This window comes from Bufo gargarizans, chromosome 2 (genome assembly GCF_014858855.1).
Source record: "Bufo gargarizans isolate SCDJY-AF-19 chromosome 2, ASM1485885v1, whole genome shotgun sequence".
Classification (NCBI taxonomy): Eukaryota; Metazoa; Chordata; class Amphibia; order Anura; family Bufonidae; genus Bufo; species Bufo gargarizans.
The window spans coordinates 698,665,691-698,798,161 of record NC_058081.1 but is presented as its reverse complement, the minus strand read 5'-3'; the positions used below and the strand labels follow the sequence as shown (position 1 = coordinate 698,798,161).

At 46.2% G+C, this 132,471-nt stretch overlaps 2 protein-coding genes and 1 long non-coding RNA gene across 3 annotated transcripts; 1 reads left to right on the top strand and 2 right to left on the bottom strand.

The window, feature by feature from the left end:
* Window positions 1-15,306: 15,306 nt before the first annotated feature.
* Window positions 15,307-25,652, bottom strand: LOC122929018 (gastrula zinc finger protein XlCGF17.1-like). The gene is made up of 3 exons (XM_044282416.1): window positions 25,600-25,652; window positions 25,343-25,463; window positions 15,307-17,559 (listed from the first exon to the last, which is right to left on the bottom strand). The coding sequence occupies exons 2-3, from the start codon at window positions 25,404-25,406 to the stop codon at window positions 16,496-16,498; spliced, it is 1,128 nt and encodes a 375-aa protein (XP_044138351.1). The 5' UTR covers window positions 25,407-25,463; window positions 25,600-25,652; the 3' UTR covers window positions 15,307-16,495.
* A 139-nt stretch (window positions 25,653-25,791) lies between these two features.
* On the bottom strand, window positions 25,792-74,246 carry LOC122929017. Its single transcript, XR_006387949.1, has 3 exons — window positions 74,168-74,246; window positions 25,951-26,042; window positions 25,792-25,866 (listed from the first exon to the last, which is right to left on the bottom strand). It is a non-coding gene; the product is annotated as an uncharacterized LOC122929017 (long non-coding RNA).
* Window positions 74,247-96,056: 21,810 nt separating this feature from the next.
* On the top strand, window positions 96,057-99,393 carry LOC122926327 (zinc finger protein OZF-like). Its single transcript, XM_044277703.1, has 3 exons — window positions 96,057-96,188; window positions 96,786-96,863; window positions 98,305-99,393. Exons 1-3 carry the CDS (start codon window positions 96,057-96,059, stop codon window positions 99,280-99,282), a joined length of 1,188 nt encoding a protein of 395 aa, XP_044133638.1. The 3' UTR covers window positions 99,283-99,393.
* Window positions 99,394-132,471: the final 33,078 nt, after the last annotated feature.

Below are 132,471 nucleotides of genomic sequence, written 5' to 3'. Positions count from 1 at the left end.
TGCGGCACCCCCTACATCTCCTTTTCATCTCTGTCTACCATCCTACCTGTGCTCTCCACAGTGCTGCACTCCCTACATCTCCTTTTCATCTCTGTCTACCATCCTACCCGTGCTCTCCACAGTGCTGCACCTCCTACATCTCTGTCTACCATCCTACCCGTGCTCTCCACAGTGCGGCACCCCTACATCTCCTCCTCATCTCTGTCTACCATCCTACCTGTACTCTCCACAGTGCTGCACCCCTACATCTCCTCCTCATCTCTGTCTACCATCCTACCTGTGCTGTCCACTTTGCTAAACAACCTACATCTCCTCCTCATCTTTGTCTACCAATCTACCTGTACTCTCCACAGTGCTGCACCGCCTACATCTACTTCTCATCTCTGTCTATCATCCTACCCGTGCTCTCCACAGTGCTGCACCCCCTACATCTCCTCCTCATCTCTGTCTACCATCCTACCCGTGCTCTCCACAGTGCTGCACCTTGTACATCTCTGTCTACCATCCTACCAATGCTCTCCACAGTGCTGCACCCCCTACATCTCCTCCTCATCTCTGTCTACCATCCTACCTATGCTCTCCACAGTGCTGCACCCCCTACATCTCCTCCTCATCTCTGTCTACCATCCTACCTGTACTCTCCACAGTGCTGCACCCCCTACATCTCCTCCTCATCTCTGTCTACCATCCTACCTATGCTCTCCACAGTGCTGCACCCCCTACATCTCCTCCTCATCTCTGTCTACCATCCTACCTGTACTCTCCACAGTGCTGCACCCCCTACATCTCCTCCTCATCTCTGTCTACCATCCTACCAATGCTCTCCACAGTGCTGCACCCCCTACATCTCCTCCTCATCTCTGTCTACCATCCTACCTATGCTCTCCACAGTGCTGCACCCCCTACATCTCCTCCTCATCTCTGTCTACCATCCTACCTGTACTCTCCACAGTGCTGCACCCCCTACATCTCCTCCTCATCTCTGTCTACCATCCTACCTGTGCTCTCCACAGTGCTGCACCCCCTACATCTCCTCCTCATCTCTGTCTACCATCCTACCTGTACTCTCCACAGTGCTGCACCCCCTACATCTCCTCCTCATCTCTGTCTACCATCCTACCTGTGCTGTCCACTGTGCTACACCCCCTACATCTCCTCCTCATCTCTGTCTACCATTCTACCTGTGCTCTCCACAGTGCTGCACTCCCTACATCTCCTCTTCATCTCTGTCTACCATCCTATACGTTCTCCATTCAGCCAATGATTTACAACTGACTTTCACCATAATCCGAACCTCTCACTCCTGTCTCCAAGACTTCTCCCGAGCTGCACCAGTTCCCTGGAATGCCCTACCCCAAGAAATCAGGTTAAATCACAACATACACAGTTTTAAGCGCTCCCTAAAAGCACATCTTTTGAGGGTGGCCTATCACATCCCCTAAACTCCTCTCTATAAATAGACCATTTATCATTTCCTGAACCTGCTCCTCCACCAAAATCTCCACTGCACCCAGAAGCACTTCATATATCAACTGCTGCCCTGCTCATGCAGCTTTATATCTGCTACCCTATTCGCCCTAGATGGCTGGACCATTATACAAAACAAGCACGTCTAGCTTTTGTGTCACCCCTATCTCCTTATAGATTGTAAGCTCTTGCGAGCAGGTGTCACGCTTCGGTGTGGGAGGGAAACACCACACCGAGCAAAGGAGGGAAGGGGGACCAGGGAATCAGGCATAAGAACTAGGGAAGTAAAATGGAAACCTCCTAGTAAAACCTTAACCGAAATCCAGACTGACTACCAGTATGAACAGACTCCAAAAGTAGGTGAGTTCATACACAGGAATACCTAGAGTCTTATCTAGCCCTATAGAACCCTGGTACTAATGGCAGAGACAAGACTACCTGTTCCTCCAAAAGGAAGGACGAACAGGAGTCTCCTTCAGGCCAAATACAAACAATAAGAAAATGCAACACACAGAACCCAAACAAAATACAAAAGGGAAAGGAAAGACTTGACTTCAAAGGAGCAATGGAAGCACCAGGAACTCAGCCGAGACCACAATCTATCCAACCACAATCTATCCAAAAGATCCAAACAGAAGCTATAAACCGCACAGCATTGTGGGAGAAGCAACTATAAATAGAGAAGGTTAAATGACCCGAATACCCACACCTGGGGAAAGAAGGTGTAGCAAGCACCAGAAACAACACAGACGTCATTTGATCCAAACGGAAAACATGTCAGATCAAACCACGTGTTGCCAGTCTCACAGATCTCCTGCCACCTATCGCAGGAACGTCTGTGACAGCAGGGTCCTCATTCCTCTTGTTGTAATTATTGACTTCTCTGTTGCTCTATTGTTTATTACTGTTGGTACATGAACCAAAGCGTTGCAGAATATGTTTTAGATATATATAGTGCTGCCCATAATTATTCATACCCCTGGCAAATTTTGACTTAAAATTATTTTATTCAACCAGCAAGTAATTTTTTCACGGGAAATGACTTTCAAAATACATAGGTGTCTCCCAAAAGATAATAAGACGATGTACAAGAGGCATTATTGTGGGAAAAAACATTTCTCAGCTTTTATTTACATTTGAACAAAAAGTGTCGAGTCCAAAATTATTCCTCCCCTTCTCATTAATCAGTAGAAAAGCCTTTATTGGCTGTTACAGCAATCAAATGCTTCCTATAATTGCAGACCAGCTTTTTGCAGGTCTCCACAGGTATTTTTGCCCATTCATCTTTAGCAATGAGCTCCAAATCTTTCAGGTTGGAGGGTCTTCTTGCCATCACCCTGATCTTTAGCTCCCTCCACAGATTCTCAATTGGATTCCAGTCTGGACTCTGGCTGGGCCTCTCCAAAACGTTAATGTTGTCTGCTAACCATTTCTTCACCACTTTTGCTGTGTGTTTTGGGTCATTGTCATGCTGAAATGTCCACTGGTGCCCAAGGCCACGTTTCTCTGCAGACTGCATGATGTTGTCGTTGAGAATCCTCAGGTATTGCTCTTTTTTCATGGTGCCGTTTACTGTGATTAGGTTCCCTGGTCCATTGACTGAACCCCCCCCCCCCCAAAGCATTAGGTTCCCACCACCATGTTTGACAGTGGGGATGGTGTTCTTTGGGTTGAAGGCTTCTCCTTTTTTACGCCAAATGAAGGAAACATCATTGTGACCAAACAATTCAATTTTTGTTTAATCTGACCATAACACAGAAGACCAGAAGTCTTCTTCTTTGTCCAGATGAGCTTTTGCAAAGGCCATGCGAGCTTTTGTGTGCCTTATCTGGAAAAGTGGCGTCCTCCGTGGTCTGCATTGTGCCGTGTCCGTTGGATTGTCTGCCTTGAGACATTGCCACCAGCATGAAGCACAGATACAACAGTTAAAGGGGTTATCCAAGGTCTCAAACAGCCCCCCCATGTGCAGGGCCCCTCACAGATAATATACTTACCCGCTCCCTGCACCGATCCTGGTCCCCAATAGCAGGCGGTGACGGGGACGAGTCTCCCTAGAATAGCGGGTGATGCCAGGCAGGCTAGTCCCCGTCCCCGCCTGCCATTGGCTTCTCCCCCCAACACCAGATCTTTTCATCTGTGTACAGGGAGAAGCAGCAGCGGTGCGGGGACCAGGATCGGTGCAGGGAGCGGGGTAAGTATATTATCTGTGAGTGGCCTGGCACATGAGGGGGCTGTTTGAGAACTTGGATAACCCCTTTAAGCTGCCTGCACACTGCTTATCCAACGGGTAGGGGCAGCAGCACCGGCATGGACCACTGGGCTAACAGCGGGACCCCTCCCAGACCTGGCCCTAGACAAAAAAAAAATTCAGAAGAGGTTCCCAAGATCTTTCCTCAGGGCCAAACCCCCTTCCAATCCAGAAGAACAGGGTTTTACCTCTACTCTTCTTCATCCCCAGAATAGCTTTTACCTCATAGACGTTCCCATCACTGACCGCAACAGGAGCTGAGACAGTTTTTTTGACAAAACGATTCAGGTTTCAACAGGGAGGTGTGGAAGGAATTAGGTACCCGGAGAGAGGCCGCCAGCTTAAGCTTGTAGGAAACATCATTAATTTGCTTGAGAATTTCAAATGGACCGATAAACTGTGGACCCAATTTGTAAGAGGGTATTTTGAGCCTGATATATTTAGAGTAAAGCCACACTTTATCACCAGGACGGAACTTAGGAGAATCTCTACATCTTTTATCAGCAGTCTCCTTCATGCACACAGAAGCCTCTTTCAGAGCTCCCCTGGTCTCCTAACAGATTTTAGAGAACTCTCTTGAAGTTGCATCCGCAGCAGGGATACCAGAAGTAGAGGACATTGGGAGTAGGATGTTAGGTTGTTGACTGTAAACAACAAAAAATGGTGATTTCTTGGAAGACTCGCTGACATGATTGTTGTAAGAAAACTCAGCCCAGGACAATAGTTCAAACCAGTTGTTGTGATGAATATTAGTGAAGTGGCCCAAAAAGTTGGTAAGAATTTGGTTGACACGCTCTACTTGACCATTGGACTGCAGATGATATGCCGAAGAGAAGTCCAGGGATACATTCAGTAGCTTTCAGAGAGCTCTCCAGAATTTTGACATGAACTGTACGCCTCTATCAGACAGACACAATACACGGTTGGGAGTGCCGGTTTTCTTTCATTTTTCGGATTTTGGGATTACAGCCACACAAACCGAGCACCCCTTAACCAGCATGCTGTGCCGCCTGACTTCATCACACAATACACGGTGTGGGAAGCCATGGAGCTGGAAAATGTGCCCTACAAATTTTTTGCCGAGTTGGGGAGCAGAAGGGAATCCAGAGGAACAAAATGTGCCATTTTAGAGAAGCGGTCTACCACTACCCAAATCATGGAACAATCAGAAGAAGGGGGTAGATCTGTAATAAAGTCCATGGCTATTTGTTGCCAGGGAGCAACAGGAAGAGGAAGCAGAAAGCCAGTTGGACGTTGTTTGGAAGTCTTATTTTGCACACGACAAATTCTTGGATGTCTTGCCTCATGGATGGCCACCAGTACCGCTGCGCGATGAATCTGAAGGTCTTTCGCTGACCGGCATGACCCGCCACTTTAGATGAATGGCCCCATAGTAATACCTGCTTTCTGAGAGACCCTGCAACAAAAGTCTTTCCATAAAGAATAAAGATAGCTTGACAGGACAGGCCAAGATTTTAGCAGGATATATGATATGTTGGGGCTCCTCCTCCTGGTCGGTAGAAACAAAGGATATCGAGAGAGCATCTGCTTTGATTTATTTGTCTGCAGCTGGAAAGTAAAGAACAAAATCAAAACGGGCAAAGAATAGGGACCATCTAGCTTGTCGAGGATTAAGCCTCTGTGCAGACTGCAGATAGGTGAGATTCTTGTGGTCGGTATAGATCACCACAGGATGACTGGTTCCCTCCAGAAGGTACCTCCATTCCTCCAATGCCATCTTGATGGCAAACAACTCTCTGTCCCCAATTGAGTAAGTGCGCTCAAGAGCGAAGAAGGCCCTGGAGAAGAAGCCACAGGTTATCTTACCTGAGGGAGACTTTTGTGAAAGCACCGCCCCAGCTCCTGTAGACCACGCAGCCATCTCCAGAAAACAATTGCTTATTGGCATCCGGACGATGGAGTACTGGAGCTGTAGAGAAGGCCTGCTTCAAGGCTGGAAAGGCTGATTCAGCCTCAGCTTTCCAACTCTTGGGATTTGCCCTTTTGCGGTTCAAGGCTGAGATGGAAGCTGTCTAGGAAGAGAAGTGCGGCACAAACTGGCGGTAGTAGATGGCGAACCACAGGAAACATTGAATTGCATTTAGACCATAAGGACGAGGCCACTTCAAAATCGCGGACAGCTTCTAAGGATCCATCTGCAGGCCAGTATCAGATATTATGCACCCGTGAAATGGAAACTAGGATTGTTCAAAAATACATTTTTCAAATTTGGCGTACAGATTATTCTCTCAAAGCGTTTTAAGACCAGGCAGACCTGTTTCCGGTGGGAGACCAAATCTGAGGAGATTAGAATTTAGTCAAGATCTGCCTGCCAGATCCGGAAATCCATGTGCAAACGGATAGCATTTGTAGACGGATCTGGATGCGGATCCGTCTAATAAATGCATTGAAACACTGGATCCGCCTCTCTGGTGTGATCCGGAAAAACGGATCCAATATTTTTTTCTTTTTTGCATTGCATGCGCAGACCAGAAAAAACTGATGCATTTCAAAGGAAAATAATGACAGATCTGGCATTCCGGCAAATGTTCCAGAAAATACAGCAGGATGCTGCAGTATTTTCTCCGGCCATATACCGGCAAAGTGACTGAACTGAAGAAATCCTGATGCATACTGAACGGATTGCTCTCCATTCAGAATGCATTGATTCGTTTTTTTCTGGTACTGAGCCCCTAGGACGGAACTCAATACCGGAAAACTTTAACACAAGTGTGAAAGTTGCCTTAGGCCTCATGCACACGACCGTTGTGTGCATCCGTGGCCGTTGTGCCGTTTTTTTTTCGCGGACCCATTGACTTTCAATGGGTCCGTGGAAAAATCGGAAAATGCACCGTTTTGTAGCCGAGACCGTGATCCGTGTATCCTGTCCGTCAAAAAAATACCTGTCCTATTTTTTTGACGGACAACGGTTCACGGACCCATTCAAGTCAATGGATCCGTGAAAGAACACGGATGCACACAAGATTGGCATCCGTGTCCGTGATCCGTGGCCGTAGGTTACTTTCATACAGACGGATCCGAAGATCCGTCTGCATAAAAGCTTTTTCAGAGCTGAGTTTTCACTTCGTGAAAACTCAGATCTGACAGTATATTCTAACACAGAGGCGTTCCCATGGTGATGGGGACGCTTCTAGTTAGAATATACAACGAACTGTGTACATGACTGCCCCCTGCTGCCTGGCAGCAGCCGATCTCTTACAGGGGGCCGTGATCCGTACAATTAACCCCTCAGGTGCTGCACCTGAAGGGGTTAATTGTGCTATCATAGCCCCCTGTAAGAGATCTGGGGCTGCCAGGCCCCCCTCCCTCCCCAGTTTAAATTTCATTGGTGGCCAGTGCGCCCCCCCTCCCTCCCTCTATTGTACTGATAACATTGGTGGCACAGTGTGCGCCCCCCCGCCTCCCTCCCTCTATTGTAATAATAGCATTGGTGGCAGTGTGCCCCCCCCCCGGCCCCCCCTCCCTCCCTCTATTGCATTAACATTGGTAGCAGTGTGCGCCCCCCCCCCTCCTCCCTCTATTGTTTTAATACATTGGTGGCAGTGTGCACTTCCCCCTTCCTCCCTCTATTCTTTTAATACATTGGTGGCAGTGTGCGGCCTCCCCCCCCCCCCCAGATCATTGGTGGCAGCGGAGTTCCGATCGGAGTCCCAGTTTAATCGCTGGGGCTCCGATCGGTAACCATGGCAACGAGGACGCTACTGCAGTCCTGGTTGCCATGGTTACTTAGCCTTAGCAATAGTAGAAGATTCATACTTACCTGCTGGCTGCTGCGATGTCTGCGTCCGGCCGGGAGCTCCTCCTACTGGTAAGTGACAGCAATGCGCCGCACAGACCTGTCACTTACCAGTAGGAGGAGCTCCCGGCCGGACACAGAGATCGCAGCAGCCAGCAGGTAAGTATGATGCTTCTACTCCGCTGCCACCAATGATCGGGGGGGGGGGGGGGCGCACACTGCCACCAATGCTATTATTACAATAGAGGGAGGGAGGGGGGGTGCACACTGCCACCAATGCTATTATTACAATAGAGGAAGGGAGGGGGGGCGCACACTGCCACCAATGCTATTATTACAATAGAGGGAGGGAGGGGGGGCGCACACTGCCACCAATGCTATTATTACAATAGAGGGAGGGAGGGGGCGGGGGCGCACACTGCCACCAATGCTATTATTACAATAGAGGGGGGGGCGCACACTGCCACCAATGCTATTATTACAATAGAGGGAGGGGGGGGGCGCACACTGCCACTAATGCTATTATTACAATAGAGGGAGGGAGGGGGGGGCGCACACTGGCCACCAACGAGTTAACTACAGGGGAGGGAGGGGGGGGCCCACTGGCCACCAATGAGTTAAAAACAGGGTGGGGGGGGTCTGCCCCCTGCTGCCTGGCAGCACCTGCCAGGCAGCAGGGGGCAGCCATGTAAACAGTTTTTTTGTATATTCTAACCTGAAGCGTCCCCATCACCATGGGAACGCCTCTGTGTTAGAATATACTGTCGGATCTGAGTTTCACAATGTAGCTCATATCCGACAGTATATTCTAACATAGAGGCATTCCCATGGTGATGGGGACGCGTCAAGTTAAAATATACCATCGGATTGGAGAAAACTCCAATCCGATGGTATAAAAGAACTCCAGACTTTACATTGAAAGTCAATGGGGACGGATCCGTTTGAAATGGCACCATATTGTGTCAACGTCAAACGGATCCGTCCCCATTGACTTGCATTGTAATTCAAGGAAGACCCACGGACGAAAAATGGTCACGGATCACGGACCTACGGACCCCGTTTTTGCGGACCGTGAAAAAAAACTGTCGTGTGCATGAGGCCTTAGTCTCTGAACATATCATTGACAAATTATTGAAATAACACTGGGGCATTGCTTAGCCCGAAGGGCATTACCAGATACTCATAGTGACCGTCACAGGTGTTAAAGGCGGTCTTCCACTCATTACCTTAATGAATTTGGATCAAGTTGTATGTAGCTGGCCAGCTAAGACCTGTCCTAGGTTGCTAATGTAGCTTATATGTTTATACAGATATACCTGCCAATAACCTTAATACAGTTCCTACAGGAAGTGCAGAATTATTAGGCAAGTTGTATTTTTGAGGATTCATTTTATTATTGAACAACAACCATGTTCTCAATGAACCCAAAAAACTCATTAATATCAAAGCTGAATATTTTTGGAAGTAGTTTTTAGTTTGTTTTTAGTTTTAGCTATTTTAGGGGGATATCTGTGTGTGCAGGTGACTATTACTGTGCATAATTATTAGGCAACTTAACAAAAAACAAATATATACCCATTTCAATTATTTATTTTTACCAGTGAAACCAATATAACATCTCAACATTCACAAATATACATTTCTGACATTCAAAAACAAATCAGTGACCAATATAGCCACCTTTCTTTGCAAGGACACTCAGAAGCCGCCATCCATGGATTCTGTCAGTGTTTTGATCTGTTCACCATCAACATTGCGTGCAGCAGCAACCACAGCCTCCCAGACACTGTTCAGAGAGGTGGACTGTTTTCCCACCTTGTAAATCTCACATTTGATGATGGACCACAGGTTCTCAATGGGGTTCAGATCAGGTGAACAAGGAGGCCATGTCATTAGATTTTCTTCTTTTATACCCTTTCTTGCCAGCCACGCTGTGGAGTACTTGGACGCGTGTGATGGAGCATTGTCCTGCATGAAAATCATGTTTTTCTCGAAGGATGCAGACTTCTTCCTGTACCACTGCTTGAAGAAGGTGTCTTCCAGAAACTGGCAGTAGGACTGGGAGTTGAGCTTGACTCCATCCTCAACCCGAAAAGGCCCCACAAGCTCATCTTTGATGATACCAGCCCAAACCAGTACTCCACCTCCACCTTGCTGGCGTCTGAGTCGGACTGGAGCTCTCTGCCCTTTACCAATCCAGCCATCTGGCCCATCCATCTGGCCCATCAAGACTCACTCTCATTTCATCAGTCCATAAAACCTTTGAAAAATCAGTCTTGAGATATTTCTTGGCCCAGTCTTGACGTTTCAGCTTGTGTGTCTTGTTCAGTGGTGGTCGTCTTTCAGCCTTTCTTACCTTGGCCATGTCTCTGAGTATTGCACACCTTGTGCTTTTGGGCACTCCAGTGATGTTGCAGCTCTGAAATATGGCCAAACTGGTGGCAAGTGGCATCTTGGCAGCTGCACGCTTGACTTTTCTCAGTTCATGGGCAGTTATTTTGCGCCTTGGTTTTTCCACACGCTTCTTGCGACCCTGTTGACTATTTTGAATGAAACGCTTGATTGTTCGATGATCACGCTTCAGAAGCTTTGCAATTTTAAGAGTGCTGCATCCCTCTGCAAGATATCTCACTATTTGTGACTTTTCTGAGCCTGTCAAGTCCTTCTTTTGACCCATTTTGCCAAAGGAAAGGAAGTTGCCTAATAATTATGCACACCTGATATAGGGTGTTGATGTCATTAGACCACACCCCTTCTCATTACAGAGATGCACATCACCTAATATGCTTAATTGGTAGTAGGCTTTCGAGCCTATACAGCTTGGAGTAAGACAACATGCATAAAGAGGATGATGTGGTCAAAATACTCATTTGCCTAATAATTCTGCACGTAGTGTATGTTTGTGTGTTAAAGACAAAAGCAGAGTTATTTACAGTGATTTCATGTTTGGATGTCATATAACTGTTATATATATTGTGTTCACAGACGCAGAAAATATAATATGCCTTCGAGATTCATTATATGGATGTGAGGTAAGCTCAATGACACTGCAGAAACAACAGGAAGCATAGTGGGAAACGGAAGGAGGAATCCAAGAACCGTTTTTCTATTGAAAGGCACCGTACAGGGGAATCTGGTCACTCAAGACCACAGGTAATCAATTTATCTGATGCAGCCTTGACTGAGACACAAACAGAGGTACTGAGCTTAGGTTTGAACTTTGTCCCGGTAACTAAATTTGATCTTTTCACAGCAGTAAAAGACCTCAACTTATTCACACGGAACTTGATTTAAAAAAAAAAATCTTTCATAAGGAGGGAGAGGATATAGCCGCGTTTATTGATGAAGAACAGGGAGCTACCGAAGTCATTATTGCCGAGATCTAAGAACTTTCCATCTACTTCACTCTATCCTAATATAGACATTTTTGTCAAATTAGTGACAGAAGACCTGAAGGGTATCTCGGCGAAGATTCATAATAATAACTTAAACAAACAACAATGGATCGCAGTTAAACAATTGAGTAAAATGAAAAACTTGATTATTAAACCCTCTGATAAAGGAGGTAATGTTGTCATCTGGCCAGTAAATCTATATGACAGAGAGGCATATCGTCAACTACGTGATTCTAAATGCTATAAGAAGCTAACTTTCAACCCACTAATCCCCTTTCAGGTTGAACTTGGCAAGATACTTCAGGTAGCTTACGATAAGGGTATAATCAACCAATAAGAATTAAGATGCCTGTACGTTGAGAACCCAAGAGTGTCCACTTTCTATATGTCACCAAAGGTGCACAAAAATGAAAAGGTTCCTCCTGGCTGACCAATTGTCTCAGGTACTAACAATATGTGTGAACCCATATGTAAACTGGTGGATTATGTCCTGAGACCTGTGGTTGAAAATCTTCCCTCCTATTTGAAGGATACGTAAAGTAAATGGCTTACAACTTGATGAGGACGTTATGATTGTGACCTGTGACGTAGAATCACTCTACACTTCAATCCGACATGATGATGGAATGCAGGCGGTCACCCACTTTCTGTCCATGTCCAATGTGAATGGTGAGTATGGATTATTCATATTGGAAATTTCAGATTTCGCCTTACATCATAATTTTTTCACTTTTAAAGGGTCCTACTACCTACAGCTCGAGGGGACTGCGATGGGGGCGGCCTGCGCACCCGCCTACGCATATTTCTTCCTGGGGCTGTGGGAAAGGAGGATCTTTCTAACCAAACCTGTCAGTCTAATTGACAAGGTACATTCATGGAGCCGTTATATTGATGATGTACTCATGATTTGGCAGGGTATGTTAGACGATCTACAAGCATTCATGACGGCTTTGAACAATACCAAGAGATAAGACCGGCACTCACTGAATAGCAATTCTTCTTCTTTATTAGTCACATAGGGTACAATTGTGACACGTTTTGGCTCTAATGATGAGACTTTGAGAAAGGCTCATCATTAGAGCAGAAACGCGTCACAATTGTACCCTATGTGACTAATAAAGAAGAAGAATTGCTATTCAGTGAGTGCCGGTCTTATCTCTTGGTATGCGTATGGGAAGTCGACCCCTGACACGTGCACCACGCCACTGAGAACAACGGAGTGCCGTCTGTGTTTGCTTTGGACTGGCTTTCAACAATAATGATTTGAACATCCACCTCACATATAAGGTTGGACAAAACAATATGGACTTCCTGAACGTACTACTACAAGTGGACAATGATGGATATATTTATACGGATCTATACCGAAAACCAACACAAGTTAATAGCCTTTTACATGCCAGATCATCACATCCAAAGAAATTAGTTGACAGCATCCCCACAGGCCAATTTCTACGGCTAAGAAGAATATGCTCTCGGGACAGCGAGTTTGAGGTACGAGCAAAGGAATTGCAAAACAGATTCAAAGAAAGAGGATACAGTGAACCCACGCTAAGAAGAGGATATCTACGGTCATATTGAAGTATCGTCAGTTGTAAACAAATATTGTAATATTTTACTTATGGATCATACTCTAAGGAAACTTATCTTATGTTCTATGAATATGAATATACAGTGGATATAAAAAGTCTACACACCCCTGTTAAAATGTCAGGTTTCTGTGATGTAAAAAAATGAGACAAAGATAAATCATTTCAGAACTTTTTCCACCTTTAATGTGACCTATAAACTGTACAACTCAACTGAAAAACAAACTGAAAGCTTTTAGGTGGAGGGAAGAAAACAGAAAAAACTAAAATAATGTTCCTGTTACTGCCACTGCTGCTAACCCCCCTCCTCACTCTCTTATGGGGCCACTATACTCACTGTTACCCTCCTCACTCTCTTATGGGGCCACTATACTCACTGTTACCGCCACCCTCCTCACTCTGTTATGGGGCCACTATTCTCACTGTTACCGCCACCCTCCTCACTCTGTTATGGGGCCACTATTCTCACCGTTACCCCCCACCCTCTGTTATGGGGCCACTATTCTCACCGTTACCCCCCACCCTCCTCACTCTGTTATGGGGCCACTATTCTCACCGTTACCCCCCACCCTCTGTTATGGGGCCACTATTCTCACTGTTACCGCCACCCTCCTCACTCTGTTATGGGGCCACTATTCTCACTGTTGTGTTCACATCATTGTTCATTTTTCTGTTCTGATCCGACAGAAGAACAATAAAGAACTAATCAAATTTCTTAGCAAACTTCGGCGAATCTCTATCACTAAGCGATTCTTCTTGAATATGGATGCATCCTCTGTGGGAGTCAGCTGTCCTTACTCAGAAAGGTTCCTTCTGTAAGATGCCGTCTTTTTCTCTACGTCCTGGTCCTCAGCAAAACAGAATTACTCCATGGGGACAGAGAACTGCTCGCTATCAGGTTGGTGATACCTCCTGAAGCATATCTGTCATCTTGCGGTCATCTACACTGACCATAAAATTGTCTCATCATCTCAGTCCTCGTCAGTCCTGGTGGTCAATGTTCTTTGCCCAATTTAATTTTGTCTTACACTTCTTAACTGCCAATAAGAATAGCAAGGCATATGCCCTCTCCCATACTTTCTACTCTGCTGACCACATGGAGAAGCCCCTGCACATTACTGACCCTGCCCAAATCGTCTCATTGGGGCCTGTCTTAGTTAAAAACATTCTTCTGGGTTAGACATATAGTCCTGTAGCCAGTAGAGGACAGATCCTTTGCTGTGGGCATAGTTCTTCACTGGTGGGACCTTCTGGTGTTCGTAAAACCTCATTTCCAGATACTATTGGTGACCTTCCCAGGACATCCAAGATTTTGTCAACTTCTGTGTCACATTCCCAGAATAAATCATCTAGGCAGAGGCCTGTGCGTCTACTCTTTAAATTGCCTACACTCCATGGCTGCAAATTCTGATGGACTTTATCACAGAACTTTCACTGTCCTTGGGATCATGATTATATGGGTGGTAAAGGACTGCTTTTCTAAGATGGCACGTCTTTTCTCCTGACCAGTCTTATGCCTCACTTAAACGCCAGTCATCAGTGATTGTGAGCCAAAACCAAGATCGGAGCCTCCACAGACATTAGATATAGGGGAGAGTTCTGCTCCTGTTCTGGGTTTGGCTCAAAATCACTGACGTGTGAATGAGGCATTACTTATGCAGCTCAGCTGGCCAAACTGTTCATGAAGCACATGTTCTGGCTGCACCACCTGCCTCAATACACTGTCTTAGAGGAGGGCAATTTACTCCTAGATTTTGGAAAACTCTCTGCAGTTTGTGGAACATTAAATTGGACTTTTCTTCTGCCTACCAACACCAGTATAATGGCGGGGTGGAGCAAGCTAATCAGGCTCTGGAATACTCTTCAACCCTAACCCCCCATCCCTGATATACCAGCTGCAGACACCACTTTCCACAGTTTCCTTCCTTCAGATTTGACCAAAGACTTATGGGGAGATTAATCAAAACTGGTATAAAGGAAAACTGGCTTTGTTTCCCATTGCAACCAGATTCAATTTTTCATTTTTCAGAGCTCAGTTGGAAAATATAAGGATTCTGATAGGTTGAAGTCCTTTACACCTGTTTTGATATATCTTCCCCCTAAGCCTTCCCTTGCTAAAGTTATGATGGGGACAAGCGGGAATAACATTTCCCCTTTCCTCTGTGGTCATCTATAGTACCATGGGGAGAGAAGAACGTATGCCACTGCTCTTCCTGTAGAACATGACCCACCTTTCCCCCTCCATACTGGCTAAGGTGAGAGAGGCCGAAGAGGGAACTACTTTTACTTTCTGTATCTCAGGCTGTATAGCAGCTAAATATGCAATTTTTTTAAAAGGGAATGTGTCATCTGTATCATGCTGCCCTGTCTGATGGCCATAGAACCTGGTGATAAAGATCCTAATTGGGTCAAAACAAGTATACCAGGGGTTCTTTCGTTTTTTAAATCCCTACTGAGCAGTTCCAATGTGAGCCTAATGCTGAAGTCTGCTCGATACAGGACTCCGATACTCATGAGCAGCCGGCTCTCTGCCCCTGCTCACTGCTCATTGTCAGCTTTCCTCCTTTTCGCAGTATATGGAACTACTACAGTGGGTGCACAGGAAAGTGATGAAGGCAATTAAAAGGAATGTGTGGTTTGCATATCAAACATGTTTTCAAACAAGGTTTTTCAGTCTGAAAAAAGAGGGTTTAGGGGAGATGTCATCACAATGCATAAATCCATACGTGAACAGTACCGAGATCTGATTGTTATACAAAATTTGGAATCGGGAAGGACTTTTCCTCTACGGGCCCATTCACATGTTTTATGATGCAGCCGCATGGTGTCCACCTCCCATTTTCAGTGTGAGGCAGCGCTGCGGTGCGTGTGGCCAGTGGTTTAACCCCGCAACACGTCCCTTCTTGGCGCAGTGACCCGACAGATGCGGCTTTAAGCTGTGGCAGGTGTCCAGTTGCAGTTTAGCTCCATTCAGTGGGGCTAGACTGCGAGTGAGTCTCCAGCAGCCAAAGTGATCAAATGAGGCAAAAACCACTATGGATTTTAAGTGCCAAAATCTGCCCTGTGAACATACCCCAATATGGTCTTATTGGCAACCACCTTCTAAGAGTCTTTGACTTTCTCTGGATCAACAAAGTGGAGGGATTATAGGTCTGACCAAATGGACTTGTGACTTATCTTATCGGCCACTAGGGCTGAAACGATTCATCGATTTAATCGAGGCAGAAAAATCCTTGATGCAGTTTTTCTGCACTGGGAAACAAGGCATGGAGGGGTTGCTGATCTGATGGCACTGGGGGAGTGGGGGACATGGTGGACGGCATAGGAGGCACTAGGAAAGGAGGACATTTTTATAAAGCAATACGTTATTATAAGGGTTTTCCTATTAGATTACTTGATTAATCGTAAAAAATAATAGAATACGCGATTACTTAAATAATTGTTTACTGCAGCCCTATCGGCCATGTTAGTTTGAAACCAGGTATTTGAGCCACAGGCTGAAATTGCATATCTGTACATTTTTTACAATTTTTTTTGTTTAACCAGTTACTGCAAATTAAATTTTTTTTTGGGGGATTCTATCACATTTATCTTTATCTAGTGCTTTAATGAAGTTCAAATACTCAGATGTTCTCATGTAAAAAAAACAAAAACACAATACAATCTATGGGGTGTCCGTCCTTTTTTACAAGTTCAGTCTGGAGTCTCCTGCAGTGTGGGTGGACACAAGAATACAGTAAGAAGAGGCAATGTTCACGGGGAGAATTCAGCTTCACAAGGCTCTTCTTCTTTGTATCCACAATACTTTTCTTCCATAGATCCCGGTCACCGCTGACCTAAGGTAAATATGATTTGGGTGTCTAGCGGATCCAGGTTAATTCCACGCACACAAAACACCTTTCATATTAACTGTTTAATGTCTATGAATAAGTATAGAACATTTCGCCAAATTCTGAAAAAAATATGGTTTCTTCTATATGAATTCTATGAGGATTTCAAAATTAGATTTCTTTGAATTTTTTTTTTCCACATAGAGACATCAAAATGGCTTCTCTCTTTGGTGACTTCTTAGATGATGCCTAAGACTGGCTTTAGAGATAAAACATTTTCCACATTCTGAACATGAATACGGCCTTTCTCCTGTGTGAATTCTATGATGTTTAACAAGACTTGACTTGTCTGTAAAATATCTCCCACATTCTGAACATGAATACATCTTCTCTCCTTTGTGACTTTTCTCATGTATAACCAGATTTAATTTATTTGTAAAACATTTCCCACATTCTGAACATGAAAATGGCTTTTCTCCTGTGTGAATTCTCTCATGTCTAACAAGATGTGATTTCTGCATAAAACATCTCCCACATTCAGAACATGTGTATGGCTTCTCTCCTGTGTGAATTCTCTGATGTGTAGAATGACTAGATTTATCAGAAAAACGTTTTCCACATTCTGAACATGAATACGGCTTCTCTCCCGTGTGAATTCTCTCATGTATAACAAGATGTGATTTATTTGTAAAACGTTTCTCACATACTAAACATGAATATGGCCTCTCTCCTGTGTGAATTCTCTCATGTATAACAAGATGTGATTTATCTGCAAAACCTTTCCCACATTCTGAGCATGAATACGGCTTCTGCCTTGTGTGAGTTCTCCCATGTGTAACAAGACTTGATTTGTCTGTAAAACATTTCCCACATTCTGAACATGAATATGGCCTCTCTCCTGTGTGAATTCTCTTGTGTTTATCAAGACCCGTTTTACGGGTAAAGGATTTCCCACATTCTGAACATGAATAAGGCTTCTCCCCTGTGTGACTTCTTCTGTGTAAAGAAAGACCTGAGCTGTATGGAAACAGTTTTCCACATTCCCCACACTGATACTTTCTGACCCCTTTCTGCCCGGTACTTGTGGTAATAAGCTGTGATTGGTCAGGAAAGGTTTCCTCATCATTAATAGGATTATATGATAGATCTGGACTGTGAAAGCCTGGGTGTACATTGAGGTTTTCTTCTGACGAGCTCTGCATGATATCTTCATCTTCTTCTTTATAATTTAGTGAGAAAATGAAGTTTCCCCCTGAGTCCCTCCTTGAATGTCCTGTAATTATTAAAACAGATTTTGCATTTAATTTAAGCCATTATAGATTAATTTTATACTACTGCACATAGACCCTTGCTGGTTTTTAAGCCAAATCTTGAAAGGGAGGAAATCTTGCAGGAAAAATTCTTCGGTTACCTTTTCTATTCCACAACATGTATCACTGATAACTACAGGATTCCGTTCTACGCTAATTATTACATAACTAATATATTATTACATAAACCTGGACCTGACAAAAATAAGAAATCTAAATCCAACATGACAGTGAGCTCTGTACAGTGTAATGGCCGCAGTCTACATGTAACATGGTAATGACATGAGACACAGCACGTCTCAGGCCGGAGTCATGGAGAGGACAGTGAGCTCTGTACAGTGTAATGGCCGCAGTCTACATGTAACATGGTAATGACATGAGACACGGCACATCTCAGGCCGGAGTCATGGAGAGGACAGTGAGCTCTGTACAGTGTAATGGCCGCAGTCTACATGTAACATGGTAATGACATGAGACACAGCACGTCTCAGGCCGGAGTCATGGAGAGGACAGTGAGCTCTGTACAGTGTAATGGCCGCAGTCTACATGTAACATGGTAATGACATGAGACACGGCACATCTCAGGCCGGAGTCATGGAGAGGACAGTGAGCTCTGTACAGTGTAATGGCCGCAGTCTAGTCTACATGTAACATGGTAATGACATGAGACATGGCACATCTCAGGCCGGAGTCATGGAGAGGACAGTGAGCTCTGTACAGTGTAATGGCCGCAGTCTACATGTAACACGGTAATGACATGAGACACGGCACATCTCAGGCCGGAGTCATGGAGAGGACAGTGAGCTCTGTACAGTGTAATGGCCGCAGTCTACATGTAACATGGTAATGACATGAGACACGGCACATCTCAGGCCGGAGTCATGGAGAGGACAGTGAGCTCTGTACAGTGCAATGGCCGCAGTCTACATGTAACATGGTAATGACATGAGACACGGCACATCTCAGGCCGGAGTCATGGAGAGGACAGTGAGCCCTGTACAGTGTAATGGCCGCAGTCTACATGTAACATGGTAATGACATGAGACACGGCACATCTCAGGCCGGAGTCATGGAGAGGACAGTGAGCTCTGTACAGTGTAATGGCCGCAGTCTACATGTAACATGGTAATGACATGAGACACGGCACATCTCAGGCCGGAGTCATGGAGAGGACAGTGAGCTCTGTACAGTGTAATAGCCGCAGTCTACATGTAACATGGTAATGACATGAGACACGGCACATCTCAGGCCGGAGTCATGGAGAGGACAGTGAGCTCTGTACAGTGTAATGGCCGCTGTCTACATGTAACATGGTAATGACATGAGACACGGCACATCTCAGGCCGGAGTCATGGAGAGGACAGTGAGCTCTGTACAGTGTAATAGCCGCAGTCTACATGTAACATGGCAATGACATGAGACACGGCACGTTTCAGGCCGGAGTCATGGAGAGGACAGTGAGCTCTGTACAGTGTAATGGCCAGCAGTCTACATGTAACATGGTAATGACATGAGACACGGCACATCTCAGGCCGGAGTCATGGAGAGGACAGTGAGCTCTGTACAGTGTAATGGCCGCAGTCTACATGTAACATGGTAAGGACATGAGACACGGCACATCTCAGGCCGGAGTCATGGAGAGGACAGTGAGCTCTGTACAGTGTAATGGCCGCAGTCTACATGTAACACGGTAATGACATGAGACACGGCACATCTCAGGCCGGAGTCATGGAGAGGACAGTGAGCTCTGTACAGTGTAATGGCCGCAGTCTACATGTAACACGGTAATGACATGAGACACAGCACATCTCAGGCCGGAGTCATGGAGAGGACAGTGAGCTCTGTACAGTGTAATGGCCGCAGTCTACATGTAACATGGTAATGACATGAGACACGGCACATCTCAGGCCGGAGTCATGGAGAGGACAGTGAGCTCTGTACAGTGTAATAGCCGCAGTCTACATGTAACATGGCAATGACATGAGACACGGCACATCTCAGGCCGGAGTCATGGAGAGGACAGTGAGCTCTGTACAGTGTAATGGCCGCAGTCTACATGTAACACGGTAATGACATGAGACACGGCACATCTCAGGCCGGAGTCATGGAGAGGACAGTGAGCTCTGTACAGTGTAATGCCAGCAGTCTACATGTAACATGGTAATGACATGAGACACGGCACATCTCAGGCCGGAGTCATGGAGAGGACAGTGAGCTCTGTACAGTGTAATGGCCGCAGTCTACATGTAACATGGTAATGACATGAGACACGGCACATCTCAGGCCGGAGTCATGGAGAGGACAGTGAGCTCTGTACAGTGTAATGGCCGCAGTCTACATGTAACATGGTAATGACATGAGACACGGCACATCTCAGGCCGGAGTCATGGAGAGGACAGTGAGCTCTGTACAGTGTAATGGCCGCAGTCTACATGTAACATGGTAAGGACATGAGACACAGCACATCTCAGGCCGGAGTCATGGAGAGGACAGTGAGGGTGGGTGTAATAAAGGCTTCCAGTACTTTGTTGGATCCATTTCAGGCTGTTCTGTTTAGCACAAACACACATGGCACTGCCCACCAAGACCAAACCTCATCTAAGGCATGGTGGTGAGGAGATCACGGTTTGGGCTGGTGTGCTTCTGTAGATCCTGGACGCCTTGAGCTTATTGAGGAAATAATTAATTTTCACATGTATGAAAATATTTTACAGGAGAATGTGAGCGCAGCATTCATTACTTCAAGTTGATAAGAGACGTTCAGTGATGTATCAAGCATGGCCACACAATGAAGTGCTCATACGAAGAATAGAGAAAAGAAGCTTTGTCTTCTGGAATGGCAGGGCAGAGGAATGACCTAATCCTTATGGAGATCATGTGGCACAACAAGTGATGTGCACCCAAGGAATCCCAGAAACTCTAATGAACTGAAACACATTTGCAGAGAGAAATAGACCAAAGTTCCTCCTCACAGCATCATTTAATCCCTGGACAGGAGATCATAATTCACCATTATCCAGTCAGCCAGTGATCGGAGAAATGTTTGTCACACCAGCTTTAGATACCTACCTATGGTAAGTTTAGGGGCTCTCACAAATAGAGAGGTCTGTCTACTGGAAGCCCTTTATCTGAAACAGGTAAATCTTCAGCCACCGTTCCATGCCCAGTGTCTGTAAGTACCTTTTCATTTCTGAGGAAGGTTTGGCTGAAGGCTAACAGGACTATCTCCTGATTAATATTGGTGTAGAATTGATATTTTTGCTAGAATAAAGGCAAGGTCTTCAACTCTACCTCATCCTCATGAGATGAGGCTCCTTGGCGGACAAGGCCTTTAGCACACTGATCTGCATATCTGATATTATTGTCATAAAGAATGATGCTGTCTCTGATAGGCAGAGCAGGTCTGCTCCACATTAGTGGTTGAAGGTATGTTAACAGAGCTGGCTTAGGACCAGAGTTAAATCCCTGTTTAGAAAAGGATTGCCCAAACTTTTGATAAACGTTTTTGAATAGCCACAAGAAACAGTCTTATCAAGGTTTTCTTGAATGAGACTTACCAAGAAATGCCATGATGAGATCTGGATTCTGTTTACACCAAGACTTACCCTATTCTCAAATCTCTCCTGCAAGAATTGTAGGATTTATCCAGAAACTGGTTCTACTGCCCTTAGCCTTCTTTGATCAAACCATCTTCTGAATGAGGACATAGGATTTACCTACGGCAGCCAACAGTGTAGAGACTACCATATCTGATAAACCGATAATCCTTTTATTAAGGGCTCGACAACTTACATACTGGTGAGATGATCACAGTTAGATTCTTGGATAGTTGGCCGTTCTGGGACACCAGGTCTGGCTGAGCAAGAGCATCCAAAAAGATCTCCAATTTATGCTTAAGAGTAGGAAAACAATGTTCATCTTGAATGTTATGACAGAGACCTGGTCATCTCTGATCTTCATCAAGACATTCTAGTCCAGCAGTATAGGAGGAAACACAAGCCAACCAGAAATTCCATGCGATGGAGAAGGCATCTAGGGCACTGATGGCTAACCTCCGGCACTCCAGCTGTGGTGAAACTACGACTCCCAGCATGCTCCATTCATTTCTATCGAGTTCTGAGAACAGCCAAACAAGGGGGCATCTTGGGAGTAGTAGTTTTACCACAGCTGGAGTGCCGGAGGTTAGCCATCACAGATCTAGGGCATATGGTATGACATTATGATTGAGAAAAATGTCCTGACTATGGCATTGAATATCATTACCATAAGGTCTCTCTGGTAGCTCCATCTGGCCACTAGTTGAGCAAACAATTCATGATTGAACACTCCCGTGGAATTGGCTGAAAAGCGTGAGAGTTGTAGCTTGAGCATTCCATTGTCTGACCATTTTCCAGTCCATTATCGGTAGTGAGGACTACCCACCGGGTATGAGATGCTTGAGATCTATCAACCAGAGAAGCAACATATTGGTCTGATTCAGGGAGCCCTGTTTGTTCTCCCACTCCACAAGGTCCATTTGAAAAGACCCAACATGCATTTTGGACCACAAGATTGTATATATTGCTGCTGACATGAGGCCAAAAGCCTGTTGTGTATGTACACAAGGAATAGCACTATATCTGGCCAATATAGAACTTATATTCTGCATTTCTCCACTCTGCAGGGCTATATCTAATACAGATTTTGGATTTTCAGAGAGATTATCAGCTTGGGTAGACAGTATTTTACAGCTGTTGGTCCAGTGCATTTCTGGCTTCCTAAAAGATACGAGGGCAGTTCTCCAAGCCTTTCATTATTATCATTGGAAGCTGGACTATGCCTGGCTCACGGCTGACGTCACCTCGCTGTATAGTGTCATTCCTCACGATCTAGCCATTGTTTCATTGCAATGGTTCCTCCGAATTTATGCCGATTTCTCCCCCACTTTTCAGGACTTCATTTGTCAAGTAGTTATGTTTCAGCTGCAACATAATTTCTTTATGTTTGATCACCGCTTTTTTTTCCAACTAACAGGAGTTTCCATAGGAGCAAGATTCTCCGCTTCTCTTGCCAACATCTATATGGCTCGGTGGGAGCACCATCATCTGTTTTTTCACATTCAAACCCTTGGGGGGCCTCCTTGGAGTGATATGGTCGCTACATCGACTACATGCTGTTTGTTTGGTCGGGCGGTGTGGCGGCTGTGCCTCTCCTGGGAGATTTCCTCAATGATAATACATGTGGTCTGAAATTTACTTTACATCATGATGCCTCCACCATTCCATGACCTTCTTTGTTTGGCAATTGTGAGAACAATTTGTTAACCACTCATACTTATCGTATAGATACAGCGGGCAACACCATCCTGCATGCGACATCCTGTTATCCGCCACACGTGGTAAAAATATTCCCAAAGGGGAATTCATTCGCACCATACGGAATTGTTCTGCGAATCAGGCATGTCACATGGAATTGGATGCTGTTGCCAATTGGGATCGAAAATATTCTAGTGCTTTATTGCAGCAAACTAGGGAAAATATTGTCGATTAGATTTTTCCTCAAACTGTTCGACAAAAATTCTACTCCGGTTTCTGTCACCAACTACAGTCTTTCTTGTATTTGCCAGATTGTGACTAAGCATTTGTCAGTCCTGCACACCGATAGTCAATGGTCAAATATCATTGGTGAAGGTACTAAATGCATTGCACGTAGAGCGACTACCCTAGGCAACAGGGTGAGTCCCTCTATGTTCACAGAGGACTGTGTCACACAACCTACCTGGCTGAGATTTATTGGCAGCTTTAAGTGTGGTCACAAAATATCTACCTGCTGTACTTTCATGCAAGTTGGTGACCATGTTTGTTAAACTGCTTCCAATAAAACTATTTACATCAAACAATATATTAATTGTAATACTACGTTTGTAGTGTATTGCATAACTTGCACCCTGTGCTGTCTCCAATATATCGGCTGCACTTCTAATAGTTTAAAAACTAGAATCTGCAGACACGTTTCTGATAGATCACATGCTCTGACCAGAAACGTCTCTGCAGCGGTTCATGGAGGCAACACAAGGGGAATGAAAGTTCATGGCTTGGAAAGAGTTAATCCTCTGGTTAGAGGAGGTGACCATAGGAAAAAACTGTTGAACAGAGAATCGTACTGCATTTTTCGAATGGGTTCCTGCATTCCTAATGGTTTAAATCGCAGACACGATTTAATACTGCATTGTTAATCCTGCTCATTTTTCCTTTTGTAGTTATGGTTATATACCATTTGCTTCACAAAGGTCTTTTACTTGGCTTGATGTATTTTAGTCAATTCTTTGGTATGAAGGTGTGGCTTTGACCAACTATGGCCACCTGTTTGTTTTCAGCTGGCCATTATGTAGTCTCGGTTCACACTATCCTTTTCTGGTCATGAGTAAGGATCTATATTGTTAAGATCCAAAACGCTTAGACCTGGATGTTTATGGTTTTATTGCACTGAATAATTAAAAGATTCCACGTTATTTGGAAGCTGGACCCTTCTCTTTTTTAAAGGAGCCAATAGTATGTCTCATCTCTCATTAAAGAACCTAACTGTGAACTGAGGGTGAATGCCAGGGTCAGGAAGAAGTGACTGTTATGGGGAAGAAAGACATACTTCTGTAATAAGATATATGTACACAAGGAATAGCACTATATCTGGCCAATATAGAACTTCTATTCTGCATTTCTCCACTCTGCAGGGCTATATCTAATATTCAGTTGTCCCTGATCTAGTGAGGGGAGACTAGCTGCTATAAGGTCTCCCATACACAGCACACAGAAGAGATCTGCTCCCAAAACCTCTGTAGAACACCCTCAGAAGCAACATGATGGACAAATTGCAGAAGTACTGAGCACTGTAGCAGTGAATCCAGCACTGGCGTGACATAAAGTTCCTTAAGTAAGCATCAGCGAAGGTGTGTCTATTTCTCTCTCTGCCCCCCCTCTCTCCCAATAGAGAGAAGGAGCCAATAGTAGGTCTCATCTCTCATTAAAGAACTTAACTGTGAACTGAGGGTGAATGCCAGGGTCAGGAAGAGAGGAAGAAGTGACGAAGTTATGGGGAAGAAAGACATACTTCTGTAATAAGATATATTACAAAGTATTTTGGTCTTAACCTCCTAACAGTTGTGCCAGAGTGCTCCCGCAGCAGGGGGAGGACTGCTTTAGCTGATCATATCTCTGGACTGGTAACAGCTAGAGATATGGGCTTTGCTGGCATTTCAAGCTTTCAAACAATACCAGAAATCGGGACGGCAGTGAATACAGCTAAAAGTAAACGCAGATTTTACTGTGTTTATTCCCGACTTGATTTCTAACTGTGATATCTCCTGCTGATGTTGTGCTAATGCTGCGATTCTGGTCTTTTGTGGAAGTTTGGACTGCTAGCTTTCAAACGAGACCAGGCCCATATCTCTAGCTGCTACTTATCCATAATTATTAGCAGCTAAAACAACCCCACCACCACTACATTGATTTATAGACCTTGTTTTTTTGTGGGATGAGTTGTTGTTTTTTTTACATAATTTAACATGAATATAATAACCTGGTTTGTTGTGATTCGGGGAATACCAAGTATATGCAGGTTTTATAATGTTTTTTGGGGGTCATTTCCCAAAAATGTAGAAATTGTGTTTGTTGTAGGTGACAGCCTTCCCTACAGGATTTCACATACACATAGGTGGAGCCTCACCTTAAGGAACCTCCCAATCCACTTCCTTTATTCATTATTCCATACCTGTGATCACATCTCCTGGAATGTCCTCCTCCACCTCACTCTTACACGGGGGATCGCCCATCATCCGCTCTTCTTCATCCTCCACTTTAACAATAGTCAGATCTATTCCCTGATTTGTCACCTGTAACAATTCAGGACAATACAGCAGACAGGTGGGAAATATAACAGATCCACATAAGAGACCCCCACAATCTATGACCCCGATATGACTGCAGGACCCCCCTATATAGATGTGTATAGGGCTCAGCTCCATCTACCTGAGGGTTCTCTGGGAGCTTCTCCTCTGGACAGTCCTGGGAATACAGAGGACGGGGACATCTCTCAGGGGGATTTCCTTCTATGAGTCCATCTGTAGGAAACACACAGAGACAGGAGAGATTATTACATGTGATGATGAGATGATGGGAGTAGTATCCAGGTGACCCATGACAGCTCTCCTCCTTACACTGTTGATCGCCCCATACATTTGTCTCCTCTTCCGATTCATCAAAAACCACAACCTTAATATCCATCAGATTTTCAGCCTAAAATAAAAAATAAAAATTTTAAATGGTCTTTGGTTCAATCCCTTTCTGGTCAGATTCTGGGGAGACTTTATCTCCATCTACCTGATGGTTCTCTGGGAGCTTCTCCTCTGGACAGTCCTGGGAATACAGAGGACAGGGACATCTCTCTTGGTGATTTCTCCTCCTGAATCCATCTGTGGAGACATAAGAACAGTGTGACTGAATACATGGCCTCCTGTAGCTCTGTCTACAGATCGGACACTTCTAGTCGAGACAAAAGGATTGAGGACCCTGCTCACAAGATCTCATAATCTATGAGGAGATAGAGGTGACACAAGCCGAGCGAGGACCTGGCTCACAAGAGCTTACAACTGTGATAGAAAGAGTGTCCCTGATGTACCAGGAAAACTTACCGTGTCTCATACATCTCCTGCAAGAGTAGATTAGTCCAGAATATGCCAGTCTCTAGTAGAGGGGGCTAATGGGTAGCAGATAAGCATATAAGGGGCTGACCTCTGGCTTATTCACGCAATGAAAGTATTGACACATCACGAAAATATTCATATGTAGCTAAATTATGTGCACATTAAATTAACTGAGGTTTCATGAGGAATGCCAAACTTCTGCTGCACTATGATGTGTATAAGGAAGACTGGATACTTTCTGCAGGTTTTCATAAAATAAACAGGTCACGAGTTGTTTGGACAGAGAAGATATTGAGCTCGGACCCATATGTAACTCTTTGTGTCCAGTCTCTTGTCTCGGTAAAGTGATCACTCTGTATCTCTGCCGAACACCAGACGAAAGAAAGTTGTAGTATTGTAAGTCCGTGAGGCATCGATTACTCAGATCTACCGCTGGTGATCGGGGGCACCTACACATGGAAACTCGCTTCTAAAAGTGGTTTGAGTCTTATGTCTGTGAAGGTTCTCATTTATCCAGGTCATGGTATATCTGTAAAGAATAAATCAAAGCAACTGGACGTACTGTAGATTTCTTGAAAACTTTTCACTCGTTCTTCCAATGAGCTTTCTCAATTCTGAGTGACTGTACAAAAATTCTGGGAATAAATATGTAACTGAATCAACATCTGGTAATTATAACCAGCATTGGGTCAAAGGTGTTTATTCCATTATCCTAATTGGAGTCAGTAGGTGATAAAGACTTCCCAGAAAAAGGTGTCAAGACAGCATTGTATGTGGTTTACAATAGATGTCTAACCCCCCACCTCTATTTAAGCTTGGCTTCTCCATTTTTACGTAGATGGCCTCCTTCACGCCTCGTTTGTACCAATCGGCCTCCTTATCCAAAACACGTACTTTGACTGTCTTCAAAGGTGTGACCTGTTCCTTTTAGATGTAAGTACACGGCTGAATCTTGACCAGAGGTTTTGGCTCTTCTATGCTGGGCCATACGCTGATGTAGTTGTCGTTTTGTTTCGCCGATATACAGTTCTGAGCATTCCTCATTGCACTGAACTGCGTACACAATGTTGTCCATCTTGTGTTTAGGCGTTGGGTCTTTGGGGTGAACCAGTTGTTGCCTCAGTGTGTTGCTGGGTTTAAAGCAAACAGGAATGTGATGTTTATTAAACATCCTTTTGAGTTTCTCAGACACCCCAGCTACATATGGGATAACCATATTCTTGCGTCTGTCATGCTTCTCGCCCTCACTGGTAGTCTTGGTGCTCTTTCTTCTCCTTCCTTCTGTTTTGACAAAGGCCCAAACTGGATACCCACAAGTTTTAAGTGCCCCTCTAAGGTGTTTGCGTTCCTTCGCCTTGGCCTCTGTGCTGGTGGGGATTTTCTCTGCCCGGTGGTGTAGAGTCTGGATGACTCCCAGTTTGTGGTCTAGAGGATGGTGGGAATCAAATAGCAGGTACTGGTCTGTGTGTGTTGGTTTTCGATAGACCTCTATTCCCAGCTTCCTTCCCTCTTCCACTGTTATAAGACAGTCCAGAAATGCCAGTTTGTTGTTCTGCATATCTTCCCGCGTGAAATTGATGTTATAATCCACTGAGTTGATGTGGTCGGTGAAAGCCTGTAACTCTTGTTTATGAATTTTAACCCAAGTGTCATCCACATATCTGAACCAATGACTCGGTGTAATTCCCTTGAAAGTGGTCAGGGCTTTCCTTTCTACTTCCTCCATATACATATACAGGTTCGCTACAATAGGCGAGACTGGCGATCCCATAGCACAGCCATGTTTTTGTTTGACCCAATTCTGGGTATAATTACCAGATGTTGATTTAGTTACATATTTATTCGCAGAATTTTTGTACAGTCACTCAGAATTGAGAAAGCTAGTTGGAAGAACGAGTGAAACGTTTTCAAGAAATCTACAGTACGTCCAGTTGCCTTGATTTATTCTTAAAGAGGACCTTTCACCTAAAAAAAAAATGTAAACTAAGACCATAGCTTTACTTACATGCCCCCATGAAGTGTTGATCGTTTTTTCTTTTTTCAAACTGTGCCCCCGTTTGTCCGCTATGCCCCCCCGGAATAATTCCCGCCGTCTATGCTAATGAGCCAGCCTCAAATGGGCTGGCTTTAAAAGTTCTCCTCGGCGTGCCTTCTCTCTTCTCCCTGGCACGGAGCGCATCCAATCAGCGCGCTCCGCTCTTAGCCGGATAGACGAAATCGCTCCAGTTCTCTGAAGTCTCGCGAGAACTGGAGCGTCTTCTCCCTGGCTAAGAGCGGAGCGCGCTGATTGGATGCGCTCCGTGCCAGGGAGAAGAGAGAAGGCACGCCGAGGAGAACTTTTAAAGCCAGCCCATTTGAGGCTGGCTCATTAGCATAGACGGCGGGAATTATTCCGGGGGGGCATAGCGGACAAACGGGGGCACAGTTTGAAAAAAGAAAAAACGATCAACACTTCATGGGGGCATGTAAGTAAAGCTATGGTCTTAGTTTACATTTTTTTTTTAGGTGAAAGGTCCTCTTTAACAGATATGTTTGAGTCTTATGCTATTTCCATAATTGCTTATCCCTGTGCAGATTTGGGGGTAAGACTGTCAATGAACCCTTTTATTTGTGTGTGTTACCGGGGAAATGACGCTATTTTTTTTTCACTCAGGAAGTGGGCTACTGTACGGAGGGGTCTGCGCTGGTCATCAATGGGTTCTGTTTGCTGTTTTCCTGGTATTCTGGATATTGAGAAACATGAGGAAAGGACAGTCACCCAGCTAGAGAGCTAGACTATAGAAACAGAGTCTGGGTACTCGATTACTCCAGTAACTGAGGTGGGGACGCAGCTGGTTTGTCAGGGACTTAGCTGAAAAAGGTGTCACTATAGGTAATGGACAAAGGCATGGTCCCAGGGGCAGCTGGAGACCAGGTCTCCAGGAGTTGTGGGTGGCCCATCAAGGATTTTGAGAAAATGTTCAGGAGGGTCGGTATGTCAAAGAGACTGGGTGTTTGGACAGAGAGAAGAAGTGGTCAGATTTTAAGACAGAAAGCATTTGCAACCAATTGACTGACCAAGCAAAGTAGTGGTTTAAAGTGTCTCAGGAAGGTGAGCTAGGAGGCTGCAAAGAGATAATCGATGGGAAGACGCATGTGTACATCTTCTATGGTGAAGTTGGCGCCAAGTCCCCTCTGTACCCAGAGAGTTCTAGTGCACTAAAGATTTAGGAAGAACGAGTAACAACCCTGAAACCCAACCAAACAGGTTAAAAATTCACAAGACCTGGCTTCCAGATTGCTAGTGTCTGATGCTTGCCCCATCAACTTCTCAGGTGCAAATATTCTCAATACTTTGAGATGGGGTGAAGCCATCGTTGACTGCCCCTACCCCCATTACTGCCTGCACATTCCTTGGGGAAGATCTTCATCAAGTTCCAGATCCTCTATGGGCCGTAAAACAGTGGAATGCAAGAGTGTGGTCACAATTACTGAGAACAGTTACAGGGGTTCTCTCACTTTAGTAAATGGCATTTATCACATAGACAAAGTGAATACAAGGCATTACGGGCTGTATTACACCACAGATTATCTGACAAATATCTGTCCAATCACACAATAGATCTGTGTGTAATTGGCCAATGATTGGACAGAAAGTCTGTCAGATAATCTGCTGGTGGAATACAGCCCTTTCTAATGTATTGTTAGTCTCCATATTGCCTTCTTTGCTGGCTTGATTCATTTTTCCATCACATTATACACTGCTCGTTTCCATGGTTATGACCGCCCAGTAATACAGCAGCGGTGGTCGTGGTTGGACAGTATAGGAAAAAGCACCAGCTTATGTGAGCGCCTACAGTTCTAGCCAGAGAAGCCTGTGCTTTTTCCTATAGCATGCAAGCACGACCACCTCTGCTGGATTACAGGGTGGTCGTAACCATGGAAATGAGCAGTGTATAATGTGATGGAAAGCTCCACTGGGGATAAAAGGACTGTTCTCCACCTTGTGTACTGGATTTCCCTTTAAGCCCAGTAACTGGTGCATGAATACCAGTGTGTCCGCTCCTCTGGCAGGCTGGACCTACCCTTCCTGGTGGAAAGCTAATTTACCACAGAGAGCTAACAAAAAGTTTCCGCAGTATGAAGATGTGGAAGAGAGTGACCAACTCTAGAGTCAGAGTGGGGGGCATAGAGCTTCCAGTGAATGCTCGCTTTCCTCGTGCCCCTTGCTGTGGAGATAGTGCTGCAGTCCAGTATAGATGTTTGAAGAGGACCTTCCATGGTCTCCAGTGGTTGTACAATATTTTGTTTTGCTCAGGAGATATTAATCTATGTAACAAGACGGGGGCCCTTATGGACCAGGAGAAGACCCAGGAGATCAGTCACTACTCATTCTTGTAGCACCACAGCCCGGTGGGAGAGATCACCGATGAAGCTTCACTGCAGCTGATCAGCTTTGCAGCAGAACTGTCATTGGTATGAATTACCCCAAGATATTTATATAGTTTGTGGTCATTTCACATACAAAAGTGCCTTGCAAAAGTATTCCCTCCCAATGACTTTTTTCCTACTTTGGTGCCTCACAACACGGAATTAACATGGTTTGTTTGAGGATTTGCATTGTTATTTACAGAACATGCCCACAACTTTGAAGATGCTTTTTTTTTTTTTTTTATTGTGAAGCAAACAATAAATAGGACAAAATAACAGAAAATGAAGATTACTCTTATCGGTAATTGGATTTTCCTGAACCCCCGACAGCACCACGAGAGAGATGATCCGCCCCCAAAGACAGGAAACCTGAGGTACAAAAAGGCGGAGACTCCCCTCCAACTTCAGTATGTCCTTTCCAAGGATTTGAGGAACTCCGCCCCGTAAGGTTAGTATCACATAAATATCTATATACACTTTATTTTTTTACTGCAACACCCGTGAATAATCATCCAGCACCAAAAAGAGGGAAGGGAAAAATATGGGTGCTGTCGTGGGATCAGGAAAATCCATTTACCGGTAAGAGTAAGCTTTATTTTTCCCCTCACCCACAACAGCACCACGAGAGAGAGAACAAAGGAACTCTTAGGGTGGGATAACAGCAGAAAGCATGTTAGAACTGAAGGATAAATCGGAAGGAGAATTTAACTGTAAGCGATAGTGATTAAAGAAGGTAGAAGGCGAAGACCAGACCGCTGCTTGGCAAATATCTTCAATAGTAACAGCAGCTTTTGCCACCCAAGAGGTAGAGATAGCCCTGGTAGAATGTGGTCGAAGGCCTTGTGGATGCTCCCTTCCTGAAGACGAATAGGCCAGGGATACCGCGGAAGTAATCTACCTTGCCAGAGTTTTTTGTTAGAAGCTTGTTGTCCCTTATTCCTTCCCTGAAAAAGAATAAACGATGAGAAGGACTTCCTCCAATCTTTAGTTTTAGTTAATGAATCAAACATCTCTGGACATCAAAGCAATGGAAAGCCTTTTCCTTTCCTGATGTTGGATTCTGAAAGAAAGATGGAAGAATGATCTCCTGAGACTTATGAAACCTGGTGGCCACTTTCGGAATAAATGCAGGGTCAGGTCTGATAACTACCCTATCATCTAGAATGGTAGTATAAGGAGCATTTATAGAGATCGCCTGGAGCTCACTAATTCTACGAGCTGACGTAAAAGCTACTAAGAGACACAGTTTAAGAGACAAACTTAATTGGAATCTGTTCAATAGGCTCAATGGGATGAATAGTAAGGGCCTCTAGAACTACAGTCAGGTCCATAAATATTGGGACCGACACAATTGTAACATTTTTGGCTCTATACACCACCACAATGGATTTGAAATGAAACAAATAAGATGTGCTTTACCTGCAGACTGTCAGCTTTACCTGCAGACTGTCAGCTTTACCTGCAGACTGTCAGCTTTACCTGCAGACTGTCAGCTCTACCTGCAGACTGTCAGCTTTACCTGCAGACTGTCAGCTTTAATTTGAAGGTATTTACATCCAAATCAGGTGAACGGTGCAGGAATTACAGCAGTTTGCATCTGTGCCTCCCACTTGTTAAGGGACCAAAAGTAATGGGACAGAATAATAATCAGAAATCAAACTGTCACTTTTTAATACTTTGTTGAAAATCCTTTACAGTAAATTACAGCCTGAAGTCTGGAACACATAGACATCACCAGACGCTGGGTTTCATCCCTGGTGATGCTCTGCCAGGCCTCTACTGCAACTGTCTTCAGTTCCTGCTTGTTCTTGGGGCATTTTCCCTTCAGTTTGTCTTCAGCAAGTGAAATGCTCAATCGGATTCAGGTCCGGGGATTGACTCGGCCATTGCAGAACATTCCACTTCTTTCCCTTAATAAACTCTTTGGTTGCTTTTGCAGTATGCTTTGGGTCATTGTCCATCTGCACTGTGAAGCGCCGTCCAATGAGTTCTGAAGCATTTGGCTGAATATGAGCAGATATATTGCCCGAAACCCTTCAGAATTCCTCCTGCTGCTTTTGTCAGCAGTCACATCATCAATAAATACAAGAGAAGCAGTTCCATTGGCAGCCATACATGCCCACGCCATGACACTACCACCACCATGCTTCACTGATGAGGTGGTATGCTTAGGATCATGAGCAGTTCCTTTCCTTCGCCATACTCTTCTCTTCCCATCACTCTGGTACAAGTTGTTCCAGAACTGTGAAGGCTTTTTTAGATGTCGTTTGGCAAACTCTAATCTGGCCTTCCTGTTTTTGAGGCTCACTAATGGTTTCCATCTTGTTGTGAACCTTCTGTATTCACTCTGGTAAAGTCTTTTCTTGATTGTTGACTTTGATACACATACACCTACCTCCTGGAGAGTGTTCTTGATCTGGCCAACTGTTGTGAAGGGTGTTTTCTTCACCAGAGAAAGAATTCTTCGCTCATCCACCACAGTTGTTTTCCGTTGCCTTCCAGGAATTTTGCTGTTGCTGAGCTCACCGGTGTCTTCCTTCTTTTTAAGAATGCTCCAAACAGTTGTTTTGGCCAGGCCTAATGTTTTTGCTATCTCTCTGATGGGTCTGTGGTGTTTTTCAGCCTAATGATGGCTTCACTGATAGTGACAGCTCTTTGGATCTCATCTTGAGAGTTGACAGGAACAGATTCCAAATGCAAATAGCAGACGTGAAATGACCTCTGGACCTTTTATCTGCTCATTGTAATTGGGATAATGAGAGAATAACACACACCGGGCCATGGAACAGCTGAGAAGCCAATTGTCCCAATACTTTTGGTCCCTTAACAAGTGGGAGGCACAGATGCAAACTGTTGTAATTCCTGCACCGTTCCCCTGATTTGGATGTAAATCCCCTCAAATTAAAGCTGACAGTCTGCAGGTTAAGCTGACAGTCTGCAGGTAAAGCTGACAGTCTGAAGGTTAAGCACATCTTGTCCGCTTCATTTCACATCCATTGTGGTGGTGTATAGAGCAAAATATTTAACAATTGTGTTGATGTCCCAATATTTATGGACCTGGCTGTATATTTAAGTTACAAGAGGCTACCCTTGGGGACACAGTCAGAGCTGATTTGGAGACAGATTTAAAGAAACGTATGACCCAAGCATTTGTTGCAATCTGTTCATTAAAGAGGGCCTAGAGTGCTGAAACCTGTACCTTTAAGGTATTGGGGGATAATCCTATCTCCAATCCCTTCTGAAGAAATTCTAGAATTTTATTACCTGGAGCCGGACCTGGAAGGTCTCTAAATTGTAACCCTGCAAAGGACAATTTTTTCCAAGTTCTAGTATATATAGAGATTGTGACTTTTTTCCTACTTTTCAACAGGGTATTTATCAATTCATTAAAGCACCATCTTTTAGCTAAAAGCTGCCTTTCAAGTTCCATGCCGTCAGGGGAAGGCTGTCTACCTGAGGGTGAAACACTGGCCCCTGAGAAAGAAGGCCCCGGGTTGCAGGAAGAACCCGTAGATCCGTCACCGACGGCCTCTTGGGCAAAAATGGAGCTATTAAGATTATCCTCGCCTGATCTTCCCTTATCTTTTTCAGAACTCGAGAAATCAATGGAAAGGGAGGAAAGGCATAAGCTAGTGGAAAGTTCCACCTATGGAGAAAAGCATCTAGACCACAGACACGGGGATCCCTCCGGGGACAGGCAGAATTTTTTTTCTACCTTCATGTTCTGGACTGAAGCAAAAAGATCTATGCATGGAAAACCCCAGCTGTCTACTATCTGTCCAAAACTTTTCGGATCCAGGCTCCATTCCCCCTGGGAAATTATATGACGCCTCAAAAAAATCTGCCTGGATATTCTCCTTTTCCTTTATGTGGACTGCTGAGATTGACTTGCAGTACTGTTCCACTATCTTAATAATTGAGCTGAGCATTGACATCAGACTTTGGCTTCTGGTAACCCCCTCCCCGTTTGTTTATATTGGATACCACAGTTCTGTTATCCCTGCCTATGATTAATGGAAGTACTTTTAGAATTGCAAACTTTACCGCCATCAACTGTTTCATATTGGAGGATGCCAACTTCAGGCTTCCTTTCCATAGCCCCTGAAAAGATAGATCTTGAAAGTGGCCACCCCAGCCCCAAGGGCTTGCGTTGGTCGTTAGGCATACTAAATTGTTCCTTATCCATGGAATTCCCTGACTTAAATTGTCTATATTTAACCACCACTCCAGTTTGAGTAAGGTCTGGGCCGAAACCTCTATCTTTAATTCTAAGGGTTGCCTCTCTTTTTGCCAAGCTGTTAATATTTCCCACTGAAGATCTCTTGAGTGAAACTGGGCCCACATGACCACTGGAATACACAAAGTTAGGCTTCCCAGGATCGACATACCTTTTTGCAAGGACATTTTTGGATGATTGATCAAAGTCCGTATCTTTTTCCCTATGTTCAAGATTTTGTCCTCTGGCAACAAACACATCTGCGTTCTGGAATCTAGGATCAGACCTAGGAAATGCTGGCACTAAAGAGGGTTCAGCTTCGATTTTTCCTTGTTTAATATCCATTCCAAGTCCTCCAGGATCTTGATCACTTCCTGAACCGCTCTGCTGCAGGCATCCTTGGTCTCTGCTACAACCAGAAAATCGTCCAGGTATGGAATAAATAGTATGCCTTTCTCTCGAATGTGAGCAGACATCTCTGCCACTATCTTGGTAAATTCTCTAGACGCCATTGATAGCCCGAAGGAAAGGGCCTGGAACTGCATGTGATTGATGACCCCTTTTATCTCCAGTGCTACCCTTAAATATTGTTGATGTTCTTGACAAATAGGAACATGAAAGTAAGCGTCTTTTAAGTCCAGTACAGCCATGAAGCACCCTGGAAACAGATTTATTACTGACTTTATAGTTTCCATCGTGAATTTTTTTTAGCAGTAAGAATTGATTAAATTTTATATTTATGATGGTTCTGAAGGAACCATCAGGTTTTCTGACAAAAAAAAAGCAGAGTAGAAACCCTCTCCCTCCTGACCGCTTGGCACTGGTAGTAAAACATTTTTTTTCTCTCAGGGATAGAACTTTTGATATTATAGCATTTTCTTCTACTTGTGATGATTTTGTTACCATGAATCTCGACGGGGTAGGGAGCGAAACTCCAGTTTCAGGCCCTGACCCAATGTGTCTAAAATCCAGGGACTCCTGGAAATTAATGCCCATGCAGGAAGAATATTTTTTTGTCTCCCTCCTACACGGCATCTGGCGTCATTGCGGACCTGGTTTTTTATCATCTCTAACAGATCTGTCAAAGAAGAAGCCTCTTCACCCTTTTCTCTGGGACATAAAACTAGAGCCCTTGTCCGCTTTTTCTTCCTCTCTATTGCTGTGAAAGGGGCGACTCAATCTTCCTCCTGAAGAAAAGACACCTTGCACCGGAAACTTCTTCCAACAACTCATCCAGGGTTGACCCAAACAAATATTCCCCTTCACAGGGCACCGCACAAAGTCTCTTCTTAGATTGAAGGTCTCCGCTCCAATTTTTTAACCATAGGGCTCTGCGCGCTGAATTAGTTAAACCAGAAGAACGAGCAGCTAACTTTATCGCATCTGCTGATGCATCCGCAAAGAAATCTACTGCTTTCTTAATGGTTGGAAGGCCCGCTAATATTTTTTCCCTGGGGTATTTATTTTTCAACCGATCTTCTAGCTCCAATAACCAGCTTATTAGTGATCTTCCCCCTCTTCTGAATCTGATGAAACCACATTACACATTTTCTGCTTTTTCCTAGGCTTCTGTTCACTAGATGCGCTGAACTTCCTTGAAGCCAGAGACGAGTTTATTTCAGATCTCACCAAAGACTGTTGGCATTTATAAAATGATGCCGATTCCTTTGCCACAGTTTTATCAATGCAAGGCTTACATGTACATATGGCACACTCTTTATGATGCCTTTTAGCCAAAGCTTTCCTAGGCTTCCCCTGAAAAAATAAAAAAAAAATTATATTTATATATATTTACAGTGGCTATAAAAAGTCTACACGCCCCTGTTAAAATGTCAGGTTTCTATGAAGTTAAAATATGAGACAAAGATAAATCATTTCAGAACTTTTTCCACCATTAATGTGACCTATAAACTGTACAACTCAATTGAAAAACAAACTGAAATCTTTTAGGTGGAGGGAAGAATAAATATAAAAATAAAATAATATGGTTGCACACCCTCTGATAACGGGAATGTCGCTGTGTTCAGAATTAAGCAATCACATTCAGAATCCTGTTAACTAGGAGTCAGCATACACCGGCCATCATGTAAAGTGCCTCTGATTGACCCCAAATAAAGTGCAGCTGCTCTAGTTGGTCTTTCCTGAAATGTTGCATCCCACAGCAGAAGCCACGGTCCACAGCTTCCAAAGCATCAGAGGGATCTCATTGTTAGAAGGTATCAGTCAGGAGAAGGGGACAAAAGAATTTCCAAGGCATTAGAGATACCATCGCACACAGTGAAGACCGTCATCATCAAGTGGAGAAAATATGGCACAACAGTGACATTACCAAGAACTGGACGTCCCTCCAAAACTGATGAAAAGACGAGAAGAAAACTGGTCTGGGAGGTGACCAAGAGGCCTACAGCAACATTAAAGGAGCTGCAGGAATATCTGGCAAGTCCTGGCTGTGTGGTCCATGTGACAACAATCTCCCGTATTCGTCATATGTCTGGGCTATGGGGTAGAGTGGCAAGACGAAAGCCTTCTTACGAAGAAAAACATCCAAGCCAGGCTACATTCTGCAAAAACACAACTGAAGTCTCCCAAAAGCATGTGGGAAAAGGTGTTATGGTTTGATGAAACCAAGGTTGAACTTTTTGGCCATAATTCCAAAAGATATGTTTGGTGCAAAAACAACACTGCACATCACCAGAAGAACCCCATCCCCACAGTGAAGCATGGTGGTGGCAGCATCATGCCAAGGGACTGTTAGTCTACAGCTGGAACTGGGGCCTTAGTTAAGCTAGAGGGAATTCTGAACAGTTCCAAATACCAGTCAATATTGGCCCAAAACCTTCAGGCTTCTGCTAGAAAGCTGAGCATGAAGAGGAACTTCATCTTTCAGCATGACAACGACCCAAAGCATACATCCAAATCAACCAAGGAATGACTTCACCAGAAGATTAAAGTTTTGGAATGGCCTAGCCGGAGCCCAGACCTGAATCCGATTGACAATCTGTGGGGTGATCTAAAGAGGGCCGTGCCCAGGAGATGCCCTCGCAATCTGACAGATTTGGAGGGTTTTTGCAAAGAAGAGTGGGCAAATCTTGCCAACTTCCTTCCAGAGAGCGGAGCAGAAGCTCCTCCCCCCGGACTTTAAAATTTTCGTCTTGCCGCACGCACAATGCTTACTAGTGCTTGCCAATAGCACTGAAGCATCATGGCCATAAGCGCTCAGGAGCCTCCAGCCATCGTGCCTCTGTCAGACTCCCCGTGCACCACTGTGCCACAACCTAAGGACAGGGAACTAAGGGCAGCCACAGGGAGAGAAGGATGTACCACAGGCTTCCCCTCCAAAGACAGGAAACCATACTGAAGTTAAAGGGCAGTCTCTGCCTTAGGAAACCTGAGGTACAAGTCTTTGGGGGCGAATCCTCTTTCTCGTGGTGCTGTCGTGGGTGAGGGGAAAAAAGTCAATGTGCAGAACTATTCATCCCCTAAAGTCAGTACTTTGTAGAGCTGCCTTTTGCGGCAATCACAGCTCCAAGTTGCTTTGGATAAGTCTCTATGAGCAGTTGCCACATCTTACCACTGGGATTTTTGCCCATTCCTCCTTGCAGAACTGCTCCAGCTCCTTCAGGTTGGATGTTTGCGCTTGTGAACAGGGATCTTTATGTCTGACCACAGATTTTACATTGGATTGAGATCTGGGCTTTGACTCGGCCATTCCAACACATTTACATGTTTCCCCTTAAACCAGTCAAGTGTTGCTTTAACCGTGTGTTTGGGGTCATTGTCCTGCTGGAAGGTGAACCTCCGTCCTAGCCTCAGATCACGCACAGAGTGGGACAGGTTCTGCTTAAGAATATCCCTGTATTTAGCACCATCCATCTGTCCCTCAGCTCTGACCAGTTTCCCAGTATGATGCTGCCACCACCATGTCTCACCATGTCTCACAGTGGGGATGGTGTTCTTTGGGTGATGTGATGTGTTGGGTTTGCTCCAGACATAGCGTTTTCTTTGATGGCCGACAAGTTCATTGTTAGTCTCCTCAGACCAGAGCCCCTTCCCTCCATACATTTTGGGAGTCTCCCACATGCCTTTTCGCAAACTCACAACGAGCCTTTCTGTTTCTAGCTGACAGTAATGGCTTCTTCTGGCCACTCAGCCATAAAGCCCAACTCTATAGAGCGTACGGCTTATTGTCATCCTATGTACAGATCCTCCAGTCTCTGCTGTGGAACTCTGCAGCTCCTCCAGGGTTACCTGAGGTCTCTGTGCTGCCTCTCTGATTAATGCCCTCCTTGCCCAGTCAGTTTTGGTGGCGGCCGTCTCCTGGCAGGTTTGCTGTTGTGCCATGTTCTTTCCATTTGGTTATGATAGATTTGATGGTTCTCCTGGAGATCATCACAGATTTGGATATATTTTTATAACCTAACCCTGACTTGTACTTCTCCACAACATTGTCCCTTACTTGTTTGGAGAGTTCCTCGGTCTTCATGGCAGTGTTTGGTCAGTGATGCCTCTTGCTTAGGTGTTGCAGCCTCTGGTGTGTATATGTAATGGCAGATCGTGTGACACTTAGATTGCACACAGGTGACATAATTTCACTAATTATGTGACTTCTGAAGGTAATTGGTTGCACCAGAGCTTTTTATGGGCTTCCTAACAAAGGGGGTGAATACATACGCACAGGACAATTTTCTGTATTCTATTTCTAACCAATAGTTTTATTTATATACTTTCTTATTTCACCGACTTAGACTATTGTGTTCTGATCCATCACATAAAATTCAGATTAACAAAACATTGCACTTAAGGCTGTAATGTAACAAAATACAAAAAAAGTCAAGGGTGAATACTTTTGCAATGCACTGTAAATTGATTCCTTTTGGGACTGAGGGATGATTTATGATGGGAGCGGATAATAGGACACAACCTAACGGTAAGACCCACCTGAGTCAGATGAGTGCAATTCTTTAGTGTCTTGTTCGATTAACCTATGACTATGCAGATGTGGGACATACTGGTTGAGTTTGGTGACCTCTTTGATGATACCACTAATCACATTTTTGGACTGATAAACCAAACTAATAGCATCTAAAGACAAATTATACTGGTCACCAACCCGCACACCATAGTGCTAGACGACCCTGCAGCAACGAAAAGGGGTATCCGTCGAGCTTTTGGCCCCAAATGTTGTCATTTCATAGATTATAAGGGTAACATGCAAGTCAAGGCTGATCCCCAGATTTTTGCGAAAATGCAGAAACAGTGGAGAAAGACAAGCTGAGAGCCAAGAGTTAAATCCAGCCAACTGGTTTAGTAGCACTGGGGCATGGATATCCAGTTGACCTCATTTGCAATGAAGATTTTTACAGTGTTAGTTGTAGTATATTTACTATTTCAGTTATTAAAGTCCCTTAACCCGTAGGACACATGTACGGCGTGCTGATCAGCGCCAGGGGTCCGACAGTCACTGATAGCCGGACCCCTGCTGTATGCGCCGGCATCGGTGGAAACACCCAGCCCCCTGTAACCATGTTATAAGGGAAAATAATAATGATCAGGTCTCCATCCTGATCGTCTCCTAGCAACCGTGCGTGAAAATCGCACCGCATCCGCACTTGCTTGCGAATGCTTGAGATTTCCATGCAGCCCCATTCACTTCTATGGGGCCTGCGTTGCGTGAAAAACGCACAATATAGAGCATGCTGCGATTTTCACGCAACGCACAAGTGATGCGTGAATCACCGCTCATGTGCACAGCCCCATAGAAATTAATGGGTCCGGATTCAGTCCGGGTGCAAAGCGTTCACCTCACTCATCGCACCCGCGTGGAAATCTCGCCCGTGTGAAAGGGGCGTAAAACTCAGATTAGGAAACATGGCAGACCTGCCTTAGGCGGAGTTCATATCACCGTTTAGCCTTTCCGTTCTCCTGCTCCGTTATAGGAGCAGGAGAACGGAAAGGACGGATTCTGCACATAACTGAGCCGAACAGAGCCTATGGACCCCATAGACTACAATGGGGTCCATTAGGTTTCTGCTCAGAAGATGATTTTGGAGCGGAGACAAACGTTGTACACGCAGGACTTTGTCTCTGCTTCAAAAATCTTCCTGTGAGGGGTGGGGTTTGTGTGCAACAAAAGCAATGGAGACATCCTCATTGTAGCAAAGGCGAGTAGTACATTAAGAAAAAGTATCACAACTCTAAAATGGAGCCTCAGATCAACAAAACAAAACCAGCATTTTAACCCATTCAGAGCTGGGTGATTTCAAGCCTTTCATAACTTTATTACTTTCCGTTGACATAATCTGTGAGGGCTTTCATGTTTAGGACAACTTACAGTTGCAAGAAAAAGTATGTGAATCCTTTGGATTTCTGCACAAATTGGTGATAAAATGTGATCTGATCTTCATCTCAGTCACAACAATAGACAATCACCGTCTGCTTAACCTAATAACACACAAAGAATTAAATGTTACTGTAACGGACCGTTTCAGCAGACAAGGGGTTAAAATCCGTTCAGGCGATATGCCCCTTTCCGAGAGAAAGGCACAGCTACTGGAGAACACCAACCTCCCGAACTGGATACAAAATAGCACTCCAAACTGGAACCTCGCGAATAGCTGTCAGCAGACGAACAGGAAAAGCGTATCAGTCAGCTTACACTCCTGGCAATCAGTCTCCAACAGCATACAGGGAATCCCCCCAATAACGAGACAAGGCTCCGTCTTGAGGGTCAAACAGTGGTCTGACTGTACTTCAAGTACAGCCTCTTTTATTGATAAAAACCAAACATAGTACTGCCCACAGGGTTTTGAAATCCAACCAATCAGTAATTCACAACACACACAATGTAAATACAGCAACCAATCGTTCCCGCCCCCAAGAGGACCAGAAGGGAGACTGCGACACAGAACAGATACAACATATCCCCACAATGCATCATGGTTTCCTCCTCTCTGCCTGGGAGACGACCGAAGACAATCCAATTATCTCTCAGGACAAAGGGGAGATCGCCAATACACATGTGGAGACAACAGGACAGACATCACCATTTAAACACACAATGGGACAATAGAACCACACCCAGCATATTCCTCCCAAGCTGACAAGTTACACTTATTATAAGTTGTTATAACTTTGTGAGGTTACATTGTCCATACATATAACTTACATCAATTTAAACAGTATAACTTGGGGGACAAACCTATCCAAAATTCCCTGGAATAGGTTCAGGGGTTTAAGTTACTATGGGCCATAATCCTGAGGCAAGAGGCTTTTAAACAGCCCCCTCCAAAACCCAGTGGCGAGGTTGGTTTCGCCACACATCTCCCCCCCCCCCCAGGGAAGACTAACCAGATACCTGACCTCACGCCGGTCGGTACCTGAGTTAGTCTGGCAGGCCACCCACAACAAAATACTGGACCTGCTGAATTTCGTAGCCTGTCTCTGTCCAGTGAATCCACCAAGATTATATTTGTAGCTGGTACTCCCGGTCTCTGAGTTGCTCCCTGGCTTGGAGTGGAGGTTGCTTTGTGGGCAGAGATCAGCGGTACTCTGCCCTGGTGCCAGCACTACCACGGAAGAAGCCTGGTTGGAGTCTGGTTGTTGGAGGGGGAAACTGACTGTCTCCCCTTTGGCTAAACAGCCCTGTTGCTGGGGGACAGGACCGACTGTCCCTACCCCCTGTGCTGTAAGTGCAGAGACCACGGTCCCATCTGCACAGTTGTGGGGCTTACTGTCTCCCCCTGGTGCGTTAAGCTGCCGCTGGGAAGAGGGGGTAACGAGCTCCTCTCCCATATATACTTCCAGCCGCTGGGGAGGGCGACCGACCGCCTCCGCTCCCAATACAGTGTCCTGCTGCTGGGGAAAGGAGACTGGGCTCTCTATTCCCTGTAGGACACTCTGCCGCTGGGGGACAGGACCGACTGTCTCTGCCCCCTGTAACTCCACCTGCCGCTGGGGAATGGAGACTAGGCTCCCAATTCCCAAAAAATCATGCTGCTGCTGGGGGGCAGGAACAACTACCTCTGCCCCCTGTAACTCAGCCTGCCGCTGGGGAGGGAGGCCGCTGCTCTCCTCTCCCTGCACTTCACACTGCCGCTGGGGAATGGAGACTGGGCTCCCACTGTCCCGCAACCGTAACTTCCGATGGAGGTCCACCCAATGTGGCAGCTGACCGTCACCTTCTGCCCGGTATAGTAGGGTCTTAGACACTAGACTCCTCACGAACTTCACGTATTTCTCAGCTGGATTGGGTCCGAAGAAGTTCAGCCGCAACCACATCATACGGTCAAATTCCTCCACAGAGTATCTGTACTCCACTGCTGGTTCCATCCTGGTGCTTTTAGGGTCACTGTACTGAGACATGCGTTGCCCTTAAATTGTAGAATCCACAGAAATGGTGTCTCCTGTAGCTGTCCTTCTGGCTGTAGGAACGATCCCGCTGCTTGCCACCAATGTAACGGACCGTTTCAGCAGACAAGGGGTTAAAATCCGTTCAGGCGATATGCCCCTTTCCGAAAGACAGGCACAGCTACTGCAGAACACCAACCTCCCGAACTGGATACAAAATAGCACTCCAAACTGGAACCTCGCGAATAGCTGTCAGCAGACGAACAGGAAAAGCGTATCAGTCAGCTTACACTCCTGGCAATCAGTCTCCAACAGCATACAGGGAATCCCCCCAATAACGAGACAAGGCTCCGTCTTGAGGGTCAAACAGTGGTCTGACTGTACTTCAAGTACAGCCTCTTTTATTGATAAAAACCAAACATAGTACTGCCCACAGGGTTTTGAAATCCAACCAATCAGTAATTCACAACACACACAATGTAAATACAGCAACCAATCGTTCCCGCCCCCAAGAGGACCAGAAGGGAGACTGCGACACAGAACAGATACAACATATCCCCACAATGCATCATGGTTTCCTCCTCTCTGCCTGGGAGACGACCGAAGACAATCCAATTATCTCTCAGGACAAAGGGGAGATCACCAATACACATGTGGAGACAACAGGACAGACATCACCATTTAAACACACAATGGGACAATGGGACAATAGAACCACACCCAGCATATTCCTCCCAAGCTGACAAGTTACACTTATTATAAGTTGTTATAACTTTGTGAGGTTACATTGTCCATACATATAACTTACATCAATTTAAACAGTATAACTTGGGGGACAAACCTATCCAAAATTCCCTGGAATAGGTTCAGGGGTTTAAGTTACTATGGGCCATAATCCTGAGGCAAGAGGCTTTTAAACAGCCCCCTCCAAAACCCAGTGGCGAGGTTGGTTTCGCCACAGTTACCATGTTTTTATTGAACACACCATGTAAACATTCACAGTGCAGGTGGAAAAAGTATGTGAACCCCTAGACTAATGACATCTCCAACAGCTAATTGGAGTGAGGTGTCAGCCAACTGGAGTCCAATCAATGAGATGAGATTGGAGGTGTTGGTTACATCTGCCCTGCCCTATAAAAAACACACACCAGTTCTGGGTTTGCTTTTCACAAGAAGCATTGCCTGATGTGAATGATGCCTCGCACAAAAGAGCCCTCAGAAGACCTACGATTAAGAATTGTTGACTTTCATAAAGCTGGAAAGGGTTATAAAAGTATCTCCAAAAGCCTTGCTGTTCATCAGTCCACGGTAAGACACATTGTCTATAAATGGAGGACGTTCAGCACTGCTGCTACTCTCCCTAGGAGTGGCCGTCCTGTAAAGATGACTGCAAGAGCACAGCGCAGAGTGCTCAATGAGGTGAAGAAGAATCCTAGAGTGTCAGCTAAAGACTTACAGAAGTCTCTGGCATATGCTAACATCCCTGTTAGCGAATCTACGTTACGTAAAACACTAAACAAGAATGGATTTCATGGGAGGACACCACAGAGGAAGCCACTGCTGTCCAAAAAAACATTGCTGCACGTTTACAGTTTGCACAAGAGCACCTGGATGTTCCACAGCAGTACTGGCAAAATATTCTGTGGACAGATGAAACCAAAGTGGAGTTGTTTGGAAGAAACACACAACACTATGTGTGGAGAAAAAGAGGCACAGCACACCAACATCAAAACCTCATCCCAACTGTGAAGTATGGTGGTGGGGCATCATGGTTTGGGGCTGCTTTGCTGCGTCAGGGCCTGGACGGATTGCTATCATTGATAGAAAATGAATTCCCAAGTTTATCAAGACATTTTGCAGGAGAACTTAAGGCCATCTGTCCACCAGCTGAAGCTCAACAGAAGATGGGTGTTGCAACAGGACAACGACCCAAAGCATAGAAGTAAATCGACAACAGAATGGCTTAAACAGAAGAAAATCCGCCTTCTGGGGTGGCCCAGTCAGAGTCCTGACCTCAACCCAATTGAGATGCTGTGGCATGACCTCAAGAAAGCGATTCACACCAGACATCCCAAGAATATTGCTGAACTGAAACAGTTCTGTAAAGAGGAATGGTCAAGAATTACTCCTGACCGGGGGCGGAGCTTGACCTTGGAGCTGAATGGCTGCTTGTTCCTGAGCTCCTCTCCCTGGCAGCTATTATAGCCCCTTTTATTAGCTATTTACTCGGTGCCAATGGGGAAACCAGGCAAGGACCGTCACCCTGAGACACCAGAGCCGACTGGGGCCCGTTCCAGGCAACCGGAGATGGATAAATACCTCAAGAAACAGTCCAGGGCTCCTGCTGCTGAAGCATCCAGGAGGGCGCGGCAGCTCTCTGAAGCAGAGGAAGGCTCTGAGGCAGGCAGCACTTCTGATGTTTCTGATTGCAGACCACTGCGAAAGAGCTCCTCACTCTCCAAAGCAGATCTCCGGGACATACTGGAGTCTGCTCTTGCACCTCTTAAAAAGGACTTGGAGGAGATAAAAGGAGATCTGCGGCAGATTGGGAATCGTGTGGAGTCCCTGGAGCTAGCACAGGAAGCCATCCTGGTGCATGAGGGTAAGACCAGCGCAGCCCTGCAAACCCACAGAGACTTGCTAAACGACGCGCTGATGCGCATAGAGGATCAGGAGAACCGGAGCCGGCGGCGAAATATTCGCATCCGCAGCCTACCCGAAAATATTGCGATTGACGCGCTTCATTCAGTCGCATGCGAAATTTTCTCCTCCCTGCTGGGAGCTGAGAGAGCAGCTCCGATTGTGATCGAGCGCATCCACAGGGCCTTAAGGCCCAAGCCAAAACCTGGTGAGCCACCGCGGGATGTAGTATGCGGCATCCTAAGCTATGTGGACACTGCTGCACTGCTCAAGGCGGGAAGGGAGGCCGACCGCATCATGTACGGTGAGACCCCAGTCCTTTTCTTCCAGGACCTGGCCCCCTCCACCTTAGCCAAACGGCGCATCGTGAAGCCGCTCCTAGAGGCCCTTAAAGCCACAGCTACGCCATTCCGATGGCTCTATCCCTTCGGTCTGGCCATCTTGAAAAACGGGAGGCAGTATACGGTGCGGACCCCGGGTGACCTGAAAGCTATTTGGGGCCCTCTTGGGATTTAACCCATCACAGTTCCCTCGTGGATGCTGGCTGATCAAGGGGATCCCCTGCCTACCACTCCGGGTATAGATTCGTGGCAGCAAGTTTCACCTTCCAGAGCTGGGAAACAAGGAAAAGGCCGGTCGCAAGCACCTGTTACCTGACTTTGTTCCGGGAAGCGCTGAAGGCGCTTTTGTTCACTCTTCACTGAGTTCAATGTTCTGTGACTTTGCTGGGTCCCAAGACGTAGGAACTCTGTCTGGCTCTGGCTGAGCTGAATTTTCATCGTTTGTCCATTGGTTTTGGACTTATTTTAGGTCTTGGCCCACTGCCCCGTTCTCATGGGTTTTGGGCCTGACCCTATACTTTACTACCTTGCCTGCATGAGATGCAGGTTACGAGCTGTGCACTAGAGCACTGACTGCACTGTTAGTTATGCGGGGGTTATATGTCTGCACTGTTGTCAGTTATGTTACTGATTATGTCCTCTCCCTCACCCCCTTCCTTTCCACCCCCGGTGGCCCCACAGGAGCCCCCCTCTGATAGATCCCGTCTGTTTGCCGCTATGAAAAAGGATCTCCATTGTGTCAGATGCTGGGTGGGGTCACGTGCTTCTTCTTTTGACTTTCCCTTCCTCCTCTTTCCTCCCTTTCTTCCCCTTACTCCGTCCGTGGCTTTCCAGACTGGATGTCCTCTTGCTCCGGGCCGACAGACCTCCTCTGTCTTTACTATGGCCTCTGTTGTAGTTGCCTCACTGAATGCCAAGGGTCTGAACGAGCCATGTAAGCGGTCTCAGGTGCTCTCTTTGTTACTGAAGGATGAAGCCTCCATTGTATTCCTCCAAGAAACTCATTTTAAATCAGGGAAGATGCCGAAATTGTCCCAAAACGCATTCCCACAATGGTTTCATAGCTCTTTTGCCTCGGCTAGCAGGGGCGTCAGCGTGGCCGTCCACAAGCGCCTACCCTTCAAACACTCCGCTGTCCTTGCGGACATTGATGGTCGCTTCTTATTCGTTAAGGGGCACATCGCTGATGCGCCTGTTACCCTGGCTAATTTATATGCCCCTAATAGGGGTCAGATCCCCTGGCTCGTTCGGACTCTTGAGCAACTACAGGCTTTAAGTGAGGGCATGCTTATATTAGGAGGTGACTTTAATGTTACTATGGAGCCAGGCCTTGACTGGTCCTCTCAGAGGTCTGAGTTGTCCCACAAACTTCTGCGACGTCTGAAGACTGCGCTGAAGAAGTTGCGGGTTATTGATGTGTGGCGCACTATGCATCCCTCTGGTAGGGAGTATACGTTTTATTCAAACGCTAAAAACTCCTTCCATAGGTTGGACTACTTGTTTTTATCCTCCCCCCATATTTCTCAGGTGGTAGACACGAGGATTGGGAACATTACGCTTTCTGATCACGCCCCAGTATTTCTCTGAGTGTCTATGACAGCTCTTCCTAAACGAGAGAGAATGTGGCGTCTTAATGACACATTGATTTCCGACCCTACCAATGCAGCTAGAATCTCCCGGATTATGTCTGAATTCTTCTCTCTTAATGCACTGGGCGACCCTCCTCCCTCCCCCTCCATCTTGTGGGAGACTCATAAGGCGGTGGTTAGAGGAGAATTAATTTCCCTGGGCTCGCATGTTAAAAAGTTGCGCTCCAAGGCTGTAGATGACCTGCTGTCCCGCATAGCGAGTCTTGAACTGACCCATAAGCAAAACCAGGCTCAGGCTGTGGCTGCTGAATTAGCGGAGGTCAGGACGGGACTGAAAAACTTGCTCAACGCCAAATCAGCGAAACTTATATTCCGCTCCAGGTTTAAAGCTTATGCTCATGGGAACAAAGGGAATAAACTGATGTCTGCCATGGCTAAGCAACGCCACATGGATTCATTTATCCCTGCTATTCTAGATGCGAAAGGCAATAAGCACAAGTCGACTCACGATATAGCAAAAGCGGTTAGTGCTTTTTATGCGGATCTATATAACCTCTCTACCCCAGACCGTCCTGGTTCAGCCTCTATTGAGCAAGCCACAGATGAGTTCCTGTCCACTCTGAAGCTGCCCTCTGTTAGTCCTCTACAAGCTTCCCAACTGGTCGCCCCTGTATCAAGAGAGGAAATTGGAAAGGTCCTTTCCTCCATTCCTTCAGGTAAAAGTCCTGGCCCGGATGAACTCCCTATATCGTATTACAAGACCTTCAAAGACGTTTTGACTCCTCATTTTCAGGCACTCTGTAATTTCCTCCTGTCTGGAGGCTCTCTACCCCCCCAAATGTTAGAGGCCCACATAACTATAATCCATAAGGAAAACAAAGACCCCCTCCACTGTGGCAGTTATCGCCCGATTTCACTGCTAAATGCGGATGTCAAGTGGTGGGCCAAGATTCTGGCGCAGCGAATACAGCTGATCCTGCCGGATCTTATTGATAGCGAGCAAGTGGGGTTTGTGCGTGGCAGACAGGGCTGTGAAAACACAATACGTTTGCTCCATCTTATGGATTGGGCTAGAAGCTCCTCTACGCCTCTGGCTTTTCTGAGCACGGACGCGGAGAAGGCCTTCGACAGGGTCGGTTGGCATTATATGTCGCGGGCCCTGTCGAGGTTTGGTTTCCCAGATTCGTTTATATCTGCGATCTTCACTCTGTACTCAGCCCCGTCTGCCAAACTCAAAATAAATGGTACGATTTCTCCCTCCTTTTCCATATCCAATGGGACAAGGCAGGGGTGCCCTCTCTCCCCATCTCTGTTTGTCATAGTGATGGAGACTTTGCTGTGTAAGATCCGGCAGGATCCTGCGGTTAGGGGCTTGACCATTGATTCTCGGACCCACTTGACAGCCGCATTTGCAGATGATCTACTTATCATGACCTCCAAAAACAGGCTTTTGTCTCTTTTTGAGGAGTTTGGCTATGTGTCAAACTTTAAAATCAACTATAGCAAGTCAATGGCCCTAAACGTTACTTGTCCAGAATCGGTTAAAGAGGCCCTTCAGAATACTACCCCCTTTCACTGGGCTACAAAAGACATAGTATTTTTGGGAGTGCACGTCCTGGCTCAGGCGAAGGACTTATTTGCTCTGAATTATGCCCCCTTATTGTCCTCAGTTAGGAAGCAGCTGCACTCTATTAAACTGCCGTTTATTTCCTGGTGTGGCAAGAGGAACTACCTTAAGTCCTTTATAGCTCCTAAATTTTTGTACCTTCTGCAGGTGTTGCCTATCTGGCTGCCGCACAAATTTTTTGTAGACATCCGCAGAGTTTTCTCCCTCTTTTTGTGGGGAAGTAAACCCTCCAGAATTGCTTATTCGGTGCTGACCAGAGAGAGGAGGTTTGGTGGCTTTGGTCTGCCCGACATACGTTCCTACTATGTGGCCTTTCAACTATTTAGAGGTCTATCCCTCCTCAATAGCACTTATAGTGCTCCATATGTGTGTCTTGAGCGCTCCCTGCTCTCCACTAGAATGAAGCGGATTCTCTGGGTGCTGTCCCCTTGTTCTTGTCATGGTCTTACCTTCTTACTGTTCTCCTTCGTTTGACATGTGCTGGCGGCCATCTTGGTTTCTGGGTTTCTTGTAGCCTCCCACCCTGCGGCTTCTCCTTCCCACTGGGAGGAGCTGGATGCCTAGCTCATATATATAGGAGGTCTGTGGCTTCAGTTCCTTGCTTGGTCCTCCTGTGTTCACATGCTTCTAAGACTGCTGCTGCTTCTGGTTCCTGATCCTGGCCTCGTCTGACTACCCTGCTGGTTCCTGATCCAGGCTTCGTCTGACTACCCTTCTGGTTCCTGACCTCTGTCTACGCAAGACCCTGCTTCGGTTTAGCCATCCGTTTGGACTTTTGCTTACAGCTTGATTTTCAATAAAGCCTTCTTATTTCCACTTATCTCTTGTTGTACGTCTGGTTCATGGTTCCATGACATTAGGACCAAGCCATGAATTCTGACGGTACAGGGCCATCCTCGCTACCTACGCTGGTTGCCAGACTTGATCAGCAGGATCACCTGTTGGGTCGGTTCGCTGTGGCGTTGCAAACCCTGCTTGAACGCACGGCTCATTTCGCTTCCGTTGCCGATGGGTCGGTTGTCGCTCCTGGGCCCGCTCCTACTGCCGCTTCCGGTTGTTGCGCCAGAGTCTACCCCGACACCTGTTGCTGCGCCTGCGGTGTCTCGGGGTATGACCGGTTCTGCCCCCCTTCCACAGCGCTTTGGGGGAGAGCCAACTCAGTGCCGAGGTTTCCTTAACCAGGTGGGCATTTATTTTGAGTTGCTGCCACATGCCTTTCCTACTGAGAGATCAAAGGTGGGCTTCTTGATCTCGCTGCTCTCGGACAAGGCCTTGGCCTGGGCCAGCCCTTTATGGGAGAACAACAATCCGGTGGTTGCCGAGTTTTCCGGTTTTGTTGCTTCTCTTCGGAAGGTATTCGATGTGCCGGCTCGTGCTGCCTCTGCTGCGAAGCTCCTTATGTCCATCAGACAGGGTTCACGATCCGTAGCTGAATACGCCATTGAGTTTCGTACCCTGGCAGCAGAGGTGGGCTGGAATAATGAGGCTCTGGTCACTGCTTTCTCTCATGGTCTCTCGGATGCCTTGAAGGATGAGGTTGCAGCTAAGGACCTACCAGTGGAGCTCGAGTCTCTTATTTCTTTCCTGATTTTGATTGACACCAGACTCAGGGAGAGACCTTCCTTTAAGGAGAGCCTGCGGAGGTCTTCTAACAGATTGGCGCCTACGTTTGCTGTCCCACCCGTGCCTCCCTCTCTTCCCACGCCTCCTGGGGATGACTTGTCTGGGGGTGAATCCATGCAGCTGGGGTTTGCTCGCCTGTCCGAGGGGGAGAGGGTACTCCGGAGACGCGAGGGCCGATGCATGTACTGTGGTCTCGGTGGGCATTTTCGGTTGGCATGTCCGAACCGTCCGGGAAACGCTTGCACCTGAGATCCTGTCGGGGGCAGATCTTGGGTGGAGTCTCCTCGTCCCCGGTTTCCCGTGTTGACAAACCACTGATCACTGTTGTCCTCTCCTGGGTCGGGGGCTCGGGGACGACCCAGGCGTTGGTGGACTCTGGTGCTGGTGGTTTGTTCATTGATAGTGTGTTCGCTGCCGCCAATTCCATTCCTCTGCAGCCTCGAGGTTCCCCACTGGCTCTTGAGGCGATAGACGGCAGACCCCTTCTGCCGCCACACGTGACTCATGAGACCCTTCCAGTGGGGATAGCCATTGGTGCCGTTCACAGAGAGTCGGTCTGTCTCCAGGTGATTTCGTCTCCACACTACTCGGTGGTCTTGGGGTACCCCTGGCTCCAGAAGCATAATCCGACTTTCGATTGGAGATCGGCCGAGATCCTCTCGTGGTCACCGCAGTGTGGGGCTAGTTGCATCCATGGGCCTGTCAAGTTGCTGTGTACTTCCTCGGACTCTCTGTTGCCTCCTGAATACGAAGAGTACCGGGATGTATTCGATAAGGTGCGCGCGGTTGCCCTACCTCCGCACCGCCCATACGATTGTGCCATAGAGTTACAATCTGGTGCCGTTCCTCCTCGTGGCAAAGTCTATCCACTGTCGGTAGCGGAGAATGAGGACATGGAGGAGTACGTGAGGGAGGCGCTTTCACGCGGACACATTCGCAAATCCTCGTCCCCGGCAGGGGCTGGATTTTTCTTTGTGAAAAAGAAGGGCGGTGAGTTGAGGCCTTGCATCGATTACAGGGGTCTCAATCGCATCACGATCAAGAACGCTTACCCGATACCCTTGATTTCCGAGCTGTTCTATCGCCTCAAAGGGGCCACGGTCTTTACCAAACTCGACCTGAGGGCGGCATATAACCTGGTAAGGATCAAGGCGGGCGATGAGTGGAAGACCGCGTTTAACACCAGGACCGGTCATTATGAATCCTTGGTTATGCCCTTTGGGTTGTGCAATGCGCCCGCAGTCTTCCAGGAATTCATCAACGATGTTTTCCGTGACCTGTTGCAGCAGTGTGTGGTGGTCTATTTGGATGACATCTTGGTATATTCTGAATCCATGGAGGCCCACATTATGGATGTCAGGCGAGTGTTGCAACGGTTACGAGAGAACAGGCTGTTCGGTAAGCTTGAGAAATGCGAATTTCACCGATCCCAGGTAACCTTCTTAGGTTACATCATTTCCGCTGAGGGGTTCTCCATGGATCCTGAGAAGGTTTCGGCTGTCTTACAGTGGCCCCAGCCCAGTGGTCTCCGTGCCCTGCAGCGCTTTTTGGGCTTCGCCAATTATTATCGGAAGTTCATCAGGGACTTTTCTATGCTAGCCAAGCCTCTCACGGATCTGACCAGGAAGGGCAGTAATTTCCAGGTCTGGCCGCTCGAGGCCATCCGAGCTTTTGAGGCTCTAAAGTCCGCCTTTGTGTCGGCTCCGATTCTGTCGCATCCCAACCCTGGGTTGCCCTTTGTCCTCGAGGTGGACGCGTCTGAGACGGGAGTAGGCGCCCTTCTGTCTCAGCGTAGAACACCAGAGGGTCCTCTGCTTCCTTGTGGGTTTTACTCCCAGAAACTGTCTTCCGCGGAGTGCAACTATCAGATTGGTGACAGGGAGTTATTGGCCATCGTGCAGGCCCTTAAAGAATGGAGGCACTTGCTCGAGGGTTCGGTGGTTCCGGTTCTCATCCTGACGGACCACAAGAATCTGACCTACCTTTCTGAGGCCAAGAGATTGACACCACAGTCAGGCCAGATGGGCTCTGTTCTTGTCACGTTTTAATTACGTGGTCTCCTACCTACCCGGTTCCAAGAACATCAGAGCGGATGCCTTATCACGGCAGTACTCCGAGCTGTCCGGGGAGGAGTCGATTCCGACTTCGGTCATACCTCCGAATCAGATCCTGGCCGCCATTCGCACCAGCCTGACCTCTCCCCTGGGTGAGCAGATTTTGGCGGCTCAATCTGGTGCTCCCTCTGGGAGACCCAACGGCAGGTGTTTTGTGCCTGAGGAGTTGCGCACTCGGTTGTTGCGAACCTACCATAACTCCAAGGCCGCGGGGCATCCTGGAAAGAATCAGCTGTCCTGGGCTGTTTCACGTCTGTTCTGGTGGCCTTCTCTACGTTCCGACATCGCCGCATATGTAGCGGCATGCTCCGTTTGTGCCCAGAGTAAGTCCCCTCGGCACCTTCCGTTGGGCCTTTTGCAACCCATAGCCACCGGGGAGCGCCCATGGTCACACCTGGGGATGGATTTCATTGTGGACCTCCCTGCATCCCGAGGCCATACGGTCATTCTCATGATTGTGGATCGGTTTTCCAAAATGTGCCACTGTGTTCCTCTCAAGAAGTTACCCTCTGCACAAGAGTTGGCCACGATTTTCGCCAGGGAGGTCTTCCGGTTGCACGGTTTGCCCAAGGAGATTGTGTCGGATCGGGGGAGTCAGTTTGTGTCCAGGTTCTGGCGCGCCTTTTGCTCCCAGTTGGGGATTCATCTCTCTTTCTCCTCGGCCTACCACCCTCAGTCCAATGGGGCCGCAGAACGATCCAATCAGGCCTTGGAGCAATTCCTTCGTTGCTATGTCTCCGATCACCAAGACAATTGGGTTGACCTCCTGCCTTGGGCTGAGTTTGCCAGGAACACGGCGGTGAACTCTTCCTCTGGGACGTCTCCCTTCATGGCCAATTATGGGTTCCAACCTGCCGTGTTACCGGAGGTATTCTCTCCCCAGGATATTCCGGCTGTGGAGGATCACCTTTCCGTCCTACGTGCTTCTTGGGTACAGATCCAGAGGTCCCTTGAGGTCTCTGCGCAGCGCCAGAGACTCCAGGCTGATCGCAGACGAGCGCCCGCTCCTTCCTACCAGGTCGGAGACAGTGTATGGTTGTCCACCCGCAACCTCAACCTTCGAGTGCCCACTCCCAAGCTGGCGCCTCGCTTTGTTGGTCCCTTCCGAGTGCTTCGCAGGGTAAACCCGGTAGCCTATGCCCTTGCGCTTCCTCCTGGCATGCGGATCTCCAACGTGTTTCATGTCTCCCTGTTGAAGCCATTGGTGTGTAATCGTTTCACTTCCTCGGTTCCTCGGCCCCGTCCGGTCCAAGTGGGCAATCGTGAGGAATATGAGGTGAGCAATATCCTGGACTCACGCCTGGTCCGCGGTCGGTTGCAGTTTTTGGTCCATTGGCGTGGTTATGGTCCAGAGGAGCGTTCCTGGGTTCCCTCCGCAGATGTCCATGCTCCTGCTTTGCTCCGAGCCTTCCACGCACGCTTCCCTCAGAAACCGTTCCTTACTCCGCGGAGGAGGGGCCCTTGAGGGGGAGGTACTGTCATGGTCTTACCTTCTTACTGTTCTCCTTCGTTTGACATGTGCTGGCGGCCATCTTGGTTTCTGGGTTTCTTGTAGCCTCCCACCCTGCGGCTTCTCCTTCCCACTGGGAGGAGCTGGATGCCTAGCTCATATATATAGGAGGTCTGTGGCTTCAGTTCCTTGCTTGGTCCTCCTGTGTTCACATGCTTCTAAGACTGCTGCTGCTTCTGGTTCCTGATCCTGGCCTCGTCTGACTACCCCGTTGGTTCCTGATCCTGGCTTCGTCTGACTACCCTGCTGGTTCCTGATCCAGGCTTCGTCTGACTACCCTTCTGGTTCCTGACCTCTGTCTACGCAAGACCCTGCTTCGGTTTAGCCATCCGTTTGGACTTTTGCTTACAGCTTGATTTTCAATAAAGCCTTCTTATTTCCACTTATCTCTTGTTGTACGTCTGGTTCATGGTTCCATGACAGTTCTCCGGGTAGTTCCTCTTTGCCACTCCTATGAAAGGGTATGTTTGTTCAGTGGGCCAAGCAGTTTAAGGATAGAACACTTGAGTTTCCCATACCGGGTACTCCGCTTTCCTTTTTACAGTTTTATGTCCATACGGAAGCCGAGAAGCCCTCAGGTATCTGGCCTCTTTTGGCCGAGATCCCTTTAAGTGAGATTAGGTCCCCGGATGGGTCCCTGGATTGGTCCACGGTCTTGAATGACCCTAAAGTCAAAAAAGCTTCCTTCCTACAGAGTTTTGCCCTGCAGAAGGAGATTAAGATGATTAAGCTACCACCCACCACCACCTCTGCAACCCCCTCTTGGCTGTCTAAGAGACTATCAGATGCCCGTAGGATCCCTAAACCGCTGTCTACCATATATAAGGAGTTACTCTCAGCCTCCCCTCCTGAGCTACATTTCCTTTCTTCATGGGAAAGGGAATTGTCCATCCACCTTACAGACCCGGAAAGGGCTTTTGTCCTTACACACTCTCACAGCTTTAGCCGCTGTATTAAGGTACAAGAAAACTCGTATAAGCTGCTTACAAGATGGTACAAGTCCCCGGAGTTCTTGCATAGGCTTAACGCAGATTTCCCAAGTGAGTGCTGGAGGTGTAGAAAAGACGTAGGCTCTCTATCACACATTTGGTGGCACTGTGGAAAGATAAATGAGGTGTGTGCTAAGCAGGTTAAGCTGGATCCTAAGCTGATTCTGCTTTGGTGCCCTAATGACTCGCTTTCCCCCTGTAGATCTGATCTTCCTACTATGCTCATCACGGCGGCGAGACTGCTCATCCCGCTGCTTTGGAAGGATACTGAACCTTCCACTGTTTCGATGTGGAGGGATAAGGTGGACCAGATCTACAGGTTTGAAGAGCTGGCCCACTGGGAATCTTGCACGCGTTCCCGCTTTCTAAAAATCTGGTCACCCTGGAAGACATATAGGAAGTTCCCCTGACGGAGTTGGGGAAAACTCCCCTACCCCCCCCCCCCCCTTTCCTTTCCCTCTCTTTTCCTCTTATTTGTGTTATATTTGATTTTTATTGTCTGTCACATTTGATGTATCATTTTGTACAACATGTGATGCACTGACATGCATTTGTGGTCACTTCCATGACCGATTTGTGACTATGCCTTACCAGTGATGCTACGATGGTTTGTGATCGATTGATATGCCTTACTCTTTGAATAAAAAAAAAATTGGTTAAGAATTACTCCTGACCGTTGTACACGTCTGATCTGCAACTACAGGGAACGTTTGGTGGAAGTTATTGCTGCCAAAGGAGGTTCAACCAGTTATTAAATCCAAGGGTTCACATACTTTTTCCACCTGCACTGTGAATGTTTACATGATGTGTTCAACAACAACATGGTGACATTTAACTCTTTGTGTGTTATTAGGTTAAGCAGACTGTGATTGTCTATTGTTGTGACTTAGATGAAGATCAGATCACATTTTATGACCAATTTGTGCAGAAATCCAGATCATTCCAAAGGGTTCACATACTTTTTCTTGCAACTGTATATAATGTTCCTGAACACACACAATGACTCCGGGTGATTACAGTGATACCAATTTATATAGTGTTATGGGTTTTGTTTTTACAGCGTTCCCCATGAGATAAAACTGACCTGTTCTCTTTATTCTCCGGGTCAGTACGATTACAGTGATACCACATTTATATAGTGTTATGGGTTTTGTATTTACAGCGTTCCCTATGAGATAAAACTGACCTGTTCTCTTCATTCTCCGGGTCAGTACGATTACAGCGATACCACATTTATATAGTGTTATGGGTTTTGTATTTACAGCGTTCCCCATGAGATAAAACTGACCTGTTCTCTTTATTCTCCGGGTCAGTACGATTACAGCGTTACCACATTTACCGTATTTTTCACCCTATAAGATGCACTTTTTTCCCCCCAAAAGTGTGGGGGGGAATAGCAGCGCATCTTATGGGGCGAATGCTGCATTTTGCCCAATTTTCAATGATACACCGCGCTGCGATGCCGCTCTGGTGTGTATCAGCTGAGAGGGAGGAGGGGCTGGGGGCCGGCATCTGGTTTTATAATGACAGCGGGGCCCGTGCAGTGACTGTATTCTACTACACGGGCCCCGCTCACTGTATATAATCGTATCTGTAATTGTAGGCATTGTTAATATATAAAAATTCAGGGTAATCAGCGCCTGTATTACGGTACTTACAAGCGCTCGTAGCAGAGAGGAGGAAGGAGGCAGGCCAGGAGGATGGGCGCTGGCAGCGAGAGTCACTATGTCACGCGCCTGCGCCGCCCACTTTATGAATGAAGCAGGCGGCGTGGGCACATGACGTAGTGACTCTCGCTGCCAGCGCCCATCCTCCTGGCCTGCCTCCTCCCTCCTCTCTGCTACGAGCGCTTGTAAGTACCGTAATACAGGCGCTGATTAACCTGAATTCTTTGACTTGGCTAGGTGGTCTATATATCACACCTACACGAGTTACCTTATGATTATCAAGCTGCAAGGTAACCCGAACTGACTCTAAATTGGTCTTGCTAACTTAGATTTTATGCTAATTTAATACATCTTTCACATACAGGGCCACCCCTCCCCCTTCTTGCCTTCTCTGTCTTTCCTATATAGAGAGAACCCTGGTATTATTATATCCGAGTCATTACTCCCATTGAACCACGTCTCAGTAACAGACCCTAAATCTATATTCTCAGATGCCATTATAGCCTCAAGTTCATTGATCTTATTCCCTAAACTGCAAGCATTTGTAGACAAGACTCTGAGCTTGTAATTTCTTAACCTTTGTGCTACTGGCATCTTCTGGCATTGTTCCGGGTGGCAGTCAGACTGCTGGATTGCCCCCCTTTCCTAGTTTAAATGCTCCTTAGCAAATATTTGGAACTGTTCACCGCAGACATTAGTTCCCTTGAGAGAAAAATGCAAACCATCTTTCTTGTACAGTTCTTTTCCATTCCAACAAGAGCTAACATGAGACACAAAGCCAAACCCTTGGTTCAGACACCATTCACCAAGCCATACCTTGAATTCCTTAATGAGCATCTTCCTGTCATGCTGAAGGTTATGCACAGGCAAAACTGCAGAGAATGATTCAGTTGATGCAACCTCCCGTATATCCTTTCCAAGTGTGTGAAAAGCTTCCTTCACCTTTGAAACCTCATTGCAAGCCAGATCATTTGTCCCAAGATGGACAATAACATCCACCTCCCTTTCCTGCTTTGCTTGCCTAACAATATTAAGGATCCGTCGTCTATCCCTGCTAGCAGTAGCACCAGGGAGACATCTCACAAAACCATTTTCCTCAAACTTCACACCTCTTATGATGGAATCGCCCACCAACAGCTGCTTACTATCAGTCCTCACCTTCTCCTTTTTGTCTTTGGCTGCAGGCTTGCATACTTTAGGCATGGGCGATGATTGTTCCTCACCCACTGTGCCTGAGCCATCCTCCATGTTGCTCTTGCACTCTGAAAGTGCTGCAAATGAATTATGGAGAGCCACAGACTGTGGGACATGTTTTCTATCAACAACTCTCAGTCTACCAGAACCTGCAGTAACCCATCTTCCATCTCTAAGGGGCCTCTGTGGCAGTGGCATTGCAACGTTCCCAGCCTGAGTTTGTTTAACCGTTAATTTACAAATCTCAGATTTCAAAAAGGCAATTTCCTGCTGCATTATGGAGAGATGTCTACAGATCAGACAGTATCCAAACCTCCGAAGAGTGGAACCTGAAATAAAAGCACAACAATTCCTGCACAGAACCAGGTCTACCATTGTAAAGAGGGGAAAGATTATAACAAACAAATCTTACTTGTTTAGATTGTATCCACCTCCAGATTACCTCCTGAGTATCTCCAATGCACTTATAAAAAGCAGCAAGCTAATACTATGTTGCTATATATACACACTCCCACAAAAGCTCCTACCCCAACAACAAATTTAACACCTTACTCACCTATGCTCATTTGCAATCAGACAATAGTGATAACCTGTCTAACAAATTCCTCACCTGTTCTGAAGCACAGTGTCTGAGTATCCACCAGAAACACCACTGAAGTTCTGCTACAGTGGAAAAGCTTTGAGTTAGACTAAGTTAGTCTCCTGAATATCTCAAATGCACTTATAAAAATCAGCACTTGAAAAATTCAGCAAGCTATAACAGATCCCCCATAATAGTGTCACCCACAGATCCCCCATAACAGTGTCATCAACAGATCCCCCATAATAGTGTCATCCACAGACCACCATTAGTTCAAAACCCACCAAAAGCACACCTTTTGCTTCAAAATATTTTTTTCCTATTTTCCTCCTAAAAAACCTAGGTGCGTCTTATGGGCAGGTACGTCTTATAGGGCGAAAAATACGGTATATAGTTTTATGGGTTTTGTTTTTACAGAGTTCCCTATGACATAAAACTGACCTGTTCTCTTCATTCTCCAGGTCTAGAGGGTGCAGGGTGGTAGACATAGTGACGGGGGCAGTATAGGGGGTACAGGATGGTAATGATTACATGGACAAACACAGAAAAGAGCTACTGAGGACCAGGCAGAGGACTAGTGCTGACGGCTATAGGTAGGGGCAGCACGTAGGGGTCACTAATGTCTGTCCCTAGAGTGTCCCTCAAAATATCCTCAGCCCAGAGATGCACCTAGATGGTAGGAGCACTCTGTCCATGTGCCTCGACTGCCTGTCCTTATAGCGCCCTTGCTAGAGGTAAATAGACCCATACAAATACCTCGGTCCTCGTATACACTCATTAAATACGATACACATCAAAAACTTGATATTACATTACTTGTCCCGACGCGTTTCCCCTTATAATTCTAAAGGTTCGTCAGGGGACACAAGTATAGAAATGTGTGTTACGGATACACAGCACATACAAGACACTGGAGCACACCCAAGCCAACACTTGTCAATGAGGGAAAACAATATATGTGTAGTCACTGAGTTTAGATAAAAGAACAATACTTATCCACTCACAGACCAATGGTGCCTGGCTTGAGGGGCTCCAGGGGGCAAAAAAAGATGTAGCTCCAACTATTCCCTTCAAACACACTCATTTTTAAACCCCTTACGGGGGCGGTCCTTGATGCTATTAGCCAATCCTGAGCTAAAAAACCTATCATGTGACCTGGCCTATAGACGTGTTAATTGGCCCAAGTCATTCTAGGATTCTGATCTTCATTTTACTTAATTCTTACTGCTCCTAGATGCATAGATCACAGGTTTTCTGGGTTCCCAGTATATATTTTGACAGCAGAATGTTGCCTACAGATAAGGAAGAATATCATTGCGTGCCAAAGAGGGAGAGGTGCCGATTACCCCTCTCCCTCTTCCTCCTCTATTCCCAACCCCAAACCCTCTACTCAGGGGGATTTTTTAGCCAGGGGCGGGCCGTATCAACTTCGAGACCGTACGTAGCCAGGGGGACTGCAGAGGAGAATGACCAGTTGCAAATTATTAACTTATCCTCACGTATCTTTAGTGAAGTGGAAGAGACTCTGCTCAAGAGGGGACTGTCCTTCGTCCCCACAACTAGGTTCAACCCCTTTGTGTGGACTAAGGACCTTCACCTCTTTTCTAGGAAATTGAAATGGCACACGTTCATGAAGTACAATAATAGAATTACCTGTGAACAATTGGGTTTGAAGAAAGTGAGTTTGCAGACTTTAGAGTATTTTTTTATCTACTTGAGGAAGGCTCTCGTATACCTGGTCAGGGTCCATTCACGGACCTTCGTCCCAAAAGTAAGAAATTACCCCCCCACCAATGAACTACGACCACATAGATATCTTCCTCCAAATGGTTACTGAAGATATAGAGAAATTACCTTTGTCTACATCCTATTTTCATAATCTCTCTGGCCCTGAAACCGAGGTCCTTCTGAGCCTTGAGAAGGATACTTCAATAGTGGTCAAACCTGCCGATAAAGGCGGTAACCTCGTGATCATGGGACATCTACAATACAAGCAGATGTGTGAACGTCTGGTAAATGACAGAGAGTGCTATCAAGTGCTGCCATCGGACCCCACTGACATCTTCATGAGGGAGCTTACGTCCATTCTGAATGATGGACTTTCCAAGAAAGTCAATAATGACACGGAATATCGCTTTCTGTTACCGAGCACACCCCAGACAGCCACCTTCTATGGATTACCCAAAATCCACAAGGGCGTTTCACCTCTTAAGGGCCTCCCCATAGTGTCTGGGGTGGGCTCGATCACCCAGAATAGCGGTATTTACATCGATCAGGTGTTAAAGGGCTTTGTATCTGCTCTCCTGTACCAAAGGGATACCATGGACTTTTTACGGAAAATAGAGACCATTAACATCGAAACATCATTCTCACTTGCGAGCATAGATGTCAAGTCTCTCTATAGCTCGATCCCTCATGTTAAGGGTCTGATGGCGGGAACCGAGTTTCTCAAAACTAGGGCAGTCTGCCATAGTTTACACAATGCTTTTGTGGTGACTCTCCTCGAGTTCGTTTTGACCCATAACTTTTTCCTGTTCGACGCTCAGTTCTTCCACCAGCTCAGGGGGACCGCAATGGGGAGCCCGTGTGCCCCTACCTATGCTAACTTCCTCCTGGGCTGGTGGGAGGATAGAGTGGTCTTCCCGGATGTACAAACCTGGCGGGGTGACAAGATGGTCTTCTGGACACGTTATATTGATGATGTCTTTATCATCTGGAACGGCGGTGCCGATGAGTTTGAACTGTTTGTTAAAACTCTCAATACAAATATGTTGGGACTCTCTTTTACGTTTGAATTCCATCCAGAGTCTCTAACCTTTCTTGACATCAAGGTCACTAAAGTCGGAGACAGTCTTGTCACCTCTACCTTCAGGAAGACCACTGCAACAAATAGTCTACTCCATTGGGACAGCCATCATCCCATGAACTTGAAAAGAGGTATCTCTCGCGGTCAGTATCTTCGAATGAGGAGAAATTGTTCTGACCAAGAGAGCTTCCATCATGAATCAAGGAAATTGCAAAGCCGCTTTACAAAGAGGGGTTATCCACAACACGTCTTGAGAGACGCCTTTCAAAATGTGGCTTCCTGCGAGCGCAATACCCTTTTGGTACCTAGGGAACCTAAAGGTAGGGATGGAGATATCATCAGGATTATCTCCACCTTTGACGTTAGGAACCAGGAGATCAGGGATATCATTAGTAAGTATTGCCCTATCCTCCTGATGGATCCCGGTGTATCAGATGTACTCCCCTCCCGCCCCAGTATCACCTTCAGACGGGGTAGGTGCCTCCGTGACCGCCTAGTTCATAGTCACTACTCGCGACCAGCCCCAGAGGGCACGTGGCTAGACCGAAAACCACTGGGTATGTTCCGGTGTGGATCCTGTATGGCATGTAGTTATCTGAAAAACACTAAAACTAACACCTGCTCGGTCACTAACAAGAATTATGATATCAGAGACTTCATTAATTGTAGAAGCAAGGGGGTGGTATACCTTGCTCAATGTACTTGCCCAAGGGACTACATAGGAAAAACTTTTAGGGAGTTCCGGAGACGTATCCTTGAACACATTAATGACATAAAAAAGAAAAAAGGATACCCCGATAGCGAACCATATGTGGGAATTCCACAATGGTGACCCCAGATCCCTAGAATTTTCAGCCCTGGAAGTGATAAGACCCTCTCCCAGGAAGGGTGATTGGGACCGTAGGATCCTTCAGAAGGAAACTGAGTGGATCTATCGGTTCCGTTCACAGTCACCAGGAGGGTTGAATGAAAAATTTACATTCTCATGTTTTCTGTGATATATTAAAACTCTCTGGTCCAATGTGGTTACCCCAAATATTCGGAATCTGGATCCTCTTTAATTGATAGAATTCGATATCGACACATGGAGTGTCAGTTCATGATTGTAGGGCTAGCCTTTTATCTGAGCACCCTTTACGTAATTATCTATTGTATCCCTGTCATGGCAAAGATAGTGGTGTGTGTCCTACCCCTATGTTGTCCCTGCAACTTGAACCCCACGGTCACAGGTGTCCATGATTGACATGAAGGGACACTGAGTTTGCATTAATAGGGTCATTATGCGGTCCGTCGGAGGCCCCAGCCCCTGACCCTGATTGGGTGGAGCAAGATGCAGGATTTTTCCTTGCGAGGTGGAATGTATACGCTGTATATAATATGCTTCGCTCTGTCAGCGCACTTACGTCATATGTTTATGGGAGGCATGCGAATCATCACGGTGGAACGCACGGGCATTTTGACACGCTCCCCCTACTGATGGGCGTGCGCCATGTCTGACCAAGGATGTGTACGGCTCTCTCCATATCCACGGTGTGGAACGCACGGCTATCTTGATGATGGACATGCGTGTCAAGCGCAAGGCTTGCGGTCCTGACACGCCCCTTGTGATCCGACAGGCGCGCGCCTCCTTAATGACGTGCATGGCCATCCCTGTATTCACGATTGGGTCTTGGTGGAACGCACGGCCATCTTGCTGGTAGGCGTGCGTTCCACCTGCAAGGCACGCAATGATATTCTTCCTTATCTGTAGGCAGCATTCTGCTGTCAAAATATATACTGGGACCCCAGAAAACCTGTGGTCTATGCATCTAGGAGCGGTAAGAATTAGGTAAAATGAAGATCAGAATCTGAATCCTAGAATGACTTGGGCCAATTAACACGTCTATAGGCCAGGTCACATGATAGGTTTCATAGCTCAGGATTGGCTAATAGCATCAATGACCGCCCCCGTAAGGGGTTTAAAAATGAGTGTGTTTGAAGGGACTAGTTGGAGCTACATCTTTTTTTGCCCCCTGGAGCCCCTCATGCCAGGCACCATTGGTCTGTGAGTGGATAAGTATTGTTCTTTTATCTAAACTCAGTGACTACACGTATGTTGTTTTCCCTCATTGACAAGTGTTGGCTTGGGTGTGCTCCAGTGTCTTGTATGTGCTGTGTATCCGTAACACACATTTCTATACTTGTGTCCCCTGACGAACCTTTAGAATTATAAGGGGAAACGCGTCGGGACAAGTAATGTAATATCAAGTTTTTGATGTGTATCGTATTTAAAGAGTGTATACGAGGACCCAGGTATTTGTATGGGTCTATTTACCTCTAGCAAGGGCGCTATAAGGACAGGCAGTCGAGGCACATGGACAGAGTGCTCCTACCATCTAGGTAGAGTTGTTGCGATACCAAAATTTTGATTCGATTTCGATACCATGAAAAAGTATTGCGATACTCGATACCATTCGATACCACGCGAAAATAAAATAAAAACACAAAAAAGGCTTTTGATTACAGTGCATTGTTCACAGTGTCTCTCAACTTCATAGTGATTTGCTTGTGGTACAATGGCCACATGATTTTAGGTCGGTCAGTGTGGTTCTAGTTGTGAAAAAAAATTATGCATATTTTTCAATGGCTTACAGGGATTCTGCACTTTTATTTAACTATCCTCTGGATAGATCATCAGCTTCTGATTGGTGGGGGTCGGACACCCGGGACACCCACCGATCAGCTGTTTGAGAAGGCAGCGGCACTCCAGCAGCGCCACGGCCTTATCACTGTTTGACTGTTTACCGCCGGCCCACTGACGTCACCTCACGACTAGTATCAACTAGCGTGGGCGGGGCTAAGCTCCATTCAAGTGAAGAGCTTAGCCCCGCCCACGCTAGTTGTGATGTCACTGGGCCGGCAGTAAACAGTGATAAAGCTGCCTTCTCAAACAGCTGATCGGCGGGGGTCCTGGGTGTCGGACCCCCGCCGATCAGAAGCTGATGATCTATCCAGAGGATAGATCATCAGTTAAATGAAAGTGCAGAACCCCTTTAAACCACACCTCATTCACTAAGTGGGGTGGTGGTGGTTGGGGAGGGGGAATGGGCTTCACAAAAATCGACACAGATTGGGGTTGTAAGGGGCTGTGAGGTCAGCTGCTACATGATATACATTGTGGTGCTGGGGCCACGTTACATCATAGGGTAATTGTGATTGTGATGCACAATTGCACAGGTACAACAGTTTCTGGTGACAAACCCCCCCCCATGTGTCTCATAATAACGAAATAACCCTATCATCAAGTATATCCATATTCTTGCATAATGGTCAACATGGGGTTAATGTATGAGCTACAACAGTCACTTGCTATTTGGCAGCACAGTCTTATGAATTCAATCTATGTGCCTCATATTAATAATGACCTGTATTCTGCAACTCACATTAACCCTATGTTGCCTATTATGTTAGATGGTACTTTTGGGGTCACTTACTATTAATGTGAGGCACATGGGGTCCATTCCAAAGACTCCAAAAGCATGTGCCCAGCCTGACATTAAAAATAAGTGACCCCCCATCATGTTTAAAACATGGGTAGTGGCAAGATTGGGGTTAATGAGTCACATTAACCCCAAATCTTGCTGGCTGTCTTTCTTATAGATATGTTTTTTGCCTGCCTTTATTTTGAGGCAGGCTAATCATCACTCCTGCACTAGGTCTGGCTGTGGGCTAGGCTAGGTACCTGCTATGCTGGGCTGGCTGCTTTTCAGTGCTCAGACTCACTGTCTCACTGACTCTGGGGCTCGGGCTGACGCTGGGAGGACTCAAAGGAGTACACATGACAAGCGTGAGTGACTCAGTTAGGAGTCAGGACGGAGGAGGAGGCTGCTCTGCTGCCGCTGGTGCCGTTCGCTGAGCTCAGCGCTCACTCGTCTCAGGCGGAGTCAGACGGCGGGGCGCAGCAGTTTATTACCTCCCCCATCCCTCCTCCTCCTTTAATTAAACGCACAGTCATTGGTGGCAGTGGTGGAGGCATCTTCAGAGCCCGCTTACTCCACTGGGCTCAGCGGCGGCAGCGTCATAGGAGGGAGGGAATCCCTCCCTCCTTCTCCCTCTCGCCTTCTCCACTGTCTTTCTGGCGGAGCGCCATGTTGTGTCATAGGAGATAATGGGCTGCGCAGCCCAGTATCGAAAAAGTGCAAATCACAGTACCGAATCGATACTTGTAAAAAAGTATCGATTGGGTATCGATTTTTCGATACCCGCAACAACCCTACATCTAGGTGCATCTCTGGGCTGAGGGTATTTTGAGGGACACTCTAGGGACAGACATTAGTGACCCCTACGTGCTGCCCCTACCTATATCCGTCAGCACTAGTCCTCTGCCTGGTCCTCAGTAGCTCTTTTCTGTGTTTGTCCTCGTAATCATTAGTCCCCGTGTGAGAGACCTTTATTTTAATGATCTTTAATAAAAGTTATGTTTTAGGTAGTCGTCTTCAGTGATAGCAGTTTTTTGACTTTACAACTACCTTTCAATATTTTTTCCTTGACGAGGGTGCAGGGTGGTAGACATAGTGACGGGGCAGTATAGAGGGTGCAGGGTGGTAGACATAGTGACGGGGGCAGTATAGAGGGTACAGGGTGGTAGACATAGTGACGGGGGCAGTATAGAGGGTGCAGGGTGGTAGACATAGTGACGGGGGCAGTATAGAGGGTGCAGGGTGGTAGACATAGTGACGGGGGCAGTATAGAGGGTGCAGGGTGGTAGACATAGTGACGGGGGCAGTATAGAGGGTACAGGGTGGTAGACATAGTGACGGGGGCAGTATAGAGGGTGCAGGGTGGTAGACATAGTGACGGGGGCAGTATAGAGGGTGCAGGGTGGTAGACATAGTGACGGGGCAGTATAGAGGGTGCAGGGTGGTAGACATAGTGACGGGGGCAGTATAGAGGGTAAGGGTGGTAGACATAGTGACGGGGGCAGTATAAGGGGTGCAGGGTGGTAGACATAGTGACGGGGGCCAGTATAGAGGGTGCAGGGTGTAGACATAGTGACGGTGGCAGTATAGGGGGTGCAGGGTGGTAGACATAGTGACGGGGGCAGTATAGAGGGTGGAAGGGTGGTAGACATAGTGACGGGGGCAGTATAGAGGGTGCAGGGTGGTAGCCATAGTGACGGTGGCAGTATAGAGGGGCAGGGTGGGTAGACATAGTGACGGGGGCAGTATAGAGGGTGCAGGGTGGTAGACATAGTGACGGGGGCAGTATAGAGGTGAGGGTGGTAGACATAGTGACGGGGGCAGTAGGGGTGCAGGGTGGTAGACCATAGTGACGGGGGCAGTATAGAGGGTGCAGGGTGGTAGACATAGTGACGGGGGCAGTATAGAGGTCAGGGTGGAGACATAGTGACGGGTTGAGTATTAGAGGTGCAGGGTGGTAGACATAGTGACGGGGGGCAGTATGAGGGTGCAGGGTGGTAGACATAGTGACGGGGGCAGTATAGAGGGTGCAGGGTGGTAGACATAGTGACGGGGGCAGTATAGAGGGTGCAGGGTGGTAGACATAGTGACGGGGCAGTATAGAGGTGCAGGGTGGTAGACATAGTGACGGGGCAGTATAGAGGGGTGCAGGGTGGTAGACATAGTGACGGGGGCAGTATAGAGGGTGCAGGGTGGTAGACATAGTGACGGGGCAGTATAGAGGGTGCAGGGTGGTAGACATAGTGACGGGGGCAGTATAGAGGGTGCAGGGTGGTAGACATAGTGACGGGGGCAGTATAGAGGGTGCAGGGTGGTAGACATAGTGACGGGGGCAGTATAGGGGGTGCAGGGTGGTAGACATAGTGACGGGGGCAGTATAGAGGGTGCAGGGTGGTAGACATAGTGACGGGGGCAGTATAGAGGGTTCAGGGTGGTAGACATAGTGAAGGGGGCAGTATAGAGGGTGCAGGGTGGTAGACATAGTGACGGGGGCAGTATAGGGGGTGCAGGGTGGTAGACATAGTGATGGGGGCAGTAGTAGAGGGTACAGGGGTAGGACATAGTGACGGGGGCAGTATAGAGGGTGCAGGGTGGTAGACATAGTGACGGGGGCAGTATAGAGGGTGCAGGGTGGTAGACATAGTGACGGGGGCTATAGAGGGTGCAGGGTGGTAGACATAGTGACGGGGCAGTATAGAGGGTGCAGGGTGGTAGACATAGTGACGGGGCAGTATAGAGGGTGCAGGGTGGTAGACATAGTGACTGGGGGCAGTATAGAGGGTAGCAGGGTGGTAGACATAGTGACGGGGGCAGTATAGAGGGTACAGGGTGGTAGACATAGTGACGGGGGCAGTATAGAGGGGTGCAGGGTGGTAGACATAGTGACGGGGGCAGTATAGAGGGTGCAGGGTGGTAGACATAGTGACGGGGCAGTAGGCAGTATAGAGGGTGCAGGGTGGTAGACATAGTGACGGGGGCAGTATAGAGGGTGCAGGGTGGTAGACATAGTGACGGGGGCAGTATAGAGGGTGCAGGGTGGTAGACATAGTGAGGGGCAGTATAGAGGGTGCAGGGTGGTAGACATAGTGACGGGGCAGTATAGAGGGTGCAGGGTGGTAGACATAGTGACGGGGCAGTATAGAGGGTGCAGGGTGGTAGACATAGTGAGGGGCAGTATAGAGGGTGCAGGGTGGTAGACATAGTGACGGGGCAGTATAGAGGGTGCAGGGTGGTAGACATAGTGACGGGGGCAGTATAGGGGTGCAGGGTGGTAGACATAGTGACGGGGGCAGTATAGAGGGTGCAGGGTGGTAGACATAGTGACGGGGGCAGTATAGAGGGTGCAGGGTGGTAGACATAGTGACGGGGCAGTATAGAGGGTGCAGGGTGGTAGACATAGTGACGGGGGCAGTATAGGGGTGCAGGGTGGTAGACATAGTGACGGGGGCAGTATGAGGGTGCAGGGTGGTAGACATAGTGACGGGGAAGTATAGATGGTGCAGGGTGGTAGACATAGTGACGGGGGCAGTATAGCGGGTGACAGAGGTGTGTAGACATAGTGACGGGGAAGGCAGTATAGAGGGTGCAGGGTGGTAGACCATAGTGACGGGGGCAGTATAGGGGGGACAGGGGTGGTAGACATAGTGACGGGGGCAGTATAGAGGGGTGCAGGGGTGGTAGACATAGTGACGGGGTGCAAGTATTAGAGGGTGAAGGAGGTGGTAGAACATAGTGACGGGGCAGTATAGAGGGTGAAGGGTGGTAGACATAGTGACGGGGGGGGAAGTATAGCGGGTGGCAGGGTGGTAGACATAGTGAACGGGGGGCAGTATAGAGGGTGCAGGGTGGTAGACATAGTGACGGGGGCAGTATAGAGGGTTGCAGGGTGGTAGAGCATAGTGACGGGGCAGTATAGAGGGTGCAGGGTGGTAGACATAGTGACGGGGGCAGTATAGAGGGTGCAGGGTGGTAGACATAGTGACGGGGCAGTATAGGGGGTGCAGGGTGGTAGACAAAGTGACGGGGGCAGTATAGAGGGTGCAGGGTGGTAGACATAGTGACGGGGGCAGTATAGAGGGTGCAGGGTGGTAGACATAGTGACGGGGGCAGTATAGGGGGTGCAGGGTGGTAGACATAGTGACGGGGCAGTATAGAGGGTGCAGGGTGGTAGACATAGTGAGGGGGCAGTATAGAGGGTGCAGGGTGGTAGACATAGTGACGGGGGCAGTATAGAGGGTGCAGGGTGGTAGACATAGTGACGGGGCAGTATAGAGGGTGCAGGGTGGTAGACATAGTGACGGGGGCGTGGGCAGTATAGGGGTGCAGGGTGGTAGACATAGTGACGGGGCAGTATAGAGGTGCAGGGTGGTAGACATAGTGACGGGGCAGTATAGAGGGTGCAGGGTGGTAGACATAGTGAGGGGCAGTATAGAGGGTGCAGGGTGGTAGACATAGAGGGCAGTATAGGGGTGCAGGGTGGTAGACATAGTGACGGGGCAGTATAAGGGGTGCAGGGTGGTAGACATAGTGACGGGGCAGTATAGAGGGTGCAGGGTGGTAGACATAGTGACGGGGCAGTATAGAGGGTGCAGGGTGGTAGACAGTGAGGGGCAGTATAGGGGTGCAGGGTGGTAGACATAGTGACGGGGGCAGTATAGGGGTGCAGGGTGGTAGACATAGTGACGGGGGCAGTATAGAGGGTGCAGGGTGGTAGACATAGTGAGGGGCAGTAGTAAGAGGGGGCAGGGTGGTAGACATAGTGACGGGGCAGTATAGAGGGTGCAGGGTGGTAGACATAGTGACGGGGCAGTATAGAGGGTGCAGGGTGGTAGACATAGTGACGGGGGCAGTATAGAGGGTGCAGGGTGGTAGACATAGTGACGGGGGCAGTATAGAGGGTGCAGGGTGGTAGACATAGTGACGGGGGCAGTATAGAGGGTGCAGGGTGGTAGACATAGTGACGGGGCAGTATAGAGGGTGCAGGGTGGTAGACATAGTGACGGGGGCAGTATAGAGGGTTCAGGGTGGTAGACATAGTGACGGGGGGCAGTATAGGGGGTGCAGGGTGGTAGACATAGTGACGGGGCAGTATAGAGAGTGCGGGTGGTAAGACATAGTGACGGGGGCAGTAAGAGGGTGCAGGGTGGTAGACATAGTGACGGGGGCAGTATAGGGTGCAGGGTGGTAGACATAGTGACGGGGCAGTATAGAGGGGTACGGGTGGTAGACATAGTGACGGGGGCAGTATAGAGGGTGCAGGGTGGGTAGACATAGTGACGGGGCAGTATAGAGGGTGCAGGGTGGTAGACATAGTGACGGGGGCAGTATAGAGGGTGCAGGGTGGTAGACATAGTGACGGGGGCAGTATAGAGGGTGCAGGGTGGTAGACATTGACGGGGGCAGTATAGAGGGGTGCAGGGTGGTATACATAGTGACGGGGCAGTATAGAGGTGCAGGGTGGTAGACATAGTGACTGGGGCAGTATAGAGGGTGCAGGGTGGTAGACCATAGTGACGGGGGCGTAAGGGGTGCAGGGTGGTAGACATAGTGACGGGGCAGTATAGAGGGTGCAGGGTGGTAGACATAGTGACGGGGGCAGTATAGAGGTGAGGTGGTACTAGTGACGGGCAGTATAGAGGGTGCAGGGTGGTAGACATAGTGACGGGGCAGTATAGAGGGTGCAGGGTGGTAGACATAGTGACGGGGCAGTATAGAGGGTAGCAGGGTGGTAGACATAGTGACGGGGGCAGTATAGAGGTGCAGGGTGGTAGACCTAGTGACTGGGGCAGTATAGAGGGTGCAGGGTGGTAGACATAGTGACGGGGGCAGTATAGAGGGTGCAGGGTGTTAGACATAGTGACGGGGGCAGTATAGAGGTGCAGGGTGGTAGACATAGTGAAGGGGGCAGTATAGAGGGTGCAGGGTGGTAGACATAGTGACGGGGCAGTTATAGAGTGGTGCAGGGTGGTAGACATAGTGACGGGGGCAGTATAGAGGGTACAGGGTGGTAGACATAGTGACGGGGGCAGTATAGAGGGTGCAGGGTGGTAGACATAGTGACGGGGCAGTATAGAGGGTACAGGGTGGTAGACATAGTGACGGGGCAGTATAGAGGGTGCAGGGTGGTAGACATAGTGACGGGGGCAGTATAGAGGGTGCAGGGTGGTAGACATAGTGACGGGGCAGTATAGGGGTGCAGGGTGGTAGACATAGTGACGGGGGCAGTATAGGGGTGCAGGGTGGTAGACATAGTGACGGGGGCAGTATAGAGGGTGCAGGGTGGTAGACATAGTGACGGGGGCAGTATAGGGTGCAGGGTGGTAGACATAGTGACGGGGCAGTATAGGGGTGCAGGGTGGTAGACATAGTGACGGGGGCAGTATAGAGGGTGCAGGGTGGTAGACATAGTGACGGGGGCAGTATAGAGGGTGCAGGGTGGTAGACATAGTGACGGGGCAGTATAGAGGGTGCAGGGTGGTAGACATAGTGACGGGGGCAGTATAGAGGGTGCAGGGTGGTAGACATAGTGACGGGGCAGTATAGAGGGTGCAGGGTGGTAGACATAGTGACGGGGGCAGTATAGAGGGTGCAGGGTGGTAGACATAGTGACGGGGGCAGTATAGAGGGTGCAGGGTGGTAGACATAGTGACGGGGCAGTATAGGGGTGCAGGGTGGTAGACATAGTGACGGGGGCAGTATAGAGGGTGCAGGGTGGTAGACATAGCAGTATAGGGGGTGCAGGGTGGTAGACATAGTGACGGGGCAGTATAGGGGTGCAGGGTGGTAGACATAGTGACGGGGGCAGTATAGAGGGTGCAGGGTGGTAGACATAGTGACGGGGCAGTATAGAGGGTGCAGGGTGGTAGACATAGTGACGGGGCAGTATAGAGGGTGCAGGGTGGTAGACATAGTGACGGGGGCAGTATAGAGGGTGCAGGGTGGTAGACATAGTGACGGGGCAGTATAGAGGGTGCAGGGTGGTAGACATAGTGACGGGGCAGTATAGAGGGTGCAGGGTGGTAGACATAGTGACGGGGGCAGTATAGGGTGCAGGGTGGTAGACATAGTGACGGGGGCAGTATAGAGGGTGCAGGGTGGTAGACATAGTGACGGGGGCAGTATAGAGGGTGCAGGGTGGTAGACATAGTGACGGGGGCAGTATAGGGGGTGCAGGGTGGTAGACATAGTGACGGGGGCAGTATAAGGGGTGCAGGGCGTGGGCTAGACATAGTGACTGGGGGCAGTATAGAGGGTTGCAGGGTGGTAGACATAGTGACTGGGGCCCGTATAGGGGTTGCAGGGGGTTTGGTAGGACATAGTGACGGGGGCAGTATAGAGGGTGCAGGGTGGTACTAGACATAGTGACGGGGGCAGTATATGTAGGGTGCCAGGGTGGTCGACATAAGTGACGGGGGGCAGTATAAGAGGGTGCCCAGGGAGCCCCCCTGTGACGGGGCCCCCCTCTATAGGGGGTGCCCCCCCCCCGGGTGGTAGACCAATAGTGACGGGGGCAGTCAGTATAAGGGGTGCAGGGTGGTAGACCATAGTGACGGGGGCCGTATACAGGGGGTGAGGGGGTGTAGACATAGGACGGGGGCAAGTATAAGGGGTGGCAGGGTGGTAGACATAGTGACGGGGGGCAGTAGTAGAGGGTGCAGGGTGGTCGACATAGGACGGGGCAGTCTAGAGCGGTGCAGGGTGGTAGACATCGTGACGGGGCACAGTAGTATAAGGGGGGTGGCAGGGTGGTAGACATAGTGACGGGGCAGTATAAGGGGGTGGAGGGTGGTAGACATAGTGACGGGGGGCAGTATGAGGGTGCAGGGTGGTAGACATAGTGACGGGGGCAGTATAGAGGGTGCAGGGTGGTAGACATAGTGACGGGGCAGTATAGGGGTGCAGGGGCAGGGCTGTGTGGAGTGCAGAGTAGGGCAGGGGCTGGACTGTGTGGGTGCAGGGCAGGTGCGGGGCCTGCGTGGGGGACGGGGCGGGGCTGTGTGGGGGTAGGGGCGGGGCTGTGTGGGGACGGGGCGGGGCTGTGTGGGGGCAGGGGCGGGGCTGTGTGGGGAGAAGGGCGGGGGCGGGGCTGTGTGGGGTGCAGGGCGGGCTGTGTGGGGAGCAGAGTAGGGCAGTGGCGGGGCTGTGTGGGGAGCAGAGTAAGGCAGGGGCGGGGCTGTGTGGGGAGCAGAGTAGGGCAGGGGCGGGGCTGTGTGGGGAGCAGAGTAGGGCAGGGGCGGGGGTTGTGTGGGGTGCAGGGCAGGGGCGGGGCTGTGTGTGGTGCAGGGCGGGGCTGTGTGGGGGCGGGGCTGTGTGGGGAGCAGAGTAGGGCAGGGGCGGGGCTGTGTGGGGAGCAGAGTAGGGCAGTGGCGGGGCTGTGTGGGGAGCAGAGTAAGGCAGGGGCGGGGCTGTGTGGGGAGCAGAGTAAGGCAGGGGCGGGGCTGTGTGGGGAGCAGAGTAAAGCAGGGGCGGGGCTGTGTGGGTGCAGGGCAGGGGCGGGGCTGTGTGGGGGCGGGGCTGTGTGGGGAGCAGAGTAGGGCAGGGGCGGTGCTGTGTGGGGTGCAGGGCGGGGCTTTGTGGGGTGCAGGGCGGGGGCGGGGCTGTGTGGGGAGTAGGGCGGGGCTGTGTGCGGTGTATTCTGGGTCTCTATATGAGGCGTCCTCTCTTCTGTCTCCGCTGAGCCCCGGCTATAGACGGCTGTACCGCAGAGCCCTGTACACACTGCACAGACCCTCCAGCACTACCGCAGCTCCCGCCCACATACATGAACTGTCTGCCGCTCCTCACCTGCTCCTGCATCGCGCTGCTGTTCCTCCTCCTCCTCCATTATGGCGTCTAGTAGCAGAGGAGCTGAAGGACCTGTGATGACGTCATTGTCATGTGACCAATGCAGGCGGAGCGGAGGTAAATAGAACTAAAGAACATGAGATAAAATAGTTTGCACCGCTAAGCTCCGCCCCTCCCGTACAGATCACGTGAATAACGTATTCAAAGGTCCTACATTACAATTTTTCTCGCTTCTGCTGAGCTCCGCCCCTCCTGATCACATGATTATGACATTAACACAGGTCCTACATCACCACTTCTCCCCACTGCTGAGCTCCGCCCCTCCTGATCACATGATAGTGACGTCATCACAGGTCCTACATAACGTCTTCTCTCCACTGCTGAGCTCCGCCCCTCCAGATCACATGGCAGTGACGTCATCCCAGGTCCTACACCACTTCTCTCCACTGATGAGCTCCGCCCCTCCTGATCACATGGCAGTGACGTCATCACAGGTCCTACACTACTTCTCCCCATTGCTGAGCTCCGCCCCTCCTGATCACATGACGGTGACGTCATCCCAGGTCCTGCAGCTCTTGCTGTGCACAGATACAGAGCAGGTCCTGGTCTTCTCTCCAGAATCCCCCTTTATCCCCGGGGTCTCTCCTTGTCCTGGAGGATCTCCTCCAGCTCCTCCACCAAGGATGGACAGGAAGGAGATCAGCAGAAGAATATTAGACCTCACCTTGGAGATCATCTCCCTGCTGAGCGGAGAGGTAAACCTTTCTAGATTTCTCTCCTCTTTATTGTATTCTGGAGCCAGTCAGACATCGGGAAGGAGAATCCATCATAGGAAGTGACAGGAAGAGGCTCCTGGAGAACGGCCTCCAGACCTTCCAAGGGACGGAGAAGCTGAAGACCGGCCACCGCTCAGTGATGGGGGATGTGGAGCCATGAGGAGGGAAGTAGGCAGGTTGTCCCCAGGAGATGGCGGCAGTGTGGCCTGGAGGGAGGATTTCTACCACTAGTCTGACATCTAGATGATACTAGAAGAAGGAGGCCTCCACTACGTCTAGAGGAAAGAAGGCTTCTCCACAACATAGAGGAGAAGTCTTTACTGTAAGAGCAGGGGGACTATGGAGCTCTCTGCCAGAGGAAGGGGGATGGAGGATTCTCTAGAAGAGTCCAGAAGGGGCTGGAGGGGAAGAACATTCCAGCTTCTAGGGACTAGATTACTGGAGATGGGGCCATGATTCCGGGAGGGATTCTGAGGGGAGATCTGGAGTCAGCGTCTCTCTCCATCCACAGGATTACACCCTGGTGAAGAAGACATCGGGGAGGACTCCCATCATCCAGGAGTCAGGAGGGTGGACCCCCATCACAGAGCCTCCCCCCCTGATACACGAGGAGAAGATCCTAGAACTCGCCCACAAGATGATGGAGCTGCTGACTGGAGAGGTGACACTGCTGGGAATACTGGGAGGTTCTCCAGTAACAGCACTGGAGGGGTCTGGGTGATGACGGTGTCATTGTGTTGTCAGGTTCCTGTAAGGTGTCAGGATGTGGCGGTGTATTTCTCCATGGAGGAGTGGGAGTATATAGAAGGACAGGAGGATCTGTACGAGGAGGCCATGATGGAGGAGCCCCGGCCTCTGACATCTCCAGGTGAGAGGAGCCGAGTTGAGAAGAGGCCGTGATAAACCCCCAGTCCGGTTATGTGCAGTGTGTAATGACGTCATGTGATTTACTACTTGTCCACAGCGGCCCCCGCGCTCCTATATCGGTATATAGTTGTGCTGCCGTGTTGAAGCTTTACCGTAACTGATGCAATGCAAAAATGCCTCGAATATTACACCTGTGTGTCGGCGCGCTCTGTCTTTTCCCAGCTACCCTTCCTGATGTTCCTCTCTCCCTCCGCTCTCACCTTTCCTCCTGTGGTCTCCTTCTCACCTGTGTGTCCGCGCGCTCTGCCTTTTCCCCGCTACCCTTCCTGATGTTCCTCTCTCCCGCTGCTCTCACCTTTCCTCCTGCGGTCTCCTTCTCACCTGTGTGTCGGCGCGCTCTGTCTTTTCCCAGCTACCCTTCCTGATGTTCCTCTCTCCCTCCGCTCTCACCTTTCCTCCTGTGGTCTCCTTCTCACCTGTGTGTCCGCGCGCTCTGTCTTTTCCCCGCTACCCTTCCTGATGTTCCTCTCTCCCGCCGCTCTCACCTTTCCTCCTGTGTTCTCCTTCTCACCTGTGTGTCGGCGCGCTCTGTCTTTTCCCCGCTACCCTTCATGATGTTCCTCTCTCCCTCCGCTCTCACCTTTCCTCCTGTGGTCTCCTTCTCACCTGTGTGTCGGCGCGCTCTGTCTTTTCCCAGCTACCCTTCCTGATGTTCCTCTCTCCCGCCGCTCTCACCTGTCCTCCTGTGGTCTCCTTCTCACCTGTGTGTCGGCGCGCTCTGTCTTTTCCCCGCTACCCTTCCTGATGTTCCTCTCTCCCGTCGCTCTCACTTTTCCTCCTGTGGTCTCCTTCTCACCTGTGTGTCCGCACGCTCTGTCTTTTCCCAGCTACCCTTCCTGATGTTCCTCTCCCGCCGCTCTCACCTTTCCTCCTGTGGTCTCCTTCTCACCTGTGTGTCCGCGCGCTCTGTCTTTTCCCCGCTACCCTTCCTGATGTTCCTCTCTCCCGCCGTTCTCATCTTTCCTCCTGTGGTCTTCTTCTCACCTGTGTGTCGGCGCGCTCTGTCTTTTCCCCACTTCCCTTCCTGATGTTCCTCTCTCCCGCCGCTCTCACCTTTCCTCCTATGGTCTTCTCACCTGTGTGTCGGCGCGCTCTGTCTCTTCCCTCTACCCTTCCTGATGTTCCTCTCTCCCGCCGCTCTCACCTTTCCTCCTGTGGTCTTCTTCTCACCTGTGTGTCGGCGCGCTCTATCTTTTCCCAGCTACCCTTCCTGATGTTCCTCTCTCACCTTTCCTCCTGTGGTCTCTGTCTCACCTGTGTGTCGGCGCGCTCTATCTTTTTCCCAGCTACCCTTCCTGATGTTCCTCTCTCCCGCCGCTCTCACCTTTCCTCCTGTGGTCTCCTTCTCACCTGTGTGTCGGCGCGCTCTGTCTTTTCCCAGCTACCCTTCCTGATGTTCCTCTCTCCCGCCGTTCTCATCTTTCCTCCTGTGGTCTCCTTCTCACCTGTGTGTCCGCGCGCTCTGTCTTTTCCCAGCTACCCTTCCTGATGTTCCTCTCTCCCGCCGCTCTCACCTTTCCTCCTGTGGTCTCCTTCTCACCTGTGTGTCGGCGCGCTCTGTCTTTTCCCAGCTACCCTTCCTGATGTTCCTCTCCCGCCGCTCTCGCCTTTCCTCCTGTGGTCTCCTTCTCACCTGTGTGTCCGCGCGCTCTGTCTTTTCCCCGCTACCCTTCCTGATGTTCCTCTCTCCCGCCGTTCTCATCTTTCCTCCTGTGGTCTTCTTCTCACCTGTGTGTCGGCGCGCTCTGTCTTTTCCCCACTTCCCTTCCTGATGTTCCTCTCTCCCGCCGCTCTCACCTTTCCTCCTATGGTCTTCTCACCTGTGTGTCGGCGCGCTCTGTCTCTTCCCCTCTACCCTTCCTGATGTTCCTCTCTCCCGCCGCTCTCACCTTTCCTCCTGTGGTCTTCTTCTCACCTGTGTGTCGGCGCGCTCTATCTTTTCCCAGCTACCCTTCCTGATGTTCCTCTCTCACCTTTCCTCCTGTGGTCTCCTTCTCACCTGTGTGTCGGCGCGCTCTATCTTTTCCCAGCTACCCTTCCTGATGTTCCTCTCTCACCTTTCCTCCTGTGGTCTCCTACTCACCTGTGTGTCGGCGCGCTCTGTCTTTTTCCCAGCTACCCTTCCTGATGTTCCTCTCTCCCGCCGCTCTCACCTTTCCTCCTGTGGTCTCCTTCTCACCTGTGTGTCGGCGCGCTCTGTCTTTTCCCAGCTACCCTTCCTGATGTTCCTCTCTCCCGCCGTTCTCATCTTTCCTCCTGTGGTCTCCTTCTCACCTGTGTGTCGGCGCGCTCTGTCTTTTCCCAGCTACCCTTCCTGATGTTCCTCTCTCCCGCCGCTCTCACCTTTCCTCCTGTGGTCTCCTTCTCACCTGTGTGTCGGCGCGCTCTGTCTTTTCCCAGCTACCCTTCCTGATGTTCCTCTCTCCCTCCGCTCTCACCTTTCCTCCTGTGGTCTCCTTCTCACCTGTGTGTCGGCGCGCTCTGTCTTTTCCCAGCTACCCTTCCTGATGTTCCTCTCTCCCGCCGTTCTCATCTTTCCTCCTGTGGTCTCCTTCTCACCTGTGTGTCGGCGCGCTCTGTCTTTTCCCAGCTACCCTTCCTGATGTTCCTCTCTCCCTCCGCTCTCACCTTTCCTCCTGTGGTCTCCTTCTCACCTGTGTGTCCGCGCGCTCTGTCTTTTCCCCGCTACCCTTCCTGATGTTCCTCTCTCACCTGTCCTCCTGTGGTCTCCTTCTCACCTGTGTGTCGGCGCGCTCTGTCTTTTCCCCAGCTACCCTTCCTGATGTTCCTCTCCCGCCGCTCTCACCTTTCCTCCTGTGGTCTTCTTCTCACCTGTGTGTCGGCGCGCTCTGTCTCTTCCCCTCTACCCTTCCTGATGTTCCTCTCTCCCGCCGCTCTCACCTTTCCTCCTGTGGTCTCCTTCTCACCTGTGTGTCGGCGCGCTCTGTCTTTTCCCAGCTACCCTTCCTGATGTTCCTCTCCCGCCGCTCTCGCCTTTCCTCCTGTGGTCTCCTTCTCACCTGTGTGTCCAGCGGATGCTTTTGTTTGATGTGTTCTTTCAGGGGTTGATTAAACTTTCCTCAGATCCTCCATGTAATTTCGGAGCTCCGGCCGGAAGCGCTCCTCCTGGTATGTTTGGAATACAGTGGAGGAGGTTAAGCATGCATGGGATAGGCATAAGGCCATCCTCCATATAAGATAGGGCCGGGGGCTATCCATAGTATTCAGATATATGGGGCAGACTAGATGGGCCACATGGGTCTTATCTGCCGACACATTCTATGTTTCTATGTTTGTATTCGCGCTCCTCCGAGCGCACAGGTTGCAGGTAATGGATGCGCTTTCCTTCATCGGGGACGGTATCCTGCTCTCCTTCTGCCGGTCTTCATTCAAATGCAAACAACTCCACCCTTCAGTCCGTCAGGGATCAGCGAGTTCATATCTAATATCCACTTTGTTTGAAATCTGGACTAGGGTTGTTTCGATACCAAATTTTTATTCGGTCTCGATATAATAAAAAAGTATTGCGATACTCAATACCATTTGATATCACGCCAAAAAAAAAATACCAAAACCGCGTGCATTCCGCATTTTATGGAACGCCCGGCCTATAATAGAACAGTCCTATCCTATTTATTTTTTTATTTTACGGCGTTCACCGCATAAGAGAGATTTTTTTATATTTTGATAGTTTGGGCTTTTCGGATGTGGCGATATGTAATATGTTTATTGTTTATATATTTTATATGTAATATTGGGAAAGGGAGTGATTTATACTTAACTATTTCCCCCCTTAGGAGATAGAACCTGAGATCTTTTCATCCTCATACAGCTGTATTAGAATGACTAGGACCTCACACTCTCCCTGCTGCTCCGTGCATAGTGCACACAGCAGCAGGGATGTTACCATGGCAGCCAGGGCTTCAGTAGCATCCTGGCTGCCATGGTAACCGATCGGAGCCCCGCGATTACACTGCTGGGGCTCTGATCAGAAGCTGCCACTGCACCACCAATGAGGAGGAGGGAAGGGGACCCTGTGGCCACTGCACCACCAATGAGGAGGAGGGAAGGGGACCCTGTGGCCACTGCCACCAATGATTTTAATACTGGGGAGGGCGCACTGGACCACCAATGATAATTAACGTTTAATATACAAATGCAGGCGGTGGCAAAAACGCATTGCCGGCACCCGACCTCTGACAGGGCGCTGCGATCAGCGGCAATTAACCTCTCAGATGCCGCCCCTTAGGGGTTAACTGCTGCGGATCACAGAGCCCTGTCAGAGGCAGGGTGCCGGCAATGTGTTTCTGCCACCGCTTGTATCTGTAATGTATTAAACGTTAATTATTGGTGGCGCAGTGGCCACAGCCCCTCCCCTCCTCTGCGCTCTCATTGGGGGCAGCAGCACAAGGGGGAGGGAGCGACTGCTTCCTTCTTCCCTGTGCTGCTGAGGGAACATGGCGCACACTGAGAGCAGCGCGATCCATAGTCTCTGATGCTGGGCACAGCCTAGTATCGATAAAAGGCAAATCCCCGTATCGTATCAGTACGGACTAAAAGTATCGATTGGGTATCGAACATTCGATTCCCGAAATAACCCAAATCTGGACATCATTTTAACGAGTCTCCTCCTCTCCCCTCCGCACCCATGGGTCGCTGTCGGAGTTCATCCACGGTCTTCTCTTATTCTTCAATGTGGAGACGGGGAGACAACTGCTTCTCCTGGGTATAAGACAGTTTCAGTCAGTTGGTTTAGTTTACATTTTTGGCAGAATTTTATTATTTTCTATATAAACAGTAAGATCTGATAAATGAATACTTGTTTGGCCATAAGTTGGAGTGAACCCTGGAAAGTTTTTTTTTTAATGATAATAAAGATAAATATTTTTAAATACCCCCCCCCCCCCACACACACACACCAATTATATCATCTATGAATCTCCACCTTAGGACCGCCCAGAGCTTGCCCCCCCATGTATACTAAGCTCCTCCCACATACAGTTTAGCATACCCCGGTGTGAACCTCGTCCCCATCGCGGTTCCCCATTTCTGGAGGTAATAATCCCCTTCAGAGAGGAAATAATTATGATTTAATATACAAAGTATGCATTCCCCTAAAAACTCCCATGCGTGCCGGGGCATATTCCCCTTTTCCCTAGTCGTCTCCATGACGCCACATCCTGACCCAGACTTCCTTTGATAGGACAGGAGGTTTAAATCCCTGTCCCTCCACCACCAGGGTGTTTCCTGTCCTGCCAGTGATGGGTGCTGGGGACTCTGAGGGGTTCCTGGCAGTACCTTTTTTATTTTTTCCTTTTTAACTTACAATCACCAGGCCGAGGGTCGGATCCAGGGTGCGGCTCTCCGTCCCTCCATTCAGGCCTGTGCCAAGGACCCAGCTTTTTCAGGTCCCTGGTTTAGCTCCCTGTTGCGGCGGCCCAGGCTGGTGAAATGCACAGCGGTAGAGCAGCTGGAAAGATGCTATGACGCGATCCTCTTCAGCTGCCGGGTGGTGATGGTGGATGCCGGGGGCGTGGGGGCGCCACAAGTAGCTAATCGCACAGTGCTTCCCTTTTAAGATGCGGCCCAGCTGAAAGACCCCATGGACAGAAAGGCGGAAAGTCTTCTAAACAAACCTGGGAAGCCACAGAGGTATTTTTTAAGCCGGGGGTAGCTGTGACTTCTCTAGCCCGCACCCTAAATGTCTGGCTGGAGCAGTTAGAGCTCCATCTAGTGAATAAGACCCCGAGGGATCAGATTTTAGGAAGCTTCACACTCCTGAAGATGGTGACCAGTTTTCTAGCAGATGCTTCCGCTGAGTCAGTTTGTCTTTTTGCCCGCACTGCAGTACGATCCATTCAGAGAGAAGTTTGGTTAAATCCCTGGTCAGGTGATTTGGCATCTAAAAACAAATTGATATCTCTTCCCTTTCATGGTCAATCCACGTTTGGTCCAGACCTTGATAAGATCTTAGGCCCCTTTCACACAAGAGAGTTTTCCGCGCCAGTGCAATGCATGACGTGAACGCACAGCACCCGCACTGAATCCTGACCCATTAATTTCAATGGGTCTGTGCACATGAGCTTTTTTTTTCACGCATCAGTTCTGCGTTGCGAGAAAAATGCAGCATGTTCTATATTCTGTGTTTTTTACAAAGTCCTGGCCCCATAGTAGTGAATGGTGCTTCAGTGAAAAACACATTGCATACCCAAGCAAGTGCAGATGCAATGCGTTTTTTCACTGATGTTTACTAATGTTGTTTGTAAACCTTCAGTTTTTTATCACGAGTTGTGAAAAACGCATCAAAACGCATTGCACCCGCGCGGAAAAAACTGAACGCAATTGCAGACAAAACTGACTGAACCTGCTTGCAAAATGGTGCGAGTTTCCCTGAACACACCCTGAACGCATCAGGACCTAATCCGTCACTCATGTGAAAGAGGTCTTAGAGTATGCCACGGATCAGAAGAAGGGGTTTCTGGAGGACAAATCTCGCTCCAGGGCCCAGTTTTGGGAGGTGGAGATATGCAAAGGAGAGGAAAGGAAGGAATTTGCTTTTTAATCCCAACAAGGGGGAAGCCTCCTCCTTCCCAAAACAATGACGCCATCCAGGTGGTGGGGAGACCTAGCTCCTTAATAGACACCTGGGAGCAGACCATTATAGACCCCGGAGTAAACAACATAATACGAGAAGGGTATCGAATAGAACTTCAGTCTCCTCCCCTCAAAAATTTGTACAAACCATTCTCCCTCCAGGTCAACAGTCCTGCCTGACCTCAAACATAGAAGATGTTTTGCATTTAGGGGCAATAGAACTCATTCCTCAGGTAGTACAGGGCAGGGGTCATTACTCCAGACTCTTGGGGCAAAACACCCTACTTCTATGATTGTCGGGGTCCCAATTGAAGTGTCCTTATGAGCGCTCAGAGAGCTAACACAGACGCACTGTTGAATCAGATTCTCTTCTGTATTCCACACAAGTATACATCTTTATATCACTATAGATAATCACAGACAAATCAGGCCCACCACCAAAGGAGTGGCAATCGAAACTAGTGATTGGATTAGTTATTTATATATGGCAATACTTCTGCACTATACTAATAGAATTTTTAATGGTTAAAACCTTCTGCAGCATCTTATCTCAAGGTTAGTATTCTCCAGCAGTACATCCCGAAACACAGAGAGAACACAACTCTCTCTTGTATGTCAAACTCTGATAAGGGAGCGAGGGAGCTGCTTACCTTGGCCTTGTAACTATCTATACACAGAAACTGCCATGTCTTCAAAGCTGTCTCAGTAATTTTCCACATATGCACAAGATGAAGGACATGTTTATACAAAATGGATTCTCATCCCTCACAATTCCCCCATTTTGAGATATCTTGGAACTGACATCTTAACCCAGAGGTACTTCAGGTGGGATAGGTCCAACCGCCAGCCGGAGGCCGGATTCCCTCTCAGGTATTGATGCAGTTCCCAAGACCTCTCAATAATCCTGTCAGTTTCTTCTTTTGGTACAGAACCTGTTGTTGCACATAAGCCTAATCCCAGCATATACTACTATTATAATCAGCACTACTTGCATTATTGTTTGTTTTGCCACCAGGGAGCCTCCAACCACCCTGCTTTGGGGAGAGGGACTGCAGTGGGGTTACACTTTTCATCATCAGGCCATGGTCTTCTTTGTGAGACAAACTTTCAACAAAACATATGAATAAGTTCTTTAAAAGTCAAAGGGATTGCCAGAGAAGGCAGAGTTTTTGAACTTCTGGGACTGTGAGTACAGATCCAACAGTCCTTACTTATACTGTCAGTGTCATTTAGTCCTCTAAACAGCACCTGATGGTGTCGGATAAGTGCATTGTCCCAGTTATCCTTCAGTGGTTGGTACAGGGCTGTTGTTCCCAGGATTAGGGCGGCCATCAGCAGGAGGATCCTCATCCTTGGGTGTCAGAACTTTCTTGCAGTGAGAAGCGTCTATCCAGTTAGGCTTTCCTTCAACCTTTACTGCTGTATGAGTAGTCAACAGGACTTGAAAAGGACCATCAAATCTGGGATCCAGGCCTTTCCTCACGCAATCCTAATCTGGAGGCACTTCAAAACAGAATCTCAAATAGGAATAATCCTGTCTTTCTGTTTGGAGTGGTCCTGACTGAGTATAATGCTTAGGGTAAAAACTCTGGCCAAGGCCGCTCCATGGCTTTCTGGATTTTTTATTTGAGCATGCCATTTACCCTGGGTTCAGACCTGAGCATTCTGAAACGAGCGCTCTGTATGCGCGATTGTACGGGCGTTTACAATCGCGCATACAGAGACAGGCGTGCACACATTGTCGCGCGTTCCCGAATATCTATGTCCGGGAACGCGCGACAAACACCCAAAAAAAAGCTCAAGAACTTGTTTGAGCGTCGGGCGTTTAACAGCGCGATCGTACGCGCTGTAAAACGCCCAGGTGAGAACCATTCCCATAGGGAAGCATTGGTTTCTCCTAGTTGAGTGTTTTACAGCGCGTAGGAACGTGCTGTAAAACGCTCAGGTGTGAACTTAGGGTAAGGCACTCAACGTGGACGCTGCTTTGGGGGTGGTATGCTGTATGGAAAGCTTGGGTGACCCCTAAAACCTGCATCACTTCCCTCATTACTTCTCCTGTGAAGTGTGAACCCCTATCTATCTAATTCAGTAACTTCAGGGACACCATCCCTGCACACCAGTTCACTGACCAGCTTCTTTGCCGTGTTCTTTGCATTTGCCTTTGCTACTGGGAAGGCTTCCGGCCACCGTGAAAAGAGATCAACACGCACAAGGACAAATTCCTATACTCCTACCTTAGGCAGTTGTATATAGTTTATCTGGAGTCTCTGGAATGAGTAAAGTGGCCTGGGTGGTGCTTGAAGGGTTAAACAGAATTAGCTGTGTGCTCTGTATGAAGGACAAGAGGTTGGGTGACATCATATTGAAGGGTGACTATATATACATTTACCTTCTGTCTTTATAAGGAAAGTTTCTAGTCAGCATTATTATAATGAGAGCTGTATAAGGAACTGCTACTATTGTAATGAGAGCTCAGCTATTCTTGTATGTATGCATGGATGTATATAAGGCCCTGTACGACGAACAATAAATAGAACTGTTTCTGACATAATTCTGCATCTGTCATTGACACGTTCTCCAGACGTCTGTCTTCGGGGACACAGAAAGGAATCACGGTGCATAGGGAGAAGGATAATATTCTTTCAGTGCTTGCTTGGAGTCTTCACCACTTGACCGGGATTGTTTAATGCACAGACCATACATTCTTGTACAAACCGAGCGGCTACTGTAGAAAATCCTGGAGCAATCCACCCTGCATTAACCACACTTACCATGGCACCTTTTGATAGGTGAGTGGGCCCGTGGGCCTCCTGAGCCATAGCTGGGTATAGAGGGCATGGTAGACAAATTTTGTCCTTGTTTCTCCAAATCCCATGTTTATCAGGTTTTGCCCAAAGTTATTTTTCCTCAGGAGGGGCTTGTTCGAGCATTCTTTAAAATGTACTTACAGAAATGTCCTCAGGTCTCAAGGCTCTCACCAGGAGGCGTCAGCATTTAGTGGCTGGAGTGCAGCTTGTTTGGCTGCCTTGTCTGCTCGATCATTGCTTTTTGCTTCCACCGTGGTACATCTTGTATGAGCCTTTACCTTTATAATAGAGACCTCCTCTGGTAATAACAGAGAGTCCATAAGTTCAAGTAGAGAGTCTTTATCTTCAATTGGCTGGCCTGCTGATGTTAGAATGTCTCTAGCCGGACATATGGGTCTATAGTCATGTGCAATACCAAAAGCATACCTTGAGTCCGTGTAGATGTTCACCTTCTTCCCCTTGGCCAATTTCCACTCCTCAGTGAGTGCCTTCAGCTCCGCCTCTTGCACTGACATGTGAGGTGGCAGTGGTTCAGCTATCCCTACCTCATGCTGTGTAACCACTGCATATCCAGTGTTATACCGGCCGTCCTCTCCCATCAGCCTGCTTCCATCTACAAAATGCCCAAAATCGGGGTTATCAATGGGGTTTTTCATCCACATGATTAAATCCTGACGTTTCTAGTTGCATTAATTGTACACAGTCATGGAGGTCAGGTTCCATCATGTCATTTAGGAGGCTGCCCGTACCTTCTATGCCCCCTTCCCCCATTTCTGAATCTGTGATTAGTAACAAAGTAGTAGGATTCAGAGTAGTACATTTACTTTATTGGGAACAGCGATGTATTAGCGGGAGATACTGTTTTTATTAATACACTGGCTTGGAGAAAAACATCAATTTGACTGGCCACTGCTATCTGCTGGGCATGACTGAGGGGGTACTGCTTCACTCGAGGGGGCTGACATCCTGGCTTAAGATGCACTATAGCCGGAGACACAGAGTCTTCCAATGTCTGTTTTACATGTTGCCCATAAATCCTTCGGTACCACCTCAAGAACAGCCTGGTCTACAAGGGTTAATTCTGATGGTTCATTCTCAGGCAGGGTCAGTGTCACTATTAAGGGACATAATACTTCCTCTGGGGTCCCAAAATCTACGATGGTAGTGCCATCGGGGTAAAAGTGTATGTGGGCTCCCAGAGCTTGCAAAACATCAGTCCCTCAAAGAGGTTCTGGCAGGTTTTCTTTAACTAACAATTGGGTAACAACCGTACTGTCTTTTATCTTTAGTTTAACTGGCTCAGATTCACGGACAAAAACTGTTTCTCCTGTAAATACCACAGCCAGTATATAACAAGGGGTTAACTGATGTGATCGCAAGAAACTCTGGTCTACTACTGTTTTTGCTGCCCCGGTGTCAACCAGGAATGGTACTGCCTTTCTGTTTCTGAGTATACAACAATCTACCTCGCACAACTTCTCCTCTCCATCCCTCAGTTTCAACCTCACAAGCTACTTTTATCCATATATCAACCACTTCTTCACATCCACAATCCTTTATCCAACCACAATGCATCCTCCTGAATCTTTCCCAGACTTCTTCTAGGTTAAGATTCCCATACATCATCCCTGCCTTCTCCAACACTCTGTCCACATTCTTTAGACCCTCCTTGCCTCCTCTTTCCTTTACCAATGTTTTAGCTGTCTTATAACCTTCGGGTACACTAAAATTATTCCCCATTGCTCTTCAACTGTATGAGAACATCTATAGAAAGTAACAAAAATCAGTCATCTGTTTCCTCAGAGCTTCCTCACTATATCACCTAGTGTACTCTGTACTGCGATTTTCCTTTCTATAATGGTCTACAATGTTCCAAACACAGTAAAGAACAAACAAGAAGTATACAGTGACTCCTAAAGCCAAACCATAAACCTCCCACTCAAAGTTACTCATGATTAGAAACTAAACCCAACAATCATAGGCATATTCCACTTTCAAGGTTCTTTATCAATATAAACTTGACTGTAAAAGGACTTTATACGTACGTTCCCTCAAACCAGACAACAGATAGATATAATGCAAGATGAAGTCTCTAACTCTTAAAGTGCTGGTTTTATATCTGTCCATCCCAGTCCGGACTATCCAAGTTGTCGGGAGATCGATGAAGTGTCCTTTAGTCGAGCCCCACGTTTGGCGCCAAGTTTTGTTGGGGCAAAAATTCTTACCTCTATGATTGTCGGAGTCCCAAATTGATGTAGATGTACGAGCGCTCGGAGAGCTGACGCGAGACACACTGCTGAATCACGTTCTCTCTCTTTATTACACACAAGCATACATTTTTATAACACTACAGATGAGCATAGACAAAACAGGCCCCCGCCAAGGGGGTGGAAATCGAAACTAATGATTTGATTAGTTATTCATATAAGGCAAAACTTCCGCACTATACTTACAAAGTTTTTAACAGTAAAAAAAAAAAAAAAACTTCTGCAGCATCTTATCCCAAGGTTAGTATTTGTTAGCAGTGCATCCCGAAACTCAGAAATAACATAACTCTCTCTTGTTTGTCAAACTCCGATAAGGGAGCGAGGGAGCTGCTTACCTTGGCCTTGTAGCTATCTATACACAGAAACTGCCATATCTTCACAGCTGGCTCAGTAATTTTTCCACATATTCACAAGATGGAGGACATATTTATACAAAATGGATTCTCATCCCTCACAAGTCTCTTTGTTATAAAAAAAACGAATGGCAAATTCAGCACTATAATAAATCTAAAACCACTAAATAGATGGAGATGGTGAAGTCTGCTGTAAAATTAATCCGGAAAGGAACGGTAATGGCAACACTAGACCTAAAGGATGCTTATTACCACATTCCAATCCATCCCAAATCAAGGTGTTTTCTCCGGTTTGCTGTTCCACTACCGGTCCTCAATTATAATTTCCAGTTTACCTGTCTCCCATTTGGAATCTCGTCACCAAAATCATAGCGGAAGTGGTAGTAAGTCTCAGACAGAAAGGCATACTAGTAATCCCATACCTGGACGATCTGTTAATAGTGTCAGACAACAGGGAACTTCTCCAGGATAATCTGCAGTCTGTCTTGTCCCACCTCCAGACTTTGGGATGGGTAATAAATTGAGAGAAATACAGACTATTACTAGAGAGTCGGAAAATATTCCTTGGAATTTTGCTACATTCCAATTTTCAGAGATCATTCCTCCCTGCTTAGAAGATTCAGGATCTAAAGAACAAAATATGGCAATTCCACAGAAGCCTGATATGCACAATCAGGGAAAGCATGAAGATTTTAGGAACCCTGTCCTCTTGTATACCCGAGGTAGCCTGGGCCTAGTTCCACATGTGACCTCTTTAGCAGTTTGTTCTCAGAAAATGTAACAGATCTCAAACGACTCTGGAGCAGAAGATTATCCTGACCAAACAGTTCAGGAACTCTCAGGATAAGAACGATCGATACTGAAGCGTACAAGGTGGTAGGAAAGTAGGCCCCCCTTTTCCTTAGAGCTCACTCTACTAGGGCTGTTTCAGCTTTTTGGGTGCGGAGCGATCTTCAGCCTCCTTAGAACAGATTTGTAGGACAGCTACCTGGAAGAGGGCCCATACTTTCACAAAACACCACAATTTAGATGTGTTTGCCAGTGAGGATATGGCCTTTGGACGCAAGGTCCTTTGTGCTGTTGTCCCTCCCTAGAATTTTTTTTCTTTGTTAATTCTCAGCATGTGCTGTCATGGAGACGACTGGGGAAATTCGTATTTGTCACGGCCTATGGTGTACAGTCGTGGCCAAAAGTTCTGAGAATGACACAAATATTAGTTTTCACAAAGTTTGCTGCTAAACTGCTTTTAGATCTTTGTTTCAGTTGTTTCTGTGATGTAGTGAAATATAATTACACGCACTTCATACGTTTCAAAGGCTTTTATCGACAATTACATGACATTTATGCAAAGAGTCAGTATTTGCAGTGTTGGCCCTTCTTTTTCAGGACCTCAGCAATTCGACTGGGCATGCTCTCAATCACCTTCTGGGCCAATTCCTGACTGATAGCAACCCATTCTTTCATAATCACTTCTTGGAGTTTGTCAGAATTAGTGGGTTTTTGTTTGTCCACCCGCCTCTTGAGGATTGACCAAAAGTTCTCAATGGGATTAAGATCTGGGGAGTTTCCAGGCCATGGACCCAAAATGTCAACGTTTTGGTCCCCGAGCCACTTAGTTATCACTTTTGCCTTATGGCACGGTGCTCCATCGTGCTGGAAAATGCATTGTTCTTCACCAAACTGTTGTTGGATTGTTGGAAGAAGTTGCTGTTGGGGGGTGTTTTGGTACCATTCTTTATTCATGGCTGTGTTTTTGGGCAAAATTGTGAGTGAGCCCACTCCCTTGGATGAGAAGCAACCCCACACATGAATGGTCTCGGGATGCTTTACTGCCCTCCTGCGGTTGAGTCCAAAGCTGGGCAGAGGATATTAATGGAGCTGATCTCGTTCCTGTCTGCAGGACCTGTATCTCTCCTCACAGCGTCGGTCCCCCTTCCCTACATTGAGGAAGCTGACCACGCGCCACAGAGACACGCTGCGCACCAACTCCTGGTTGAATAGCCTCAGCACTGCACTCTGCTACGGACCGGCAGGAGGCTGAAGGGGCGGAACTTGGACCATGCGTGCACCGCGATGATGTCAGACTCCGCTCTGGGTATTTAGAAGCGGCAAGTTTGAATATGCGGTGGAACACAACCTGGTCTTCCTCTTAGTGCTCCAAACTACAGATGTCTGTCCCTCACTCCCCTGACACCCCTGCAGTCCAGATGGAATCTTCTGAAGCCCCCTCGGCTACTCCAACTGTGAGTTCCCCTGTGGGGAGAAAGAAATAATGTATCATATCGACCTGCTATATTTATCATGTCTACTGATACCTGGTTACTCCTCTCTTATAGGGAGTAAATGAGCCCAGAACCAAAACTAAAATTCATAGGTGTGCGACTTGTAGCAAGAGACTTCCAGAAAATCACAAAAAGAAACTCTGCCAAGTTTGCATCAATGATCTTTATAAAAGAGGAGCAACCATCCATACTGATGGAGGTCAAATCCTTAATTCAGAGCGAAATAAAGTCCTCCCTGGCCTCTCTCAGATCTGTCCCTCCTACACCACTGGCGAAAAAACCTAGGGTGTCTGTTCCATCCTCCTCTGATTCAGAGGACATAGACGAGGAGGCCTCCACCTCTAGACAGAACGTTGATATTGACGCTCTATCGGAGGGAGAAATTGTGGAGGATAGTAAGAAATACTTTTTCTCATCCGAGGACATGGAGGAATTATTGGGTGCTGTCAGAGCAACCATGGGCATTAAGGAGGTGAAAAAAACACGATCTGTCCTGGATGAGATGTTTGGGGGACTCAGAGCCAAAAAACAAAGTATTTCCAGTGAATGAAAACATAAAAGATATGATCCTGGATGAATGGACGGATCCTGAGAGAAGACTGGGGGTATCCAGGGAATTCAAGAATAGGCTGCTAGTCGATCCGGCTGATGTTAAATTTTTTAATGAAACCCCCAAAATTGACATCCAGGTGACGTCCATTCGAGGACTCGTCACAATTGCCGGACCCAATAGAGAGGAAGGCCGACTCACTTCTAAAAAAAATCCTGGGAGGCGTCCATGTTTGGTATTAAAACAAACATAGCTGTGAAGTCGGTAGCTAGGTCCATGTGTTTCTGGCTCAATGAGTTGGAAAACCATATTAAAAATAAAACCCCAAGAGAGGAAATATTAAATTGTATTCCACTCCTTAGATCAGCCACCACATTCTTGACGGATGCCTCAGCTGAGTCTGTGAGGTTCGCCGCCAAGGATGCTGCTCTCTCCAATTCAGCTAGAAGGGCATTGTGGATGAAAGCATGAGAAGGGGATAGAACCTCAAAAGCTAAGCTATGTTCTATAGCTTTTTCTGGGTAATACGTTTTTGGACCAATGTTAGACTCCATCCTTGAGAAAGCAGCAGACAAAAAGAAAAGTTTTCCAGAGGAAAGTAAAAAAAAAGGCCCTTTCTTTCCTTTATTTCCCAGACTAGATCCTATAGGGGCAAAGGGAAGTTGGGTAGGTGGAGTAACCAGAAAGGGGGGGAAAGGCAGAGGATTCCTTCTCAACCCCCAGAATAAACAATCAGATAAACAATGACGCCAGAGTAGGGGGGAGACTGAGGAATTTTCTGTCCCGTTGGGAAATCCGTCACCAAAAATCCGTGGGCCTTAGACATCTTACAGGGTGGCTACCGGATAGAATTTTCCTCAGTCCCTCCAAAAAAGTTCAGGATAACATCTCACAGCCCAAAGACTAGAAAAAATCTGGCAGGGTGTCCTTCAACTTATAGATTCAGGAGTGGTAGCAGAAGTCCCTAGCGCGGAAAGAGGAAGAGGTTACTATTCCAATTTATTCCTGGTTCAGAAACTAGACGGTGCCTTCCGCACTATTATAAATCTAAAGGGACTAAACAAAGCTATCACATGCAGAAAGTTCAAGATGGAATCCATAACATCCATTATTCCTTTGATCAAAGCCGGAGATTTCATGATGTCCATAGACTTAAAGGACGCTTACAACTCGGGAGAAGTAAAACACTTTCAGTTCACGCGTTACCCTTTGGAAGAATTTCCTCTGCCCCAAGGGTATTCCCGAAGCTCGTAGTGGAAATGATATCCCCCCCTCTGAGCAGAAGGAATAAAAGTATTTCCGTACCTAGACGATTTCCTAGTTCTAGGGTCCTTGGAACTGGAAGCAACCAGCCTTACCAACGACCTAATACGCAGGTTCTCTGACCTAGGCTGGATAATAAACCTAAAGAAATCGTGCATAATTCCATCAACCAGAATTACATTTTTGGGAGTGATCCTGGATTCAGTTTCCCAGATTACATCCCTCCCTCAGGAGAAAAGAAAATCCTTTATAGTCAAAACAAGAAAGTTCCAATTTCAGTCTCAGTGCTCCATCCGCAATGCCATGAGCCTCTTGGGAATGATGACCTCCTGTATAACGGCAGTATCTTGGTCCCAGGCTCATACCAGGATAGTCCAGTCTTGGATCCTGAAGAATTGGGACAAGAGGCAGTGCTCTCTAGAAAAAAGAATCTCCATCCCAAACCACGTAAGATCAGATTTAAACTGGTGGACGGAAAACAAAAACTTGCTAAGAGGTGTACCCTGGATAAAAAATCCAGAAATACAAATATATACAGATGCAAGTGGCACAGGATGTGGAGCAAAGGTAGGCTCACTAAACTACCAGGGCACTTGGTCAGACATCATAAGAATAAAGTCATCGAACCACAGAGAACTGAGGGCGATCTGGGAGGTTCTGAAGGCGTCGCAGGACAAGGTATCCAGAAGACACCTGAAAATTCTTTCAGACAGTGTAACAGCAGTCGCATATTTGAAGCATCAGGGGGCACAAGATCCCCAAGCTTAAAAAATCTGACGGAAAAAATATTCTGGGCAGAAAGAAATGTTCTCTCCATCACAACTATCTATTTAAAGGGTACAGAAAATATACAGGCGGACTTCCTCAGCAGGAAGACCATAGATCCAGGAGAATGGGCCCTAAACTCAGAGGTATTCCATCAGATCACCAGGAGATGGGGGACCCCCCAGATAGACCTGTTTGCGTCAGCAAAAAACACAAAAGTTCATCATTTCTGCTCCCTAAACCCCAGGGACAACCCTTGGGCAGTGGACGCATTCACAATCAGGTGGACTAGCCTATGCCTTTCCCCCTTGGGCGCTAATACCCAGAGTACTGCAAAAGATAAGATCGGACCCAGTAACGGTAATACTGGTTGTTCCATACTGGACAAAAATAAATTGGTTCCCAGTACTAAGGGAGCTAGCTCTGGAAGAACCCTGGAGAATTCCCCCACAGGGGAACATCCTTTCTCAGGGTCCAATCTTTCATCAGAATCCAGGACTATTGAAGTTATCAGCATGGATCCTGAGCGCGAGGTCCTAAAAAGCAGAGGGCTGTCTGAAAATTTTATAAATACCCTCAAATCCAGTTGGAAAGAAGTCACCTCTGTGATTTATCTTAAAATCTGGAAGAAGTATTGTAGCTGGCTAGGCCAGAACCCTCCAGTAGATTCTGCCCCAATTATTGAGAAAATACTTGATTTTCTTCAAAAGGGATTAGATCTGGGCCTGAGATCAAGTACTCTTAAAGTACAGGTCTCAGCCTTGGGGGCTTGCTATGATACAGACTTAGCCAGTCATAGGTGGATAAGGAGGTTTATAAGAGCCGCCTCCAGGTTAAGACCATCCTTAACCTCTAGGACGCCTCAATGAGACTTGAACTTGGTCCTGAGAGGACTTACAAAATCACCATTTTTTCCTATTCAGGATATTTCACTCAAACACCTGTCATTAAAAGCGGCCTTCCTAGTAGCCATAACTTCAGCAAGACGATTGGGCAAGATCCAGGGTCTGTCCTGCCGGGAACCATACCTCACTATCTTTCCAGACAGAATAGTATTACGTTTGTATCCTGGTTTCTTGCCGAAGGTCGTATCGGACTTTCACAGAGATCAGGAAATTGTCCTTCCATCTTTTCCCAGGGATTGTCCATCACACGATCAGTTTCAGCTCCTGGATGTTCGGGATACTATCATACAGTATCTAGCTGCAACAAAGGAATTTAGAAAGGATGATAATCTTCTTGTTCAATACGCAGGTCCAAACAAGGGAAAAAAGGCATCCAAAGCCTCCATTGGACGATGGATTAGATCTACCATTGCCTGTTGCTATCAAAAGTCAGGTCTAAACAGCCCCACAAATATAAAAGCCCACTCTACAAGAGCTATGGCTTCTTCGTGGGCAGAAAAAGGGTGTGTCTCCTTAGACAAAATTTGTAGAGCGGCCACCTGGTCAAGTATAAATACCTTTATCAAACATTACCGCATTAATGTTTCAGCTTCTGCTGACTTGGCCTTCGGTCAGAAGGTTCTGCAAGCAGTTTTTAATACTCAAAAAAAAAATATTATATATATATATATATATATATATATATTTTGCCTAAATTAAGGCTGCACCCACTTGGTAATTTGGAAAGCACTGAGGATGAGAGTGGGTGGTGGCCTTTTAAACTCTCTCTGTTCCTGCCCCTACAGAGGTCAAGGGGTCAATCTCATAGTAGAGCCGTCATGGTGGACTCAAGGAAACAGAATTACCGGTAAGTCTAATTACGTTTTTTCTCCTGGGCATCGTTATCTTCTCCCTGGCTGCGAGCGCATCCAATCAGAGCGCCCCGCTCTTAGCCAGGGAGAAGGAGCTCAAATTCTCGCGAGAACTCAAGCTCCTTCTCCCTGGCTAAGAGCGGGGCGCTCTGATTGCATACGCTCCAGGGAGAAGATAACCACGCCCAGGAGAAATACAAGTCCACGCCTAGTATAACCGAGTCGCCTAATTAGCATATGAGGCGCCAAAAGATACGGGGACCACAGCGGACGAACGGGGGGTTCTTTAGAAAAAAAATCGAAAAAAAAAGTGCCAAGACATCAGTGGGGGCCGCACTATAAGGTAGCATAATAATTAGATTAAGGATATCTAGGTGAAAGGTCCTATTTAAGGTCAATGGGAGAGGATAGAAGGAAAACACATATAAATCTGGATAAAATTCTGAAGCAACACTGATGGTCTATCATCCAGAATCCATGCGTATTCCAGAGCCGGATTACACAAGGATTTCCACATGTGAAGGCAGGCTTGGTCGGACATCACTTTATTTTGTGATGAATGTGGCCGTGTGAGGTTGTTAGTGGTCAGTCCTTACCAGGAATGGTCCCTGAGAGTGGTCCACATGGCTCCCCGGTGGTGGAAGGACACGGCAGACTCGGTTGTGTTCAGATCTGGCCTCACGTGGGGCGGAGAACGTATAGTAACAGGGAAGACCATGTGCAGATGCTCCATGTCTTCTGGAGGCTCCAGATGTTCTCTCTGCAGACATTGCAGTCAAATTCCCTGGGCGACAACACATGGTCTCTGAGTCTCCAAAGACGCCTGTGCAGAGGGAGTGTGAGTGTGAAGAGACTTGCCATGGTCTGTAAGAGATTGTGCAGGGGTAGTCTCTCAGATGTACAACAGGTATGGAATGGTCAGGACCTGGAACCTGAACCAAGTCACCCAGACTCTGGGGTTCCTGTCATAGGGGTGACCAACATAGATGTATGTGTTAGCAATGTTTTTCTCCTAGAGGTTATGACAGGTGAAGGTGAGGAGCCTCTAACAGGACCAGAGTTGTCTGATTTGGAGGTATCCCGCGACAACTTTGGTACTGCACAATTCCAGGATCCCACTCTGGACTGTGCCAGAGAAAATGTTGATGCAATAAATGGTGTGTCACAGCGCCCAGGAGCTGAGCAGGTGTTTCCCCACATGGCTGTCAACCAGGAGTTATTATATATGGTTGACAGAGTGCGGGTGAAGAATTCATTGTACTCCGGGCTTATCGCTAGACGGTGCTGGAGCTAGCACATGACCATGGGTGGGCACCTAGGAGCTAAGAAAGCGCTGGATTGCATCCTGCAGTGCTTTTATTGGCCAGGGGTATTCCGCCCAGTGAAGAGCTATTGTGAATCTTGTCCAGAGTGTCAAATGCATGCTCCTATGTCACATTTTAGGAGTCAACTGATACTTCTACACATCATACAGATACCCTTTGAAAGGATTTTCATGGATTTGGTAGGTCCTTTGGTTAAGTCCACACTAGGGCATATCCTGGTAGTCATGGATTACACTACCTGGTATCCTGAAGCCATCCCACTGCAGCACACGTCGGCAAAGTTAATTGCCAAAGAGATGTTCGCCATATTTTGCCAAGTGGGAATACCCAAGGAGATCCTCACGGATCAGAGTACCGTTTGTCAGAAGTCACCAAGCTCTTTAATATCAGTTGCGCACATCTATGTACCATCCCCAGACAGGACTCGTAGAGCGGTTTAACAAAACTCTAAAAAGTATTCTAAAAAAGTGGTAAATAAGGATGGGAGGGACTGGGATGTTCTCTTGCCATATTTCATGTTTGCAGTCCTTGAGGTACTGCAAGCTTCCACCGGGTTTTCGCCATTTGAGTTAGTTCATGGTAGACATCCCAGGGGTCTGCTGGACATTGCTAAAGAAACTTGGGAGTAAGAACCCACTCCCCACAGAAGTCTCATAGAGCATATTGCAGGTATGCAGGACAGGGTGGCGTCCGTTATGCCCATAGTCAAACAGCATATGGAGGAGGCCCAAAAGGCTCAAAGTCGTGTTTACAATAGGTCGGCCAAGGTAAGGACCTTTTAAACCTGGTGACCGAATACTTGTGCTGGTGCATATGGTAGAAAGTAAATAGGGGAAGTGAACTGCAAAGTACATCAGCCCGGTAAGAGAAGCCCAAGCAGATATACCATGTAAATGTACTAAAAGCATGGAAAGAGGTCTCCGGCTGATCTGCCGTCTCTACTACCCCAACAGGCTAAGTTTAAGCCCGCAGCAGCTGAGGTGAAGATGCCTTCTATAAAAGACAACAGCAAGAGGCTAATGAGCTTGTGGGTAGGAATGCGGACATGTTCTCTGAGTTACCCAGATAGACATCCATGGTCAAACATGACCTTGTCTCTGAGCCACAGGTGATAGTTCGGGGGGGGGGGGGAATGTGAGAAAGTGAAGGGAATGCTCTGGGAAAACAGGGGTGCACTATCTAGGGGCCAGAATCAAAGGGGTGCACTACCCAGGGGACAGAATCAAAGGAGTGCACTACCCAGGGGACAAAATCACAGGGGTGCACTGCTTGGGGACTGATGCTGGACCAACCAAGGTAAGTGTGTGCCCCCTGGTTCTATGGCGCCATAGCATGGGTCTGGCAGTTGGGTCCTCGTCTAGAGAGGGCTTGTTTTGTATTAGTGGTCGGACGTCTGAGGGGTTTATTAAGGCTGTTTATATTTTATTTGAAAGTGTGAATAACACCCTGTTTTTGGACTTTAACCTGTTGGTGCCCCTGTCTCACTGCATCGCTACCACCTTCCGACCACAGCAACTCCGCTCAATACCCTCAAAGTGTTATAAAGGATTTGAAGGTCTAATCGCACATCCAGGTTTTTGTTGCGGTTTTGTGAGCCAAAGCTACAAGTGGATTCAAAAAGAATGGGAAGCATACATGACAGGCTTATACGAGCATTCATTTTGGACATTTTGCACTTGTGGAATTTTAATGGATTTTCTGTTGTATATTATGTGGCTGTACCATGTGATAAATGTACTTTATATCGGAGCAGCATAAAGTCAGAAATAATACATTGGTGATACGTGTATTATTTGGTTATATGAGACTGTTTCAAAAGGATCAGAGGGCCTCCTAACACGTCGGGCCCTCTGTAGTCCAGCACGCCGGGTGCCCTGTAGTCCAGCACTCTGGGTCCTCTGTAGTCCAGGACACTGGGTGCCCTATAGCCTGGTCTCTTTTTTGTTATTTTTAAATACACTTATACAATTTCCTTTTGGATCCTCTTCTGGCTTTTGCAAAAAACTAAAAATAAAAACAATGTTTGTTTCCAGCATAATAAAAAAAAATCCCATTAAGAAATCTGAAGGAAATGTGTTATTTTCAGATTATAAAGAAGAAGATGAAGATATCATGCAGCGCTCTTCAAGAGAAAAACTCATTACCTGTAATGTACATCCGAGACTTTACAGTACAGATCCATCATATAATCCTCCTAATCATGAGGAACCTTCTCCTGACCAATCACAGATTTTTACCACAAGTACCGGGCAGAAAGGGGGTAAAAGGTATGAATGTGAGGAATGTGGAAAACACTTTACAAAAAAATTAGGTCTTTTAAAACACAGACGAATTCACACAGGAGAGAAGCCGCATTCATGTTCAGAATGTGGTAGATGTTTTATTCAGAAATCAGATCTTGTAAAACATGAGAGAATTCACACAGGGGAGAAGCCATATGCATGTTCAGAATGTGGGAAATGTTTTATTCAGAAATCAGATCTTGTAAAACATGAGCGAATTCATACAGGAGAGAAGCCATATGCATGTTCTAAATGTGGGAAATGTTTTACAAATAAATCAAATCTAATTATACATGAGAGAAGTCACACAGAAGAGAAGCCATATTCATGTTCAGAATGTGGAAAACACTTTAAAGATAAAACACATTTTGCAAAACATAAGAGAATTCACACAGGAGAAAAGTCATATTCGTGTTCAGAGTGTGGGAAATGTTTTACAGATAAAACACATTTTGCAAAACATAAAAGAATTCACACAGGAGAGAAGCCATATTCGTGTTCAGAGTGTGGGAAATGTTTCACCGAAAAATCAAGTCTAGTTATACATTACAGAATTCACACAGGACAGAAGCCATATTCATGTTCAGAGTGTGAGAAATGTTTTACAAATAAATCTAATCTAATTACACATCAGAGAATTCACACAGGAGAGAAGCCATATTCATGTGCAGAATGTGGGAAATGCTTTACAAGTAAACCAAATCTTGTTAGACATGGGAGAAGTCACACAGGAGAGAAGCCATATTCATGTTCAGATTGTGGCAAATGTTTTACAAAGAAATCATATCTTGTTTGTCATGAGAAAAGTCACTCAGGGGTGAAACCATATACATGTTCAGAATGTGCAAAATGTTTTACTAATCAATCAAGTCTACTTATACATCAGAGAATTCACACAGGAGAGAATATGTTTTCATGTTCAGAATGTGGGAAATTCTTTACAAATAAATCATATCTTAGTAAACATGAGAGAATTCACATAAGAGAGAGGCCATATTCTTGTTCAGAGTGTGGAAAATGCTTTACCGAAAAATCTAATCTTGTTAGACATCAGAGAGTTCACACAGGAGAGAAGCCATATTCATGTTCACAATGTGGGAAAAGTTTTACAAATAAATCCGTTCTTGTTCGACATGAGAGAAGTCACATGAGACAGAAGCCATTTTGATCTTTTGTATGAGAACAATGGGGGCATTTATCGTGTGGAATTTTTACAGTCCATATTGTATTAGCCTGTGTTGCCATAATTTGTACCAAATGTATTAAAAGTTGTATGTTCTTTGAAAAATTTGGTTTATTTTTTTGTCTAACACTTCTGTCTTGAATTGTTACTCCACTTTCTATGCCACCCCATTACTGAGTAAGATTGTGACAGTGTTTGCAACTTCTTAAAGAGTAGTTTGCAGATTTATTTATTATATTTCTTAAACATGATTGTGGGGGCAGTCCCATGGGCCATAGACACTCCATCGCTGTCCGTGTTGGAGAGATTGTTGTGAGAGACGCAGAACCTAGGGTGAGCGCTGCAGCTACGACGTGGGACGCCACAGAGGATAGCAGCATATTACCCTAAACAGTGAGTACAGACTCTCGATCTTTATTGCATATATTTATATATATGGTCACCATCATAAAGAAGATCCAGAAATCGGTATATTGACAGTATACCTGCCAAGCAATACAAAATGTCTACTGGAAGTGACTATTTGTTCACATAGTGACCATAAATTTCTTATCAATTGGTAAAAAAAAAAGACACTATATGAATTTATACGTTCCATCCTCATTTATAGACGGTATCTTAAAGAGGACCTTTCACTAGTTTAAAAACTAGAAACTATATCAGTGGGCAGAGCGACGCCCAGCGCTCCCCCTGCACTTACTAGTATGTCTGGGACTCCCAGGCTATGAGCTGTGCGCTACGATTGGCCAGCGCTGCAGCAAGGGACAACCCTAATACAAAAACTTCGCCCAGTACAACAGAGGGAGCTGCAGACACCGGAGCGGATACCGGCGAACGGAGCGGCGCCCAGACATACTAGTAAGTGCAGGGGGACCCCTGGGCGTCGCTCTGCCCACTGATATAGTTAGTTTTTAAACTAGTGAAAGGTCCTCTTTAACATCAGTACAATACCGGTTAGTAGGATCGGATCTAACTGGATCACAGGAAACATATGCAGTAGATAAGGATTATATATGGAATTTCCATACTGTTTACTTTGTTGGAGAAGACTATCTTGGTATTCCAATTCATATATAGCAAACAGAGAGAACTATGACCATATGGTCAATGTTTTGAATATATGCACCTGTGTTTTTTGTTTTTTATTTCAGTTTTTATACCAGCTTTTAATACTCTATTGATCAATAAATGAATACAAGGATATCGCCAGCCTTCTGGTCCGGATTGTTTCAAGTGTAGTGTGCCTGTCTGTACTTAGAACATGAATAAAAGGAATCCAGATTCTTTCAAGCGATGTTTCGGTCAATTATAGAACTTTGTGAAGCTGAATCTGAAGAAAAATACATTAGGTAGGTAGTCGCATTGAATAAAGAAATAGGACGGCTGTTAACAGGAGCGAAACTGAAGAGGAAGCAGTGATGGAAGGTAGAAAGCAAGTGGACAGACTGTAAAATGGGTTAATGGTCGGTAAGAGATACGCAGTATGGCGTAAATGTAGTGTGAGCACCAGTACATGGACTGCCATGCATGGTCAGGTTCACATCTCCCCCAGCATCTTCATGGGATTTAGAACCAGGATTTTTCTTTTTTTTTTTATTTGATTATCTTTATTAATTAATATATCAGAACATTACAAATAGAAAAAAGGATACAATTCCCCCCCAACCCCAATTCCCTAAAACCCTCCCCTCCCCCCCTACCTGTGGTGCATCAAAATAAAACCTTTATAAATAAAAAAATTAAACACGACTAATCAAGTCCTCCAACCACCCCATATCTTGATCCACTTCTCCTCAGCTTCCCTCTGTTTATACATAATTTTCTCATAATTTTTTACCTTAACAATTAGATTTATCCATGTAATTATATCTGGAGTATATCGAGCAAACCAGGTCCGACTGACCAAGACTCTGGCCAACATCAGTATCCTACTCAGGAGGATCTTTTGATACTTGTGATTATTTAGTTTGGAAAGATCATTAAGCACGAATACTTGTAGTTCAAAAGGGATTCGTATTTTTAGTTTATACATAATACAATTATTTATAGTATTCCAGTAGTTTATGAGTTCTGGACAAGTCCATATCATATGAAGAAAATCCGCTCCTGCAGTGTCGCATTTAGGGCAGTTAGACGTGTCTCTTAATCCACATTTATTCATCCATATAGGAGTGATATATAATCTATGGCAAATATAAAATTGTATTAAAACATGGTTGAAGTTCTGGGATAGTGAGCCTAGGTTCCCAAAAATATTCTCCCACCCTTCTATTTGTAGATTCGGACAATCCACCTCCCACGCTTTTTGTCCTGGTGACTGTATATCACTAAACCGTGCCTTAAGTAGTAACTTATATATATTTGAAATTTTTATTCTAGACAGTGTACCCCCTACCCAATCATTCAAAAATGATGAATTATCTATATCCAACACCAGTTTATCATCCAAACTGGATAGTACTGAGCGCAGTTGAAAATACCTAAACCATGAAAAGTTTTCTATATTATGTGTCATCTCTATAAATGGTTTAATTTCTCTATCTTTAACTACCTGTGAGATATACAGAATTTTATTCTTCTGCCAAAATGTGTCAGCTGCAATATCATCCAGCCTTTGTAAATACACATTATGCCAAAGAGGCGTAAATGTAAGTAAACCCTTCACCTTCAACCATGTCCTAGTTGTAGCCCACACTTTCAGGAGTAATTTTATAGTCTCTCTGTAGCCCCGCTCATAACCCTTCAATAGCCCGGATTCCAACAGGGTAAATATATTATTGTGGGCGTGGCTAGTTACCAACTTCCCCAGGAGTGCGCTGTTCTCTGATTCATAGCACATCAATAACTGGGCTGCAATAAAGTACCCTTTAAAGTAAGGGAGATTTAAACCCCCGCACTCCACTGATTTATACAAATATTCCAGCTTTATTCGAACTCGCTTTCTTCCCCATATTAAATCATTAATTATTCTTTCCATGAGTTTAAAATATTTATCTTGTATCCAAATAGGTGTATTCCTGAGCACATAAAGAAATTGTGGTAATATCACTATTTTAACTAGTGAAACTCGATCAGCTCTGGATAGAGGAAGTCTCAGCCAGATCCCTATTTTAGCTCTACTCCTTACCATTATGGGGATCAAATTAAGTTGTACAAAATTTTCAACCCGGGGTGATATAGTCAAACGCAAGTATTGAAAAGTGTCAACAATATCTAACTGTGTCACAAGAACCTCTTTCTGTGGCAGGGGGTCTATTGGCATCAAACTGGTCTTGGCCCAGTTTATAAGAAGACCAGACACCTCACCAAATGCTTTAACCATTTGAATAATCCTAGGAAGAGTAATTTCCGTGTGATCTATAAAAAAAAGAACATCATCCGCATATAAGGAGATACGGTCTTGTGATCCTAGCGTACCGAATCCTTTAATCTGATCGTCCTGCCTGATGGCCATCGCAAGGGGTTCGATATAAATATCGAATAACAAGGGGGATAATGGACAGCCCTGCCGCGTGCCTCTATTTAAATCAATACTACTACTCAGGATTCCATTAAGACTCAATTTTGCCCTTGGAGATCTATACAATAACTTAAGAGTACGTATAAACTTTTCCCCAAAGCCCATCCTTGCCAGAACCTTCCAGAGGAAGCACCACTCCACCCTGTCAAAGGCCTTAGAGGCATCCAATGACAGGATGGAGCGAGCGGTCCCCCCAGGGGCCTGAATATTAGAAAAAAGCCGATGTAAATTATGATGTGTACCCTTGTTTTGAATAAAGCCACTCTGGTCCGGATGGACAATAGAGGAAATGACCCTAGAAAGCCTTGTAGCCAGGACCCTCGCAAGAAGCTTTACATCTGCATTAAGCAGTGAGATTGGTCTATAAGATTCTAAATCTAAAGGGTCCTTGCCTTTTTTTGGAATTAATATTATTACAGCTTCCATCATTGAATCTGGCAACTTCCCATCCTCCATTGATTCAGAAAAGACCTCCAACAGTCTCGGGAAAATACAATCCCTATATTTACTATAGAATTCATATGGGAGCCCATCTGAACCAGGAGTGGAATTGGCTGAGCATAATTTAATAGCTCCCTTAAGTTCCTGAATTGAAACCTCTAGTTCAAGTGCTTTCTTTTGCGTCTCAGTAATAGTTGGAAAGATGATCCTGTCAAGATAGAAATCTATCTTATCATCTGTGATTTTGGATTCAGCTTTATACAAATCAAGGAAATAGTCAACAAAGGCCTTCTCTACCGGACCCTGTCCAGTGACCATCCTACCATCAATCAATCGAACCTTATCTATATATTTTTTGGATTGTTGGCTTGAAATTACTCTGGACAAAAATTTACCATTTTTGCCCTTTAAAAAAAAGGCTCTGTTGGGCCTTGTCCAATAAAAAATTAGAGTATATTTGTGTGGCTCTTTGCATATTTTCCCTATTCTCCTCTGTCTTATTCATATAAAAGGATTCTGTCGCCAGTGCTACACGTTCTTCTAGATTTTTCTGTTTTTCCCCGTACTCCTTTCTAAGGTTCGCGATGTTACTAACCATCAATCCCCTCATATACGCCTTAAACGTATCCCATACCACTTGAATTTTTGCTGAGCCATAGTTATTATCCCAGAATCGGCCAATTTCATTTTGGATTATTTCATGTGTCTTTATAACCGATAGCCAGTAAGGATTTAGTCTAAAAGGAGGTTTTGGTGTGTATCTTTCCTGAGATAAGCAGAGTTCAAGTAGTAACGGAGAGTGATCCGATATTGACCTCGTTTCATATTTCATTCGCTTTACCAATTTCACATGTTTACTAGGTGGGTTTCTAGCAGGCATACTATTGCTGGTAAGTGGACCTGAGTCAAGTCAAAAACCGCTTGTCTTTTTCCTCTATCCCCCAAACCACGTATGTTCCAGGCAATAATTCTAGTCAGCATTATCAACAGCGGTTAAATGGGAAAAGAGGAGAGAGGAAAAAAAAAAGAGACATGTATATTTTGACGCACCACAGCCCAACCCCCCATTCCCCGACCCCCCCACCCCCCCATACAGGTAATCCACCACGTATTGTAGTAGATTTCTCTCCTATGACCATCCCTCCCGCACTCCCCCCACTCGGCCACCCCCATTAGGAAGCCAAGAAAAAAGAAATTTAGGGGTATAGGCCCCTTATAACAATTATTATTCCCGCCACATCATAAGACAATTAAATCATAAATTATTTCGATCGAGCCAATCCACGGCTTCTTCCGAGGTGTCAAAAAAAAGAGTTTTATCATTGAAAATAATCCGCAATTTTGCTGGGAATATAAGAGAATATTTAATATCCCTTTCTTGCGTCTCTTTTCTTGTATATCTTTTGAGAAATCTGGAAAAAAGGCCAATCTGTTCCCATTGTATACAACCGGTGAGCATTCCCTCGCCCTTCTCAAAAGGATATCTTTATCCCCTGTGGTCAATAACTTAACAAGAAATGTCCGAGGTTGTCTCCCTGGAATTGGTTTCCCCCCTGGGACCCGATGAGCTCTTTCTATCATAAAAAAAGGGGAAAACGAATCTTTCCCAAAATTCTCAAAAATTAACTTCTGTATGAATTGGGTTGAGTTCTTCTCTTCCGCACCCTCTGGAATCCCTATTATTCTCACGTTGTATCTTCGTGACCTATCCTCAAGGTCCGCCACCTTTTTCTTCAGAAGGTTATACTCTAGTTTAAATGTGGAGACTTCGGTATTAATTTTTTTGGATTCATTCTGTATCAGGGCAACGGAGCTCTCGAGGTTGTTAACTCTGTCTCGGATTTTTCACAAATCGTCTTTTATTAGTCCCACATCAACTTGGATAAACCCAAGTTGGGTTGTAACAGCCTGTATTAAATCCCCATTTTGTTTGACCGCTAGCAGTATTTCTTCTAACGGAGAGGAGTTGTCGTTAGGGATAACTTCCCCCATTATACCATCTTCCTCTTCGGGGTATCTATAGGCTTTTTGTGGTTCTAACTCAGTCATCTCTGAGTCGTCATTTTTTTTTGTGACAAGTTCCTTTTGTCCGCCCCTCGTATTAACCCTCGGAGACCTCAGAAACTGGTCTATTTTTGTTGTTTCAACAGTTTTGGACCCCAGTTTCTGGCTTGAGAGGTCAGCCGAGCGCCTATTAGCTTTTGGAGCCATGCCCTGTTCCTGTACTCTTTTTTTCTTTTTTTTTTTTTTTTTTTCCTTTTTCCGCCTCTTTCTCTCCTTTTATATTTGTATCTCTTCTTCTTCCTTTTTTTTTTTTCCTTTTTTTTTTTTCTTCCTTCTTTCTCTCCTCTCCCTCCTTCCCCCCTTCCCTTTTTTTTTTTTTTTTTTTTTGTGTTCCTCTCCCCTTATGTTTTTTTTTTTTTCCTTTCTGTTTTTTTTTTTTTTCCTCTTATTTATGCTCTTTCTCCCCTTTTTTTTTTTTCTTTCCTCTTTTTTTCCACTTTCCGCTTTATATTTTATACTTTATAGTTTGCTTCTTTTATGTTTATAGCCACCTCACTTTTTTCAAATGTGTTTTAGGATGGTAAAAGTAGTTTTTTTATTGGTAGGTATCATCCAAGAGAGAGGACATCTGGGGGAAAAAAGAAAAAAAAAAAAGGAGCAATCTCACCGGTTTTCAACCTTCCCCCACCAGCCAAGGATTGGAAGTCCTGAGGGGCACCAACAGCAAAAAATGAAGAAACCGCAGCCTCCAACAGCCTGTCAAAGTAAAGTTTGTACGGTTGATCCCGGCAGTACAAAGGAAGAGGGGAGAATGGTGAACAAAATCTAGAGGCACAGGGAGGGGTTCAAACATATCAAGAAGATCATACAAGCCCCCTGAAGAATCCTCCAGCAGCCCGTCAATCTTCCGCACAGGATTAATCACAATCACAGGGAGGTTAGTCACAACGGCAACAAGGAGGAGGGGGAACAAATCGGTGAAAACTGAAGGCACGAGGAGGAGGTCAGATACATGTCGGACGATCAACAGGGGTCCCAAATAAATTTCATCAGCCCGTCCTGCGGTCCATCAGCCGGGAGAAACACAGCAGGGCTACTCACCGTAACTCAAGGAGAGAGAAGGGAAGATCGACAGCAGTCCCGAATGAATTTCATCAACCCGTCCTGCGGTCTATCAGCCGGGGGAAACACAACAGGGCTACTCACAATGACACAGGGAGGAGAAGGGAGGATCGGCAGAGGCTGAAGGCGAACTCCACACACAGAACTAACCACAGCGACACGGAGAGGAGGAGAGGAGGAGAGAGGATCGGCAGAAGCTAAGAACAGACTCCACGTCCAAGTTCAGCAGTCGGGGCAGCGACACATGCCCCGCGATCATGAAGAGGACGCAGGCGAAGATCACCACGAGGACGCCAGGAGATTCAGGGCAGCAGGACAGCCGAGCCGCGGGGAGGCGGAGAGCGTGACGTCCTCTGTCTACGTCATCACGTCATCCAGAACCAGGATTTTTCTTGACCATTCCAGGTCTCCTCCATTGTATTTCTGACCATTTCATGGTGGGTTTCTTGCTGTGTTTAGGGTCATTGCCCAGTTATCATGTCTACGTTGAGCTTCAGTCTTTCTGACAGATGGTCTCACATTGTCCTCCAGCAGCCTCTGGTACAGTGAAGAATTCATAGTGGAGTCTGTGATGATAAGCTGCCCAGGTCCTGATGTAGTGAAGCAGTCCTAGAGCAGAACATCTCCACCACCATGCTGTCACCTCACTATCAGGGTCTTCATGTGGAATGTTATATGCTGTATAATAATGGTATCACACATCTTCTGGTGGCTTATATGCACGCTGAAGGCTATAATATACCGCCTCGTTGTGTGTTACTAACCATCCCCACTGTGTACAGATGCTTTTTTTTAGGGCACATTTACACACACAAGGTTTTGTTACAGAAACTTTCGGTGACTGAAAATCTGTTCTAAATAGGATTGTGTTGTTGGCAAGCACATGGGTTTCTCCAAGTCCTATCCGGGCGAATGGAACTGATTTGCAGCTGCATAATGAAGTGTGACCACGTAGAATGAAGAGTGTGTACCCCCAGAGTGCAGCATCTCCTCATAACACGAGACCTACATACACCAGTCATGATTTATAAGCGCTCCACGTCGGGACAATGAGATAACCCTTTCAGATGCTGCAGTCAGTAGTGATCACAACATCTAAGTGGTTAGACAGAGGGGGATCTTTCTGACCCCCATTTGGCCCCCTTGTAGAGCACCAAGGGCCTAGTCCTAGGTTGAACTTGTTTTACATATTTTCAGTTCATTTCTGCCACAAATCCGCTGTGTGTGACTATACCCTAGCCATGTTCTAATCAGTTGTTCCAAATCAGAAGCACTGGATGCTAATCCTAGGTCTTTACTGTGGTTCCACAAACAAAATTATTTTAAAAATACTTTTTCAGGTCAATTTTCTTGGCTTTAATAAAAATAATATAGCTTGTTCTTCAAAAGGACTTGAAAAATAGAAGAGAAAACACTTGAAATGAAGATCAGATATTGATGTCCCCTTATAATAAGAGATTAAATACACAGTATACTGACCTCTCTAGTATATATACAGTATACTGACCTCTCTAGTATATATACAGTATACTGTCTTCTCTAGTATATATACAGTATACTGACCTCTCTAGTATATATACAGTATACTGTCCTCTGTAGTATATATACACAGTATACTGTCCTCTGTAGTATATATACAGTATACTTTCATCTAGTATATATACAGTATACTGTCCTCTGTAGTATATATACACAGTATACTGTCCTCTGTAGTATATATACAGTATACTGTCATCTGTAGTATATATACACAGTATACTGTCCTCTGTAGTATATATACAGTATACTGTCCTCTGTAGTATATATACAGTATACTGTCCTCTGTAGTATATATACACAGTATACTGTCCTCTGTAGTATATATACAGTATACTGTCATCTGTAGTATATATACAGTATACTGTCCTCTGTAGTATATATACACAGTATACTGTCCTCTGTAGTATATATACAGTATACTGTCCTCTGTAGTATATATACACAGTATACTGTCCTCTGTAGTATATACAGTATACTGTCCTCTGTAGTATATATACACAGTATACTGTCCTCAGTAGTATATATACAGTATACTGTCCTCTGTAGTGTATATACAGTATACTGTCCTCTGTAGTATATATACAGTATACTGTCCTCTGTAGTGTGTATATACAGTGTACTGTCCTCTGTAGTATATATACAGTATACTGTCCTCTGTAGTATATATACACAGTATACTGTCCTCTGTAGTATATATACAGTATACTGTCCTCTAGTGTATATACAGTATATTGTCATCTGTAGTATATATACAGTATACTGTCCTCTGTAGTGTATATATACAGTATACTTTCCTCTGTAGTATATATACAGTATACTGTCCTCTGTAGTATATATACAGTATACTCTCCTCTGTAGTATATATATATACAGTATACTGTCCTGTGTAGTGTATATACAGTACTGCCCTCTGTAGTATATATACAGTATACTGTCCTCTGTAGTATATATACAGTATACTGTCCTCTGTAGTATATATACAGTATACTGTCCTCTGTAGTATATATACAGTATACTGTCCTCTGTAGTATATATACAGTATACTGTCATCTGTATATATAGAAAAAAGGTTTGTAGCCAGCTCACCTTTCGATCCTGTGTGACGGTGCACGGGGCGGACTCAAGCCAGTCCAAGGTAGATACACAAGTAGAAAAAGGCTCCGGCACCAGAAGGACGTAGTGAAAATCCCGGTCTTTATTTTGTCACCACAATATAGGTACATCCAGCAACAGTGACACTGTAACCCACTTATCCCCACGATCTACGCGTTTCGAACAGTGTTGTTCTTAGTCATGATCTGACTGTCATCTGTAGTATATATACAGTATACTGTCCTCTGTAGTGTATATATAAAGAGTACTGTCCTCTGCAGTATATATACACAGTATACTGTCCTCTAGTGTATATACAGTATATTGTCATCTGTAGTATATATACAGTATACTGTCCTCTGTAGTATATATACAGTATACTGTCATCTGTAGTATATATACAGTATACTGTCCTCTGTAGTATATATACACAGTATACTGTCCTCTGTAGTATATATACAGTATACTTTCATCTAGTATATATACAGTATACTGTCCTCTGTAGTATATATACACAGTATACTGTCCTCTGTAGTATATATACAGTATACTGTCATCTGTAGTATATATACAGTATACTGTCCTCTTTAGTATATATACACAGTATACTGTCCTCTGTAGTATATATACAGTATACTGTCATCTGTAGTATATATACAGTATACTGTCCTCTGTAGTATATATACACAGTATACTGTCCTCTGTAGTATATATACAGTATATTCCCCTCTGTAGTATATATACACAGTATACTGTCCTCTGTAGTATATACAGTATACTGTGCTCTGTAGTATATATACAGTATACTGTCCTCTGTAGTGTGTGTATACAGTATACTGTCCTCTGTAGTGTATATACAGTATACTGTCATCTGTAGTATATATACAGTATACTGTCCTCTGTAGTATATATACACAGTATACTGTCCTCTGTAGTATATATACAGTATACTGTCCTCTGTAGTATATATACACAGTATACTGTCCTCTGTAGTATATATACAGTATACTGTCCTCTGTAGTATATATACACAGTATACTGTCCTCTGTAGTATATATACAGTATACTGTCCTCTGTAGTATATATACAGTATACTGTCCTCTGTAGTATATATACAGTATACTGTCCTCTGTAGTGTATATACAGTGTACTGTCCTCTGTAGTATATATACAGTATACTGTCCTCTGTAGTATATATACACAGTATACTGTCCTCTGTAGTATATATACAGTATACTGTCCTCTAGTGTATATACAGTATATTGTCATCTGTAGTATATACAGTATACTGTCCTCTGTAGTATATATACAGTATACTGTCCTCTGTAGTATATATACAGTGTACTGTCCTCTGTAGTGTATATACAGTATACTGTCCTCTGTAGTATATACACAGTATACTGCCCTCTGTAGTATATATACAGTATGCTGTCCTCTGTAGTATATATACAGTATACTGTCCTCTGTAGTATATATACAGTATACTGCCCTCTGTAGTATATATACAGTATACTGTCCTCTGTAGTATATATACAGTATACTGCCCTCTGTAGTATATATACAGTATGCTGTCCTCTGTAGTATATATACAGTATATTGTCATCTGTAGTATATATACAGTATACTGTCCTCTGTAGTATATATACAGTATACTGTCCTCTGTAGTATAAATACAGTATACTGTCCTCTAGTGTATATACAGTATATTGTCATCTGTAGTATATATACAGTATACTGCCCTCTGTAGTATATATACAGTATACTGTCCTCTGTAGTGTGTATACAGTATACTATCCTCTGTAGTATATATACAGTATACTGTCCTCTGTAGTATATATACAGTATACTGTCCTCTGTAGTATATATACAGTATACTGTCATCTGTATATATAGAAAAAAGGTTTGTAGCCAGCTCACCTTTCGATCCTGTGTGACGGTGCACGGGGCGGACTCAAGCCAGTCCAAGGTAGATACACAAGTAGAAAAAGGCTCCGGCACCAGAAGGACGTAGTGAAAATCCCGGTCTTTATTTTGTCACCACAATATAGGTACATCCAGCAACAGTGACACTGTAACCCACTTATCCCCACGATCTACGCGTTTCGAACAGTGTTGTTCTTAGTCATGATCTGACTGTCATCTGTAGTATATATACAGTATACTGTCCTCTGTAGTGTATATATACAGTGTACTGTCCTCTGTAGTATATATACACAGTATACTGTCCTCTGTAGTATATATACAGTATACTGTCCTCTGTAGTATATATACAGTATACTGTCCTCTGTAGTATATATACAGTATACTGTCCTCTGTAGTGTATATATACAGTATACTGTCCTCTGTAGTATATATACAGTATACTGTCCTCTGTAGTGTATATATACAGTGTACTGTCCTCTGTAGTATATATACACAGTATACTGTCCTCTGTAGTATATATACAGTATACTGTCCTCTGTAGTATATATACAGTATACTGTCCTCTGTAGTGTATATATACAGTATACTGTCCTCTGTAGTATATATACAGTATACTGTCCTCTGTAGTGTATATATACAGTGTACTGTCCTCTGTAGTGTATATACAGTATACTCCCCTCTGTAGTATATATACAGTATACTCCCCTCTGTAGTATATATACAGTATACTGTCCTCTGTAGTATATATACAGTGTACTGTCCTCTGTAGTGTATATATACAGTGTACTGTCCTCTGTAGTATATATACAGTATACTGTCCTCTGTAGTATATATACAGTATACTGTCCTCTGTAGTGTATATACAGTATACTGTCCTCTGTAGTGTATATATACAGTATACTGTCCTCTGTAGTGTATATACAGTATACTGTCCTCTGTAGTATATATACAGTATAATGTCCTCTGTAGTATATATACACAGTAGACTGTCCTCTGTAGTATATATACACAGTAGACTGTGTATATCCTGTAGTGTGTGTATATATATTTTGGCAATGTGAACATTGTGTTGTTTCCCCAGGTTCCAGTCCGGGACTTAGGGCTCATGTCCTCCAGGGATCCTATTTGATCCCGCTACTGGATCTTGGGTGGGTCTCACTCTGGAGAGTCTTGTGAAGCAGAGTCCCGGTGAGGCTCTGTGTGAGTGGTCTCAGCCGGGTGGGCTGAGGGGCCACGAGGCTAGGCGATAGCCAGAACTTTGGGGGATGCGGTGACGCCTGTGAAACAAGGATCACGAGGCCAGAGTCGGGAGGACTACTGGGCCACAATCCCCCAAAAGGTATTGAAGTGTCACAGCCTGGAGGTTGCTGGACTGAATGGCTGAGGAAAGCCGCATTTGTGTTCCATGTGTGAACGGGGCTCTCTAGGTGAGTCAGGGATAGGCTTATGTGTTTAGTTAGAGCCTAGTCGGGCCAGGGTTTGTTATTTTGTGTGGATGTCACACGTGATAAGTTGAAGCTGCGACTTCTTAACCTGTGCTTTGCTAAAGTGTCTGAAATAAAGCAAGAGTTTGGACATTATAACCGTGTCTGCGAAGTCATCTGTGAGTGTGACCCCTGAAAAGAGGCGATCCCCTACAATTTGTGTCGGATGTGGGCAAGTTGTCCATGAGTGAAGGGCAACGGTCGGTTGCTAGGGGCAACGACGAGACAGCAGGTGCTGCTGAAAGCTGTTTTGCTGTGTGTGGAGTTAAAGGGCCGGAAGCCTGTTTGTTCAGTGGAGCAGGTGCAAGTAAAACTGCAGTGAATTAAAGGGCCAGTAGCCCAGCAAAAGTGGACTTGTGGCTGAAAGCTTTTCCTGCTACCATGGGTCTTGGGGAAGAGTACGTCCGGCAGCGCTGGCGCATACAGCAGGCAGAAGACATGGCCATAGCAATTGGCTACACTAAAAATGAATTGGCAAAATTTGATGCAGAGTGAGAGGCTTTGGAGGCACAGTTGTAGCTGGCCTTGAGAAATGGGTTCTCGACACTGTATGGACCCTGTACAAAGTTCCAAGAGGTCGGTGGTGTTCCGGGACTATCGGAGGAAAAGAGAAGATATGTCGTTGCCAAGGGCAACCATCGGGAAGATAAAGAGGGGGAGAGCGGTTCAGTTCTCAGGAGGTCGAGCGTTCCCTACCAGTGGAGACAGAGTCCTAGAGAGGATGGGCCGAGGATCTGCGAGGCTGTTGCTAAGGGCAACCAACCACAACAGCGTGCGGCTGCCCAGCAGTTATGGAGCGGAGCAACTGGCTCATATTCTGTGGCTGGAGATCCCAAGGACAGGTCTCCCGAGAGTGTGACTCCACTTCTGGAAGGAGGATGGTGTCACAGCGTTTCTCGTAGCAACCGCTGCAGTCAGGAGGCTGCAGGTGATTTTTTAATGGAGGATCCTGGAGTATCCTTGGATTCTGGGACTGCCGAACCCGTGACATCGCTGGGTAAGATCGCTCCTGTTATTAATTATGTGACAGACCCAGTGACAGTGCGCCAGCGGCAGGAGATACCTGCTGGGACCGTGAGTGATAAATCACTGAGGCGAGGAACTGTCTCGGAAGTGTGTAACATTGGAGAAAACGCAGGGTCTGAACAGGCGGCTAAGCCTGTTGTGGTTTTTCCCTTGCAGGACTTTGCGGGGGAGAAGGTTGTTGTGTTGCCCAAAATGCCCGTGACCAACTCTAGGCATGGGGTGGCGAAAATTAGAGACCCTATGATGGCCCGGGTAAGAGGTAGCACAATATGAGATGAATAAAGTGATAAATATGCTGGACAGACATGCGGTTAATGAGGACCGTCAGGTAGTCCTCACTGAGTGTGAGGCTATAGTGACAGCTGGGACTGATGGACTTGCTGCCGTAAATTCACCCGTACATGAGAGAAGGTTGTTCCATGATTTGTGGGGTAGAAACAATTCTGCGGTCGGTCACGTTATTCCCGCAGAACTGGTACCTAGCCCATTTAATGAAGTGACCATTAGAAACAGTGGAGCTGATAAGGTGCAAAGTGATGGTACCATGTTTGCTAAAATGCATAATGAAAACAGTGATGTAGTTGAAGTAAAAAATGAAAATGTGAGGTCATGTGAGGTATATGATGATGCCATGCCTTTTCCCTTTCAGGATGTGATCAGGAGAGAAGTGCCCCCTCCTGGTAAAAATATATGTGATACAAAAATGCTGGTTAATGTTGTGAGCCCAGAGGGTGTACCACACGTACCAGAGGTGGATATGTAGTACCCACAGGGTTTTTTGGTTGCTGGGGAAGTGTCCAATGTGGGGACTAGCACATCGGTGCCCCTAGAGGTCAGAACTGATAATGATGACGCAAGTAATGTAAGTGACGCATGTGCCGTGGCCGATAGCAACTCGGAGAGAGAGGCTACCATGTTGAGTTCTTGCCAAATTGACGTTGTTACGGGGAGCAACCAGACGATAGTTGTACCTGACGTGACTAGAGTTGAGTGGGGAGACGCCAGCCTAGTGTCTGAGAACCATATTCAGGCAGCAGTAGATGACCTGACTTGTCAGTACAATAATGAAGATGATTTCTCTCTCTCCACACGGTCCCTAGATACGATGCCATCTATGAGTTGGAGAAGCCTAAGCGTGCTCCTGCACAGCAGGTGGAAGAAAATGAAAAAACGGAAGAGGAAGATCCTCTGGAAGGTGCCAAGAAGTCAGAGCCTGGTAAGAGTGGGTCTGGAGATGGTGGCGCCGGCCGAGGCAGAGAAGAAGATAGAAGATGTATCTGCTGAACCAGTTGATGGGGCTGATGTGGAAGAAGCAGAAGACTCTGATACTGAAGCCAAACCTGAGGGAACCCCTGTGGGGACTAAAGAAAAAAGAGAAGTGCTATCTGGTGATAGAATAAAAAAACAAAGTGAGTGGGAACACCAGGTGACATTAGAGAGGCTGAAGGGTGGTTTAAAACTGACCAGCCGGATCTCCAACAAAAGGAGGAGGCGGGAGCTCCCCGTGGAAAACGCGGCTGTAAAGGTTGCGGAAGTTAAAGGTTGTGGGCCTAAGAAGAAATCTAGAAAAGCAAGCAAGCCAGAAAGCTAAGTTCTCCAGCGAAGAGGAGACAGAGGAGGCCCTTAGACACTGTAGTCTAGGTAGGAAGGCAGTGTTTATGACAAACCAAGCTCTGATGGCCTGGGTCTGGCAAAATAAAGGGAAGCATGTGACGCTGGCCATCTCTTCCAGGGGGAACGTTGAGCCGGAAGATGGCAGTATAATGCGGATGCCCTGTCACAAGCATCCAGTTGGTACATGTGTTCACCCCCACAGGTTTGAACGGGGGGGGGGATATGTGGCAATGTGAACATTGTGTTGTTTCCCCAGGTTCCAGTCCGGGACTTAGGGCATGCTCCTGTCCAGGGATCCTATTTAATCCTGCTACTGGATATTGGGTGGGCTGAGGGGCCACGAGGCTAGGCAATAGCCTGAACTTTGGGGAACGCGGTGACGCCTGTTAAAAAAGGATCACGAGGCCAGAGTCGGGAGGACTACTGGGCCACAATCCCCCAAAAGGTATTGAAGTGTCACAGCCTGGAGGAAAGCCGCATTTGTGTTCCATGTGTGAACAGGGCTCTCTAGGTGAGTCAGGGATAGGCTTATGTGTTTAGTTAGAGCCTAGCCGGCCAAGGGTTTGTTATTTTGTGTGGATGTCACACGTGATAAGTTGAAGCTGCGACTTCTTAACCTGTGCTTTGCTAAAGTGTCTGAAATAAAGCAAGAGTTTGGACATTATAACCGTGTCTTTCTGAAAAGAGAGGATCCCTTACAATATATACAGTATTCTGTCCTCTGTAGTGTGTGTGTGTGTGTGTGTGTATATATATATATATATATATCCAGTATACTGTCCTCTGTAGTATACACTCACCTAAAGAATTATTAGGAACACCTGTTCTATTTCTCATTAATGCGATTATCTAGTCAACCAATCACATGGCAGTGGCTTCAATGCATGTAGGGTTGTGGTCCTGGTCAAGACAATCTCCTGAACTCCAAACTGAATGTCAGAATGGGAAAGAAAGGTGGGCTACAACAGCAGAAGACCCCACCGGGTACCACTCATCTCCACTACAAATAGGAAAAAGAGGCTACAATTTGCACGAGCTCACCAAAATTGGACTGTTGAAGACTGGAAAAATGTTGCCTGGTCTGATGAGTCTCGATTTCTGTTGAGACATTCAAATGGTAGAGTCCGAATTTGGCATAAACAGAATGAGTACATGTATCCATCATGCCTTGTTACCACTGTGCAGGCTGGTGGTGGTGGTGTAATGGTGTGGGGGATGTTTTCTGGGCACACTTTAGGCCCCTTAGTGCCAATTGGCCATCGTTTAAATGCCACGGGCTACCTGAGCATTGTTTCTGACCATGTCCATCCCTTCATGACCACCATGTACCCATCCTCTGATGGCTACTTCCAGCAGGATAATGCACCATGTCACAAAGCTCGAATTATTTCAAATTGGTTTCTTGAACATGACAATGAGTTCACTGTCCTAAAATGGCCCCACAGTCACCAGATCTCAACCCAATTCTTTGGGATGTGGTGGAACGGGAGCTTCGTGCCCTGGATGTGCATCCCTCAAATCTCCATCAACTGCAAGATGCTATCCTATCAATATGGGCCAACATTTCTAAAGAATGCTATCAGCATCTTGTTGAATCAATGCCACGTAGAATTAAGGCAGTTCTGAAGGCAAAAGGGGGTCCAACACCGTATTAGTATGGTGTTCCTAATAATTCTTTAGGTGAGTGTATATACACAATATACTGTCCTCTGTAGTATATATACAGTATACCGTCCTCTGTAGTGTGTGTGTATATACAGTACAGACCAAAAGTTTGGACACACCTTCTCATTCAAAGAGTTTTCTTTATTTTCATGACTATGAAAATTGTAGATTCACACTGAAGGCATCAAAACTATGAATTATCACATGTGGAATTATATACATAACAAAAAAGTGTGAAACAACTGAAAATATGTCATATTCTAGGGTCTTCAAAGTAGCCACCTTTTGCTTTGATTACTGCTTTGCACACTCTTGGCATTCTCTTAATGAGCTTCAAGAGGTAGTCACCTGAAATGGTCTTCACTTCACAGGTGTGTCCTGTCAGGTGTAATAAGTGGGATTTCTTGCCTTATAAATGGGGTTGGGACCATCAGTTGCGTTGTGGAGAAGTCAGGTGGATACACAGCTGATAGTCCTACTGAATAGACTGTTAGCTGATTTTTTCTTGCCATAATACAAATTCTAAGTAAAGAAAAACGAGTGTCCATCATTACTTTAAGAAATGAAGGTCAGTCAGTCCGAAAAATTGGGAAAACTTTGAGTGTCCCCAAGTGCAGTCACAAAAACCATCAAGCGCTACAAAGAAACTGGCTCACATGCGGACCGCCCCAGGAAAGGAAGACCAAGAGTCACCTCTGCTGCGGAGGAGAAGTTCATCCGAGTCACCAGCCTCAGAAATCGCAGGTTAACAGCAGCTCAGATTAGAGACCAGGTCAATGCCACCCAGAGTTCTAGCAGCAGACACATCTCTAGAACAACTGTTAAGAGGAGACTGTGTGAATCAGGCCTTCATGGTAGAATATCTGCTAGGAAACCACTGCTAAGGACAGGCAACAAGCAGAAGAGACTTGTTTGGGCTAAAGAACACAAGGAATGGACATTAGACCAGTGGAAATCTGTGCTTTGGTCTGATGTGTCCAAATTTGAGATCTATGGTTCCAACCACCGTGTCTTTGTGCGACGCAGAAAAGGTGAACGGATGGACTCTACATGCCTGGTTCCCACTGTGAAGCATGGAGGAGGAGGTGTGATGGTGTGGGGTGCTTTGCTGGTGACACTGTTGGGGATTTATTCAAAATTGAAGGTATACTGAACCAGCATGGCTACCACAGCATCTTGCAGCGGCCTGCTATTCCATCCGGTTTGCGTTTAGTTGGACCATCATTTATTTTTCAACAGGACAATGACCCCAAACACACCTCCAGGCTGTGTAAGGGCTATTTGACCATGAAGGAGAGTGATGGGGTGCTGTGCCAGATGACCTGGCCTCCACAGTCACCGGACCTGAACCCAATCGAGATGGTTTGGGGTGAGCTGGACAGCAGAGGGAAGGCAAAAGGGCCAACAAGTGCTAAGCATCTCTGGGAACTCCTTCAAGACTGTTGGAAGACCATTTCAGGTGACTACCTCTTGAAGCTCATCAAGAGAATGCCAAGAGTGTGCAAAGCAGTAATCATAGCAAAAGGTGGCTACTTTCAAGAACCTAGAATATGACATATTTTCAGTTGTTTCACACTTGTTTGTTATGTATATAATTCCACATGTGATAATTCATAGTTTTGATGCCTTCAGTGTGAATCTACAATTGTCATAGTCACGAAAATAAAGAAAACTCTTTGAATGAGAAGGTGTGTCCAAACTTTTGGTCTGTACTGTGTATATATACAGTAAACTGTCCTCTGTAGTATATATACAGTATACTGTCCTCTGTAGTATATATACAGTATACTGTCCTCTGTAGTGTGTGTGTGTGTGTGTATGTATATATATATATATATATATATCATCTAGTGTTGATCGAGCACCGTAGTGCTCGGGCCGAACACATCATGATATTCGGGTGCTTCGAGCACCCGAGTATAATAGAAGAACCCGAGCATTAATCCAGGTACCCCCTGCTCTGAAGAGGGGAGGGTGCCTGGTTCATAGGAAAATGTCAGAAATTGTTGGTAACACCACCAAAATGGTTCTGTAACAGCATGGGGAGGATGTATGGATGCATCTTGGACTCAATGGTTGCTGCTGGGAATTATGTTGTCAGAATAGTACGCCACTTATACATAATGACAATAATATGCACAAAACCAAGGGAAAAAATTATTTTAGAGGACAAATTGATAGAAAACATTCTTTACTGAATATTTACTTGTATATAAAGTGCAAGTACTGCCAAAAATTACAAGGAAGAGGCACTCAGATACACCCTTAGTTACACATAAAGGAGGGCATCATACACACTCTTCAAAAATTATGATTGATGATGGCCTGCTGGTGACCCTCAAAAACATTAGGAGCAAGGGCCTGCTGATCTGACCATCTAAAACATTATGGGTGGTGCTGCCACTTTAGTGACTCTAGTTAACCTGGGGCCGATGGCACGTCCCCGTGACAGCGATCATCCATTCGGATGTCTAGCCTATCAACTTTCAATGTTATTTTCAGCGCCAACCATGGTGACCACAGGTAACGGGAAATCAGGGTTTGATTCCAGAGAGGTAGCCTGAGAAACGGCTACGGCTACCTCTTCCAAGCAAGGCAGCATGCGCGCAAATTACCTATAATTAGGTGAGGGCCTGCAGGTGAGCTGACCCTGTAAAAGATTGTAGGTGAGGGACTGCTGGTCAGCTGACCCTCTAAAAAATTATATGTGATGGACTGCAGGTGAGCTGACCCTGTAAAAGATTGTAGGTGAGGGACTGCTGGTCAGCTGACCCTCTAAAAAATGATATGTGAGGGCCTGCAGGTGAGCTAACCCTCTGAAACATTATGGTTGAGGGCCTGCTGCTGAGCTGGTTCCACAGGTCTGACTTTAAGAGTGGTGTCCTGCGCCGCCCTGCAAACTGGGACATGAAGCTAGGTATCGTGGATGATTGTTTTTCTTGTGCTCTGGCAGCAGGCGCAGTTTCACCGCGCCCAGGGACACTTCCCCGTCCCTTACTGCTCGCCTTCTTCATATTAAATGTGATATATGCTTGAAAGTCTGTCACACGTACAGTAGCGTAGGATTTGTAAGTGTGTGCGCAAACATTTTTTAAAAGGTATTTGGGATGTGGAAACGTCACACAGGAGATATCCCGCAGGTAACGTCAATGCTGTCACCAGCGGCTAATGCAAAATTACAGGGAATGTCACAGGTATTTGGGATGAGGAAACATTATACAGGAGAGGTACCACCGGTAATGTCACTGTCCGCAGCGTCTACGTAAAAAGTACACTGCATGTCACAGATATATTTTTTAAGCGCACACGTTACACAGGAGATGTGGCACTGGTAATGTCAGAAGCGGACACCGTCTATTGACAAAGTACACTGGATCTCACAGATACTTTTTGGATGCTCACACGTTACACAGGAGATGTGGCGCAGCTAATGTCACTGTCCGCAGCGGACACCGTCTACGGAAAAAGTACACTGGATGTCACAGATATTTTAGGGATGCGCACACGTTACACAGGAGATGTGGCGCAGCTAATGTCACTGTCCGCAGCGGACACCGTCTATGGAAAAAGTACACTGGATGTCACAGATATTTTAGGGATGCGCACACGTTACACAGGAGATGTGGCGCAGCTAATGTCACTGTCCGCAGCGGACACCGTCTACGGAAAAAGTACACTGGATGTCACAGATATTTTAGGGATGCGCACACGTTACACAGGAGATGTGGCGCTGATAATTTAAAGGGAACCTGTCACCTGGATTTTGTGTATAGAGCTGATGACATGAGTTGCTGGATGGCCACTAGCACATCCACAATACCCAGTCCCCATAGCTCTGTGTGCTTTTATTGTGTAAAAATACCGATTTGATACATATGCAAATTAACCTGAGATGAGTCCTGTCCCTGACTCATCTTACGTACAGGACTCATCTCGGGTTAATTTGCATATGTATCAAATCAGGTTTTTTTACACAATAAAAGTACACAGAGCTATGGGGACTGGGTATTGCGGATGTGCTAGCGGCCATCTAGCAACCCATGTCCTCAGCTCTATACACAAAATCCAGGTGACAGGTTCCCTTTAACTGTCCGCTGCGGACACCGTCTATGGAAAAAGTACACTGAATGTCACAGATATTTTAGGGATCCGCACACTTTACACAGGAGATGTGGCGCTGATAATTTAACTGTCCGCTGCGGACACCGTCTATGGAAAAAGTACACTGGATGCCACTGATATTTTAGGGATGCGCACACGTTACACAGGAGATGTGGCGCAGCTAATTTAACTGTCCGCTGCGGACACCGTCTATGGAAAAAGTACACTGGATGTCACAGATATTTTAGGGATGCGCACACGTTACACAGGAGATGTGGCGCAGCTAATTTAACTGTCCGCTGCGGATACCGTCTATGGAAAAAGTACACTGGATGTCACTGATATTTTAGGAATGTGCACACGTTACACAGGAGATGTGGCGCAACTAATGTCACTGTACGCAGAGGACACCGTCTACGGAAAAAGTACACTGGATGTCACAGATATATTTTTGGATGCGCACACGTTACACAGGAGATGTGGCGCAGATAATTTAACTGTCCGCTGCGGATACCGTCTATGGAAAAAGTACACTGGATGTCACTGATATTTTAGGGATGTGCACATTTTACACAGGAGATGTGGCGCTGATAATTTAACTGTCCGCTGCGGACATCGTCTACGGAAAAAGTACACTGGATGTCACAGATATTTTAGGGATGCGCACACGTTACACAGGAGATGTGGCGCAACTAATGTCACTGTACGCAGAGGACACCGTCTACGGAAAAAGTACACTGGATGTCACAGATATATTTTTGGATGCGCACACGTTACACAGGAGATGTGGCGCAGCTAATGTCACTGTCCGCAGCGGACACCGTCTACGGAAAAAGTACACTGGATGTCACTGATATTTTAGGAATGGGCACACTTTACACAGGAGATGTGGCGCAGCTAATTTAACTGTCCGCAGCGGACACCGTCTATGGAAAAAGTACACTGGATATCACAGATATTTTTGGGATGCGCACTCGTTACACAGGAGATGTGGTGATGATAATTTAACTGTCCGCAGCGGACACCGTCTATGGAAAAAGTACACTGGATGTCACAGATATTTTAGGGATGCGCACACGTTACACAGGAGATGTCACTGTCCGCAGAGGCCTATTAAACACTATTTAGTGCAGGATGCGATAAAAATATATATTGCTGCTGTCACACACAATAGTCCTTTTTAGGACTATGAAAACATTTTGTAATGAAAATCTTCCAATAACACTCCCTACACTGTCTGCCCCTTCCTACGCTCTGCTCTCCCTAAGACTGAGCCGATCACATGTCATCGGATGACGCATTCCGGCCAGCCAATAACTAATGCCAGTAACCAAGATGGCTACGGGATTACAGTGCATGCCAGCACCTCCCTGTACGTTTATTGGCTGCATAGCAGCCAAAAAACGTGCGGGGAGGAGACTCAAGCATTGCGCTCGAGCACAAATGCGGTGCCGAGCAGCGAGATGCTCGAGCCGAACAGGTGTTCGGTCGATCATGCTCGATCATCGCTACTCCTAACAAGTCTTCTCTGTTAAGGCTGGGGGATGGGATCAGCGCACCGCAGCCGTCAGCCCCCCTTTCCTGACTCTTAACTCTCAAGAATTCATCCAACTTTCCTTAGACTTCAGCAAAGGGAGAGAAAAACAGATTTGTATGATCAGACTAGAAGGGGGATGGGACCATAAAATACCGCTATCTGTGTCTGTGCCCCTTAAACAAAGAACAGTTCACATCTTCAAGGAAACCATTTGTCGACATTTCTTTTAACCTTTTAACTGAATACATATCCCAGACAATACTTACTTGATCTTCTTAGTCGTCACCACAAACCTATTGGCCCACACTGGGTACAATGCTGACACAGTCCCTGATGTACGGCACTTACCTCCTTCATGCTCTGACCAGGACTTACACCGCATTAGTGCACCAAAGACATAAACAGTTAATTTATGAACATTTAACACAAACGCCTTTCTTATTGTAGACACTTGGGAACTGTCTCTCACTAGTGTCATAAATTAACTCTTAAATCTTGACACCGCTTTGTTTTCCAACTCATCAAAACCCCCCCAACATGACAGAAGCCGTGATGTCCACAATCTGCAGGCTCTCACCACTCAAAGGCTTACAGATTTTTATTTGAATCTGCTCAGTTTTACAATTGCTGGCTCCTCCCGAGCCTCCTACAGCCGCACTCACAGCTCGTGGAACCAGTGTGCTCTCTTAATCTCAGCCGCACTCACAGCTCGTGGAACCAGTGTGCTCTCTGAGTCTCAGCCGCACTCACTGCTCGTGGAACCAGTGTGCTCTCTGAGTCTCAGCCGCACTCACAGCTCGTGGAACCAGTGTGCTCTCTGAGTCTCAGCCGCACTCACAGCTCGTGGAACCAGTGTGCTCTCTGAGTCTCAGCCGCACTCACAGCTCGTGGAACCAGTGTGCCCCCTAGGCCTCTGCTGTAGCTGGGCGATACATGGTGGGAGGTGCAGTCCCATGTAGCAACCACGGGGTAACCTACAAGACCATTTGACCATAATATAAAGCGGAGTTCTCATCTCTAACGTTTCTGTGCATTTACAATAAAAGTGTAACAGATGCTGACCCTCGTGAGAACAGTTGTCTATGGCAGTGCATGGGAGAATGGGACTTGTGGTATCTGAATCTATGAGACTCCTGTGGATATTCCATAAAAGTCTTATCTGCAGTCCTATGTAACACCGCAGATAACACAGTGATAAATCTCTGAGTACAGATAATGTAGTAGATGTCACCTGCAGTCTTATGTAACACCACAGATAACACAGTGAAAACTCTCTGAGTACAGATAATGTAGTAGATGTCACCTGCAGTCCTATGTAACACCACAGATAACACAATGATAACTCTCTGAGTACAGATAATGTAGTAGATTTCTCCTGCAGTCCTGTGTAACACCACAGATAACAGTGATAACTCTCTGAGTACAGATAATGTAGTAGATGTCACCTGCAGTCCTATGTAACATCACAGATAACACAGTGATAACTCTCTGAGTACAGATAATGTAGTAGATGTCATCTGCAGTCCTATGTAACACCACAGATAACACAGTGATAACTCTCTGAGTACAGATAATGTAGTAGATTTCTCCTGCAGTCCTGTGTAACACCACAGATAACACAGTGACAACTCTCTGAGTACAGATAATGTAGTAGATGTCGCCTGCAGTCCTATGGAACACCACAGATAACACAGTGATAACTCTCTGAGTACAGATAATGTAGTAGATGTCATCTGCAGTCCTATGTAACATCACAGATAACACAGTGATAACTCTCTGAGTACAGATAATGTAGTAGATGTCACCTGCAGTCCTATGTAACACCACAGATAACACAGTGATAACTCTCTGAGTACAGATAATGTAGTAGATTTCTCCTGCAGTCCTGTGTAACACCACAGATAACACAGTGATAACTCTCTGAGTACAGATAATGTAGTAGATGTCACCTGCAGTCCTATGTAACATCACAGATAACACAGTGATAACTCTCTGAGTACAGATAATGTAGTAGATGTCATCTGCAGTCCTATGTAACACCACAGATAACACAATGATAACTCTCTGAGTACAGATAATGTAGTAGATTTCTCCTGCAGTCCTGTGTAACACCACAGATAACAGTGATAACTCTCTGAGTACAGATAATGTAGTAGATGTCACCTGCAGTCCTATGTAACATCACAGATAACACAGTGATAACTCTCTGAGTACAGATAATGTAGTAGATGTCATCTGCAGTCCTATGTAACACCACAGATAACACAGTGATAACTCTCTGAGTACAGATAATGTAGTAGATTTCTCCTGCAGTCCTGTGTAACACCACAGATAACACAGTGATAACTCTCTGAGTACAGATAATGTAGTAGATTTCTCCTGCAGTCCTATGTAACACCACAGATAAGACAGTGATAACTCTCTGAATACACATAATGTAATGATTTTCATAACTGTTAAATAGCCCAAGAAGACACCATCATCAGAACTTCGTGAGCAGCAGCAAATTTCTTTAAAACTAAGCCATGCCTCTAACCCTGCTTATTGTCTGTCTATACATGTCCCAATTCCACCCAGTCAACTTTGGGCCCGACAAAATAGAATTCCCCCCTACAGTAGAATGGTGTGACCCCGCACAGTAGGGCCGGGCCCTGAATTGTTAATGAAATTTAAAAAATAACAATCGCCCTGTTTCTCTGGTGACTAGAACACAAATGATGCCTTCACTGCTCTCAACTGTCTCTGTATCCTAAAATACAGAGACAGGTAAGAGCAAGACATGCCAAGCCCTCCCAGGAAAGCAGGACCGCCACCAAACTCCGAGAATGCCCTGCCAGATTTGGGGCGGTACGAGTACAGATAATGTAGTTGATATCACCTGCAGTCCTATGTAACACCACTGGTAACATAGTGATAGAGATGTGGCCATCTTTCTTTGAATCAGCTAAGAAAGCTCTCATATACTCCAGCTCTCAGACAACACCTTATCCTCTCCCAAGCATGAAGGTTTCATCCTACCAAAAATGACACACCTCCTTACTACATCATATATGCTTTTCTGCTGTTAGTGAAGACTCCATTACAAGATGGCGCCTATAGCTAGATATTTACATAGTTCACATACCACAGTTAGTAACACAATGCCCAATGGGCAGATGCCAAGTCTTATCTCTTTTCTTATTTTCATATTTCAGCCAATGTAACACTGCCACATGCCTCAGGGGGGCGCCCCTCTGATGTCTATATAAACTGCTGTACTTCCTGTAATAAAGAAGAAATTGCTTTGACCCAGTGTGTGTGTCACAGTTATCTTCTGTGCTCTTAAAACCCTTGGGTAATTTGGAGCAGTAGAGCAAACGTAATCAGCCCCGATTAAGGGCATCTTTAACAGTTGGCGCCCGATACGTGGGGCTCAGGAGCAGTAACGTCGCTAGCCGAAGTTTGGGGTACCCAGAGCACAGTGGACCAGGCTTGGGGTCGAGGACTGCCGCCTCAGAGACAAGGTGAGAAAATTCTGGTCATCTCATCTGCCTCTTGTGCTGTACTCCACTGTGCTGTGGTAATCTGTTCTGCTGTTGATGTTACGTGCATAGTAGCACCTTCGGTTGATGTAAAATCCTGAGCTCCTAGAATCCTAGATGGAAAGTTTGGGTTTGCTCTTCTGTGGTTGTGTTTTGTGTTTGGTCTCCTCTGTGGTTGTGTCTTGTGTTTGGTCTGTGTGATTTGTGTCAGGCACCTTCACAGTTAATGGTTAAGCAGAGCAAGAGATTTCCCCTGGCAGGGGGCTACAGTTGATTTCTGATGGACCTGGACTGGGGCATCTTTACAGATCTCCCCTTAGGAGGTGGCAGTGGGAGTAGCCCAGGGGGACTACGGTAAATTTCTGCAGGACCTGGACTGGGGCATCTTTACAGATCTTCCCTTAGGAGGTGGCAGTGGGAGTAGCCCAGGGGGGCTACAGTTGATTTCTGCAGGACCTGGACTGGGGCATCTTAAGTGATCTCCCCTAAGGAGGCGGCAGGTGGATTAGTCCCGGCTGGCGGACCAGACGTGGGAGCCAGAATGTATATACTGCATAAGGGTGAGCTCTGCTTGGGAGTGTGAAGGACAAGGTGCCTGCTTCTGTCTTGGTTGTAAGTGAATAAATCCATGGGACACAGTGTTGAAGAAGTTGCAGGGATGAAGTATGGGAATCTTAACCCTACTAGTACGTTGTCACCTTGATTTAGGGAGGAAGCTAGTCTGGGAAAGACTCAGAAAGACACTGTGTGTATGTTATAAAGATTACAGAATGTGATTTACATGGAGAATGGAGTGCGTGGAAGTAAGCATGTGAAGCATTGTGTCTTGTCTGTCTGTGTGACCCGCACTATGGGATGTACCGTGTCTCTGTTGCCTGGTGAATGTGTCCTCTAACTTCAGGGAGTGTAAGGTGTTTGGGTTAAATGTAAATGCAAGAATTACTGTGGCAGAACCCGTAGGAACTCTGTTTGCTGAGATCGAGAACAGAGGGAGAAACAGGGTCTGTAGCTGCACGGGGGGAGTGACGTCATGACATTGGAATGTTCGATAGCGAGAACACTGCAATACTAAGATATATTGGATATAATCAAAAGGCAATGTATGTGAGGTGCTGAGCGTGTGTCGTTTGTATGTCATTTGTTAATAAGGTCAAAGACTTTTGTGTGTAAAAGTATGAGAAAGTGTTCTCTATGTCTGTCTGTTTCTATGTCTGTTCGGTCTGTGTGGATCGGGAAACTGACCTTGTGTGTTGCCAACTAGAAAACTGACTACTAGGTCGCGCAGCCAAGTTTACGGTGAGCGAAGTCAGTTCTACCAAGTAAGGGTTAAGTTGAGAATGAAAGAAATCAGAGGGAGTGGTGTGCTCGGGCTTTAGGCTAAAAAAGGAGTGAAATTATTAGTGAACACAGGATGTTCGGCCTCGATTTAGAACATTCTAATCTGGATATTATAAAAAAAAAAAAATGATGAATGTCACCACACTAAATGAGTACTACACGTCCCGCACAATATATAAAATGATGAATGTCACCGCACTAAATGAGTACTACACGTCCCGCACAATATATAAAATGATGAATGTCACCGCACTAAATGAGTACTACACGTCCCGCACAATATATAAAATGATGAATGTCACCGCACTAAATGAGTGCTACACGTCCCGCTCAATATATAAAATGATGAATGTCACCGCACTAAATGAGTACTACACGTCCCGCTCAATATATAAAATGATGAATGTCACCACACTAAATGAGTACTACACGTCCCGCTCAATATATAAAATGATGAATGTCACCGCACTAAATGAGTACTACACGTCCCGCACAATATATAAAATGATGAATGTCACCACACTAAATGAGTGCTACACGTCCCGCACAATATATAAAATGATGAATGTCACCACACTAAATGAGTGCTACACGTCCCGCTCAATATATAAAATGATGAATGTCACCACACTAAATGAGTACTACACGTCCCGCACAATATATAAAATGATGAATGTCACCACACTAAATGAGTGCTACACGTCCCGCACAATATATAAAATGATGAATGTCACCACACTAAATGAGTACTACACGTCCCGCTCAATATATAAAATGATGAATGTCACCACACTAAATGAGTACTACACGTCCCGCACAATATATAAAATGATGAATGTCACCACACTAAATGAGTGCTACACGTCCCGCTCAATATATAAAATGATGAATGTCACCACACTAAATGAGTACTACACGTCCCGCACAATATATAAAATGATGAATGTCACCGCACTAAATGAGTGCTACACGTCCCGTTCAATATAAAAATATTTAATCTTTATTTAACAAATCCCAATATAAACATGATTCCACATTTATTACACATTTCATATAATAATGCCTAAGCCTTCTAGTGGATGTATCTAATAAGTTGCTACACCTATTATAAACGGAGAATACCTCATACAAGGAAAGGATTGTCAGTGGTGAGTATCATAATAGGAAGTGGGGATTCTATAAATCAGTCTAGCATGGGGCACAATGAGATTTCTCATTATACAATGACCCAGTATAAAGTTAGACGATGACCCCGCTCCTAATAAACAGAATGACACAGTAAGGTACTACATGTTCCCAAACAACAAACCAAGGACAAATTAGATATCGTACCAGTGAGGGTCCGGATAGGTGTGTAGTCTCCCCTACAAACAATATGATGAACAGGCAAGTGATTACTTTTACATGCCACCAACACAGCCCTAAAAAGGGGGTGAGGACCCTGCCGCTCTCCAGCAGACACATCCCGCATCATATCACCAGCCCCGTCAGTCTCCAGAGGGGTGGACCTGTTAACTGCTTCACATCCGCCCATAGGATATAAACGTCCTATGGGCGGATGTTTAACTCTGAATGGACGTTCTGGAACGTTCATTCAGAGATTGCAGCTGCACGCTAGTCATACAGCTGCCGAGTGGGGGACCTCTGTCAGTGACAGCAGGGCAACCCAGAGAGAAGGCAGAGAGAGTTCTCAGGTGTCCCTGCCTTCTAGATCGCTGAATACACAGCACTCACCAAGCGATCAAAAAGGCATATGCCCCCCACAATAGTACCAATCTAATAGTCACCTTATCCCGCAAAAAATGAGCCCCTAAGTAAGACAATCGCCCAAAATTTTTTAAAAGCTATGGCTCTCAGACTATGAAGACACTAAAATATAATTATTTTTTTGTTTAAAAAATGCTGCTATTGTGCAAAACTTAAGTAAATAAAAAAGTATATATATTAGGTATTTCTGCATCCGTAAGAACCTACTGTATAAAAATATCATATTACCTAACCCCTCAGATGAACACTGTAAAAAAAAAAAAAAGTATGTAAAAAAAGCCATTTTTTGTCAACTTACATCACAAAAAGTGTAATACCAGGTGATTAAACCATCATCTCATACCCAATAAAATGAGCCCCTACATAAGACAGTCGCCCCCCCTTTCCCCGCCCCCCCCAAAAAACTTATGGCTTTCAGAATGTGGAGACACTAAAAAAAAATTGCCTCACAAAAAGTGTAATATAGAGCAACCAAAAATCATATGTACCCTAAAATAGTACCAACAAAACTGCCACCTCATCCCATAGTTTCCAAAATGGGGTCACTTTTTGGGAGTTTCTACTCTAGGGGTGCAACAGGGGGGCTTCAAATGAGATATGGTGTCAAAAAAACAGTCCAGCAAAATCTGCCTTCCAAAAACCATATGGCGTTCCTTTCCTTCTGCGCCCTGCCATGTGCCCGTACAGCAGTTTATGACCACATATGGGGTGTTTCTGTAATTTTTGGGTGGCTTCTATTATGTAAGCCTCACAAAGTGACTTCAGACCTGAACTGGTCATTAAAAAGTGGGTTTTTGAAATTTTCTGAACTTCTAAGCCTTCTAACGTCCCCAAAAAATAAAATGACATTCACAAAATGATCCAAACATGAAGTAGACATATGGGAAATGTAAAGTAATAACTATTTTTGGAGGTATTACTATCTATTTTAAAAGTAGAGAAATTGAAATTTTGAAATTTGCGATTTTTTTTTATTTTTGATAAATTTGGTATTTTTTATAATTAAAAATGTAATTTTTTTGACTCAATTTTACCACTATCATGGAGTACAATATGTGATGAGAAAAAAGTGGATAAGTAAAAGTGTTTTAAAGTTATTACCACATAAAGTAATACATGTCAGATTTGCAAAAAATGTCTCTGTCAGGAAGGGGCAAATGGCCGGATGTGAAGTGGTTAAGTATGTCAGTGCCAAAACCACGCCCTAGGCCCACCTCTTTGTATCCGGTTATCACACAAGATGGCACTCCCTACGTCTCAACTTCCGCTCTGGTGGCCATCTTAACTAATCCAGAGTCCAGTCTGGCAGCCATTCTTAACTCCTGTAACTTCCGGCATGGCGGCCATTTTAACTGAGGGAATCTCCCTGCCCAGCGGCCATCTTAGTTACTGGTATTTCTTCCTGATACGGCTACTATGCACAAAACAATACACATAAATCCCAGTAGCCCAAGTAGCACCACAAGGGGTACTCACTCGAGTCAATAAGTAAAGTATACACATATACCTATGATTAGCTATGACCCGTAGTATTGTTTATTCAGATGAAATGCCTTAACTTCTATATTTCTGTTTTTAAAGTAAAGTCAAGTGAAGACCCCCTCCTGCACATTTGCGAGAATCGCAAAAGGAGGGGATTGTGATGGAGATGGTCTCAGCTGTGGTAAACTGTAGCTTTAAATCTAGACAGATTCAGTTTTTTTCTGTCTTTCATATGATGTTTCTGAAAAATGCTAACCTTGAGATGAGATGCTGCAGAAGTGGTAAACAATGTAGACAGGCAGTGAAAAACATCAGCAAGCTAATGAAAGGTGTAGACATTACCCCCCCCCCCCCCCCCTGATCTCCAATAGTAAACTGAATGCAGAGTAGTGAGAAAAAGCATGTAGGGATATAAAGGGTGGCTTAAAGATGACAAGCTGACAGAACAGGCAGAAGTCTTCCTGCGAGAGTTATGACCTCCAAAACAGAGAAAGGAAACAGTAGGTCTGCCACCCTATAATGGTCCTGGGAGATGGACCTGCAGAGTCTGCGGGAACCAGAACCCAGATGAGAGAGTTGTTCTGTGTGTTGTACTCTTCGTCCACACCACACAAGAGGATTGTATTCTGTGTTGCCTGGATCACTGTCCGTCCCCACAGACACCCATGTTTTTGTCATTAGGATGTCACAGGTGCAGAGGAAGCATGCGTGGGGGTGTACACAGGTGACGCCCGCACCTCCCCCTCGAGTAATGAGCTCCCAGCCCAGGTCAGACGCTGCTACTATTGAGACCATTCCCGACCAGCCGACTCCTGTAGCTGAACCCTGCTGTGAACCCTGGCGTGCGCCCCGCTGTGAACTATTCGCCGCCGATGCCTGCCTGACCTAATGGTATACCAGAGGATTGGTGTACAGTTGGATCCCAGTTGCCCCTCAGGTTCGTAACGGTAGAGAAAGATGGGTAGCGGCAGATCGCGATTTCCTAATCAGGTTTGAGTGCTGGATATTCTTCTGTGTTCCCAGCTTGATGAAAATGAGAGCGGATTTGTTGGCCCTCTTGCCGAGGTGAGACGGGTGGCTGCAGGGGGACCCCGTGGTGGGGCTTGATGTCGATTAATGGACAGGTCCCGAGTTTCTGTTGGAGAACGAGGTGGAGGGCTTTCCTCTTCCCCTGGGGGTTGAAGTGGAACTTATGCCTTGGAGCCGAGGAGAGAGGGATGACCTCCCAGGCAGAGACGGGCATGGAGGGGGATAAGAGAAAGTGGATTTAGTGGACCAACCCGAACTTGTTTTTGCTGGAGGGTCTTCCTTTGCTAACTTTCCTGGCTTTGAATTAGAAGAGTGGTGTTTGGCAAAGTTAATAGGGAGCTGTCTGTTGAAAATCTTGATTTTGATTTGTGGAGTGAATAAGCTAGCAACTAAATATCGGTAACAAATGATAATACCCCCCTGAAACTATCAAATGGAAGATAATAACTATCGGTGGTATTTCCTTCTCTCCCCCCTTCGAAGTTGACCCTGACGGTGGCTATTGGAATCATAAGAAGACTGGAGAGTTGCGAGACTCTGGATTTTTTTCTGTTCTTTATTACCCCCTATATGAAAACTGTATGACTTCCCTTTTTCCTATTCATTACATTTGGGACTAATTGCAACTATAATAACGGTATCTACTGACTGGGAGGAGTGGTTTAGTGAGGAACTGCCCTTTGCAGGAAGCCAGCAAGATCTATGAATTCATTTATGAATATCTAATTCTGTTTACTGATGTGCTGATTGTAAATAGTAGATTAATTATTGTATGTTATATAATTGCTAGGTAAGGGGGATAAAAAGGGAAAGTAAAAGGAGAAGGTAAAGAAAGGGAAAAAGGAAAAGAGAAAGGAGAAAAGGAAAGGAAAGGGAAAGGAAAAAGGGAGAAAGGAAAAAAAATATCTACTTTTTCTGCTTTGCTTTATTATTCAGAAATGTCTAGATTTCCCCGATGTTTAAGAGGGC

Bases quoted from the DNA above. Each gene is read 5' to 3' on its own strand.
- LOC122926327 (XM_044277703.1), top strand. From the start codon at position 96,057: ATGGATTACACTACCTGGTATCCTGAAGCCATCCCACTGCAGCACACG. The intron at 96,189-96,785 runs GTTTGTCAGAAG...CTACCCCAACAG, and splicing joins TCCTCACGGATCAGAGTACC to GCTAAGTTTAAGCCCGCAGC. The intron at 96,864-98,304 runs GTAGGAATGCGG...TGTTTTATTCAG, and splicing joins AGAGGCTAATGAGCTTGTGG to AAATCAGATCTTGTAAAACA.
- LOC122929018 (XM_044282416.1), bottom strand. From the start codon at position 25,406: ATGATGGGCGATCCCCCGTGTAAGAGTGAGGTGGAGGAGGACATTCCA. The intron at 17,560-25,342 runs GTATGGAATAAT...TAATAATTACAG, and splicing joins TCCAGGAGATGTGATCACAG to GACATTCAAGGAGGGACTCA.